The following is a 144,179-nucleotide window of genomic DNA, read 5'->3' as shown; positions in this document are numbered from 1 at the left end:
TTCATTCCACAGAATAGTAGTCAACTATTATAAAGAGTTAAGTAGATCTACATATAATGACCTATTAAGACAAATATGACATATTTAGTTAAATGAATACTTTATTCCTATATATATATAGACCAATATATATTTATATATAAACAGAATATTCTTATATAAAAATGTGTACACATTTCTCACATAAAATCATATGTATTTAGCTATATCTGTATATATTAGAGAGAACTTGACAAGCTTATAAGCCAAATCATCACCAGCAGTTACATATGCATGACGAATGTGTATGGCAAAGTGAATATGATATTAATATTATTACTTCATAAATTTTCTTAAAAAGCTTATGGCATTATAGTGACTTGGTTGCTACTGTTCATACATTCCAGGCCCAGGTTGATGACATAATCAAAGAAACAGTGAGCAAAAAATGCTTTCACAATAACTCTTTTTTATTTTCTTTTCTTGAAAACTGAAGGGCACACATAGATCAAAGTCACGGTTCTTGAAATCTCTTATGCTTTACTTCCACAAATGCAAATGATTTCATGATTCTTTCATTTAAACTATCCCAAAAAAGCTTGTGAACAAATATCTTGACTTTTTTACTCAAACAGCCACACCAAACCCCAAAGAACCAATCTTGCAAATGGTGGTTTTACCAAGTATAGTATGCTTGATATTTCCAAAATAATTGCTCTTTACTCCAACAATTACATGGGAATTGTCTATTTCCCTGACATGTTGAAGTTGTGCTTGGCCATGTCACTTGTTTTATGCAGTGGAATATGTGGTGTATCTAGGCCTTTAGAGGCATCCCCACGTTCCCACTTGTCCTGCTGAGTGCTTCCATTCTTGACCATAAAAGACCATATCTTTGAAAAGTGCCACCCCTGAATCTGGGTCTCAGTTGACTCACACATTGCTGTGTTGCAGATATTGTCCTTATTGCTTTATATAAACTGAGCAAATTCTATCCTCACAACAGCCTTTGAAGAAGGTAAGGTTATTGTCTCTATTTTACAGATGATAATGCTGAAGCAAAAAGAACTTAATCAAGTTTACAGCACTAGATGAGATTTAAATATACTTTACTTTAGATACTGTTTTTTTGACCAATGACATTTATTTTAACAATGCTTTTCTTTTCCAAAATGTTACCAGAAGATCATTCTAAATTTAATCCTAAAAATTCTAAAAGTTTTATATTTCAATTTTCAATCTTTCAGCCATCTAAGAAAAAATTGTGTGATATAGATATTCCTTTTAGCATGAAATGCTGATTAAAATGCCCTTGAGTATTTGGTACTTATTTTTTCTATGGAAAGCAATCAAATGCATCTCTTTGGAATTTAATTTTTTTTTTTTTTTAGTGTTTCTTCATTTTAGTGCCATCATTTATAATTTAAATAAAAGCACATTGGCAGCTGTCTACTGATTCTCTAGGCACCACTGCCTCAATACGTATCAATATGCAAACAAATGGATAATAATATTTATAATATAGAAACAGAAACATGTCCATCCTTGATACAGAAAACTCATTTTTATTGCCTGAAAGCTCCCCAGTAATCTCCATTCTCAAATTCATCATAAAACCAGACTACAAAATTTTTCTTTCCCTGTGGCTAAAAGAACCCCAACAAGAGGCACCAATGAGTAAATGCAACCATAAGCTATGACTGAATATCATTAAGAATGTGGAATGAAGAGGAGGAGATGGAAAGATAGTGACTGAAATTGTTGACGTGACCAGTGCAATTTATAAAACCCACTAACTAAAAGTTTATACTTATCTATTTTACTTTTGAATGACAATATAAAAGATAGAAAAGTATGATATATAATAGATTAGAGTGAGTTCATCTGTCACTAAGTCTTAAAAATACATAAAACTAAAACTAGATTTCAATATGTGAAAAAAGAATTCATTTTTTGCATCTATCATCAATTTTTGAAAATGCAAAGGTGAGCTAAAATATAATTTAGGTAATTTTTAAAAATCTTATGAAGTGCTTTGTATACAATGTATCAGTGACTTTCATTGTGTCTGCTATATATTAAAGATTAATTGAATTGTTCATGGAATATTCAAGGCTTGAGGGAACATAGTCTTTAATGGAAGTATAAACCCAATACTGTTTATGGATTATTCATTGTTTTCAGCTTCTCATAGAATTTATATAAAGTTATATATTTAAGGTGCTATGCAGTTATTTCTCAATTTTGGATCATCACTTGCCAGTGATCTAGCTCAATAGTCTCATCCCCATTTAATTGGAAGAAAATGTGAAGTTAGAGATTGAATGAAGTAGTTTAGCTTCTCACACAAAATTAGGATGTGACAAGTTTATTATTTTTAGATTTCATAGATTAAGCTAACAACTTCTTTCTCTGAATTATATTTTAATGAAGTATAATGTACTCTTTCTATTCAACTCTGGGCATTTCTAACATTGGCACAACATGTTCTCAGGAAAAAAATACTCACTTTTGTAAGGACATTAATAAATGAAGGACAAATTATGCCTCTAAACTTATATTTATGTGTGTTTGTGTATGTATACATTAGCTACCCATCTCTCAAGGATATAAGGACTATTCCTCTTAATGTCCCATCAGAAGTACTTTTCCTCATATGGCTTCACTTTCTAGAACATAATACACAACCCATCATTTACTATTTCCAACATTTGCTTCCTGGAAATTGTAATCTCTTAATGGATGTACAAAGAGAGTAGATGCTGGTATAGTACAGAAAGAAAGGCAAGGGAGGGGACTAGATGTTGGTGTGACGAAGGAATAAAGGTGAGGAAGCACACTGATGTTTATGCATGAAGCTTCACCTCATGTCCTGATAGAATGACTTTGGCAACCAAATGTTAGATGCTATTTCCAGAGGTCATTCAAAGTTTTATACATCTTCTTTTGGCTACTAATTCTTTTCTGCTTCAGAATGAAGGGCATACATACTACTAGTTTATTCTTACAAAAAAAATTCCCAGTAGAAAATTTCTGAGGTCTATTTTTACTCTTTCTTTTCAAGCACACATGCAGTGTGTGTGTGTGTGTGTGTGTGTGTGTGTGTGTGTCTTTAAAGACATTCCTATGGAAAGTGTTACTGGTCTCCAAGTTGGCTGCTCAAATAATCCCTGCCCCCTACATTTCTGACATTTAGAAGTTTAGCTAAAGACTGTATATGAACTCCACCTACTTTCTAGGTCTAGATCTAAGTAGATGAAGTATGTAACAAACAAGCAGAATGTAAGGGGCTATAAGAAAATTGCATCTTAACCTTATCTGACAACAAATGTAAGACCTGCATGGATCTCTTCTATTTGAAAATGAGTAATAAAGAAACAGAATCAGGAATGACAATATGTAGCTTTTGGAAAAACATTTTGCTGTCGAGGGAAAAGAGTCACGAAGAGAAAACACTAACTTTGAAAATGTCTTAACGTGGGAAACAGAGGAGGATTTTATAAATATACTTCATATCTTCTGAAACTCAAGTAGGCATCTTCCCAATGTACTGTAATCAAGGAACAGTTAAAAGGCAGAAATGAAAAGGCGTATAGCTGAAAGAGAAATAATGTAAGGGAACGAGAATGGGTTAACAGAACTAGTCCTGCACTTAAAAAAGTAAAATCATGGACACGTTTTAGAAATAAATAACTGATATCAGGGGAGGTAAGAGACACTGACATAATTGAGAAAATGCAAGGAAGCACCATCTCCATCAAAAACAAGCTGGCAGAGTGGGAGCGTGGAGGTGAAATCAAGTGTGGCACGATGGCCTTCCCTGCCTACCCTCCTCTTTTTGAAAGAGAGGTTGAAGACCATATTGCCTCACACGAAAACAATTATACCAAATTGACCAGAATGGTGTTGCTCCATTCAGAGCAAATCAGGAGGGAAAATGCTTATTTTTGTTATTGTCCAAACCAACTTGACACAGTAAGTATATGGACTAACAGTACCATGGTATATCAATGCAAAAAAAAAAAAATCTTAGTAAAATATTAGCAAGTAAAATTGAAAGTATATATTTGCCATGATTAAATAGGCTCTTGCTGGGAGTGTCAAAATGATTTAATATAAAGCAAGCTATTAGGATCCACCATTTAGTATGTCTGAGGGGGAGGAAAATTATTGTCTTCATAGAATAAAAAGTATTAAGATTTAAAACACCCATTTAAAAGATTCCCATTAAAATAGGAACACAGAAATAACTACTTATTATGATGAATAAATATACATGGACATATATGTAAATACATGTTATATATATAAATGTAAAGCACTAACATGGATGTGTGTGTTTGTGTGTATATCAGTTCAAAAGCTAAAATCGGACTGAATGTTTCAACAACAGAAACATTCATTTTAAAACCAAAGAAGAAAAATGCTCCTTATTGCTACTACCATTAATTATTCTGGCAGATCTAACCAAGGTAAATAACAACAGAAAGAAATGTGAAGGATAGCACTTAGAAGGAGAATGCAATATTTTCATTAATGCAGGTAAGTATTATTCTATTCTAAAAAAACCCCCAAAGGAATCATCTATCAAGTTATTAGACAAAAAGAAACCAGTAAGTATGCTAGCTATATGAAAATATATTACATTTCTATATAAACAGCAACCTGTTGGAAAAAATAATGGAAATAAAAGTTGAATTTAAAAAGACATTCCATGTGAGACACTAAAGAAAAAAAATTAATGAGAAAGGTATTATATTTATATAACAAAAATTTATTTATTTATTGTTTTAAAAAAGGTTTTTTTTATTTATTCATGAGAGACACAGACAGAGGCAGAGACACAGGCAGAGGGAGAAGCAGGCTCCATGCAGGGAGCCCAACGTGGGACTCGATCCCTGGTCTCCAGGATCATGCCCTGGGCTGAAGGTGGCGCTAAACGGCTGAGCCACCTGGGCTACCCAATATAACAAAAATTTAAATTCTACTAAAAGACATTAAATCTGAATAAATGCCAAGATTTATTATATTCTTGGATAAGAGGAGACAATATTGTAACTGTGGCAGTTCTTTAAATTTTGAAACCAGGCAAGCTAATTCTGAAGTTTATACAGACAAAAACAAGTTACTGAGAATAGCCAGCAACTTTGAAAAAGGAAATAAAGACTAATCCTACCAGACATTATAATGTCACAGCAATTAAAACTCTGCTAAAAAAAAAAAAAACAAAAAACTCTGCTGATATGAAAATATATGCAATCAAGGTGTAAAAAAGATGGATGGATTAAAATAAGCACTACCATGTTCCTTTTATCAAATTAGGTTTGAAATATCAATGATTTAGTAAAACCATAAGGGATCTAAAATGAAATATGAGAGTATTTTTCCACAATAATCTCAGAATCAAGAATGCTTTATAGGGCATAAACCCCATATACCATAAGGGAAGAATGATTAATTTGACCATATGAAAATCAAAATATCTGCACAAAAAACATACAAAGTAAGAAAAGTAAGTAAAAGTGCAACAAAAAGACAAAAAGTAAGAAAAAGTACAATGCATTTGACAAATGGCTAGTTTCATCTTTGTAGAGATATTTCAAATCAATAAGAAAAAAAAACAGCAATAAAGAAATATGGGCATGTTGGCAAATTGAATTTAAATAAAGAAAAAAGAAATGTGGGCAGAGGATAGTTCTCAGAAAATGAAAAATATTAGGTGTTTAAATATTTTTTAAAGGTTGCTTTATTTTATAAAGATATGCAAGATAAAAGTGATGATATCACTTCTTAAGATAAGAAATGAAAAGATACTTGAAAACCCACACTGTTGAAGCACAGGTAGGAGAAAAGGCTTCCTCAGAGTTGGAGTATAAATTGGAGTAGGACTATAAATTGCATAAACTTTTTGGAGATCAATTTTGTGATGTCTATCAAAATTAGAAATGTAATTACTCTTTTATCTAGTAGTTTAATTTTGAGTAATATCTACAGGTATACTGGCAAAACTGCCAAATGACATGTGTACAAGTTTATTGAAATATTGTTTTTAATAGCAAAAAATTAGATTATGGATAAATGTTCCTTGATAGTTTCTTAGTCAATTCAAGCTGCTATAAGTGGAATACCATACACGAAGGCGGCTTACATAACAAACATTTATTTTTCACTCTTCTGGAGGCCAAAGAGTCTGAGATCAGGAGGCCCATGTGATTAGGTTCTGGTAAGGACTGCCTTCTGGGTTTACACATGTGTTGAATATGTTAAAGAGCAAGAGTTTGGGTCTCTTCATCCCCTTATGAAGGCAGCAAACCCATCATAGTGGCTCTACCTCCACCTCCATGATCTCATCCAAACATAATGACTTCCCAAACACTCCACCTCCAAACAGCATTACATTGAAGGAGAAGACTTCAACATATGAATGGGGTGGGCGGTGGGAAGCATAAAAATTCATTTCATAGCGATGATGAAATAAATTATGGTTCACCCATGTAATGACAGTTTGTAGTACTGAAAAGATTTTTCAATATTTTTATGTAGCATTTTCCTTGGCTTACAGAATTTACTTTAATATCAGTTATATGTGAATCTTTTAGGAAAGAATTCTCTGTTTCTGTTTGTTCAAAGATCTTAAATTCACCTTCATTTGTGAAAAATAATTTCATTGTCTAGCAGTAGGTTTATTGCAGCATTTTCATACTCTGCTTCTGGTTTTGGTTTACTTGTCTTGAAGCTCTTATTTTTCTATTTTAAAGTAATAAGTCCATTTCATTTTGACAATTTACAATATTCTCTTTGTCTAATATGCCTCAATGCCATTTCCTTTGTATTTTCTTGCTTGGTGTTTGTAACAGTTCTCAAATCTATCAGTGATGACTCCAATTTTCAATTTGTAAAAAATTCTTAGCTATTGTGTCTTTCAAATATTGACTCTTTCTCATTTTTTCCTCTACGTAGAGACTTTAGTACAAATATTTTTGTGGGTTTCTAAAAAAGATTTTATTTATTTATTCATGAGAGACACAGAAAGAGAGAGGCAGAGACATAGGCAAAGGGAGACGGAGAAGCAGGCTTCATGCAGGAAGCCTGATGTGAGACCTGACCCTAGGACCCCAGGATCACGCCCTGAGTCAAAGGCAGACATTCAACTGCTGAGCCACTCAGGCATCCCTATTGTTATTATCATTATTTTTTAAATCACTTCCATATATCTTTTAGGCTCTTTTCTGAATGTGTCATCTTATTTGCCCTCTCGTGCTTCAGTCCAGATATTTTATATCGACTTTTCTCCCAGCTCACTAATGTTCTCCTCAGCTGTCTTTAATCTGTATTAAATCAATGTGGTAATTTCTTAATTTTAATTATCTTATTTGTGCATTCTAGGATATCCATTTGCTCATTAATGGATTTCAGTTATCTTACTCAAAGTATATGTTTTGTGATATATTTTTAAAAATAAAGTTATTTTAAAGTCTAAGCCTAGTAACTCCAATGTATGTATCGCCTGTGGGTCTGTTTATATTGCCTATTTCTCTGTTGCTTTCAATTATTTAATACTGTATCCTATCTCACAGGAATTTATTTTATTTTGCTTTCAATGCCAGGCAATGTGTATGCACATTGAGGCTCTAGATGATGTCCTCTTTATTCATAGATTTACGTTTGTTTCTGCCTATCAGCCTGATATAGGAGTGGATCACCTTAATCCAGTGTGAACTGAGCTGTTGAAAAACTAGGTTTAGATCTTTGTGAGGGATAATCTATTTTCTGTTTATGCTTTGTAGGATTTTCTGTTTATCCTATGGATTTGTAGGATGTATCCATTCAGGAATCCCAACTGAGTATCTAGGGTAATTTCTAGGGGCTTCATCCTTGGTAGGTTCTAAATCAAAATTTGTCTTCCTTATTGCATTAATGCTGAAAATTCTGCTAGGTTTCTCAGCTTTTTAGTTGATGCTTTCTGCTTGACTTCTCACTTTTAGCTACAACTTACAAACAAAAACACAAGGGGAATAGTGACACCAAATGTTAGGCTAAGCTCAATGCATTTTCTTTCTTTCAAGGATCCTGGTCTCTCAGGTTCTGAATGCCATCCGTGGTTGTTCCCTAATGATTATGAACAGCTCTTGTTTTTTTATCTAGAAAGCATTTACAGTTGTCCATTGTTCAAATATTGGTCAAATACAAGTTAATTCTTAACAGCCAAAAGAGGAAGTCTGAATTAGGTACTTCTGAGGTGTGGGCATTTTGAATAACTTTTTATTTTTTATTGCCATCACAAAAAAGTTTTTTTCATATATGTCTATTATGGAAAATATGTAATTGTTAGACATAGGAGAAATTCATTTGCAGATGACTAAAAATAAATACATAGGACAGAAGTAAAAGCAAGAGAATGTGAAATGATGAAAGTCAAAGAAGAAGATTATTCAAGACTAAGAAAATAATTTGTTGACTAATCCTGGGAGGTTGAGTAAGATAAGAAAAAGGGAAATGGGTAAGGATATCGATGTTGATTCTAAATATTGATATTAAGGCACAAATATTACAAGTGTGGTTAAGATGTCAGATACATCAATTGAATAAAATAAAAAATCCATGAGTACACATAAAAATCTACACAACTATAAATGTCATTATTTGTATAAAGATTGTGTTTCGAGTCAGTGAAGAAAATTATTGATTAAATAAATAGCATTGCAATCCCTTGGTACACTTAGTAGAAAAAAGTTGTGTCCTTAATTCATACCATATAACAAAACAAATTCTACAGAGATCAAAGACAGAAGCCACATAAAATACATACAAAGTAGAGATATATAAGTTTCAATCGTTTTCTAGCAAAGAAAAAATTTATTCATAAATATTGAGGAAGATATATTTATTCTTAAAATGTAAAAAGGCTCTAGGGAAAATAATTTTAAAAAATAAATAAGATTGGAAAATGTATATAAAAACTAGAAATCATGAAAAGATTGAACTGCTAACTCTGTGAAACAAGAATATTGGGAAAACTCAAAAAGATAAGCTTAACTGTAAAACATGAGAAATTTGAAAGTAATATAAAAAAGCAAGTAAGTTAACAATAGCTGGTTGTTGTTTTAATTTAAAGGAGTGTTATACAAAATCCAAGCTAGTGCATCTTAATGAAATAGATATTTTTGTAGAAATTTACAAATTATCATAATTGACAAAGAAAGATCACTACTAATTAAATAGACTTGTTAAGGAAAAGTATTAAATAATTATAATTATCAGTGTCCAAAAGATTTTGGGTCATGTGGTTTTGTGGACATGAATTTTTAATATATTGAAGAATAGATTTTTCTGATTTTAGCATAATTTATTCCAGGCTAAGGAAAATGATAAAGAGCTGCCCAATTAGATCTAAGATAATTCTAAACCCAAATCAATAAATAATGCAGAAAAGAATAGTATACAGAATTTTATTTATATAAACACTTATACATCTTAGATAAATTATTTTAAAAATATATTCAGCAGTTTGTTTTTAAAAGTTTCTATAATCAATAGATTGTGCTTAAACAAGTATTCATACCAGTCAGCAGCCATTGCTTATTTTTAAAATGATTTTGAGGGGTGTCTGGGTGGTCAGTTGGTTAAGCATCCAACTCTTGATTTTGGCTCAAGTGATGATTTCAGGATCATGGGATCTAGCCCTGTGTCATGCTCCACGCTCAGCAGAAAGTCTGCTTGGTATTCTCTCTCTCTCTCTCTGCCCCTTTCCTGCTCTCTCTTTCCAAAATAAATAAATCTTTAAAAAAGTAAAATGCTTTTTAGAAGAATGTATTAAAGAATAATCCTTAATAAAAGGAAACTCTTACCCCAATGGTAAATCACATCTAAAAGTAATTTTAATAGTTTCTTCCATTTTTTAAAAATGATTTTATTTATTTATTCATGAGAGGCAGAGATGCAGACAGAGGGAGAAACAGACTCCTCAAAGGGAGCCTGATATGGGATTTGATCCCTGCACCCGAGATCATGCTCTGAACTGAAGGCAGATGCTCAACCACTCAGCCACTCAGGTGTCCTAATAGTTTCTTCCACTTACCAGGCTTTTATTTCAATTAATAATTTCAACATTAGAAAGTAGGTTATTTTTCTGTTTTTAAAGAAATTTACTTTATACAGAAGGCAAATGGAGGAACTAGTCTATCTCACAACAGAGGCCACCAAAAGCAAAAGTAAAAAGTCTCCTGCATTCTGGGAAAAATACTTCAATTCATCTGATAGAAAATGGGTAATACCATTAATATAAAATCAGAAAATGTGTTTTTTTAAAATTTAATATATTTTTTAGAAGAGCTATCAACTCAAATCTCCTTTATGCTTTAGATGTTATAACTATTTTCTTTCTGATAACACTTATAGATTTCTCTATTTCTTACCCAAGCTTATTGTCTCTTCTGGAAATGGAAAAAGAATAAGCATTAGAGAAATTCTCCATAAAAATTACGCTGTATTTAACTTCTATTAAAATACACTATCTTTGATGATTCCATCCACTATGACTTTAAAAATATTCCTGGGCTTCATAGTAAGATACCATCATATTTTTTTTTTGACTCCTCAAAACAAGTAATTAAATTTTCTCACTTTCATATATTGATTTTATTCTTAGCCTGAATATGTCCTAACTATATATTTCAGGAAATTTCTGTCTTTAGTCATTGGAGAAATTTAATTCCCTTTGATCAGCTAACCAGGTTAAATATCTTCATTGGGAGATACAATTTTAATTAACAAGGAAAAACATTGGAACTAAATAAAGATACTAAAACAAGTTGAAAACAAAATATTACCATTTTTATCCATTCATGATAAAAAAAAATATTAGCTGAGCCTTTATGAGATGTGAAGTATTTACTACATTCTCATTTTTTCCCAGTCTTTGTCGACATCTTTATTTTTTTTTAAGAATTATTTATTTATTTTAGAGAAAGTGTGGGGAAGGGAGGAGAGAGAGGGTGAAACTTTAGCAGACTTCGCATTAAGTGCAAAGTCATATGCAGGGCTGAATATCAGGACCCTGAGATCATGACCTGAGCTGAAATCCAGAGATGGACACTTAACCGATCTTGCCATCCAGGGGTTTCTTTGTCCATGTCTTTTGTTTAACTGTTACAACTGATTGGCCAGAGAATTAAAATGTACATCATTTTCAAAGAGACATTCCTAAAGTAATTTTCTTTCTCATTTTCATTGGAATTACACTTGAAATAGCCCAATACATGCAGATCTATCTTTCAGGATTTCATGAGGCAGCAGGTCGATTTAACTTCTCTGTTCTCTCTTCTTGAGTGGTCATCAGTGTAAGGTATTGTTCCCAGGCTTCACCTGCAGACCCAACCAAACTTGGAGCCAATGTCAAAAGAACATCTCTTCACATTCTCTTACAGTTTGTTCTCTCATTTATTCTTTCTCTCCTGAACACATAGGTGTAATATTAAATCACCATCCAGATAATAGTTGACTTCTCTCCTGAGCACATAGGTTTAATATTAAATCACCATCCAGATAATAGTTGACTGTCTGGAAATTAGTCACAGCTCTCTCTTAAGCAATTTCTTTATGAGAAAAATACCTGTTTGAAGTTTATATTTCAGGTTCCACTATACGTTTTTAGCTGTATGCTTCCTTAGATATCTAATGGCAAGCTATAATCCTATAAATGGTCCCTCATTTATTCCATTGTTCATCAAGTATTTATTGAGTGTTCACTGTGTGCCTGATGTCACACTAATTATTGGGGTTACATGTGAAAATGAGGCACAATCCTTTGCCTATCTCTCCAGTCTTATCTCACTTCATTTCTTAGGTCATGTCTCATGCTCTTTTGAAATCACATTGCTCAGACTATTCATATTTGCATCTCTCCTTATGTTTCAAGATTAAACTCAAGGAGGCTTCCCTAATTGCTCCTCTTCTGGGTTTCTTGGAGTCTATGTAATCATCGTGTTTGCTTGATTGTATTGAAAATAACAAGTTCTAAGCCAAGATTATAAGAACAAAATTGCATCATATTCATTTATATATCACCCTCATTTTTCTGGTTATAACATAATAGCCAGTCTATAAGTGTTCATTGAACTCGTGTAAACTATAATGAACTGTGTGTAGTAGGTTAGTAACATATCCAGAGATATAATATGGTGAAATAGAGATATTAACAGGACAGGAACAAGGTGTTGCAGAACTAGAACATAAAGAAAGAAAAAAGAACTAATTCTGTGTGCAAGTATTTTAGCTATTATCTCTCAGATCCAGAATCACTCTTTTATATTTTTTCTTACCCTGGGATTGGGACCGTGCTTTGCCAATAGAAAGAAAAGATTGGAAGGCAAGAGAAAATAGATAAGGGGCTCCCTTTTCGTGTTCTGCTTGCAGATCCTGAGAGTGTCCCTTACCCATGGAGTGATGCCACAGCCAGGAGTAGTTGGTTTCAGATATCAGCTTCTTTCAAGACTCCCAGAATCATCCTTATCTTGGTCCTTCATTGGAGCCATCAGTAGCAGCCATGACTCCCTCCATAAAAGGACTCAAGCTCAGTTCCATAGGACTACCTCTGAGCATCTAGTTCTGATAACCCCAACCTCCTCCCTTTGTTACCCAGCCTTTGTGTGGTAGCTGCTTCCTGTCGTTATTATTTCTTCGTTACCCATGGCCTGTGTTTTGATTTGCCGGCCCCCTAACATCTATGTAACTAGTTCTTTTTGCTAAATCTTCTTTATGAAATATTTTAGTTGGGCATTTTCAAAAGGATTTATTTTTGTTAACTGGCCCCCATGACTAATGTACTGCCTGGAGATGGTATGGAAAGACCTTATGGAAAAAGTGGTATTCGAGCTATTTTAAGGATACATAGGAAAGCTGGAGGAAACTTTATGGATCCAAACGCAAAAATGAGCTAAACCAGCCCATTTTAATCAAGTGGCTAATGACATACATGGATCTACTTCTAACTGCAGTTTTCTAAGATTTCATTTGAACCAGGAATTCTTCTAAGAAAATAAAGTTTGAGAAGTAATGCTCTAATCCAAAAATATGAATGAACCTGACTAGGAATATATCTGTGACCATTATATTCCATCCTATTAATAGTAAAATCCTTTGGGTTCTCTTATATGATCCACTTTGATCTTTTTAATAACATTGTAAATTAACAAGTGTAGATTTTTTAAATAGGTTTCCCAAAGTCATATAGCTTGTAAGAGACAAATTCTATTAGCATCTGTATTCTAATGTAAAACCCAATGTATTCTTCATACACCAAGTGGCCTTTAATTGCAGACAAAAGCTGTTTGGAGGCAGAAAGTGTTCATAGCCCTGTTGGATCATGCTCCCATAGAGGGATGGCATGCCTCTAAACATAGGCATGACATCCTTTTTCACAGTAAGAACTGATATTCATTTGCAAGGCATTTTACAAAATGTTTCTTAGGGGTTATGTCATTCAGTTGTCACAACTATTACTCCACTTTAGAGATGAGAAAATTAGGACTGAAGGCATTAAATAATTATCCCATAGTTGGTAAGGAACAAAGTCATAATTTTATAGCAGGCATTCTGAATCCAGAGCCCACATGCTTTATCAGTATAAATGGTGTCTCCTATACAAAGGTGTTCTTGTTTCTTAAATTCCACATACGAGTGAACATACGGGAAAGAAAAGAAAAAAAAAGAGAGAGAGAGAGAGGCAAACCATAAAACAAACTCTAAACAATAGAGAACAAACTGAGGGTTGTTGGAGGGGTGATGGGTAGGGGGATGGGCTAAATGGGTGATAGGTATAAAGGAGGGTGCTTGTGCTGAGAACTGGGTGTTAGTGATGAATCATTAAATTCTACTCCTGAAACTAATATAACACTATATGTTAACTAACTAGAATTTAAATAAAAACTTGAAACATTAAAAAAAGAAAATAAAAAGGTATTCTTAAACAATCTTATGGGAAAGGATATTTTCATCCTAAATGTCTGAATGAATAAATAATATTTTTACATTATGAGTTAAAATGGAATGAATGTAGTCATTTGTATGTCACTGTAAGTTTGAAACAAAATGAATTTGTTAAAACATTGTCAAGTTGGAAAAAACAATTGGATTCTAACACTAAACTGAAACTATTTTTACTGAAGTATTATCAAATGTACTAACACTGGAAAATTGAAAATTGCCTATGTATTAATTACTGATGTAGATACATTAAGTTTCACAATTTTCTGGATAACTTTCTTTGTGAATTTAAAATATACCAATGTCAAAAGTAAATTTGTTGAAAAGACCGCTATTATTTTTCACTTTGATATTATTTTATAATATTGATATTATTATATAATTATATACTATAGTTTGTATCATCCTCATATTCTGCTTTTTATGGATACTGTTGAAAGTAGTATTGATACTACTTCACTTTCTCTCACGTCATCTTCCACAATATTTCAATTCCTAAAGAACTAAGATTAATTACTAAAAACTATGCAGTTGTCAACTGAACTGGCAAATAAAATCAAGATAAAATATGTCACTGCTTTTGGAGTCTAAGTTGATTAAAAAAAACTATAAAACATTTATAGAAAATTTCTTTTTGAAATATAAACAAATGCCTAATAATTGTGTTAAATAACAATGTAAGTCACGAAATGTTTTTGATAATGGTTTTTTAATAGTCACAATGTAAACTGTCATATTTGGAATATGTTGATGTGAAAAACTTTAAAAATTGGTTTTAAAGGGCATGAGAGGGATCCCTGGGTGGCGCAGCGGTTTAGCGCCTGCCTTTGGCCCAGGGCGCGATCCTGGAGACCCGGGATCGAGTCCCACGTTGGGCTCCCAGTGCATGGAGCCTGCTTCTCCCTCTGCCTGTGTCTCTGCCTCTCTCTCTCTCTCACTGTGTGCCTATCATAAATAAAATAAAAAATAAAAAAAAATAAAAAAAATAAAAATAAAGGGCATGAGAATAAAATTAGTTCACTTTGTCCAGTATGTTGACCTTTAAATCAAACCAAATCAAGTGACTTTCAGCTACCTTTTCTTCTTCTAAGGGTAGTGACAGTGCAACTATTCAGCTTAATAATAGCAAAGTTTCAAAATTGTCATCACTGTTTCTGATCTAGAGTCTACAAGCTTAAGCAACTGAGTCAGGCAGTTTCCCACAAAAACTCCTGGAGGACAGCTGGACTGTCTTACTGGATTCTTTTTTCCAGGTCCCTGAGGTGTCTCATTTTGCCATCTCTCTCAGGACTGTTGGAGCTTCCTCAGCCTCCAGCTATCTGTTTCATTTCTTGAGCTAGATCTTGCTTTTTCTTTCCTTAATATTCTATCTTGACTGAATTTTTGAAGTGACACTCCTAGCCCTATATCTGACACACTTAAAATCTCTATTCATGTTTGCAAAGCTGTTTCTGCCAATTCCCAATCATTTCTCTGCAAATCACTTTGTTCCCCTAAATTCAGTTTCAAACATTTTATGATCATGAGATCGTATCCAAACATTACTATTAAGTATAAATACATATACATATACAAATGTAGGTTTTTGAAATCACTGTTTTATAAAATGAATTTTATTTTTTGTCTCTAGTCATATTTTTACCTGTAGGTATAATAATACTTTGGAAAACCCTGCCAGGTCAACATGTATGGCTGGAATTCATTTCTTATACTGGCTGCATAATATCCCGGGATAAATTTCACAATTTATTCACCTAATTATTTATAGATAGGCATTCATATCCTTTCTAGTCTCAACCACTATATGAACTGCTAAGAATAAAAATTGTTATAGACTGGTTCTCTTGCTTTTAAGGACTAGAAGCCAATTTTTAAATTTTAATGGGTCTTTCAAAATATGTTTTACATTTTAGCATATATCATGAGATTACTTTCACAAAGTGGTACAATACTTTATCTATCCACTGGATTTAGGAGAGTAATTTCTACCTGTGCCCACAACCACAGCTGGTCTGATTAATTTCCAGTCTTCTTTTGCCGTCACTTGATTCCAGGGCAGAGGAAAGGGATCTACATATGTAACTGTTTATTAGCCTAGATATTTTCAGTCAAAGGTACTTGGCCTTGAAGGTTCCTAAAGATTTCTGAAGTGGAAATTAGGTCACTTTTCCCACTTTCCCCCCAACTCCTGAAAACTTTCCTTCTTTGGTGTGTGAAGTCACCACCATTGCAGTGTCACCTAGCTTCCTGTCTAATCTTTTGTCATCTGCTATTTGTTTCAAATTATTACAAATATGTTAGATTTAAAGAATAGGTACATATTAAGAATTTATTATGGCTTTAAGTCAAACTTTGTGAATCCAGGTTTTATATATGACAAATGGCTACCAACAAACTCTTTTAACTGATAGAAATACTCTGTATCATGATTCTGGTTGTGGTCACACTATTATATATAATTGACAAAATTGATCAAGTTGTAGATTTAAATTTGGTGGAATTTTCTGTCTATAAATTATACCTCAGTAAAGTTGATTCCAACTTTAAAAGCCATGGTAGCATCTATATACAGTAATAGTAGATTAGGCATTTCAGATCAACTTCTCTATCAGAAAAAAATACTGAATTAAGTATTCAGAAATGTACTTTTGTTTTGAAGGCATTTGGCAATCCAAAAGTATGATTTTAGTCTTTCCAGTCTCATAGGAGTAGATAAGAAATCTCACATCTTCACCCCTCTCACATTCCATAATAATTATATGGGTAAGAGTAGACTGGAAGTGGAATCCTCATGTAGCCATTTTCAAGTCAACTTGAATTTGGTATTTTTTTCAGAATGTAGAGAGAAAAGAGTGACTCAAATAACTTAAACAATAAGACATCTATAATTTCAATCTCCATGCACATCATGGAATCTTCAATGAGGAAACTTCCAAAATTTGCTTGATAAAAACTGTAAAACTATCATTTTGAATCCGAATATTTTCTCATCTCTGTCTGTTAACTTTATAGTGTTGGTTTTGTTCAGGGATAAATTCTTCTGTGGTCCCAGAATGGGCTCAACATTCCCAGATGTCAGATCCAGAGTCAATAACTTACAGGTCTTCAGAAGTGGAATAAGTATTCCAAAGGAGAGGAGAGGGAAGGAGGATTGCATGTAGGCAGAAGAGAGTGAGTCTGTATGTTTGACACTTCCATTTGCTTTATAAAGTAGGAGATAAAGTCACCCACTGAGAGTAAGGAGGGAGGTTATGCAAGCAAGGTTCAGAGTCTTCTCTGAACTTTTGAGTTCTATCCAACTTTTGAAATAGTCATCACAGGGAATAAGAATAGGAGTTGAACAAAGAGACAGCAGAATAACTGGGCATCAGTGAGGACCCAGTTGAGGTAGGTGATTATGAAGTTACACTGAGAACATGTTCTATTTGTCATGTTCAGTAATTCCAGCTACTCAGGTATTGAGAAAATGAACAGTTGTAATAATCTAGATTGAGGGTATTAAAGGCATGTGCAAAGGAAGAAAAAAAGGGGTGAGGGACAGATTATGAGAATAACTGAAATGAAGGAGCAGAAAATCTAAGCTGAAAGTGATGTATTAGAAGTAGAAAGAGCAATGACCCGAGGGCCCACTGAGACACAAGAATGATCACAGAGAGAACAGTGGAAAGAAAAAGCTAGAATAATAAAAGATTGTGCTCAGGAAACACAAGGCTTGAATTAGTGTTTTGGTGGCAGAGAAGCTTTTTAAAAATTAATTCTTTATAAAGCATGAAAACATGGATGCATTCCCCTTTAAATGTTAGAGAAAAACCAGAGTTCTTCGATGCATTTGAGTAAAAGCTAAAGCCATTTTTGGCTACCCACATCCACTCTCTCTTTCTGCAAAGGTAAACCACAATAACACTTTAATGTCTATCTTGTGTACAAACATACCTAGCCACATAAAATATATCCATATACATATTCTGCTGCTTGCTTTTTTTCATTTAATGTTTTATTTAACAATCACATCTGACTTTATTGATACATGGAGCTACTGTTCATCCCTTTAACTAACATAGATCATTTAATCATATGAATAGATCATACTTAATTCTGTCATTTCCTTCTTGGAGGTACATCAGTCAGTGCTTAGTTCGGGAAACAAATAGCTGTATGTAGATGAAGCAGGTAGAGATAACACATGGGGAATTGGGGCTTAGAAAATCATCAGGAAGGCTTAAAAGAGGGGGTTCTCAGTGGGACCTTCAGGAATATCTTCCAAAACAATACAGAACTCACCAACTAATATAGCTATTACCTCTGAGACTACCTCGGAAGCCGTAACTAAATCAAGATGCCGACACTGCTTCTACCGCTTCCACCACAACCTCCTCTCAACACCTGGGAAGCTGGCAAATGGACCCTGGAATGATGCTGCTCTGGGAACAGTCAACCTGCCAGAGCAAGAGCAAAAAGACTGTACATTTGTACCATCTTGCTGACCTTTAGAAATTACCAAGTAAAAGCAAGAAGATGGTGTCCACCTCACTTCCAGATGCCACACGAATAAATCTAAGTGATTGACCCAGTTTGTACCCAAAGCCCTACACTTTCCAGACACTACAATAGTGTCTGGAAAATAAAGTTCTTAATGTTCCAAAGTAGAAGAACAGTAGACAAAATGAAATACGAATTAGCAAATTCACAATGTAACACAGAAGAAGGGCACTGGAATTCTTTCCAATTCTTTGCAATTACAAAAACACTGTAATGAGCATTCCCATTTGTGTCCCCATGTCTTTATCTAGAGAAAAGACTGGAATTTCTGAGTCAAAGCTATTGTGTTAGTTAGCTCAGGCTGCCAAAATAATACCATAGACTGAGTGACATAACAGAAATTTACTTTCGCACAGTCCTGGAGGCCAGAAGTCCAAGATCAAGGGGCTGTTAGGGTTTAGGATTCTTGTGAGGCCTCTCATCCTGGCTTATAGATGGCATCTTTCTCATTTCCTAAGTAGTTTTTCCTCTGTGCCCATGTGGAGACAGAGAATGTTCTGGGGTCTGTTCCTCCTATTATAGGGGCACTAGTCTTAACAGATTAGGGTCCCACAATTGTGACCTCATTTAACCTTTATAAAATCTTGATAGGCCTTATTTTCAAATACAGTCATGTGGTGGTGGGGACTCAATTTAGCAATAACATCTATGTACAGTTTTTATCTGCTAAACCAAATTTCTCTCCAAAGAAGTTTTACCAAATTTATCAAATTCTCCAAGCAATAAAACTTGAAAAAGTAAACTTTGAGATCTTGTATAATCATATAGATAAAAAACTGGAACTTACTGTAAATTTTATCTTTTACCTTTGCATTTGTATGTCTTTTTATATGCTTAAAATCAAGTTATGTTATATATATATATCATATATACATTTTAATGACAGTAGAAATGACTGAGTCAAGGGGCTATGGAAAACTTTGGAGTTAAGAAGAAGAGGAGCTTATAGGTCATCATGCAGAATAGATTTACTCAGGATGAGTGTAGGATTCTGACTATAAAGAAAAGCAATGGACCCCCATGCCAAAAATGTTATATATTAAAAGGAGCAATGGAGAAGTAAGCTGATGGTATTACCAAGAATGAGAAGAGTGTGCTATATCCAAAAGGCAAATGCCTCAATGGAGTTTGATATGTAAGATCTCTTAGCGAACAAATAATATTTAGATTCTTATGAAAGATGGTATGCCAGGGTTTCTACCTTCAAAGGCTGTGTAGTCAGGTGGTTCACCCATTTTGTCACAACTAAATCATTCTTTGGATGTAGCCATTTGAAACAGAGAGAAACATTTTTACTCTAGACTTCTACATATAAAAGTCTCATTATCTTTTTAAAACAAAACAAGGTAGTTTTATTTTGTAATATCAAACTTCTACATAATATGTTTGAAGCAATATTCCATCTCCTAATAACAACTACAGTGTTTTCGAAAGGAGATGGTTGAGGCTAAAACTGGTGTTTCATACTTAAGAACATTGAACGTTGTTGCTTCTGTTCTCGAAGTATATTAAATATTCTCTGTACATTTTCTTTTTCCTGAAGAGATTAAATGTGGCAGTTTTAATGTACTTCTTTGTCTTTTCTATTTATTTTGCATCATTTTTTACAACCCAGTAGGAATTTTAAAGAGTTGATTTTTGTTTTAAGAGTTGATTTTTTTTTAAGAGTTGATTTTTTAAACAAGAACACTTTAATTTTCTTAAACTGTATCTAACATAGATCTTTTAAAATATTTCTCCAGGCCATAGTGTTGATACTAAGTTCTGATACTAAGGAAATTGCTTGACAAATTCCTTTTTGAAATAAAAATGCAATTTTAATTAAGAAAAATAAAAGAAATAGAAGTTTTCCCTGGGATCATGCCATATTACAAAACTCCTGTCTTCCAAAGTATGCATCATAATGAAAAGGGGTGAAAACTACTCTTGCTCTGAACGATTTTTTTTTTGACTTTGTGTTATTCACAGAAAGTAAGTAGTTAAGACAATTTGGACTTGAACTGGAACACTGGCTCTTTCTGTGTCTTGAGCCTGCTGGCCTTCAAACTGGAACTATACAATGGGTTCTTCTGGAACTCCACCTTGCTGATAGCAGATCTTAAGACTTGTCAGCTTCCGTAATTGTGTGAGCCAATTATTCATTATATGATTGGTTCTGTTTCTCTGGAGAACCCTGACTAATACGGCAAGCAAATGAAATAAAAGGCAACTATATTGGAAACAAAGATGTGAAACTATCTTGATTTGAAGATTATTTGATTGTGCATATTGGAAATCTTAAAGAATTCACTAAAAAAATATTAAACTGAATAATCAAGTTAAGCAAGGTTATAAGGCAAAGGATCAAAAAAAAAAAAAAAAAAAAACTCAAAGCACCTGGACGGTTCAGTCAGTTAAGCATCGGACTCCTGATTTCAGCTCAGGTCACAATCTCAGGGTCTTGAGATTGAGCCCTGCCCTAGGCTCTGTGAATAGCAAGCAGGGAGTCTGCTTGAGATTCTCTCCCTCTCCCTCCTCCCCTCACTTGTGCTCATGCTCTCTTTCTCTCTCTCTAAAATAAATAAATATTTTTAAAAGAAAGCATCACCAAGCATTATCTGAAAAATATTTTTTAAGATTCCTTAAAGCAAATATTCTCAAATGAACTTTTCTTCTAGAATTGAAATGAACTGAAGATAAATTCTCATTATACTAAATACCACTTAAATGAAATACCATGATAGCAATGATTTGTCCAATGGGTCTGTCCATAGAAAAGGAGTATGGTATATCTAAGAAACTGAACATTTGTTAAAACATCAACATTTTATCTCTTTTTTTTTTAAAGATTTTATTTATTTGAGAGAAGGGGGTGGGCAGGAGTGGGAGAGGTGAGAAGTGGGTACAGAGGGAGACAGAGTAGGGAGCCCCATGCAGGGCTCAATGCTAGGACCCTGAGATCATGACCTGAACCAAAGTCAGACGTTTACCTGACTGAGCCACCTAGGCACCCCAAACAACAACATTTTAGAAACAAATTTGGCAATAGTAAGCTGTTTTATTTTTTTTATTTTTTATTTTTATTTTTTTAGTAAGCTGTTTTTTTTTTTAATTTTTTTTTAATTTTTATTTATTTATGATAGTCACAGAGAGAGAGAGAGAGAGGCAGAGACATAGGCAGAGGGAGAAGCAGGCTCCATGCACCGGGAGCCTGATGTGGGATTCGATCCGGGGTCTCCAGGATCGCGCCCTGGGCCAAATCAATTCATTCATCCAGTTAATTAGGTGGTAATAATTATTGAACAATTATCTTATTATGCTTGCCTTCTTATGCCTTTTACCTCTGTATGTCTAGTTATGTTAGATAGTAAATTTGCTTCTTGTTTTCAATGAAAATCATTCCTGGCTTTCCTAATAGTAGGATCATTGCTTTACATTCAACAGAAAAGCAGGCCATTATTGGTCATGGAATTACATGCATATTCTATGTCCTTTGGGTTTTGATGAGTGAAAGATGTTTAATATCATGTTGCCTTATTATTCTAACACATTTATTTGTTTCTATGTCACAATTAATGACAAAAGACTTGAAATTGCCAGTGTTCCTTAATAGTAAGGGAAAACATAAAAACAAAAACCGAACCCTTATATTCTAATCAAACTGCAAAGCGTTATGTTACATTATGGGAAACAGCACAGACATTACTACTTGGATGTCTAAATGAAATAATGGAGAAAATATGGCAATCATCAGCTACTGCTTACATTAATATTAATAGTAATGAAACAATTAATACGTATATGTCTTTATTTCACAAATATTAGTTTCTTTGATCCTTATAGCCTTTGAAGTATATAACAATTATCCCCACTTTGTAGATGGGGAAATTGAAGCTAATAATTTAAAATACTTGTTGAGTTTTTTAAGTCAGTAAGGAAATCTTTTTAAAGAACTGTACATTTGCAGAATAAATGGGTATTAATCACAGACTTGGGTTATTGCTTTCCATCATCTTGCCTTTGCCTCATGTTAATTACCTAGAATTAACCACATATAGGTTGTACTATTTGTGCTATTCATCATGTATGTTTGACCTTCTGCCTATTGAACATATGATTGTACTTCATGACCCCTTGGGGTTAGATGGAGCCGCATGACCAGTTCTGGCCAACTCGATGTAAACAAAAGAGATATGAGTCACTTTCAGGCCAGAAGAGATGGGATGAAAAGTATGCAGGTTATGGGGTATATGGTAAGAACAGTGGATTCCATGTGCATGATTTCCTTTGCTGTGAAATGAGTTTTTTCATTTTGATCAGATGGAATGCTACATGGAATGCCATGATGGTGAATAGGATACTCTGTGAATTCATCAATGGTTGTGTTGGCAAAAATAATGGCGGGAAAGGAAAAACTCATCCAGAATTTCTACGTCAATGAAAATGAATCTCTACCTATTCCATGAAGGCATTTATCCAATGCAATCAGCTTGCCGTCACATGACTGGCTTGCCTTCGCATATTCCCAAAATGGTGCCATAATAAGGATTCAGTGTTGGTCTGTGCTTTCGGCCAATTATATATGCAACAGTACCACTAGTCAGGTCAGCTTTGGTAAAGATGTACCTGTTATCAAGCTCATTCATAGATTCTTTTCTTGTCACCATAGCCACTTAGTTCACAGACCCATTAACTAAGGAATATGATGGCTAGGGAGAAAAGATGATTGCCGTTCCTAGAGTCTATAGTTTTTCCACCTGATCATTAAGAACCTCCTCTGCAGTAGAGGTCCTTTGGGGGACATCTCACATTCCCTAATATTGTCACAGTCCGTGTCCCTTCTGAAAAGCCCATTGACATATTTCTCCCTTAAGCTCCCTTTTCATCAGTTTTCCAATATTATTCTTTCCACATCCTTAACCATCCAACCAAACCATTTACAACTACCCATGAATTAGTATAGACTTATATTTCTAGACATTTCTCACTCCAGATGTTGTAGATGACCACATTTCATACCTGGAGTTCTGACCCACTAGGAGGATTTTCCTTCACCACGGTTCTTCAGGTTCACCCTTGAGTGGGGCTATAGTGCTGTAGCTGCTACTTTGAGGTACTATAAGCTACTAGCATATCATGAAGACTCATCTGTAGACCTGCTTCAGGGTTATTTTTTCCTCAGTCAGCTGGTTGTAAGGAGATTCCCAGAATGCCATTTTTGTAGGTCTATCTCCTAGGACCATTCCTAGTACTAATTCTATATTGTTCAAGAGAAAGTTTAATATAAAGCTTTATTAAAAAGGAATTGGAGTAAAGAGTGAGTGTTTCAAAGAATTCTAAAGAAGTAAGAATAGCAGATATGAAACGTGACCACTGCCCCTAGGGTTGAGATAAGTACCGAAGAAAAGGTCATCCGCTGTTAGGGCTAAGATCCAGATATTACTGGAAAGGCTACCATGCTGGTGTCCTGAATGGTGAAGTAAGGAAAGTGCTTCATTAAGTGGAACCTTAATGTCTACCCTCTGGAGGTCCTAAGCCTTGGAACTGGTTAGGGACCAAGAGAAGCTGCTGGACACTGTTGGAGTCAGGTGCTTGAGAGGTCCCCCTCCTCAGGAGTCTACTGCACTTCCACATTCAGTTCAGACTGGGTCAGCTCTGGGCTAGCTGTGCAGGACAAAGGTCAGAGGATGGAAGACCTCCAGTGCCTCTGGTGTATGTCCGTGCCTGGGACTGAGGAGAGCGTATGGGGGAGGCAACCTAGGCCGGGGGCAGAGTTACAATGTCGGGGTCTCTACTATGCCACCACAGCCGAAGGAGTTTGCTAGTGGGTAAAACACCATAAAACTGTGCCCTGTAGGAAGTGTACACTAGAGGAACTATGTAGGGGCTGAACGAAGGAGGAAAAACAGCTTCTCCACAGGACACTGGTAATATAGCATACCAGAAACAGGAAGAGGAACATCCTTCCTCCTCCAGGGCCCCTCCAGGCCCTCTATGGACAAGACTTAAAGTCATGCCAGGTGGCAAAGCAGAAGTATTGACAAGGCCCAGTGCTATCACTACAGAGCAGGCAACAGGAGTTGATCTGGAGTGGAGAGGTAAAAAATTGACCATCAGCACTATAACTGTATTTTTCTCTTCTCGATTTTTAGTTATTTTTGTAGCATATTGTAGTTATTTTTACTCTTTTTATTTATTAGTTTATATTTTTGTATACTGCTGAATGTCCTTTAGGCTCTAATACTTTTAATAGTTTTATATAGTGATTCTGACACATGGTAGATAGTTTCTTTGAACATTTTAATTTGAATTGTTATCTCGTCTGCATCACAGCTTTATCTGTAGAAGTGGTGTGAAGAGAGATTTTGTGTTTGCTTGTGCCAGAGGTCCCAGGTATATATCATTAACCCAGGGAGACTTGGAATTTTTTGAAGTGTTACTTCTTGAACCATAGTTAGGATTTTAGGGGGAGATCTTTTTCCCACATGGAGCCCAGGCTGATGGGGAAAAGTTTTGTTAAGCATAAATTTTAAAAGATGTCATTTCCATTATTCTTTAATGATAATTCAAACTTTTAAATTATAGGGGCCAGGGATGCCAAGTGGCTCAGTGATTGAGCATCTGCCTCCCGTGATCCTGGTCCTGGGATTGAGTCCCGCATTGGGCTCCCCACGTGCGGCCTGCTTTGCCCTCTGCCTGTGTCTCAGCCTCTCTCTGTGTGTGTCTCTCATGAATAAACACATAAAATAAAATCTTAAAAATAAATAAATAAATTATAGGGGCCAATCCTACCATCCCCCACCCCCATGAGGCAAGCAGAGCATCAGCTGAAATGTTTAGTCTCATTCTCTCAAGAACCAAGAATCCCCAAATACCCTTAAATTCCTCTTTTCTACTTGGTTTAAGGCAACATACATAACACTATCTTTCAGTGAGCTATAAATTATTTACCACTTACTACTTACCTTAAGTAAGTTACTAACCGGTTGATCAGTTTCCTCATCTATAAAATGAGGGTGTTAATAATAGCACCTATATAAAGTGTTTTTGAGAATTAAATGAGTGAACATACATAATTACTAATAACATTGTCTGACTCAAAGGAGGTACCAATTAGCTACTATTGATAATATTACTGATGAGCCTGTGGGAACAGGATGCTCTCTGGAACCTGTGACAAGTTCTGAAAGAGAATCAAAAACACTAAAGTTTTAAGTCAAAACATGCCTCCTTTTTTCATTTAAGATACCAGCCCTTGGCTTGCTCTGGGGTTCTGACAAATACTAAATACCTAAGCATGGAGCATCATGTGACTATGTGACCTGAGAAGCTCATCATGAAATGGGGGCTGCATTAACAAAAGAAATCATAAAATTAGATAAGCCTTCGGCAAACCAGACTTATGTGGAAATGGTATATATAGATATAGTCCTAAAAGCATACACTGCATGAGCATTTGGCTCTTGCTACCAACAGGCATACTGTTAGGATCTCACAGGGAGTTCCATTTGAACAGTTAACTGTTGAAATGGGTAAAAATTTCAAATCTGGGTTACAGATGGTTCTTTATCATATTCTGGAATCAGTGTGCTGCTGTGAAAAAGGGCAATGGAATAGAGAAATCCTCCCCATGGTACTTAACAATGCCCACTAGGCTTAAAGGAGAGAGCCTGGGATGAAGATTCTATACTGCTCCCAGGATATGGGCTAAAGGGTTGTTGGGTGGAAGTTAGACAGAACAAGGTAGGATCTAGAAATCAAGAAGGTTGGAGAAAATGTATGTGGATGGGCCTTTTAGAATGGTCCCAGAATAAAAGCTTATTTGTAGCCCATGGCAATTTTTCCAAACACTCCATTTGATGGATTTATATGATCAAATGGTATGTCTGATAAGAATTCTTGTTCTGTGGATGCTAATACTATTGCTTTCCCAGGCACTCCTATGCTTATCCATGGCCTCACCTGTCAAGTGGCCATGATGGTAGGGATGATGTATGCTATGCACCAGCTTAACAACACGAATTTCCCACACTCTAAAGGAGAACTGGCTACTTCCATGGCTAAGTGTTCATCTCGCCACGACAGCAACTACTTCTGGTCACCCACTGCTATGTACCTAGAGGATCCCTTGATTTGACCTTAGTGGCAAAGACACATTGGGTTTGCTTTTCCTGCTCAGCTTCTCCCAATATGATCATCCATGAACTCACTGACTGGTTGCTTTCCCATCAGATTTTATGCATAACATTTTTTTTCTTCCAGCAAAAAAGCAAAGCCATTGGACAATGCCCAAAAGGGTGACTTATCTTATCATGAATCCCATTACCAGAAAGAGCTAACTTTATGGAAGGTTGAATGTACTATTAAAGACTCACCTATGGTCTTAGGAGATCCCAACTGGGAAGGGTGAGAGAGAAGAAGGCTTTTGACAGGATGTACATTCTCAGAACCAAAATTTAATATATGATGCTATTTTCCCCATAATCAGACTAAGAGTTCAAGAACCAAGGGCCAGGACTGGGTAGGCCTCCTTTTAATATTACACCTATACTTAAAATTTTGAACTGTGCCGGTTTAGAGGCTTTAGTACCCAAATAATTCTTCCATTAAAGAACCCAGTGATGATCCCATTTAATGGGAAGCTTAGACTGTTATGTGGCAGTTCAGGATTTTTCATGCCATTGAATAAGCAGGTATGTCATGTTGGTAATTAAATTTAAAAATTTAGCTCATAAGCTGCAAAATATCAACAGGATTGCAGAACTACAGGAGGAATAGACACAGTAGACTTGGAGCTGCACCAGTAATGAATAGGTTTGGGTTTTTTTCCTTTGGGGAGCTAAGGACTATGTTCCCAAGTGCTTGAGGCATAGCTGTACTATATTCAGCAGGAATGGGGAGGGAGAGAAAGTATGTGGAGAAACATGATATTAATGTTAGTTAGGCAGCCAAAGGAGTGAATTATAGTGGTAGGGATTTTTTTTTTTTTTTCTGACCAACATCAAAATGGCCTATGTTTAGAAAATTCTTTGCCTTAGAGATTTCTATGGGACTTGGCCAGGTGGGCCAAGATCTTTCCTCCAGGGTTCTGAAACTAGAACTATTAACACTGAGGAAGAGGACTGTGGGGCATTTTTGTGGCAGTAATAGAGCAGAGGTACTTCTCAGAGGCAGCTGCGATGTTGATATTGGTGACAGCACCCCGAGTCCAGTGACATCAGTGTCAATGGCAGTGTGTGCGGGTACGATAGCATCCGGTGTTCAGCAATGGTGGCAGCAGTGTCTGCACATTGGTTCTGTGGCATGGTTTTGGCTGTGATCCAAGCCGTGTAGTCTCGGTTTGTTCTGCCCATTTTCTGGGCCTGTCTCTATGCTTTCTGGCAATTGTATGAGTCACAGTATCCTTAAGAATTTCCTGGTTCAGACTGCAGTTAGAAAACCTTGAATCTCCCACTAGCCAAAATGAGCTTAGAGAGGGGGAAAAAAAGTCTTTTAATAACTTGTATTCCTTTTAGACATTAGCTCTGAGCCTTTTTAAGTATATCTGACATTGTGGTTTATTAATAAATAATGTGAGCCCCAACCTTAAAATATTATAGTTTACTAAGGAGTTTAAGGCATTTACATGAAATGAATACAATGTATAAGATGGCATAAAATTAACTGCTAAATTGGGAACAGGCAGTGTTAATTTGGAAAGTCTTCCAGAAAGAGATGGGACTCTAGTTAATTCCTGAAGGATGAGCAGGAGATGGTATTCTGCGTACAGGAAGAAAAAATGTAGGAAGACTGTAATCACAGGGTGGCTGAACAGCCTGTCTGAAGAAGTGCATACGTGACCTGAAAGCAATGGGAGGTACATATGAAGAGTTGAGAGGGAACATAGTAAGGCCTGTCTCCTGTCCTCTAATTAGAAGTAGAGAAATGCTCTATTTCCCCATATATATGATAAATAAATATATGAGAAGTTATACACACACACACACACATATATATATATACTTAATATAATACTTATATTAAGAATTCTGAATACTGGGTTAAATATTTTTCCAGGCATCAAGTCTGACTTGGCCTCCTCCCTATGTGCAAACCTATTAGACATTTTTTCCAGGGCTGATGGAGAAAAAGAGCTGGCTGGGGCTGAGGGGAGTAAATAATGAAACACAAAGATAGCCCCGAAATATATCAATTTGTGTTCAGTTTTCCATTTCGGAGGGGGGGTGGGCGGTGGGAACTTAAATTTTTTTTCTTTTTAGACAAATCATAAGCAGTGAACAACTCATGATGGCTTCGGCCTGGCAGCAACAAGGTTGACGGTTATTTTTTGGTGGCAAGGTCCAGTCCCGCTCCCCCGCCTGGGCTCTTAGGAACATTCCTGCTCATTCAGCTCACGAAGGCTTCCAGAAGTAAAGGCGCATCCGAAAGTGGCTGAAAATAGTTTTTAAGCCTAACATCCCTGGCCCGGCAGCGAGATGACCACACAGTGCGGTCACTGGGTCAAAAATCAATGACAAAACCTGAGGCGCTTTTCAGGTCTTTTATTTTTGCATCAGCCGCGGCGGGAGGGACCCGCAAACCACAACCACCCGGACGGCCGACCACGGAGCAGGGAGCGAGGGCCGCCCGGAGGCCGCGGGGGGGGGGGGGGGCTCGCAGACCCGCCCAGGGGCCCCAGGTGGCCCCGCGAGCCCGGGCAGCGCGAGGACGCCCCCCGCGGGCCCCGGACGCCCCCCCGCGCCCCGGCCAGGTGCGGACCAGGCGGCCCCGCGCCCCTCCGGGCCCCCTGCTGCCCCCACCCCCCGCGCCCCTGCGCCCCTCCCGCCTCCTCCCGCGCCCGGCTGCCCTCCCCGCGCCTCCGGCTGCCCCTCCCGCCCCCGGCTGCCCCGCTGCGCCCCCCGCCCCCTGCTGCCCCCCGCGCCCCCGGCTGCCCCCCGCTGCCCCCGCGCCCCCCGCCAGGTGCGGACGAGGCGGCCCCGCGGCGGCCGGCAGTTCCGCGTCTGCGCGGCGGGCGAGGGGCTGGAGCGGGGCCGGCCGGGGAGGCGCAGGCTGCGCGGGAGCCAATGGGCGCGCTCGGGGAGCCGGGCTGGCGGCGGCGGCGGCGGCGGGGCGCGCACTGTGGGGATGGAGGGCGAGCGCCGGGCTCCTCGGGCGCGCTCCTGCGGCCTCCCGGCTGGGGGCGCCCCGGCGCCGAGCCCGGGGGTCGACGCCCCCCTCCCGGGCCGCAGCGGCCCCCCCGCGCTGCCGCGGGCCGAGGTGCTGGACCTGGACGAGGACGAGGACGACCTGGAGGTGTTCAGCAAGGTGAGGGCGGCGGCGGCGGCGGCGGCGCGTCCCGGGAAAGTTCCCAGGCAACTCCCGGAGTTGGCGCGGCGGCGGCGGCGGCGGCGGCGGCCCCGGGCGCTCCCGGCCCCGCGGGGGCTCCGAGCTGGGGTGCGCGGGGGGGGGGGGTCACCCCAGGCCGCCGAGCCCCGCGGGCAGCCCGCTGGAATCCGGGCGGGCCCCGGGCCGCCGCCGCGCCCTCCCCGCCTGCACTTTGACCTTGCATCGGCGCGGCCGCGGCTCTGGGCGGCGAGCAAAGTTGCGATCCCCACCCCAGCCCCCCCTTTCCCTGTCTGGGTCTCTGACGCTCTCCGAGCCCGGGAGGCGGTGGCCCAGGGGTGCCCCCGCCCGAGCCCGGACCTCTGGGGGAGCTCAGCCGCGCCGAGAGGGCTCGCTCCGCCCGACCTAGCGCTCCGGGCTGGGCTTAGGACGGGGCGACTCCCCCGAGGCCCGGGACGGGAGGTGGCGCGGGAGTCCCCTCGCCGCGAGGCCGCGGGTCGTGTCCGACGGGGAGCTGCTCTGCGGAGCCCGGGGCTGTCCGGGGAGCTACCGCCTCCCCACCCACCGCGGCGCTTTCGGTTTTCCTGCCCTTCCCCCCCCCCCCCCCCCCCCCCGGCCCCGGGGCAATCGAGGACCCCAGGGCCCTCCTAACTCTAACTCGTCGTGGACTTGCAGCGAAACCGGCTTGGCTTAGTGGTGGACGTGGGGTGCCTGCGCCCTGGAGGGGGCCGTCTCTTTTTTGGAAAAGAAAGATACCTTCCCCGCACGGCTGAAGAGGTCAAGCCAGCTTCTTAACGTGGCTGCTGGTACAAGACTTGAGAACAATGTATCAATTAATAAGAAGCCTGTAAATAAGTGTCACCTTGAGGTGTCGGGTAAAGCCCCTTCCTAACCCCCGCTGTGTTCTGGGGGAGTGAACTGAAGTTACAAAGTGATCAAGTATGTACCCTGACCCCAAAGAGGACTCTGTAAAGCTCCTTTCTCCCCTTAGGACTGAATGAAATGGTAGGCGTCCTTGGATCCTAGACCACCACACAGGGTTTTGTGTTCTTGAGAAAGTTATTTGGCCTTTCAATGTGTTTAAATCGTAAAACAATGGAATTATTATTATTATTTTTTGTTCGCCTATAAAAGAATTAACACGGCCGTTTTATATGGCACACACTGTGTTCCAATCGAGGACAACCGGCCCATCCTTTACCTTGCCTTCTAAGATACTATTGGCCTTGGCGTGTTAGTGTAGGGCTCTGTGTTGCGAAACTTCCAGCATGGGGGAGGGACAGTGTGGGGAGTGGCCCTTGTGTGTCAGATCATCCAGGATTGTTTTAAACTAGCCCTGTGCTTTCTCTTTCCCCAGATCCTAAATGTGCCTCTTAAGAATCCTTGTTTTAATGAGCCCCTGTTGTCAGAGGCAGATCTGAGATGAAACTAATGAAATTTGTGCTGAGGCCTCTGGAAATGTTGGGAATTGTAGATGTTCCAGGTGGGAAGGGAATGAAGGATTGCAACCAGAAGCATTTCTAAATTAGCATTTCTGGTAAATTGCCTCAAGCTGTCTCAGAAGAAAGGAATCTAGATCTCCAAGGCTCCAAAGAGTTGTTGAGATTTCTTTTCTCATTCTAAATCAACATTTGGTTTTCTACCTAATTTTATAAGTTTGTAGTCTCTTTAAAGGGGTGTAAGCCTCAGCTCCACACACATGGATACATGCTACCTGTTGGTGTTTTGTAACTACGTATGATGGATACTTAGAAGTTAAGAACCACTTTTTTAGAGACTGGCCACATAGATTAAGGTAAAGATCTAATGTTCCTTAAAGTCTGAAAAGAATACTTGGAGAAATTTTAAGTTAGCTGCTTACTTATATTTCCATAAGTTGACTTTTACAGCCGTTAACCACAGAGAAGCAGATTTAAGAAACTCTTCTCCTTTTGGCCTGGTCTCTTTACCACTCCCTTTCCAACCTGCTCCTCTGTGGGCCTCTTCCACTGACCAGCTTACCCTGGGATGCTTTCAACAATTACTTCTGAAGGATACTATTGTTACCCTTCAGTCCTTTGAGCTCCACTACTTTACTATTCAGCTTACATTTGCAGTTCCTTACACCCTTAGATTATTTGTGAGTATATATCATACTCCCCTCCAGAAGTTTTGTAAAGAGTAGAGTCTTTGGCTTATTATTAATTCTTTCTTCCCACAATACATTCCAAGTGCATGGCAAATACATGTTGAATAGTTTTGTGTAAGATGCTGGGCTAAGTATTTGAAGAAAGGCACCATTCAGTTGTTGCTGTCAGTCTTGGAGTCTAGGTGGAAGATGTAACAGAAACTCTAAATGGCAATATAAATCAAGAGGGATGGGAAACAAAGTATTGTTCAGAGTTTTCAGGTAATCCAGTGAGAGGAAAATGATACTAAATCTCAAGAGACCCTAGAGAGCACAGAGGGTATTGACTTTAAAGAGTAAATATAGATGTTGGAAGGTTGGGGAACATGACCAATGATTCAAAAACAGAAAAAAGAAAAGGATAAAAATTATAACAGTGGTGTAAGAATAGTGTTAGAACTGGGCCAAAATGACGTGGTTTGCCAAAAATGTAGAAGAGTCTGGTTTCTCTATTTTTTTTTTTTTTTTTTACAAAAGTTGCTTTTTGGAAATAATACATTAAAATAAATAACCCCTATTTTTGTTAAATACTGTAATGTGTAGAAGAGGGAGCAATTCAAACATAGTAAAGGTAACTGGGTCGCAGTGAAGAACAGAGGTGTACTTATCTGGTACTCGGTAAATGATAGATCTTATTATTGGTCTTTTAAAGGGGTATTTAGGACCATAAAATGAGATCTGTATCATCTAGAATAAACAGGGAATTTACAGGTATAATTATCTTCATCACTACTATTCACATTTGAGGGGACAGGGATTGTAGGTAATGGTACACCAAAATTAAAAAAAAATCTTTTTTTTAATATAATGGGTAAAAAGGAAGTTCTAGAAGGTATAGGTAGGCTTCATTTCAATCTCCAGCAAAGCTATCAAAGCTATACAGCTATTTAGCGTTTTGTTTGTAAACACTTTGAAAAGAAAGAAGTGATCTAGTTTTTATAACAATGATAGAAAACAGTTTTGTGGTAAATCAGAAATATAACAATGAGCATGCTCATTTGAACAGTGCTTTTGAAAGAATCACTCATTTTTGTGAAAAAAGTTATTTTTGAAAGAATAATGGGGATATAGTTGTTGAGACATCCAGCTCCTAAGTAGATTGGATCTCTGTCAATCCCAACTCTTGCCCATTGATTGATCAGCTATACACAGGCACCATAGGATTCTGTTGTCCAAAAACAAGTGCAATAATGGACATGTTCTGTATCTGCCTAACGTGGCAGCCCTAGCAACAAGTGGCTTTTGAGCATGTGAAATGTGGCTAGTACACCTGAGGAACTGACCTTTTAATTATATTTAATTAATTTACATTTAAATATAAGTAGCCGCCTGTGGCTAGTGGCTGTATCAGTTTGAGCAGTTAGGAGTCTAACCAGATCTTTATTACGAGCTTGACTTATGGTTACTCAAGAAATATCCTTGAATGAATAAGTAGTTCCCTTGATGATCTGCACTGAAATATGCAAAATACACACATGCATTGTACACAATATATGCACACACATAGTTGCATACATGTGTGTAGTGTGTATACATGGATGTGTATAGATATATTATTTGTGTGTATATAGTGCACAAGCATCTAGGAATGTATGCAAATATTTGTATGTGTACGCTCAACCATCCAACTCACTTAAAATCTAGAATGTGGAATTACAGCAGTTAGGTCACATGCTCTCCTTCCCTGTCTGTATCCTGATCCTGCCTCAGTGGGTCTTACCATTTTGATGGGTAAAAAAAGAGGGACCCATTAAGCAAAGGAAAGTAGGGCTGATCTAGGAGGTTCCTACCACTAGAGGTTCCACCATCTACCAACATAGCCTTCTTATATGTTAAGTACTCTTATATTCATCCCAGAGGAGGAAGACTGGTGCGTGAAGTAGGAAGAAAATAAAAAATCCTCAAGTTCTCCTATGAGTGAGCATATATGGTCAACAATAGAATTTAAGTAAATACGGAAATTTCAAAGTAAGTTTGGGGAGACTTTGTATGGGACCATTCTATGTACAAACATTCCTAGTTGTTTTCAGTGACTGAAAGGTCAATATACACAAATGACATGATACTGAATCTAAACAAACACCATATTTTCAAGGTCACATGGACTATTAATTATACTGTGATCTGAATTGTTCATGCCACTTCCAAAGTTTCATTCCATCCTCTATATTTTATTTTTAAGATTTATTTATTTTAGAGAGAGAGAGAGAGAGCTCGAGTGCATGCCCACTAGAGTGGGAAGGGAAGAGAGAGAGAAAACACAGAGTCCGATGAAGGGCTCGATCCCATGACCCTTGAGACCATGACCTGAGCCAAAACCAAGAGAGATGCCCAACTGACTGCACCACACAGGTGCCCCTCATCCTCTGTATTTTAAAGGGGGAATCGATGTCTATATCAGAAAACGTTAAAGGGATATTATCTCAACTGCAGATGCCAGTATCCTGTTATTGATTCTTTGGAATGCTGTATTGAGACTGAGCCTGCAATCTAGTCTGGGCTTAGCAGAAAGAGGGCTTGGATCCATCTACACTGTTTTCCACTAGCATGAGTAGTGCGGAGGGCTGCCCCAGCCACAGTCTTGCCCCACATTTGCCATAGTGAAGGAGAATAAACAAGGGGGTTTCACTGATGATATGTCTGGGCAACCGTGGCCTGATAAGAAAGGCTGTGCAAAAACAAAAAGTGGAAAAGACTTGGGTTTAGTTCCTTATGAAGAGTTATGATAATCTAGGTTGATTAGATGTTTGTAGTTTTGAGGAGCGAAGCTAGAACTGCTAGGCCAGAAATCTGAGGAGACAAGTTTTGGATCAATTTATGGAAGAATTTTCTAATTGAAGGTTCCAGAATGAAAAGGATTACTCAGCATGGTCATGAATTCTGTCACTAAAAATGTTCCTGCACAAGCTGGATGACTAACTGTCCCAGCGGAGAAGAGGGTGTGACAGTTGGACTGTCCCTTTCCGCAGTTAAGAGGCTGGGACAAGTGGAATTTTAGCTTACACTGAATTTAACTACAAGAGCAGTGGAGAGTCTTCATTAGATGGTCCTACTCATCTCTTCGACTCAATTCCCAAATCAAATTACCCATGGCCATTTCTCTAGTTTTTATATTTCTCTTGCCACATTGGTTACGGTTTCTATTTAATTCTCTGCTAATGATGTGACAGTTTCTTACATAGCCAGGATCAAATACTGAGTGTTACTCTCTATGATGAATAGAGACTGGACACTGAATGAATGGACACTCTCCATGTGTCCAACATATCTAAGAAGCCCCCATCAGTTTTATTTTCTTGGTATCTCCAGAATCTGTGACTTCTTTCTGTTTCCACTGCTACAAATCAGAGTTGTTAACTTCTGAGAACCGTTAAAATAGCCTCATAAAGCCCTAGTCATCTTCTCTTCTGCCTCTAGTCCATCCCCATATATTCACAAGCACACTGATGTTTGCAGTACACACAGTTCTGATCCTATTGTCACATTTTGCCATTCAGGACTCTTGATGGGGCTGCGTGCTGGCTCTCCTGCCTCACCACCCTGTCATCTCCGGCCTTAACTACTTTTACTCAGAGTCCCTGAATCTGTTGCATCGGAAGCTCATTAGCAATGTAGTCTCAGAACCCACTTTCAAGGCCAAATGAATCAGTATGTATGATACCAGGAGTCCACCTTGATTTGTTTGCACCTTACAATTTGAAGAAGTACTGATCTAGAAGCACTGATCTAGGTTGGTTCACTTGCCACTACATGAGCTTGCTTCGTATTTTTCTACCTCTGTGTAGTTATTGTTGGGTTGACACAGCAGACTCCTTTTTGTTTCTTATGGCCTGATGTAAAGGTATCTCTTACTGAAGAGCTGCTTCATTCTCCAGCTAGAATTAATTTTTCCACTCTGCGCTTCCCATAATACCGTTTCAAATCTTGTAATACTTACTACATTACCTTATGAATAGATATTTATTTCTCATCTGTAAAACCTTGATTGCTTTTCTGTCTCTAATAGATTAAACTTCTTGATGGTAGTGGAGTAGGAACTTCAGACATTTATGGGATAAATATGTTAATGAATGATATGGCCTATTACTTTTTTCCTGTGGAGAGACCCAGTTATTACAGTAATTTGTTAATGATCTGTTTTCAGTAAATTCAGTTTGCATTGTGTTGGTCCTTCCTATCAGGATACTAAACTAAATAGGATTAAAGCAAATTGGTCTTAATAAATAGTGAATAAATGTTCTTGCTGGATGACACAGAGCTATGCTGAATGTTGAACCTGGACAAAATCTCCTTTTTGAATTGTATGAGAGGAAATAAACACAAAGCAAAGCAAAACAAAACAAAACAACCCGACAACTCCAAGGGAATCATTTAGAAACCTTCTTTTACTAGGAAAAATAAAATTTTTAAAGCTAATAGCACCTATCTCAAGAGGCTTGGTTGCAAGCAATGAAAACTTATTATGGCAGGAAAGTAAGGAAATGGTCCATATTAGGTACTCACAGTAGATTTGAAGGCTGGAGATGGCAGGTACAGAAAGGGATAAGCACTAGCAGAAACTATAATCAATCTTATATTCGGAAAGAGTATTGGATATTGTATAGCCAAAAGAAAAAAATCCATGGAAACCTTTAGGAAAGGTTTTTATGCTGGCAACAGTATTTATTTGTTGATTCATGACAGTAGGGAATATTATTAAAAGTATTTGGGGAAAATGTCAAAAGGCTCCAGATTTGAACATAATATTCCCCCAAAAATGTATGTTACTGAGTTTTAAAGGTGCAATTTTATTTCTGCATTCTTGAGGTTCGGGTAGGATGCTCTAGTATAATTCTAACTGATAACCTGCTACAGTTTTACAAATGGCTAGTGTGATCAAAAAAGAAACACAGATGCAATAACTATGTGGTTGTAGTGTTCAAAATTTATTTTATTCTTATTATTTGTATCCCATACTTTCCTACTAGGATATAAAAGTTAAAGTAAACTTTCATAGTTACTCACTTTAGAAATCTATGTTAAAGCTTTTTCAATAAACAAGTGAAAAGTTATATGCTTGAAAGATTTTCTCTGTTTTAGATGAAATATTTTATTAACTCTGACCCTGCTTTATATCAATCATGCTGGATTACAGTGTGGTTACCTATAGCATTAATAAAAAAGGATAGAGTCAGGAAATCAAATTGATTAGCAAATATTGACATAAAAACTTAGTAAAATACAATTAAGAAAAAACAGAACAGAGGGATAAACCAGTAGATTTAAAATTAAAAACTGAAATAATTATATGTATACATATATATTTTTTATTTTGAGAATGCTTTGGTATGACATACTCTTTTTGATTGTTTTTAAAGTAACTTCACTGAGGTATAACTTAAATAGTATAAACTTCACCCAGGGGTGTTTTTTTTTTATTATTATTAAATTTACTGAGTTGTACAGCTATCACTGTAAATCAGTTTTAGGACATTTTTATATCCCCACCCCCAAAATCCATCACATGATTTACAGTTAACCTCTGTTTTCACTCCCAGCCATAGAGAAACACTAATCTACTATTTTCTATCTCTATAGATTGGCCTTTTCAGGAAATCCCATATAAATGGAATCAGACAATATGTGGTCTTTTGTGTCTGGTTTATTTCATTTAACATAATATTTTTAGGTTCATTTTTCTTGTAATTTTATTATTTTTTAGTCATGGCTTTAATTTTTTGGTACAAGAAATAAAGTTTTTATTTTAAAATGAAAAACAGAGTTTAATCATTTGAAATGAAATGTTAGGAGTAGAAATTCTGTTTAATATTAAAATGAGAGCCTTATTATGTGTGACCAAAAGCAAATGACAAACTCTTTGTTTGAGAATCTTCAAAATTGAGGGGCAAAAAAAAAAAAAAAAAAAAAAACCCACCCTGATTTGTTCCTTTGTACTAACTCTGAAAAAGTTGTGTGTTTATACATACATATGTATATAAATACATTTTTATATTTAATCTAATTGAACATTGAGTAATATTTTCATCAGCTTTCACTAATTATGCTGTAGTAAGAGCAACAAGATCTCAGTGGCTTACCTACAATAGGGCTTATTTCTTTTTCATGAACCTGTCAACTGTAACTGAGCTATGGGTCAGTTTCAAGTTTTGAGTCTGTTTCACAGGTCTTCTTCATTTTGAGATCAAGACCGAAGGAGAAACCCCTAACTGGGACATTTCATTCCTCTAGCAGAGGGAAAAGAATATGAGCACAGGTAGAAATAGGCAATGGATCTCAAATCTGCCCAGACACATGCCATTATCCAAAGTAAGTCACTGATCCAATCCCTGTGGTGGGAAACTATTTTCCTTCTATAACGGGACACTAAAAATTAGCTGGCAGTTGACCAGGAGATAAAACCCTTTCATAGGATGACAGAAGGCCACTGGGAACAATCATACTGTCTCCCACAGTGGTCTTGTGGCAAAGTTAGAGGCAAATGGCATATTGGACCTTTCTGAATAAGGAAAAGCATTTCTTTTCTATAGGGTGTTAAGTATATATATAAAAAAATTCTGCTAGGTAAGGAGCATAATTGAGAAAAATTAGAAAAATTGAGAAAAAAAGCATAATTGAGAAAAAAAAAGCATTAGTCACGATTAATAATCTCCAATTGGCTGATGCTCATGATAGTCTGAGTGAGGCCATACAGATCCTTAAAAGCCTGTGTGCAACAAATGTCTCACTTTTGTATTTCTAGGTGGAACAGCCATTTATCATAGTGTTATCCCCTCCCTTTTTTTTTTTAAAGACCTATAAGAAGAAAATGTGAATACTTACAATTCTGACACAGTAAATAGTAAAATGAGTTTTGTTGTTTATACCTTCACGAAAGCTTGTGTGCCAGCCATTTGCTACCTTTCTGGTCCTCCACCATTCTGAGTCCTTTCCTGTCACAGGCTTCATTGGTTCTCTAGACTGGAATCTTTATCCCTCGGTGTTTTTAATGACTGGCTCCTTTTCAGTATGACCTCCTGAAAGACACCCTCCCTGATAATTATCAGGAGCATTCCTCTTTCTCCCTGCCTTCCTCCCTTAACCCAGCAACACACCCCACTTTTTTTTTTTTAAAAAAAAAAAGTGTAACCTTTTTTTTTTATCAATACTTACTCAAATCTGGAATTTTTAAGTTTTTTCTCTATGTTTTACCTGTTTATTATCTCCCACCCTCCCATTTAACCAAAGTATAAGCTTCATAAGAGCTCAGGAAACATCCCAGTCTTGACTCTTGTTGTAACCCCAAACCAGTGCCTGACACGTGGTTGACATTCAGTGAACATTTGTAAAATGAAGTAAAGCTGCTACACTGGGTGCGTTTTGCGTGTGCACATGGCTGGTGGTAATGGTAGTGGTGATTGAATCTTGACTCTGCCCGTTGAGATAAGTGATTTGGGAAGAATTATTATTATCCCTGTCCACCAGTTTATCTGTAAACTGCAGATGATGATAACTGCATTTACTTCCATCATGTTGTTGAGAGGATTAAATGAAGTAATGTAAGCATATGGTGCTAAGGCACACAGTCCCTGTCCCTTAGAAAATTTCAGTGTTTGCTCTTATGGTACAGAAGCTTAATGTTTTTAAGTTGTAGAAGCCTCTATTTTGCATTTGTAATGAGATCTTCAGAGACTCACAAACATATATTTGTTACTGTATATTCTTTTTAGTTACTATTTAGAGTGCTACCAGAATTTTGGTATTGTCTCTTAAATGCTATATTATAGGCTTACTCGTTTTATTGTTCTTTCCTTTATTGCGGGCTTTGCAAATACTGCATTTTTTACCCATTGAAGATTTGTGGCAACCTGTGTCAAGCAAGTCTCTTGGCAGCATTTTCCCTCTCTGCATCTCTATGTCACATTTTGGAAATTCTTGCAATATTTCAAACTTTTAAACTATTATATTTTTTATTGACTCGTGATCAATGATCTTTGATGTTATTATTGTATTTGTTTTGGGGTACCATAACCAGCACCCATATGAGACAGGGAACTTAATACACAAATATTGTGTGTGTTTTGGCTACACCATTGACTGGTCATTCCCCTGTTGCTCTTCCTCTCCCCTTGCCTTCCTATTTCCTGAGACACAATAATATTGAAATTAGGCCAATTAGTAACCCTACAGTAGCCGCTAAGTGTTCAAGTGAAAGGAAGAGGCACACATCTCTCACTTTAACTGAAAAACTAAAGGGATGTCTGGGTGGCTCAATGGTTAAAGATCTGCCTTTGGCTCAGGGCATGATCTGGGGTCTGGGGATTGAGTCCCCTATCGGGCTCCCTGCGGAAAGCCTGCTTCTCTCTCTGCCTATGTCTCTGCCTCCCTCTCTTTGTCTCTCATGAATAAATGAATAAAATCTTAAAGATAAATGAAAAATAGAAATGATTAAGGTTAAGGAGGAAGCATGTTGAAAATCAAGATACTCCAAAAGCTACGCCTCTTGCACTGAACAGCCAAGTTGTAAATACAAAGGAAAAGTCATAAAGGAAGTTAAAAGTGCTACTCCAGTGAACAGATGAATGGTAAAAAAAAAAAAAAAAAAAAAAAAAAAAAGAAAAGAAAAGAAAAATGAAGCAGTGGTATTACTGATCTGGAAAAATTTTTTAGTGGTCTGGATAGAAGATCAAATCAGCCACAATACTCCCTTAACTAAAAGCTTAAGCCAGAGCCAAGCCCTAACTCTTCAATTCCGTGAAGGCTGAGAGAGGTGAAGAAGCTGCTGGAGAAAAGTGTGAACCTAGCAGAGGTTAGTGAGGTTTAAGGAAAGAAACCATCTCCATAATATAAAAGTGCAAGGTGAAGCAGCAAGTGCTGATGAAGAAGCTACAGCAAGGTGTCCAGAAAATCTAGAAAGATAATTACTGAAGGTGGCTAAACTAAACCAAATGTTTTCAACGTAGAAGAAACAACTTTCTATTAGAAGAAGGTGCCATTTACAACTTTCATAGCTAGAGAGAAGTCAATGCCTGGCTTTGGAACTTCAAAAGACTGGCTGATTCTGTTGTTAGGGGCTAATGCAGCTGGTGACTTTAAGTTGAAGCTCATCTACCGTTCTGAAAGTCCTAGAGCCCCTAAGAATTACAAATCTACTCTGCCTGTATAAGTGGGACAACAAAGCCTGGATGACAGCACATCTGTTTGCAACATGGCTTACCAAATATTTTATGCCTAACATTGAGACCTCCTGCTCAGAAAAGGGATTATTTTCAAAATATTGCTGCTCGTTGACAATGCACCTGGTCACCCAAAAGCTCTGAAGAAGATGGACAGTGAGATTGGTGTTGATCTCATGCCTGTTAATACAACATCCATTCTGCAGCCCATGAATCAAGGAGTGATTTCAACTCCGTAAGTCTTATTAGTTAGGAAATACACTTCATAAGGCAGTAGCTGCCATGGTAAGATCTCTGATGGATCTGAGGGCAAAGTAAATTAAAAACCTTCTTCTAAATTAAAAACCTTCAAAAAAAAATAAATTAAAAACCTTCAGACTCACCATTCTGAGTGCCATTAAGAACATTTGTTTTCATGTGAAAGGGTCAAAATATCAACAGGAACAGGAATTTGGAACAAGTTTATTCCAGCCCTCATGGATGACCTGGAGGGGTTCAGGACTTCATTGGAGGCTGTAACTGCAGATGTGGTGGAGATAGAGAACTAGAAGCAGAAGTCGAGCCTGAACATGTGACTGTATGGCTGCAATCTCATGATCAAACTTTCAGGGATGAGGAGTTGCTTCTTATGGATGAGCAAAGACAGTTGTTTCCTGAGATGAAATCTACTCCTGGTGAAGATGCTGTGAAAATTGTTGTACTGACAACTGAGGATTTAGAATACTACATACATTTAGTTTAGTTGGTAAAGCAGCAGCAGGGCTTGAGAGGACTGACTCCAATTATGAAAGAAGTTCTGCTGTGGGTAAAAGTTAACAAATAGTATCACATGCTACAGAGAAATTGTTCAATTGATGCAGCGTACTTCATTGTCATCTAATTTTAAGAAATTGCTGTAGCCACCCCAGCCTTCAGCACCCACCGCCCTGGTTAGTCAACAGCCATCAGCATCCAGGCAAGCCCCTCCACTAGCAACAAGATTACATTTCACTGTAAGCTCTGATGATGGTTAGCAGTTTTTAGCAAAAGTGTTTTGAAATTAAGGTATATACCATAAAGTTTTCTAGACATAATGCTATTGCACACTCAATAGACTACAGTTTAGTGTAAACATAACTTTTATATGCACTGGGAAACCAAAAAATTCATTTGACTGACTTTATTGCAATATTCCCTTTATCATGGTTGTCTGGAATCCAACCCTCAACATCACCAGAACACTGGTGTATGTATATAGCTTCCCCGTTCAATGATTCATGATACATAGTATTTGTCATGTTATTTGAAAGTACTAGGCGATAAGAATACTCTTGGTACAGTTGTTCTGTCTACTAGTTTTCTTGATATATTATAAGCATATATTAAGTCTCTTCGGAATGCTTTTAAGGTTGTTGGCGTGGTTGGATATCAAGGCAACTCAACCTTTTCTGAGGCAACTCAACTATCTTTGTAGATAGTTTCTAGGAAAGATGGAGCTTTCGTTTAGGGGAGTAGTTTACTATGTGCCAGAATGCATTTTAGTCACGCCTATTGAGTGTACAGTCAATTGGCTGGGCTCCTTAGGAACCGGGTTTTTTAAATTTATGTTTTATTTATTACATTCCTGAGTTAGGTCTGCAGTGTTGTCTGCCCATAGAATGTATTTTCAACTTTATCAGGAGTTCTGGTTAGAGCAATTTTTTTTTTTTTTTTTTCCTGGCTTGGTCTGCTTCTACTTAGTCATCACTGAATCTATAAGAGGTTGTTAGCTGAAATTGTGTTTAATCGGTGTACCCCAAATTTATTTTGAGGCAAGTTTAATAGACCTTTGTCATTTGTGGAATTAGCATTAAGGGCTTTAAATATCTTTGGCATGCAGTAACATGACATATTGGGGACGCACACATATAACCGTGCCAGTGGTTTGGAGGACACACTTCGTGTGGGAGCCTCGCCTGTTTTTCAGCCTTAACATTTTACTTATTATTTACTTGTCCTAGCTTATATATGCAGTATGTTTACTGAGGTGAATAAGAATATTAATTTGTGTATGTGTGTCTGGATATTTTTTAAAAAGCCCTTAAAAGAATACGAATGGTAAAAATCCGGAACTTACTTAATTTTGCCTACCTCAATCAGACTTTATTTTTATTTCTAAGTTTTAGGAGAAAACTTTAAAAGAAAATTACTGTACAGTTTTCAATAATCAAGAATGTATCCTTATCCTGTTTGAACACACCTTCTATAACTTTTTAAATGATTCTTATAGAATATTTTCATAAATACAAAAAATATACAGATCTTCACTTATGATGAGGTTTTATCTTGGCAAAAGCATCGTAAAATGAAAATATTGGGAGTTGAAATGCACTTAATACACCTAATCTACCAAACATCATAGCTGGCCTAGCCTACCTTAAACATGCTCAGAATATTTACATCAGCCTACAGTTGACCAAGATCATCTAACACAAAGCCCGCTTTATAATAAAGTGGTGAATATTTCATTCACCTGAGATACTGAATTTCCCTGAATACTGTCCCTGAAAGTGAAAAACCAATTGATTGTGTGGGTGCAGCATGGTGGTAAGTGTATTGGATTTTTCCTCATGGTCTCATGGCTAACTGAACACTGCTTGCTCTCCAGCATCACCAGAGTGTTGTACCGTGTGCATATCGCTAGCCCAAGAAAAGATCAAAATTCGAAATCAAAGTTTGATTTTTACTGAATGTGTATCGCTTTCTCACCATTGTAAAATAAAAAATCTTAAATATTGCTATCTGGTTAAAGAAAAGGTTGGAGGGAGAATTAGGATATACTCAACAGGGTTGTGGTAAGGTTTACATAAAATAATTCATATAGAGCCTTCAAGTAGCTGATGTGTACATCACATTTATTCCTCATTTTTTTATCCTCTCCGATCCAAGGTGAGATATGACCTCTCTGCCTGGCTACAGAGACTTTTTCTTTTAGCGTACTACATTTTGGCGGAGGTGGACAGAAGGGAATGTTACGTCAAATAGAATGATGTGAAAAATTACTATGGTTAGTATATAGCTTTGTAGTGCACAAAACCCGAGGAAGTCCAAGTACATTCAAGGCGGCACTGTTAGAAAATAGAAATGCTAGAAACAGAAAAATGGATAAATAAATTATGGTATATGCATACAAGGGGATATATACTACATAGCCCTGGAAATTATGTCAAACAAGATTAGAGTGTTGTATGCCCCTTTATAGAACATGACACAGGCTGGCTTTTCCCCCAATCACATTTTCAGCAGTGTTCCACAGAAGGCCTTTCTGATTTTTGTATTATTATTATAAGCAGGCAGATTGGAAGGAGCTGTAAACCAAAACACAGCTGGTAAGTCTAAATATAGGCCCATCAGGATGAGTGTCCCTCATAACACAGTTTCTCAAACTCCTTCCACTTTAAGTTGCTTTTTTACCAGATGTCTCTTGGTGTGCGTGTTTCTTGCGCATCAGCAAATTTTGTTTGCATGGCCTTTTCATGCCACTATTCTGATTTATCACACTTCTCACATTGATTTTTTTCCCCCTCTACTTGTAAAAAAAAGAAAATAGCTGTTTGTGCACAGATGGTGGATCCGATTTAGTATTATCAGAGTAATTCATGTTATATTTATGAGATGTTTCCGAGTAGCCTTTTAGTGGGAGATATTCAGGAAGGACATTTCTTAGAAAGGTCATATCTCACCTTTTAACCTGTTTCTTTTGGAGTTTATTTCCTGAGTACTCAAGTACTGGCAGGCCATTGTTTTAAATTTCAGGGATGTATTTTATTTATTTCAGTAGTGGAACTTTTGAACCATCTAAAAGCATTCAAGGAGGGAGGCGAAAACATTTCTCAGAAATTACTGGAGTTGATTGTTAACCTGTAAGAGAATGAACGAATGGAGCCAGGATGAAATACAGTAATCATTAAGTACTTACTTCCTTTGTACCTTTACTTCCTTCTTAAATTTTTATTGTGTACAACTCTACATGTAGAAATGCTGTCAGTTTGCCAGGGCTTCCGTAACAAAGTCCAATAGAGTAGGTTTGTGAAACAAGAGACTTTTACTTTTTTCACAGTTCTGGAAGCTAGAAGTCTGAAGTGAAGGTGTCCGTGGGGTTGGTTTCTTCTGAAAACAGTGAGGAAGGAGTCTGTTCCCAGGCCTCTCAACCTTGGTGTCTTCTTATGTTTCCTAACCATCTTCCCACTACACATGTCTCTGTTTCCAAATTTGTTCTTTTTATAAAGACATTGGTCATATTGCATAAGGACCCACCCCAGTGGTCACATTTTGACTTAATAACCTCTGTAAAGACCCTATCTCCAAATAAGGTCACATTCTGAGGTATGGGGTATTAGGTCTCTTCAAACATTGGAATTTTGGAAGGACGCAGTTTACCAACAAATGCTTCTGCCAAACCAAATGTAACAACAAGGAAAACTTACACTTAATTTGTAAGTGATTGTGTCAATAAATATCAATATCATGGTGATATAATTGTAATGTCCGTTTATTTCTGTAAAGTCATTTAACTGTTTTTTCTTATGATGGGTTTGTTGGTTTGGAATAAGGGTAGAAGGCAACTGCTTCCTGTAATAATTTGGCTTCACTATTATACATGTATGTTCACATCTGGGCTTGAAACCATCCCAAGATTTTTGGTGTGTGTGTGCCTGTGTGTCTTCACTGTGCTGGCTGTAAGAAAGGCATTCAGTGTTATTTAAGAAGTAGAGATTTACCACACAATTTCTGCTTCTGCTTCTGCTTTAATCTGCTTTAATCTCTTGAAGAAAGAAAATGAAATGGTGTACTTTCATTGTCTAAAAGATCATAGGATGATGGACATCTATCCAAATGCTAAGAATGAATGAATGTGTAAATAAGGTTTGGGGATGGGGGTGGGAGACAGAAAAGAGAGAGAGAACTAACAGGAGAAAGAAGCACACATTATTGTGGAGGTGAAACCTTTGTTTGGAAAGAACAAATTTTAATGATCCATTTCTCCTGAAAAGCATCCACCACAAAAGGTTAAATGGAGGGCTTTTTTGGTTAATTGCTTCTTTGAATCTTCTCAAACACTTACTTCTCTTATTCATGTCCAAGTGTAAATCTTTTAAGCATTGTCATTATATTTTCTTTTCCTTTTTTTTTTTGAAGTGAATATAAAACTCTTTGGATAGTCACTTTTATTGAGGTTTTAAGAATGTTTTTGAGTGATTCATAGTAATTTAAATCCTTCTACTGAAATCTTGGATGTTGCTAAATTTCAGCCTGTAATTTTCTTCCTTTGCTCGATATTGAAGCATATTTTTGACACCACACTACTCATTGGAATTGTGAGCCTTTGTAAATTCATGCAGATCTTTCCCACTCTACAAAAGGATGCATTTTAAGCAGAAGAAATAGAATGCTAAATTATGTAGTAGGTATAAGAAGTGGGTTGTGGTGAGTTAAGAGGGTGACTACAAAGAATACCAAAGCACACGGTGGTATGCAGTGTCAGGGAAATTTAAAGGACGTTTGCCTGTCACATAAAAATTTGTCATCTTAAAAGGCTACTACAGGTTCCCCCCACCCATCTAAAAATAGAGCATTCCTATGAAACCTTTTGTAAGCTGAAATGGCATAAAACAAAGAACCAATTACCATTAATCTATATGGAAAAATTTTTTTGAGCATTTCCAGACCCAAAACACAATCTCTCTTAGGCTTTTCTGATACCTTAGGAAACATTTTGCTAATGGATGCACAAAATAAATCCAGATGAGGCACAGATGCTCACAGGCACAGTTAAGTCATAAAGTTGGATGCCACGAGGCTGAGTGTAGTTCCCAGGGAAGGAGCCTGGTGGCGCCACTCTTACTGCTTGGGGTGCACCCCGCTTTTCTAAGGGCTTGCTGCGGAACAGTTGCTGAACACTATTTTTGCTTTTCGCCTTTTTTTCTAAAGAGTGAAAATCCTCTTTGGATTGCAAAAATAGATACTTTATGTGGTGAAGTGGCTATGCTATACACAATATATATACTATACAGAGAGATATTTTTGTACATTCTGATTGCATATTTATTTGGAACCTCTAAATTACGTTTTAAAATGATTCCTTAGTGTTCCATTGTGTTAGCCTTCTGTAATTTACTTTGACTCTCCAATTTTCATGTGATTCCAGACATTTTTAGATTTCCCATTTAATTATGCAACTTTGATGAGTTAAGAAAAAAAAATGTAATCCAAGGTCTTTTGTCCAATTGGCTCTAGACACCTGTTTCAACTTATTACAGTAGTTCTTTTTTTTTTTTTTTAAGATTTTATTTATTTATTCATGAAACACAGAGAGAGGCAGAGACATCGACAGAGGGAGAAGCTCCCTGCTGGGAGCCTGTTTGGGGGGAAGGACTCTGGATTCTACCCCTGGGTCCCCAAATCATGCCCTGAGCCAAAGGTAGACTCTCACCCGCTAAGCCACCCACGCGTCCCTATTACAGTCGTTCTTACTGCCTTTGAACATATAATACACAGTGTTGACACTAACAATTTTAATATCTTTCTCAACGTATGTTTACTTTAGAATATTTGGACATGCAGGAACTCACAGAAAATATTAAACTCCTCAGCAATCCCAATAACTGGAATAGCTTTTATTAACTTTTTTGGTATAGCTTATAAGCTTGTGTCCTTTTTCTCTCACTTTTTCTTTCCTACTTTATCTCTCACACACATATACACATAAGAATCTAATCGTACACAAATTTTATATCCTGTTGTTTTCTTTTAATAACATACTGTAACCATTTTTCCAATATACTGTATTCTAAGTTACTCCTAGAATGTTACTTTTAATCACTTTACTATATTCTATCATATGGATAGAGTTTATTGTAGCCTATCAACAGGCATATACCATAATTTACTTTGCTAAACTTTTATTGCAAGACATTTATTGTTTCTGTTTTTGTGTTTCATTAATACAACTGTTACTGTCTTCTGTCCCTTGGTCTAAATCATGCCTAAGTCTTTTTCCTTTCCCAGATCATTTTGTAATCACAATAACCTGAACCTTCTTAATTTAAACAATCATTGTTGTTCTTCTCTTCAACTGGTGTTGAGTATCTCCTGTATTACTGCATTGAGGAGTTACCCAAATGCTATATTATAGTTCGCATAACTAACTTTTTGTGTGGGAAGAACCTTGAGAACAGTACTGCAGATATTACTGATGCTTCTTCAAAAGGATTTTAAGTTGATTTGTTTTGGGGGAAAAAATAAGTCCATATTAGGATTTCAATCTTTTTTCATTCTTAGTACCACAAAAGTGTTCCTTTTCTTAAAATATATGGTTTTTGCTACATTTTTCTATATTAATACATTTAGAAGTTGTACTGTTTTAGCCTTTCACGTGGGAGAGATTTTGCAGATTTTCAACTCCAAATCCTCATTTTAACCTCCAAAGGCTGAATTAATTGTTCAAGTTATCTGCTTAGTGAGTGGGAGAGAAAGGACTGGGACCCAGTTTTGGGCCTCCTTTGTAATGATTTTTTTTTTTTTTTCATTTAGTGTTGACTAACTCGGGTGCTAAGTTATGATGGACTTTGTTGCAGAATTCATTTCTAAGTGTGTTGGTTAAATTTAGTCTGTTCAAACAGACAAAAGTTTTGATTCTGACACCTGTATTCTTAATTTTGAAGGAAAAATGATATCTAAAAGAAAGTATAGAATTGGGAATAAGTCATTATTACTACTGAAAAAATAAATGTCATATTGAAACTGTTTTATCTGTGCATATGAATAACACATTACTTGTATTTAAAATTTTACTGCATATTAACCTTTTGTTTCATTTAAAAACTTTTATTAAAAAAATAACATGCAGCCTTTCTCTTCCCTTTTTAAAAAACAAACTATTGAAGATGCCTGAGGAAATAACCAGTGTGTCCAAGGAAGTAGCCAGAGGGATTGGGGCTGGGGAGGGATCCAGTGTGGTTGTGAAAGAGATAAGACTGCCGTTGCTTATGTGGTCGGGACTGAGGAGACAGCTGGCCTGGTTGGGAGATTGATATGTGTAGGAGGATTGACCATATTTGTAAATATCTTTAGGATAGTGGGAGCCAGGCTTCTTTCTGCTGGAGAAAAGAGTTACAAATATGGGAAGAGGTAAGGTGGGAAAGGTCAGATGGTGTCAAAGTGTAATTGGAGGTATCCGTCTGAACTCATGGTATTTAATATATAGATAGATAGATCCAGATGAGTGTGTGCATGGGTGTGTGTGTGTGTGTGTGTGTATTATACATATATTTCTTGTCATTCACATCTTGGTTTCCAAATTCCAATTTCCTCCAAAAGGAACCAGAACTCTTTGGAGAGATGTCTGATTCCATAGCTGGGTCAGGGAAAATATAAACCTGAAACATCTTCTTATGTCAAGTTGCTATATAAAGTGCTCAAGGAATAATTAAGATGTATCAAAAACACACAGGTGCCAGGATTAAGGGGGGTTCCACTAGGTAGGTTTTGGACACTTATAACATCAAAATAAATTATAATATTAATGGATTATAACCCACTGAATAACATAGGAATCTGTGAGTCTATACTTACATAATTAATTGACTAAGTAAATAAATATTCTTTATTCTCCTTAGTAAGAAACCTACAGATAATGTCAAAATGGAAAAAAAAAAAAAAGCAAAGCATATGTTGTTTTGAAATAAGAAATGTAACAAGGAACAAAAAGAGCTAATAGAGTTCTGCATTTGCTTCTGAGGGGCATGAACTGGGAATAGCAATTCTGGAACAGAGAAAGCTGCTTTTTAATTTTAATTTGTTTTATTTTAAGCTTTGTAGAATTTGTAGAATTATTTGACTTTTAAAAACTGTAAATATACTTTTTTATTTTGAACTAACTTCAAACTGGGAGAAAAGTTGCAATACTTTGAACCTTGATTTCCCAATGACTGCCATTTCACAACTTTTGCTTTCACTCTCTGTAAGTTGAGTAAATTGGAGACGTGATGTTGTATTACCCCTAATTAGGTCTGCATATGTTTTTCAAAAACAGAGACACCCTCCTATCTAATCACAGTATACCTATCCAAATCAGGAAACTAATATTGACACAATACTACATTATAATCCACAGACCCTTTCAGATTTCTCTAGTTGTCCCAATAACATTGTGTAGAGAGAATAAATGAAGGTTCTCTTCCTTTAATATGGAATCCAATTCAAGATCTCATGTTATATTTAGATATTATGTCTCTTGGGTCTTCTTCAGTCTGGAACAGTTGCTCATCTTCCTTTTTTCCATCACAGTAATTGCATTTTTTAAGCTATTTTATAAGCACTGTCTCATCCCTTCAAGCATTTGCAGTATTTTTCTTCTGATCAGTATAATTATATCACCATTTTTAGTTAAATTCAGGGTTAGGAACTATTTGTTTTTGTTCACTGTCAAACCATGTACTGAACTATGATTATGTTTTCATTCTTGTATATGTTTTGCTTTCTTGAGATTCATCATTCATTTATTCTTTTATTTATTTATTTTAGATTTATTTTTAATTTTTTTATCATTTATTCTTTTATTCATTCATTTCCTCTACTTCTTTATCCCTTGTTCTTGATTTCTCTCCATCGTGGCTTTCTCTGCACCCATCACAATTCATCTACAAAATCTTACACGGCATGCTTCCTCTCATTATGTTTAAACATATCATGTATTCTGTTACCTCCCTCCCTTTAACCCTCTCTCCCTTTCCCTTTCTCTTTCTTTCTTTCTCTTTCTTTCCCTCTCTCTTCCTGTTAGTCTTTCTCCGTCCTGCCTTTTTCTTCCTTTCTTCTCTTGTTCTTCCTTTTTCCGTTCATACTCCCCTGTGTCTGTCTTTCCTTCTATCCGTCCTTCCTTCCTCCCTCTCTTCCTTTATTATTTTTTCCCTATTCACCTCCCTGCCTTCCTGGTGACTCTGTCTTCCTGACCAGGTCTGTATAGGTTGTTCTCTGGTTCTGCTGCAAAGCTGTTAACCTGGAACATTTCTTCACAGTCATTCAAAGAATTTCCTCTGGTTCTCTTTTCTGTTGAATCTACTGTTTTTAGATCCTATTTCTTCCTCTTCTTTTTTTTTTTAAGATTTATTTATTTATTTATTTATTTATTTTGAAGGGCAGGGAGGAGCAGAGGGAGAGAGAGAATCTCAAGCAGACTCCCTGCTGAGTGTGAGCCCTCTGCTGGGCTTCATCCCACAACCCTGAGATCATGACCTGAGCCGAAACCAAGAGTCGAACACTCAACTGACTGACCCACCCAGGTGCCCCTAGATTGTTTCTTCTTGCTATATGCCTTATTTTGGAAAATTAAAGAAGCTTCCAAAGAATGGGTGCATGGGTAAAACAGTTTTTGAAGTCTTTTATATATCTGAAATGGCTTTAATTGACATGTATATTTGAATGACAGTTTGCCTGGCTATATAGAGTCCTAAGTAGAAGATATAGTCTCCTCTCAAAATCTGGAAGATATTTTACTGTCATTTAGTTTTCTGTGTTACCATTGAGAAATCTGAAGCCATTCTGATTCCTGAGATTCCTGTTGTATTTTAACTGTTTTTATTCTCTCTGGAAGCTAACCTCTATTATGAAATGTCATAGTAATGGAGGGTTGCAGGAGCACATCCACCCCACAACTGCCCCATTCATTTTGAAGAGGCAGGAGAGGCCCTAGCAACCTGGAAACATTTCAGTTTAAAGTACATTTTCCTCCTTCATTTTATGGAATCCGTTTTATTAAGGCACTGCCTGCCTGGATCTTTTAATTTCTAAAAACACTTCCTTCTCCTTTTCTATCTCTTGTTCTTTTAATTCAGCTTAGTTCTTGAGTTCTAGCTTTCAAACTTCCTGTTGAGTTGTTATCTTATTAACATATTTCAATTTTCATGAGCCTCCTTTTTTATTGTCTTGCTGCTGTTCTCTGATTTTTTTTAAAGAATATAACTCCTGTTTTTATTCATGAATTAGATATCATGCTTATCTCTGATGATTTCATCTATTTTTTGTAACCATTCTGTTCTGTAACTGCTTCCTGCCTTGTGTTTGTGAGTCTTTCACATCAGAGGCTTTCCACTTATTTTAGATATTTAGTAGCTCCTACATCAGGCAATAAAAAGTGGAGTAGATATTCAGCACGTATGATAGGGGCTTCACCTCAGAGTGATTATTCAAAGACCTGGCTAATTCATTCAGGGACTGCAACTCTTAATTTTTTCTCAGAACGGTGAGGTAAGAGCGGAACCCTCAGATCACTACGTGGAATTTCGCACCTTGCTGCCAGCATCCTTGGCGCCAGATGAGGGAAGAGGGCTGGCTATCTTCCCATCTAGTCTATAGGACTTTTCCTTGCTATCTCTTTCTCCACTCTGCCTGGCATCCTTGAGTTCAGAGATAATAGAGAAAGTAAACTTCGAGTTTTCAGCAAAATTGGGGGAGAAATGTGACTGATGACAATGGGGTAGGTGAGGGAATCTGAGGTACTCTTTCTTTTTTTGTTTGTTTTTTAGCTTTTCAACCAATCCTCTGGTTTTAGCTCTACCATCACTCTGTGTGTCCACAGGTTTGTGGTGCCTGTAACCCTTAAGTCTCTCTTAGATTCTTTCATGCTTTCTAAGTTTACCATCATTTCCTAGGTTTACTGTTCAGCTTTCTCTGCTCTGCTATTTCAGTGATCCCTCAACAATCAGATTTCCAGTTTCCAAAGAGTAGTTGCTTTTGTTTGCTTAGCGCCTCTCTCTCTCTCCTTTATTACCTTGAGGGTTTATGGCTTTTTATGCCTTTTTTGTCTTGTTTTACTTTACTTTGTTAGTTTCTTTTCTGTCATTTTTAAAGTGGGATTTTAATAGGAAACAGATAAAAATACATGTTCAACATGCCATATTTAACTAGGAGTCCAATCATCCCTTTTGTTCTTGACATATTTCATTAGTATTCATAGTTACTAAGAAAAAGAGGATTTTAAACTTACTTTTATAGATGTTAAGTTTTGAATGTGGTTTATTCCTTAGGATGCCTCATTGATGGACATGAATTCCTTCAGCCCTATGATGCCAACATCTCCTCTGTCGATGATAAACCAAGTCAAATTTGAAGATGAACCAGATTTGAAAGATCTCTTCATTACAGTTGATGAACCTGAAAGCCATGTTACTACAATTGAAACTTTCATTACTTACAGGATTATTACTAAGGTAAATTTTTAGTGAACACTTTCTTGGATAAAGTTATTTTCTGAACTTTTGCAAGTACTTTTTGTTTGCTATGACTCTCAACAGTAGAGAATCTTAGCTGAATTGACTTATTTTTTTCCAACCATTTTGGGTAAGACATTGCATCTAATCTACCCTTAACCTCTTCTGTATGAAATCAGTGAAATTCAAATTACAGCAGTCACTCATTTCTTTTTTTCTTTTTAGCAGTTGTGCATCTTGAAATAGGAACATTTCGTTTTTAGTTTCAAAAATTATAAACAAATATCTTTGGAAAAGAAGAGCCTCAGTTTATTAATAAAGACAACTAGTTAAAAACATGATACAATATTTTGTTGTAGCACTTCTTTAAAGATTACAAAATATAATTTCATTTGTTTTCCAAGTAAAAGCAAGTGGCTCCTTTGTAAGATATTGTTAGTTGTCCAGTAACTCAAAGGAAGAGTAAATCTAGAACCCAATTCTCCTTAATCCTAGGACAAGGCTATCAAAGTAAAATAACCAAATAGTATAACTGTTTTTTTTAAAAAATCCTTTATGTAATAACAGCTTTTAAGAATTATATTCATGTTATAATATTTTCTTTATGAAGCCTCACCCTAATCTTTGTAGTACATCTTCTGTGTAGATGAAAAGGTTTTAGACCATCTTCCTGTAATCACTTCTTCCAGTGCAAATTTCACCTTTGCTGCTAGTTATGTTTCATTAAAAAACACGTATCTGATCTGTTCACTCAGATTCTTAAAATCCTTCCTTGGTTCCTCATCTCTTATAGAACAAAGTGCAAATTCCTTGGAATGACATATAAGGAACTTTTCAGTCTGATGCCAGCTTACTGTATAAGACTTATCTCCTGCTCATTTCAATACCCTGCTCTCCACTGATCTTTGTTATCTGAATACTCATGACTTTGCATATACTTTTTCTTGTTTGCTATGTCTGTCCTTCCTCTTCTAGACAGAAGAACTACTGTTTACTTTTCCACAACTAAAAATGATGCCTGCCTGGCCCCTGCCCCCTGCACCTACAGGCTGAAAGTCTTCTTTCTTTCTTCTGTTTTCACATGTTGTTCTAATTGAAGTCTTAAAGAATGTAAAGCATCAGAATCAGTATAGCAAGGAAATTAAAGGCCTATATTTAATCCTTCTAAGTCTTTGAGTCTTTTTTTCTTTTTAAATCTATAACACGGAAATGATCATCGAACCTGGTTCTGTAGAGTTGCTGTACGAATCAATTTAGCATTGGTAATCAATGTAAAACACTTAGCAAAATGCCTGGCACATAATGAATTTTCAGTATTTGCCTATCTGTGAGTAGATAATATGTATTTATTGGTATTTATTCCTAACAAGTCTGTGAGCTTCACAAGGAAGGTAATTGTATCTTAAGTTATCCATATTTCTAAATACAGAGGATATAATAAATAAGCAGTTTCACTTTTTGGTGAACGGATGAGTGAAGAAATTTATGGTATCATACTCATATCAAGAGACTGTAGAGCAAGATAGCATGGGATTGAATCTTGATTACTCCTCTTTCTTGGTATGTGTCTTAGGCAATTTAATTCACCTCTCTATGCTTAGTTTCCTCAGTTGTAAATAAGATAACAGTATTAACCTTGTAGGGTCTTTGTGAATATTTCATGTGTTTATACAGACATTCTGTTAAGAATCGAACCAGATTTCTCCTGGTATTACTATTTTAATTATAAGCATCCATTGTCATCATCCTTCCTAGCAAAGAATTTGTGCAACTGAATTATTTTCCCATCATTATTTGTTTCACTTAGAAAGACACTTTATTTATAAGCCACCCTGTGAATTTTACTCTAATCACAGACATAGAATTCTGATGAGTTATCCATATTTACATTATACTTTAAGTATACTGCTCTTATAGTACTAGTAATAGGGATAATATTACAGTAGTAACGTTTATTGTGTGATTACTTTGTGCAAAGCAATGTTCTAACCACTTTATACGTATTAACTTAGATGTTAGGAGTTACCCCCATTTTGTGCATGAGGACACCGAAACTCAGTAACGTGCCAGAGGTTACCTACCATAATGATTACCTGAGCTGGGTTTTAAATCCAGACTATTTACTTTCACATGATATGTGTTTTCTGTTATACTTTGGTGCATCTCTACATGGTTATGGCAAACTATCTTTCATTTCACTATTATGAAATAGACTGTTATACAAGTCTCTTTGTTCTACTTCTGATTATTTTTACTACATCCTAGTATATAGACTATAACTATATATACTAAAATATGTATTACAGATACAAATGTATAAACATTTGGTAGATATATATTTTGTTATCAAATAGAGTCTTTTCTTTACTATTCACTTATTATCATTTATTCACTTTTTCCTATATTCAGTGAAGTTTTGTTGAGTGCCAATTACATCCCAGGTACTGTGCTTGTATTTTGAGACTTCACCAGCAATCAAGACAGACATACTCTCTGCCTTCATGGAGCTTTCAGCCTAGGACGGGTGATGGATATTATACAATTACATGCTTAACTCTTTAATTATAGTCACAAATGCTTTGAGAGAAAAATACAGCATTTCATGAGCATGGGCACCCCATTTCGTTTAGAGGTTCAGAAGTGGTTTCCCTGAGTTTTAGTTGTATGAAAATTTATAGTTATAGGCATTAAGATTATAACGGTAGGGATACCTGGATGGCTCAGTGGTTGAACGTTTGCTTTTGGCTCAGGGCGTGATCCCAGAGTCCTGGGATTGAGTCCTGCATCAGGCAACCCACAGGGAGCCTGATTCTCCCTCTGTCTGTGTCTCTGCCTCTCTCTGTGTGTCTCTCATGAATAAGTAAGTAAAATATTTTAAAAAATATTATAAGGGTAAATGCACATATACGTATGCACATATGTACACTGACAATATCCTACTTAGGAATACTTAAGAATGACGTGGCTGTAAATAATTATGAGTGTCAGGAAGCCCATGTTCCAAGGATCTCTTGTTCTTGTGGGAAATTACCCTTTAATCTCCAGGTTAGAATATCTGAAGTGATAGCTCTAAAGAAGTACTTTCTCTTTTGGAGATGAAGAGATGTGACTTCCTTTAACACATACAGAAACAAGAGTGAAGAGATGTAACAGGGGTCTTCCCTCTCACATCCTCATTATGAAGATAGACTCCTAGATGCCTGCCAGTGTGGAGTAGGGGTTAAAGTATATTCCTGATCCTAAGGTTCCTCTCCCCTCAGAAACAGTTTTCTAAATCCTGAAAGCCCAGAGTCACTACCCTTGACCAAAGGTCACTGCTTGTTGAATGAGTATATTTTGAGGTATGGATCTCATGAGTTAGTTTAGTCCTCAACTTCAAGTACCCAACTTTTTATGGTCAGACATGAAAGATTAAACACCATTTACAATATGGCTTCCATGGAAAACTGTATTCTATATTAGAAGCATTATTCGTGCTTCAAAATAACTTTTTGGAACACCAGTTCTAAGTTGGAGATCTGTCATCAAACCCTGTTATTCCTGTAGTTGGAAGCTTCTGTCTATCTTCTAATGATCAAAATTGACCACTTTAGGTGGGACAATGATTTTGTCCCTGCTGTTGGGAAATTAATCATGATCTGAACCTAGTTAATAATATTTGTTTTCCTTGCCATATCTTAGTCTTATAACTCTTTGGCAATAGAATTAATTCTTAAAGTAGCATGAACGAACACACTGTTTTTGAAACTAGTACTCATCTTCTGTTTTCTTCCTCTGGTATTGCAGTATGTTAGAAAACTCTTCTAAGTCAATGACTGAGTGATGGGTACAGAATCAACCAATTATTTGACTTGATTTTACATCTTCCTCTTGCCAGAATTTATATCAGATTGTTCTATGTTTACTTAAAGTGTTGAAAATTCTTGAGGACACACAAAGCTCTTCACTGCCCAATTTTGGGGTATTTTAGTATTGGTTATGCCAACTTATATTTTTGGAAATTGGTAGTAAACCTATGCATATGTGCCTGGTACAAGAAGGTGTTCAATAAGTATTTTTTAATGAGTGACTATAAACCATGTTTTGTGTGCATATATATGTATGCATATGTGTGTATTTGCATATATATGTACACATACCAACTCGTATATATGTTGTTAAACTGTGTTTCTACTAGATTTAGTTTTCCTATTTTTACCATTTCCGTAACTTGTACCCATAGTTAAGATTTCATAGTGTTTTGTGTTCCTTAGACTTTTGCATCTCATTTACCTCTACTTTTTCCCACTAAAAATGAAATGTTTTGATAAAATATATTGTATGATATTCTACACATTTGTTTTAAAAAAAATAAACCTTAGAAAGTATAACTTTTGTGAACCTTTTGTGACAATTAAGACTGCATCTATGACTTGAACTTCTTCATTTTACAATTGCATTCATTTGTGTGGGTGATTGATATTTCTGGTGAGTGTAAAATATGCATGCAATGTGTTATTCCAGCATTATTCCTCCAGGAAACTTTCAACCTTAATATTAGTGTGTATAATTTTTAATATGCAAAAATTTACTTAATGAGATATTGGTGAGAGTGAGTGTGTGTGCATTAAATAATGTTCTTTTATTTGTCTTGGAATTCGGGCAATGGAAGTGAAGTTGATATTGTACCCATGTTCTTCTTGTCATATGTGTTGGCATAGATTTTTGGTTTGTTGAGAATAGATATTTTAATTTATTTGCTTAATTTTTAGGAGTTTAGGCATATAACTCAAAATCCCTTGAGAAATGACAGGAAGATTTTCTTTTCACATCAAATCTTCATTAATAACATTTTTTAAACAGTGGTAAAATCACTCTGTAAAATGTTAGAATTTTCACATACTGAAAGCAAATTTTACCAAAGCAATTCATTTGAGCAAATTCCAGGAAAACATTTTTTCTCAGTTATGTTCAGGTTATTTTCCAAATTACAAAAATAGGACTTTCCTCAAATTCTGAATTCTAATCATCTTGAGAAAAATATATTTGAAACCTAAATTCAGAACACACTTTCTTGTTAGCAAGAAAGTCATGCCAAATATAATCGTAGTTAAAATCTTGTGGAAGGCAGATGGCTGCTCTAAGACAGATTTTTCAGTTTGGATTTTAAATTTGAGCATGATGTTTGCTTTCTTTCTGGAAATACTGGAAAGTTTGCTTTGTTTCATCTGCTACATGAATTGATGACTGCAAAAAAAGTACAGGCTGACAAACACTGAATAATTAGAATTTGTTAATTTTTCTTAGAGACCCATTTATTTCAGAATGTCTAAAATAACATGAGGCAAATGTCTTCTGTCTTATATTGCGTGTGCTGTTATTTTCTCCTACTTTCTTCAGACATCTCGTGGGGAATTTGACTCCAGTGAATTTGAAGTTAGGAGACGTTATCAAGATTTCCTTTGGTTGAAAGGAAAACTTGAAGAAGCACACCCTACTCTGATTATTCCAGTAAGTGTACTTTTTTTTTTCGTAAAGTGGCTGCCATTTTGTCTTGTGAATCATTAGAATGCCTAACACCTAATGTCAGACCTTTAAAATCAGTGTAACTCATTGATCTTAGAAACATTTGCTCTTAAACATTCAATCTATGTACAGATTTGTTTTTCTAAACTATTCTAATATGTTAAGATTTTGCAGGTTTTGGTTCTGGCATTGTGAATCTTGAAGAATTACTTTTATAAGAAACGATCACATGTTCGAATAGCCTTCCAAAAAAGAAGAGTATAGAATTCCTTATAATCGCATGCCACATGATGCTCAGTTAACCTTTTAAAATTTTTTTGCTTCAGCCATTGCCTGAGAAGTTTATTGTGAAAGGAATGGTGGAACACTTTAATGATGACTTCATTGAGACACGCAGGAAGGCATTGCATAAATTCCTGAACCGAATTGCTGATCATCCAACTTTAACATTTAATGAAGACTTCAAAGTGTTTCTTACTGCACAAGCTTGGGTAAAGAATTTTGATTTACACTCATGTAATCCTTTAGTGTCTTTATGTATAGTAGGTTGTATGCTTCCTCTTATTTACCTTTATAAATCAGGCAGCAGCATCCCTGAATTACAATGGAATATCAGACACTGGAGAGATATCCTTCAGATTTAACCCTGTGTCAAGTCGACATGTAAACATCACACACATCTTCTATCTTCCTCGCATACACATATTCATATTTCTCTTGGTAGCCAAATTTTTTTTTATGGTCAGGATACCCCTTGCATATATAGCTAATACTGAATAGGAAAATAGGGCAAATGGTCAATATTAAGTAATTGCTGACCAATATTGGGTTTTCTATCTCTCAGTTCTTGCCAAAGTGATATATGCTAGAATGTAGTTCATCTCAGTCTTGACAGATAGCACTGCCATTTGGAAGCCCTTTGAGACTTACGTGAAATGAATTTGTGGCCTGACTCCAGAACCTTAGAAGTTGTCAGAAACATTCTCTGTAGTCACATCTGCGGTAATAGCTTGCCATTTGTGACTTGTGCTTTTTGATAATGTTTACTCTATCAAGTGATCCTTTAGCATTCCTGGATAGATGTATGTGTTACCTGGTCAAAGGTGACATCTGTTGTTATATGCACAAAAAATCATACTGGAGATAAACAAGTTTACTTTATTATTTTGTGTAAGGCCTTCAGAAAGAAAATCTGGATAAAGATAGTATTTAATATTTGGGAAAATAATACATAATACTATTTTTATCTGTAGATTTGGTAGTCAGCATTATTATTTATAGATTTTTTTTTTCTTGTGGGTAACCTTTTATTTGGTCAACGGTTATTTGATCCTAAACCTATGTTTCAACAAGTGTTATAACCATCACCAGAATCCCTTGGCCTTCTTGGTGTTCTTTTTTAATATGCCATACTTCTAAAGGATTACTTTTGTGTGATGTATCCTTTTATTTCAGTTCTTCTATTTAGCAAGTTGGTAGCCCTCCCTCTCAGGTTAACTATGAAACAGCACTCACTACATATATTCTTAAAAATCTTTCTCTACAGGCAGCCAGCCAGTAGAGGTAGTGTCACAGTTTACCCACTTCAGTTGATTAAAGAGCTGTGCTCAGGGAGTATATACTTACAAACTACTGTAGAAACATTATGAAGACAAAGCTAGTTAGTGCTTAGCAGTGAAGCCTCTGGAGTCAGACTGAATCTTATCTACCACTTAATTGCTCTTGGACTTTGAGCAAGCTCCTTAACCTTCCTATGCTTGTGTTTTCTTCTGTAAAATGAGGATAATAATAGAACCTACATGATAGTGTTTATTGTGAGTTACATATTAGAAAGTTGGAGTATAGTACCTGGAAGATACTAAGCTCTCAGTATATGTTAGCTATTATTATAACTGAAGAATTAATGAAATTTTCCTTTGTTTTTTTTTTTTTTTTAGGGTGTAGTTTAGACCCTGAGAAATCTTCTCTCAATCATTTTCCCATTAAATCCCTGTTATAAAATATAGATTGCATCTCATATTATCCTCTTATCTTCTCCAATATCTCCTTAAGCATGATCTCCTCTGTTAAACCTTGTTCTTTAAAAGATCCATGTTGAGAGGAAACATGTATACATGTTTGACACGAGTACTTTGAAAAAGAATATTATCAAGAAGACGCACTTAGAGAAAGAACTGTACCCTAATATAACTCACCTGCTTCAAACTACATAAAGTATATGAAACATTTTTATAATCTTTATCCTTCCAATTGGATTTCCTTTTGTTGGGAATATTGGAATATTTGCTTTGCCACAAATATTTCATTTGTTTGTCTGTCTGTTTGTTTCTAGGAACTCTCTTCGCACAAGAAGCAAGGGCCTGGATTACTCAGCAGGATGGGGCAGACAGTCAGAGCTGTTGCAATGTCAATGAGAGGGGTGAAAAGCCGCCCAGAGGAGTTCATGGAAATGAATAACTTTATTGAAATATTTAGCCAGAAAATAAATTTGATAGATAAAATATCTCAGAGAATTTACAAGGAAGAAAGGGGTATGTAGAATTACTGGAATGTGATTACAAAGTTGTTCAATTTCTGATGGTTCTTCACATTTGCTAGTGTAGTAAAGCAATGTTAAGTTAGTATTTCTTTTTGGTTCTTTCTCTGATTTGGTTCTTTCTCAGAGATTTCTGTGTCTCTGCTTACTACCCACATCTGTTCTTGCATCCCATTTACTTTATCTATTAGAGCCCTTAGCATATTAATCATTGTTGCTTTAGATTCTGGGTCTGATCATTTCAAGGTCCCTGCCATGTCTGATTATGATGCTTGCTCTGTCTCTTTAAATTATCTTTTTTGCTTTATATTATGCCTTGTGATTTTTTCCTAATAGTCAGACATGATCCCGGGTAAAAGGAACTGCTATTAACCTGCCTTTAGTAACGTGGTAAGATACTGCAGAGGAGAAAGACTCTATAGTTTTAAATACAGAAAAAATTGTTACACCTGAACGGTTCTATAATTTTGTGATTAAGTCTTAATCTTTTAGTGAGCCAGTGCCTCTGGAATGTGAACTGCACAAGAGTTTCTCAGTTTTTCCCTCCCTACTTAGTTGGGACAGAATGGCCAGAGTGGACTAGAGTTGAGTATTGCCCTTGCTCCAGGTCAGGTAGGCTCTGATGATCCCTGAGCAGGTTATGCTCTGGTTAACTAGTTTTCTCTGAGGGCAGGCCTTTGTTAAGAAGAATGGAGTCCAAAAATAAATAAATTAATAGATAGATAAATGAATAAAGTGCAAATATAAATAAATAAATAATAAAAATAAAAGAAAAAATAAATACAAGAAAAAAAAAAGAAGAACAGAGTGCTCTGGCTATTTAAAGATGGTTCATTTCCCTCTGCAAGAAGCAGGAGTAATTTTTATTCAGTATTTACTGTGGGACCTAGTTGAGCTCCTCGGAGTAAATCTCAACAATATTGTGGAGGGGGCCTCCCCATGACTGGGTCCTCCTGAAGTTTATAACTCTTAAAGATGTCCACACTGAGCCTCCAGCAGTTCCTCAATTACAGTTCCAGTCTCCCTACCCCAGCAGTGGGTGGCTAGAGGTGGTTTCTTTTGGTCTTTAGCATATACCCGGTAACCCACGACTCCTTGTTTTCATCTGTCTTTCCAATCTTGAGAGCAGTGGTTTGTCTTGTGGCCTTTTCTGTCTTAGAGAAGCAAGAGAAGTTATTTATTTTTCAGTCTATTCAGCATTTTCCTTGTTAACATTGAGCAGTGACTTCTGAGCTCATTACATGAGGAACCACATAACATCAAGTTAGAATTTCACCTTCAAGTATGGCTTTTGACCAGACCTATTGAGAAAATTTTTTCTTTCTTTTTTTTTTTTTTTTTTAATTTTTTATTTCTATATGATTTTTTCTTTTTTTTTTTTCTATATGATTTTGAAGGTAGTTTTATGGTCAGTCCCATTTGCTTTAGTTAATCACTAGCTCTTCTTGTTCTCACTTAAATAACTATTAGTGGCAACTCAAGCCCTGAGCTTCAGATTTTGAGAAGAGTTGTATAAAGTTGGTCTCAAATGTATAACATGGATCATAGCCTAAAATCAAAGAAGTGGGGGTGTCTGGGTGGCTTAGTGGGTTAAGCATCTGCCTTTGGCTCAGGTCGTGATCCCAGGGTCCTGGGATCAAGCCCCACTTTGGGCTCCCTGATTCGGGCTCCCTGATTTGGGCTCCCTGCTCAGCGGGGAGTCTGCTTCTCTCTCTCCCTCCACCTCCTCTCCCTTCTTCCTCCCTCCCCACTTGTGCTGTCTTGCTCTCTGGTGTTCTCTCTCTCTCAAATAAATAAAAATCTAAAAAAAAAAAAAAAAATCAAGTGATGTTTTAGAAAATAGGGTTTCCACATTTTCTGGTAATATTTTTGGACCCAGTACTCTGCATTAGGCCTGTCCTAGCATGGCAGAGAGATTTATATACTGGAAATTAGGTCCCTCTTCCTATTTTTATTTTTAGTCACCATTTCCTTTTTCAGTTTCCTTTTTTTTTTTTTTTTTTTTTGGTTTATAAGTTACATTTTATTCCATGATGATTTTTTTCTGATTCCATAATGACTTTTTGGTAATTTTCTAATTGCATTTAACTACTTAAAAATAAGTGGCTAAGTCAAGTCAATTTATTTATTACCTTCTATTATAAATTGGTTTGAGAGATGAACTACTTTAAGTATCTACATTGATGGCTTATTTTTTAGTTTTTTTGATCCCCCATTAAACAGTAAATTCCATCAGGACCAAAAGGGAAAAGATTTGTTTTATTTCTAGTATCTTCATGTAGTTCACACATAGTAGGTACTCAACTAAAACCTGTTCAATGTTGAAAAAATCAATGAGTTAACATATCATTTGGTGGTAGGAAAATTTGCTTTATCAAGAATCAATTGGTTATTTAAAAAACAGAAGAAATTGTTATAGCTGAGTGTACATTTCCATTTATCTCTTTTTTCCCGTGCATTGATACTTGATGATGTCATTGTGGTAACTAAATGTAGTTTAATAATTTTTTTAAGACTTCGTGGTCTGTCCTTGTTATTTACCATTTGTCTTTTTCTTAATCTCAAGAGGCTAATTGTTTTAACTGGGTTCCATGATTCCAATTCTGTTAAGTATATTCTTGATGCCTAGTTAAGTGGGATAGCAAGTCAGAGAAGCCCCTGGAAACTCTTGAGAGGAGTTTTGTAGAATATCAATATGCTGCTTCATATTTGCTGGTGCGAGGGAACAATTTTTATTTATTTTTTTTAGGGAACAGTTTTTAAATCATTGGTATACTCTAAAGTTTCTGAATTGTTCAGAGGGAAAACTGGATTTTATGGTAGACTTTATAAATTTGAGTTCTAATTTTCAGGGAGTGATTGCCACTGACCCAAACTTGAGGGATTTCTTAGTCTTTCCAATGTGAAGCCCACTTGTCAAATTCTATTCAAAATGATGAGTGTTGTCTTTTGTAGCCTTCAGAGCCTAAGCTATATAGGGCATTTTATTCATACTCAAATCATGAAACTTTGGTGATCATAGCTAGGGTTTCTCTTCTTAAAAATTTTTTATTCAAGTTTTGGGATGCCTGGCTGGCTCAGTTGGTTAAGTGTCTGCCTTCAGCTCAGGTCATGGTCTCAGGGCCAAATGATCCAGCTGGGTCTAGCTTTCTGCTCAGCAGGCAGTCTGCCTCACCCTCCCTCTCTGCCCCTCCCCCTTCTCGAAGTCACTCTCTCTCTCAAATAAATAAATAAAATCTTAAAAAAAAAAAAATTATTCAAGTTTTTTCTTTGATCTTGTTTTATTTTGTGTTCCGTTTATTTGCCATATTTGTATTGAAAACATGCTGCGCTGCTTCTCTGTGCTGGAGGTTAAAGGAGGAATAGAATGGTACCTGTCCTTGAGCTCAGTGAGTCTAGTTGGGGAAACAGGTATATTAATAGATCACAGTGCAACTCATTAAGTGTTTGCTTACAAATGTGATCTGAGTGCTGTATAAGCACAGTGGAGAATTTTAGGGAAGCTCTCTCTATAAACATAAATGTTGCAGAGGTATACTGATACACACTGATGTACACAAAATTTGAGAAAAAGAGATAAAGGAGAACATTTTTCTTTGCCAGAAATATTAGTGTAGTATGGCCATTATTTAAAACAAAGGATAGGCCTAGATCAGGAGGGTGCAATTGCAAAGGCTCTAGTGGTCGTGAGGCCTAATAACTTTATTCAGTGACAAGCTAATATTTTCATTATTTTTAAATTCTTAAAAATATTTTTCAGTTCACTTGATCAAACTTTTGATATTTTAATGATTTAATTCAGAGTAATATGACATATTTCATCTAATCCTAATGAGCAGTAAAATGATAAAATATAGGAAATTTCATTGTATTTAATGGATACTAGACAAAAAAAATCACTCACTGCTTATACATTCTCTACCATAAAAAGCTATCATTGAAAGATGATAATATAAAAGGAAAAATGTAAAAATACTCAGATTTTAAAATGGACTCCAAATTTTTGAATTAATGGCTTATCAAGCACTGAATAATCTTTTGTTGTTCATTCATTCTTTCACTAATTGAAAATATTTATTGAACACAGTATGTATCAGACTTTGAGATGAAAGAAAATAATGAGACTCAGCCCCTGTTTTAAGGAGCATATGGCCTAGGAACATAAGATTTATACAAGCAATTATGATAGAATGGGATATTACAAGCATAAAATTATGATAGGCTTTAATAGAAGTATAAAATTATGATCGGCTCATTGAGGACCAAGCATCTACGAATTTTCTGAAACAGAATCTGAAGGAATTTATTTGTGGCAGGATTTAAAAGTTTAGAAGTAGTTTGTCAGATGGTAGAAATGGCAGTGGGCAAGGCAAAGGGATATGTGTAATATTTGAGGAGAAATCATGAGATATTCATGAATGAGTAATTATTTTGGCTGAATTAAAATATCTTTGGGAGAGAATCTCAAGAGTTGGACCTGGAGAGACAATGTAGAAACTGATCATAGAGAACTTTCTAATTTCTAATTTCTAAAGTTACAGATGCTCATGAGCTGACAACCGTAGAAGCAAGAACAGATAGGTGGATGGATGGATGGATGGATGGATGGATGGATGGATAAATGGATGGGTGGTTGGATAGATAGACATTAAGAAATATTAGATTTGGTGATCGAATGGCTCTGCAAAGTTTGTGTATAGGATGATAACCAGATTTTTTGCTTAGATCACTGGAAAAACTTACTGTTAAACTTACTGTTAGGATATGTATTCAAAAGAAGATGAGTTTGTTTAGGTAATACTGTCTATGAGACACTGAGGTGTAGTTTATTTGGTAGGCAGAGGCCCATGATAGATATGGTGGTCCTGTATAATTTATATTTCAATCCAGGATACTTTCAGAAATGAAAAGGGATGCTTTTACTGATTACTCTTGGACAGTAGTCATTCGAGAACTGACCTTAGTAGATTAGAATGACTGTTCAATTTAATCAAAGATGATATCCATCTACTTATGTTCATTTAGAAGAACATAAGCACAGTGAGAAAAATAAGGTCTTTAATATAAGGATTTGTAAAACTTCTATAAATTGAAGAACTTAATTTTTGTTTTTAGAATATTCTGATGAAATGAAAGAATATGGCCCAATTCACGTTCTGTGGTCAGCATCAGAAGAAGATCTGGTTGATACTCTAAAGGGGGTTGCCAGCTGCATTGACCAATGTTGTAAGGCCACTGAGAAGCGGATGTCTGGACTCTCAGAGGCCCTGCTTCCTGTAGTACATGAGTATGTACTTTATAGTGAAATGTTAATGGTAAGAATGCCTCATTATACTTTTACCTTAGTCCCTGACCTGTTTATAAGTTTTACAAAGGCAGTTTCTATTTCTGTTTTTTTTTCACCACTATTCTCCTGTCCTAGCAGAATGCTTTGCATACAGATGCTCCATAAATATTTGTTCACTATATAAATGAATTAATGAGTAGAAGAATATGTGAGTAAAAGACAAAGCAACAGTGACGTATAACACAGACATTTGAAACATCCTCAGTCAAGATTTACGAAGACAACATGATTCGTTTTTCTAAGCTTTTAAAATTGTATTTTAAAAATTTTTAGTGCTTTAGAAATTTCCTTTCATGAAAGAGTTGGTTACCTACTTCTAGGCACATTTGATTTAGCAATTTATTTAGTACCATGATGTACAAAGTACTTGAGAAGGATCTTGACGTTTGTTCTGTTTTCTGGGCGCTTCTAAAAAGAAATCCTTCAAGTTAAAATGTTTTTCTTTCACTATTTACAAAGGCTTTTATTCCTCTTATATCAAAGTTTTGCATTTAACCTCCTCAGTTCAAGTTAAGGTTTCCAGATATTTGGGATTTAGCAATGCTAACTGCAGAGCTAATGTTTTTCATCCAGTATTATCCTCTTCTCAGAGCAGCTAGCACAAACTGATGCCCTCAGGGTTCTGGTGTTGTAGCATGGCAGTGGGGGAAGGAGTCTGCTTACATTCAGAGAGAGTCCATTTCTTCTGCCGATTGTAATTGGAGCCGTGTCTGTTTTCCTGTACTCTTGGTTTAGACGGATTTCTTTTTTTTTAATTTTGCTTCTGTCTTGGTAAGGAAAACTCTCTTAGCCTTTCAGCATGAGGTCTGTCCCTTTTGTATTTATCACATATAGCCTTTTCTTTCCCAGTTATTCAATATTTTGTAGATATTTCAGGTTGCTGCTGTTACTTACCTTTATTGGGGTCTTCTATAAACAGAGCCTTCTTGCTTCACAGAGGCTTCTAGTGTTTCACGGTGGAGGAGTCTCCTTGTCTCCATCAATTTCCTTGGCTACATTTCATTGTTTTACTTCATTATTGATATCCTCCCCCCTCACCGTGTGGCTCTTCAAAGAGATCTGATTTGTATAATTAAAAATAGTATATTCTTCTCTCTTAAGGTGTGTTTTTCTCTTTATTACGTCAAGATGAAAATTATGTAATTTAAGTCATGTGTCATTATACATATGGAAAAATTATAATTGCCACCAGAAAGAATTATTTTGTAGGTTCTCATTTGATTATATTATGTTGTAGACTCTTAGGGCATAAATAGTAGTATTTATATTGCACTTCTGGTTCTGCTTTATGTTGGAAGATTTTCTTTATATGTGAGCTAAAATAGTGAAATGTATGCCTTGACAAGATGATTAAATTTGTGTAATTTTACTAGTTGTCTTCTGAAGCCAGCTCTTACTTAAACTATTCTACTCACGTGAAGCATAATACTTCATATTTATGGAAATACACCTTAAATCAATGAGACACAATTGTAGTATTTGTCATTTGCGTTAGAGAAAGAAGGGGTCCATGATATTAATGGCAATGAAACATTGAAGTAAATGTAAAAGATCTGTGATAATTAGTTGAATTTTCTATTGAGTTCTTTGAAAATAGGAGAAATGTTCATCTCTTTTGAGTATTTTAAGAGTGATTCCACCAGGCACAAAACTAGACTAATTTTTAGGATGCTTTTTTTTATCTTAATGCCTCTCAGTTCCCGAATACTATAGCCATGTTATCTGGTCACCATTCAGCTGATTTATAGGTAGGTTCTTCCTTTCCTCTGAAAACCCCTCAAAGACCTGTGGCTCATTAAAGCTCTTTTATGTTCTTCACTTCTACTCTTTCTGGTTGAATTGTTTACTTACCTAGAACTTACCTTATTTTTTCCTTAACCTGTTGAGGCCACTTGTGTTCATTATCATGATTTTATTGTTTAAATTAGTATTGTGAAAACCAGTAGAAGATGTGTACATATAAAAAGAGTCCTTGTGTCTATGAAGCCTTGGTAGCAGGTCTTGGAAGAAAAGTGAGTCAGTAAGGGAAAAACATTGTAAAAGACTGGCAAACATTATAAAAGATAAAGGTGAATTCTGCATTCAGATTCCTTCACAGGGGTGTTTTAAAGTTTAAGGACACTGAAACATGAAATCATGGTTATTCAAGAAAACAAGATGGAACTCCTCTCAGAGAAGAGGCTATGATTTCTCCTCAAAAGCATGGCTAATTGATTAATATTGATATATTTTAAGCTAAAACAAAGTCTAAAATATGAGTACACACTTCACTTTTCTGATTCCCTGCTATAATTAACTCAATTAACCATGCCTTTAGAATTGGGTAACTGCCAGTTATTATAGATATTTTTAGGTGAGTGAGTGGCCTGTATGACCTCCCAACTGCAACCACTTTACACCCTACCATATATTTTCAGTGCTCTCACTGATTTTTTTTTGTTTATTTGTTTTGGTTTTGCTCTTTTTGAAGAACAATGTATGTCTAGAGTGCTCCATCAAGAGTTGTACATAAAATACCTAAACTAGTAAGATGTGCATCGGGAAAATGAATAAAAGATTTATGAAAAAAAAAACTCTCTTAAATACTTGCTTTCAGTTTAGCTTTTAGAGATTAAAAAATTTCTTTAAGTCATTGTATCTCCCAAAGGACTGATGACTTGGGGAAGATAGGCTATTTATATTCTAAAATGTATATTTTTGTCATACAAATATTATTAAACCTAAGTACAACCCATTCCATCCTTGTGTTTTGATATGAAGGGTGTTATGAAAAGGAGAGACCAAATACAAGCAGAACTGGATTCCAAAGTGGAAGCTTTGACATATAAAAAGGCAGATACTGATCTGGTAAGTTTTTAAGTTTCTTGATATAATAATAGAGAATTCAGTCTGAAATTTTTATTAGCATGCTTATTTTTAAGGATTCAGCAAATGATACTAAACTGTCTTCTAAAAATCTATTAGACATTGAGTACCCAGTGAGTCTGCAAGCTTACCAGTGATACTTTTCTGCTTTCCTTCTTATATTGTTTCTTTTGATACGTAAAGTAGGAAGTATTTTTTTAATAAATTAATTATTTATTTATTTTAAAGATTTTATTTATTTATTCATGAGAGAGAGAGAAAGGCAGAGACACAGGCAGAGGGAGAAGCAGGCTCCATGCAGGGAGCCTGACGCGGAACTTGATCCCGGGACTCCAGGATCACACCCTGGACCAAAGGCAGGCACTAAACTGCTGAGCCACCCAGGAATCCCCGTAATTTTTTTTTTTTTTTTTTTTTTAATTAGAGTGTTAGAAGAAGGTATGGAAAGTACCTAGCATTGTTCCAGAAGGTTAGTAGATAAATCCACCTTTTGCTCATTTTATAAGGTGTTTATACAAAATAAGTCCATGTTTCTGTACACTTTTTTCTAATTCTTGTAAACACTTATAAAGGAAGTATCTTTGCTTTCAGGTTTCATCTTTCCTTGCAGTAGATTTTTATGGGAAATTTCAAACATAAAAAGTGATATGATGAATTCACTCATATAGCCATCGCTGGGCTTCATTAATTTCCAGCATTTTGACCACCTTTCTTCATCTGTCTCTCTCTTCACCTCTTTTTCCTGTAGAGTTCTTGTGTTAATTCCGGACATTATGGTATAACCCACAGTATTTTAGCATTTTATTATCTTTGCATATCTTCAGAGTACTGTTTTCAGCTTGGAGTTATTATTCTCAGTTTAATATTGAGAAAGAGGTTTTGAAGGTGGAGTAACTTGCTCAAGTTCATATAGTTCTTGAAGCAGAAGTAGGATAAGGGGTCATGGTATCAGTTGCCTTCCACAGACTGTGCCGCAAGTATCAAAATGGGAAAAATTGAGTATTACTTTGGTTAACTTCTGTTGATTTCTCTGTGATCTTTTTATAATGTAAGGATTTGGTTTAGTACTGAGTACGATATTGAGTATGCTTATGGCAGGTGCCTGGGGAGTTCTTGAAACCCCCCATTAATCCTACTATTACAATCCCATCCTGGCTTGGGAACAGCCTCCGTCTTCCCTGCTTTAATTTTCTCCCAGGCTTTAATCATTTTCTAACTAGAGATATGATTTTGTACTTACTGCTTTTTTTTTGTACTATCTTTCTCTCTCTCCTGGTCCATAATCTAAGCACCTGAAGGGCAGGGATTTTTTTTTTATTTGATTCCTGAAGTGTTTTTAGCCCCTAAAACAGTGCCTGATATATGGTAGCCACTCAATAAGTATTTAGTGAATAAATGAGTGTATGAAAATTGCAGTGATTGCTCTGATTCACAAAATCAAGGTGCATGGAAGGTGCATGGGCAGTGGTGGACTGCAGTAGATAGAATAGGAGAATGGCATCTGAGAGAGAAAATAATGGAAAATATAAAACCAGAGGAACTAATGCTCAGGGGGGAAATCATGTTTGATTTATCTTCATCTTACCTCAAGATGAAGAGTAAAAAGAGGAAACCCAGGGTTAACCTTTTCTTCACTATAAGGAATGTGTGTGTGTGTGTGTGTGTGTGTGTGTGTAAATTTGAAGAGTCACTTGGAAAGAACAAAAGAGAGTTAATGCATGTACAGAAATTATAATTGTATTTTTTAAACTGTGGTTCTTTTTATTTGTTAAGTAATTTTTAAAGATATTGAAATTAGCAATTAGATGAAATTTGCCCTTAACTAAATACTAGATAAAGTACAGTATTTTAAAGTTTCAAGAGAATAGTTAAATGGCTTAAAAACCAAGCATCTGTTCAGAATGGTTTATATTCATATTTTAAATTGAAAGGAAGAGTAATTGAGATTGTTCCAACCACAAAAATACAGGAAAAAATAGCTTGGGCCCAAATATGGCTAGGCTTTCCCAACTCAACTAAAAAAACACATTTTTTTTTTCATTTGACTTGCAAATATTTTGTCTTTTGCTCTATAAAAATTTCCTTGATATCTCATTATAACCTAATGATCCATCTGTATTTATGATTTCATTTTATGTGTATGTGTCATATCCACTATAAAGTATTTTTTACCTAGTTATCTGCTATGTTGTAAGATTGGAGAAATTTGAAACTTTAATTATCTGCATTATACTCTGTAAGATATTTTAAATTAAGATTTGAAACAGACACATTTAACAGACGTTGCAAATGTGGGTTTTTTGTGTATGTGGGGGTTTTTTTTTTGTTGTTTTTTTTTTTTTTTTTTTTTGTTACCCATCAAAACAGATCCTTCCTAAAACATATAGGGACTAATTTAATGATTTATGAATGGTACCATTTACATTTTCAGGCAGTTTATGTGTTTATAGACCTCACTTTCAAATCCCTGTGTTATGATGATGTCTTTGGGAGAAACCTTCCAGGGTTACTCTCAAACTGAACCTGCCATGATTGGTCACAGAACAACCGGAGGGAAGTTGCTTAGAAATATGCAGGATAGGGTCACCATGGAAACGCGCCCTTGTGAGGTCCTTCTAAGGAGCCATCCTTTGCAGTCACCATGACGACCCTGGCAGAGAACTGAATATAGCAATCTAGCCTGGTTGTTTACCATGGCAACTCAAGCAGGGCCACTTTGGAGACAGCCCTGGGGCCATTTCTATGGAGACCTGCCGGGGCTGCCTTTAGAGGCTCCATCAAAGTCACCTTTGGGTGGGTTGCTATATGCAAACCCAGCAAAGCAACTCATAATGAAAAGGTCTGTGAGATGAAGCTTTACCAAGACAGGCAAAAACTAGGAGAGTTATAATTATTGGGTGGAGATTAGCAGAGATGTAACATTCCAGAGGTCCTTTCAGACAGATCAGGCAACCTTTATGTGGGCTCTGTGGTATACAAAAACAAGGTTCTGGTCTGTTACCTTGCCTGTAATTTTGCAAATGCTGTAAATTGTCAGTAATGGTGTTTCTGTTACTTTTTCTCATCACACAAATATGCCTACAAAAATTATGTGTTTTCCTGCAGATTAAAACAGTGTTTCTAGAGTGAATTCTTTATTATCTAAATAGTTGCAAAGTGTCAGTTTCTTGGAATTTGTCGTTTGTAGTTCTTATCTCACAACAATAAAATCAATCATTTTAAAATGATCTAAACTCAGTAAAGACTTTCAGAATACCCATTTGAAGGTCAGTTCAGCTGTTTATGTAGAGTTTTGACATTTAGGCTTTAGGATTAGATAGACCTACGATCCAATCCTAGTTCATCTGCTTAAGTCTGTGACCTAGGATATGTTTCCTAACTTTTTTGAGCCTTGTTTTATCATGTATGATTTGGGGGAAGTTATTAGTACCTTTCTAATAGATTTGCTTAAGGATTAAATGATACAATGTGAATAAATTATTTGAATCCTAGGAAGCACTCAGTGGCCGTTAGCTGCTGTTATTTTGATGATTTTGTAGAAGTAATATTTGAGGTGGCTCCTGTAAAATGACTTGAGACTTGTTCCATGAAGAGCAGGGAGCATATTTCAGGTACAGTTAGTATTATGAAAGGTTCAAAAAGCATGCTAAACTGAGAAAACTAGGCTGATGTACATGTACAGAGAGTAGGTATAGGGGAGATGAGGTGATGTGGCTGTAAAGGTAGGTTACAGTCAGATAGGAAGAGAGCCTTGTCATTTGTCAGGATGAGGAATATGGGTTTTATCCTTTGGGTGTAGATCCAGTGAGAGCTTGAACTGAAGAGGTAGTAGGGGAGTAACAAGGAAGTAAATTTGAGAGAGAGGTAGATGGAAGATAGAATAACAGTTAAAAAATGAAGGGAAGCCAGTGCTTCAAGTTGTTAGTGACTCTAAACATCTAGCTTGTTAAGGGGACAGGTAGAGGTATTCAGCGAAACCTGTCAACAAATCTTGTTGAGTACCTACTATAAGAGAGACACTATTGCAAGCATTGGAGAGATAGCAGTCAAGAAAGCCGACCTCATTCTAGTGGATGGAGACAATAGGAAACAATCTATTAAAATTTAAATTGATTGTCATATAATGATAAGTGTGGAGAAGAGGGAGTGTTTGGGAGCAGTGAAATTTAAAACTGGGGGTCAGGGAAGGTCTTATCAAGAAGGTGATCAACTAAAACCTGAAAGAGGCGATGTCTTGAACTATATGAATATTCTGGAGAAGAGCATTTCAGGTAGAGTGAAGAAGTGCAAAGAGTAAATAGGCCTGCGCTTTTCAGCAGAAGCCTGGAGACTAGTGTTGCTGGAATGGAATGAGCAAGTGAAAGAAGTTGTACAAGATGGGGTCAGAGGGGTCAGATTGTGAGACCCCTGGTCTCAGTGAAATAGGAAGAGGATAGTTGACCGGAGAAGTAACATGATTAGAAGTAAGTTATGAAGTAATCACTGTGCTTGGGTAAGACGAGGGTTGATGTGTATGTGGCATGGAATAGAAGAACACCAGCACTGAAGACTAGCTCTTATAGTCCCCCTGAGACACAACAGCTTGGAGCAAGGTGGAAGTGGTGTGAAGTGGTCAGATTCCAAGTAGATTTCAAAGGCAGAGCTGTTTGCTATCTGGACATCTGTGGATTATGAGTGGGCAAGGATGATACCAAGGTTTTTGGACTGAGCAACTGGAAGGTAAGAGTTGGTATAAATTGAAATGGGGAAAACTTTAGAAGGGACAGGCTTAATGGGGAAGATGAAGAAATCGTATTTGAACATTTAAAGTTGATGTGCCTATCAGATACCCAAATGGAGATTTTGAGTATAGAGTTACATATAAATATCTAGAGGTCAGATCAGGGATCCAGCTGAAGATACATATTTCGGAGTTGTTAGCAGGTAGTATTTAAAGCCATGAGATTTGTTGAGGTCACCAACGGATGAGAAAAAAGAGGTCCTAGGACTGAGCCATAGCATATTCCAATATTAAAAACCAGAGAGGGAATAGCAGGTGAAGAGGAAGAAAGGGAATTTATATAGCTTTGGCTGGTGGTAAGTGATGGAACCAACAAAATGAACTCAACAGATTTATTTAGAGTCATACAACTTTTTTAACCACTTCTCCACTTATGAGGCATTTATAAAAACAGCTTGATACAGAATAATTAAGATAAGTGTAGATAATAAAGTATTTCAAGAGAAATTGAGAGTAGTCTTATGTGTTCCAGGAAAGATAATGAAATAGATGCTGTTCAGTCAAAGTAAGAGAATTTCTGACTTTGGACCTAAAAGTATAACAATAACTGAGATTATGAGGAAAACTCAGATATTTGAAGAAACTTGTGGTTTTTGCAGTTATTAAGTTTTCAGAGTCAGAGCTTCTGTTTGAAAATGCTTATTCACTTCTCTGCTTAACTGCAAGATAAATAAGGTTCATCTGTGGTGCTAAATAATGCTGCATATCCATTTTATTTTTGTTTTTATTTTTGAATGGATGATTTATAGTTTTCCACTCAAAGCAGCATTCAAATATAAATGAATATGAATACATTTGACATTTAGCAATATGTGCATAGAATCTGAGAGTTGGATCTAGATAGAATGCCATAGCTGTTTAGCAGTATATTTATGTGAGCAAAAAAAAAAAAAAATACATTTTCATAAGATCATTATGATCTGGATTTGCATATAGCCACATTCAGTAGATGCAAACAGATACCAAATTTATTCAAGCTGGTCTTCGCTCTGTATGACTTGCTATTTTTGAACTAGTATTTTACTCTTGGCCTCAAATAGTGGCTATTAATCTTCAGATGTTCTTGATAGTGTACTAAATGCTTCACAAAGCAGGATTGGCTTTCCTCTAAGCTTCTAGGAAATGAAAGTATTGACATAACTTTTTTGTGTGTGTGGTGGGGGAACAGAGGTCACCTCTACCTTTTCTTGGATATTTATTGTCTTATCTCTCTCCCCTGACATTTTACACATTTATTCCTTTCTGTATGCCTCATTTCTTAGTATCTGGTTTCCTCTCTCTGCTTCTTTTTTGTCTGTTTACATCTTTGTGTGTGTATCTCTCACATACACACAGGTACACACATTTACATATACCACTCTCATCCAGTGGTAAAGGATGTGACACTATCTGGTGGAAGGAAAGGGGACTTTTTTCTTGTATATTTTCTTTTATCCATTTATTCTAGAAGGCATCCAAGCAGACTGTTCCTTGTTTCTCACTAGCCAGAGTTGTGAAAAGTCCATGATCAAGTCAGTTACTTGGAGTGGGAATGTGGCCATCAGAATGGACTTAGAGAAGCTAACAATATGCTCCCTGCTGCAAACACCAGAAAAAAACTAGGGCTCTTTCAGGTAGTAAGAAGGGAAGTGGGGAATGGATTCTGGATAAACAACTAATACATATGTGCCACAAATACACAGTGTAGCACATATTAGAATAGTATACCACAGCTGGGTAGGATTTAGGGATGAGAGAATGGGGGAAGCTGTAATCAAAATGGCCTTCAGCAGCTTCTCCTTCCAGAACAAAGTCCCTGGCAGTGCTTAGAATTCCTCTCCCTCTGTACCTTTACTGGCAGGCCTCTCATTCAGGGCATTGGCTTGAGTGGTGGGGGCAAAAAACAAAACATGTACTTCTGTTTATATAAACTTTAAAGGAGGCTAATGGGTATTTGATTCAAGGCTAAAAAGTCATGTCTACCCTATGACTAAGAATCTTTTGAGCTTGGGATCTCCATTTGAAATTTTACCATATTAATTTTCCCCTCTAACATTTATTTTTATGCTCCTGGCATTTTAAGTAGAGCACTCCCTGCTAAGTATTTCATACAAGGTTTCAAACGCAGTTGCAGAGTTGCATGTGATTTCAACCACAGGGTTGTGTGCCTTTGTAGTTTTAGGCAAGTTACTTACATTTTCCTTGCTTTAATTTCCTCAACTATAACAGTCATGGGGAGTATCTTCCCTAGAGTGTTGTTAAATCGGCATCTGAAAGGGTTTTTCTTTTGCATCTGAAAACTCTTAACCCAGCGTCTAACTCTAGTGTTAGATTGTAAATATTTCTATAAACAATATTAAAAAAAACTTTTTTTGGAAGTATGTATCGGATGTTTCATTCTTCTGGAGCAAAGTGTAAGTGGTGGCTGTAATTTCTCAGACCTTCACGTTGTCAAAAAAATATATTAAAAAAAGAAGAAGCAGCAATTAACTTGGACTGAAAAGTGGACACTCCGACCAACCCCAGCTTGTCACTCTAGGAAATTGAATAGATACTTTAAAATGTATCTGAATTTGTACAGACTATCAAAAAGTTGTGTTTTGGACTTTATAGGATTATTTAAACTAAACTGTACTTGGTATTATGCTATTGATTTATAATGAAGGACATTTTAAGGAGGAGAACCATAAATCCCTTTATGATAAGCATCAACAGCACTGACTACATTTTATTTTTCATTTATGAGGACTCTTGAGAAAAGTTTCATTTATGTCTCAGCACCAGCAATAGGATCTTATTTCTCCTGAGCCATTAGCTTTTTTTCAGCATATACACATCAGCTTTTATACCTGATCCCATCCCACTTTTTACATTAGTTCCTAGGCTATTAAGAGCTTCAATTCAGATCCAGACCTGCCGGGCAAGTATGTGTGTCCTTTGTGTCAGCCTCACACCTGGCTTTGACCATGATTTTTCCCTACTCTTATTTTCCCTTTGTAGTCATTCCTTTATCTACTACTGTGTTTAAGCTAGTTGTATAATAGCTTTTGAAGCTATATCAAATCTAATATGAAACAGTAAGAAACATACTAACAAAAAGAGCTAGAGGTAAAGTATTTCAAATCAACTCAAAGATCAACACATCTTTATATTGTGACCAAAAAACGCATGTTTTAGTCACTTTTTTTTTTGGCGGGGGGAGGAATCCACAAACACTAACACGTCTATCATAAACACAAACCTGAACACTGACTAGCTCATCTTAACTGTTACCAGGAAAATTAATCAGGCAATATTTGAAGGTGAAGTGAAAAACTTGTATTACTTCCAAAATTTTTACCCATGAAATTTGCTTAGGGAATGCGTTGTACCTTAACATTTACTGATTTGAAAAAAGAACACATAAACCTAGAGTCTTGATGAATAAGGCTTGTGTATGCTTGTGGTGGGTGAGGCTGGAAGGAGGGAGAAGACAATGGAAGACTGTAGAAAAACAGAGGCAGTGTAACATTGTTGTAGATGATTTTCTAAAGGAAGATTGTTAGCTCTGTGTCTTTCCCTAGGAACATTTTTCCCCCCACTGTCTTAACTGCAATAGAAAAAGTAACAAATGGATAAGTGAAAGAAGTGATTTAAAATTCTAGTCATTTCTTCTCAGGATTTAAGAAATTCTACTTATGGTGTCCTTGTGGATTTGTGGTTTTGTCTGTGGAGTTATACCCACCATAGATATAATGGTTTAAATAGCTGTCCCATATAGAAACTCAAAATAGATTCAATTTCCTTTTAATTTAGACTTTTTGTTAATAAGAAATGTGTCCTAAGGGTCTGTCTTACATATCTCTTTCACTCCTGGCCCTGCCTGGGCACTCAATAAATATTTGATTATGCTTAGAGCAATAACACACTGGGAGTCTGCAGCCTGGAGAGGGCTTTGATTCACTTTTACTTAACTTGTGACCTTAATCAGACATTAATTATTCTTTATCCATGAACATGCAGAAATAATGCTTACTTTGAAGAAAAATTTTTTGAAGATGAATTAATGTTTATAAATCTAGAGCTTGTGTCAGTAAAAATTTTGGTAAGTAGGAGGAAGAAAGTATAAAAGAATAATATGTTAGAGAATATATAATGGTATCATAAAACATATTATTTAAAGTATGAATCATTTAACTAGCACTTTTAAATATATATATATATATGTATATGTATATATATATATATTTCTACAAAGAATAGAACCAGTGATTTTTCTTCTAGCACAGTGCAATATCACTAAATAAAGTACAATTTGATTAGTTATATATCTAGGCTTTGGAAAGTAAGCATTCTTCTTTCTATTAAATCATAGTCAATAGGCTGTAAATTTAGGGGGAGATACCCTATAAAGCACCATTCAACTTTCAAAGAGATTCTAGACCCAAACTAGTTCTTTCCCCTGTATATGCATATTTTGGATTTATTTAGTAACCGTTGTGTATCAGGCACTGTGCTAATCATTTGCATTTATTATTCCATGTATAATACTGTAAGATAGAGAGTAATTTATTCCCATTTTGTAGATGAGGAAATTAAGGCCTAGACTGTCAATCAGCCAAGTTATTAGCTCATTCTCTATCTAAGCACTTGGCTGTGAGGAAATTGCAGGGATGGAGAACGACAAAGCCCCTATCCTGAAAGGTGATTACAGTCTAGGTGGGGGGTATTGAAAATAAAGGAAAATAAAATCAATAAATGACTATGCTAATGTAATAAACAAATTAATTTGATAAGAATAAATTTAAATTAAATCACTGATAGAGACTGCCAAGAAGGGATGAGAAGGCCTTTCTGAAAAGGGAGTGTTGAGAGGACAGCTGAATGCTGACAAGAGGCAATCATTCCAAGATCTGGACATGAGTGTTCTAAGAAGAACCCTTACAAAGCTCTGAAATGGGAATGAGTTCTGCATGTTCCGGGAGCTTAGTTACAGCTAGTGTAGCTACAGTACAGAAGACTAAGGGGTAGAGGCTGGCAGTGAAGACCGGACCTAGCAAGCAGGATAAGAACACAGAGGTCTTGCATTTTATTCGAGTTGCCATGGGAGCCACTGGTAAGTTCCAACCAGGGAAGACATATGATGTGGTGTGCTGTGGCTTTTAAGTTTGGTATTTTTTAAACCTTTTTTTATTTTAAAGATTTTACTTATTTATACACGAGAGACATAGAAAGAGAGACAGAGACATAGGCAGAGGGAGGAGAAGCAGGTTCCCAATGCGGGACTTGATCCCGGGAATCCGGGATCACGTCCTGAGCCAAAGGCAGATGCTCAAACCGCTGAGCCACCCAGGTGTCCCAGTATTTTTTAAATCTTAAATTGATTTACAGAAAAGTTGTAAGGACAACTCAAAAAAATTTTTTTTCCCTTGAACCATTGGAAAGTAAGTTGTACTTATGACTCCTGATGGTGCATGTTTCTTGCAAACAAGGACACTCTCCTACATAACCATGAGACAACTAGCAACATTGAAACATGACTTTCATCTAATGCTCAGACCTCACTCAGATTTTGCCCCTGTTCTATAATGTTATTGACAGCATTTAGTTACATTTTTTCTTCAGTCTTCAACAAGTCTTTCATCTTTCCTGACTTTCATGACCATGACACTGTAGAGACCAGTTATTATGCAGAATACCTCCCATACCAACTTGTTTGACTTTCCCCTGTGATTAGATTTAAATTATCAGTCTTTGGCAGGAATAGTGTTCAAGTGATACTGTGATCTTTTCATTGATCTCTGTTAAGAAGCACAGGATTTTTATTTGTCCCATTAATGATAATGTCCTCTTCTAAACAGTTGACCAAGGTGATGCCTGCTAAGCTTCTCCACTGTAAAATCACTCCTGTACCTTTGCAGGTAATAAAAACTTTGTGCAGAGCTACTTTGAGACTGTGTAATTATACCATTCCTTATGGTACGTTTAACTTCCAATTGGGGTGTGTGTGTGTGGTTTTCTGTGTTAGTCAGTAGGTCCATTACTATCACTGTGTATTTTTATATGCAAATTGCCCCAAATTGGCTAATAATAGGGCAGTCTTCAAGGTGGGTTTTTTTTTTTTTTTCCTTTTTGACATGCTCCCATCATTCTTTCTCATACAACAAGACATTCCAGGCTTTTCTTGTCCTTCTCTTGCACCAGCCCTGGAATCAGCACTTTTTCCAACAAACCCTGCTTACTTCTAGTGGGAAAAATTGTATGTAGAATACAATATCTTGGCATTAGATGTGTTTGCTGCTATTGAGGTATCACTGATTCTAAGACCTGAATGGATAGAGATAGGGAATATATCTATGTAGAATCACACACACACATCTTTGTATCTGTTTTTATTTGTCTAATTACATATATGAAAAACATAATTCATACCAGTGCCTCCAGTTCAAACACAGCATCATAAGGGTTCACCCTAGTTTTCTTTCTTTCCTTTTTTGTAGTTCCCTTTCTGACCATGAGAAACAGGTTCCAAGTATCCTTCATATAGCTTCCTATTTGATCAATCCCGTTTGTAACCAATGTTGCATAGATCTTGTCATCTTCTTTCCTAAGTACCTCACCCAACTTGGATTTTTGCACCAAAAAATGCCACACCCGTGCAAGGCATTTTTACACTCTAGGATTCTGTTTCCCCATGCCCCCTGCCCGGCCACACACACACATTAAGGCACCCACCTCACTCTGCTTGGGCTGTGACTTCCCTTTCCAGACTACTTTTTGAAGGGTCTACTTCATCGTCTTGTGAATGCTTTGATGTCCTGCTCTGGGCCACCGTGACTTTGCCTCCCTTCCTCCACGAACATAGACATCAGCTTTGCTCAGCCCCATCAAGTAAGTTTCAGGACTGAATTGTTCAGGAAGAGAAAGGGAAATGGAAGAATTTGTAGTCGCTTTCAAATGCTCACTCTGTTTCTGCAAGGGAAACAAAAAGACCTGCAGAGTCCCAAGACAGTAGGAAAAGATGACGGCATAAACCAAGGTGGTAGTGGTGATGACTTTGATAAGATAGGTTAAGTGATTTGTCCACCATTAGCTAGTCAAACAGCAGAGCCAGACCTATGACCTGGCACTGCACACCCCATATTTTGTAAATAGGTTTTTTTTTTTTTTCTGATAGGGTGGGTCAGAAGCCCAGAATATTTTAAGACAAATGACAATTATTTTCTACTAGAATCCAAACAGAATGGAATTTTAACTGTTTATGCTTTCCCCTTTTATCGCCTCCAAAAAATCATACTTAGAGATCATAATGCATTGGAAATTGCAACTTGAAAACACTTTGGAACATAGAGAGTTGTGGTGATCTCAGAAAGCTGAAATTCTTCTTTTTCTTCTCTTAAGAAATTATTATATAGACTTATTTTACCAGGTCAGTATGTCATGCTAAAACTAACATCGTGGTGGTGGTGGTGGTGGTGGTGATGATGGTGGTGGTGGTGGTGGTGGTGTTGGTGGTAATAGCTAACATTTCTTAATCACTGTCTGTGCTTCTAAGTGCTATAGACGTTTTACCTCATTTACATCTCACATACAGTGAGGTGTAGGAACTATTACTTCCTCATTTTACAAATGTGAAAACTGAGGCATAGAGCGAGAAAGGTACAGGTTCAATATTGCAAACGTCAGAGTTGTCGAAGCAGGACTCCAGAAAGGGTGCTGTTAAACTGTATTCCAATTAGATTCGATTCGATATAAAACTGTTTCCAGGGCAACATTTGAAAAGATGCTTATCAACATGCTTCAGCTAACTCCTATCAATCAGTCAGAGTTTGCATGTGTGATAAATTCCATTTGCCGTTCCTGCAGCAGAACATTAGTGGTGATTTGAAATACTCTGTCACAGTGAACTGGCAGTTTTCATGGTATTAATTTTAGAGTAAATTGACCTGCTTTGCTTATCTCTCAGTAAAAAGAGGGTGTGAAATGAATTAAAGGAGCACGATTTCTTCCCTAGTGTGTGTCAGTGGTTCTCAACAGCAGTGTGGCCTGGGAAAGGGTAGGAGTTCAAGATCACTGGGGCATTTTCAAAAATATACAAACCTCCACTGGTTCTGCCTGCCAGGAGACCCTCTGATCCTGAAGCTTTTAATCTCAAATGAGTAGGAAAGTGGACAGAGAAATGTGTTCAAAACAGATCTTTCATGTATTAAAAGAGCTGGCACAGACCTTTCCACCAGGAAAATCCTGGACACGTCATGGGTAGTCCAGAAATAAGGATACAGAAAGGGCATGCCCACGCACCAGATATGGTCATCACTGTCACATGGAGAACGGCAAACACAAGCTTTCCAATGAAGATCACTCCCTACAAGTCGAGGTTTTTGTTCAATGTAAAATTTTTAGTTATAACATTTAGGTTAACTTAGTTATACACATTTAAGATCACACCAATGTATAAATGTATGGTTTTCTAATATTGAATAATGAGAATTAATAATAACTAAGTAAATAATATATTAATGTAGAAATACCACCTTTTTCTATTCACATACATCTTTAACATCTCTTTTGAGTCATCTAACATTCCCTCTTCATTAGAAAAGGTTATATGTTCACACAGTTCAACAATAAGGAAAAAGGAGCCCAGAGTCTCTATTTCTGTGCCTTACTTTTGGATCCTTACAGATATGTCCCTACAGATATTATCTCCAACCATAAGTAGGCATTTATGAACATAAGGAACTTCAGTGTTTCATTTCTTCCAAAACATGTATGTTTTTGAATTCTAAAGTAAGAACTTAGCATGTTGTTTTTAAAAAAAAAAAAACAACTAAAATGATTTATTTGAATAGGTAATACCTTCGCATGATTCAAAATTTATGAATTTTAAAACTCACATTTAATGAAAAGTCATCGTCCCATCCCCATAGCCTATGTCCTCCAACTCCTGCCACCCACATTACAAGTACATCCTGTTGGTCAGTCACTTTTCTGGCCTTCCATGTTTCTTCATGGATGTACTACAAATACAATATACATCCTGATTTCCCTTTTCTTAATGAATCTAGTAATATGCTATAAAGTTTTCAACACTTTGCCTTATTAATATAATATCCTGGTCAGCATTACAGTCACTGGCCTTATACAGCTACATGGTATTTCATTGTATGCATGTATCAGAATTGATTTAATTTGACTCCTACGGGTGCCTATTTACTTCTGATCTCTTGCTGCTATAAACAATGTTTCTAAGAATAACTTAATATAAATATTATTTTATAAATGTACCAGTAGATCCATTGAATAAATACCTGGAGGTTACATTGCTGAATCAGAGGCTATTCAGTTTTGATATTTCATTACTAATTGTGGAATCTTGGACAACTTAGTTAACTTCTTGTTCTTGATTTATTAGTTTGTAGAGTAGAAGTAAGAGTACCTAGCTCATAGAGCCAAATGTGTTAACACATATAAGGTGCTTGGAATAGTGCCTGGTACAAAGGAAGGGTTAAAAGAATTAGTTGTTGTTATTGATGTTGTTATTATTGTTACCACCAAATTGTTTTCCACTGGGAGATGTATTTACATTCTCACCAGGATGTTTTTGACTGCTTGTTTACTCCTGTACCCTCCACCCTAGGCTTTTCAATGTTAAACTAGAATGCTCCCATCTGATATGTGAAGAGTAGTAGTTTTAATTTGCATTTCTGTTATGATGAGTGGGATTAGGCATTTTTATATGTTTAATAGTATTAAGTTTATTAAATCTTATTTAATTTATGTAAAATTTTATTTCATTTTTTGTGATTGCTGATTTTTTGGTCATTGGATTTTTTTCTATTCTTGGTCTTTCCCTGCTTTTTACAGGATTCTTATTAGGGAATCTTAGGGTTTTTTTGGGGGGGTCATTTGTATTGTGATTTTCTTTATAGTGATTTTTGTTATACAAATATGTTTAGTTTTTATAAAGTTAGATTTATCTTTTTCTAAAGGATTTTAGTTTTAAGTACATGTGACAAAATCCTCCCTCACTTCAGGATAATAAAAGAATTGTCTTATTTCTTCTGTTATTTGTCATATTTCTTCTGTTAACTTTTGTGGTTTTCTTTTTTTATATTTGAATCTTTGAGCCATTGGAATTGATTCTAGTTATGAATGTGAGGTGCAGATTCAACTACATTCTTTTCTAGATAACTATCCAGTTGTGTCCAAACTGTCTATTGAATAATCCTGTTTTTGAATAATTGTACCAGTAATTGTGATGCTACCTGTGAAATATACTTTCAGACATTCAAAAATTTTTCTTCTCATATGCACCTATTTTAAAACTTTTTGTATGTTCCTTTGATCTACCTGTTAAACATCACAACCATACTATTTCAATAATGGAGGTTTTAGAATATATTTTATGTATGATAGAACTAGGCTGTCTTGACTTGTTGCTCTTTTTGTTTGTCTATTTGCAGTGTTTTTAAAAGTAGACTTTAAAATACTTATTTGTAATGACAATCAAACACTTAAATTATGAGTCATTTCCTAAAAATAATTATTGCGTTATCATCTTCAAAACAACAACAACAACAACAACAACAACAACAACAACAACAAAACCCCTAATTGCACTAGTGGACTATTAGTGGATATATACATATCCAAAAGTACCATTAACTGAGTTTGTTGCATGCTAATATTTCTTCTAAGGTTACTATCATGTTTTTTTAGAATGAAGTAATTCAGAAAATATTCAATAATATGAGAGGCTTTTTAGGAAAACAAGTAAGAGCTTTATTAAAGAATAACTTTGTGGTAGAGAACCTTGTAACTCATAGACTTGAGCATATATGCTATTCCAGTTATATTAATCATAGCTCTCCAGAGCTATGCTGTACAAGATAGTACCCAGTAGTCACATGTGGCTGTTCACATTTACATTTGGATTGGTTAAAATTAAATACAATTTAAAATTCAGTTCCTTGGGCGAACTAACTATATTTCAGTAGTCACGTATGGCTATTGCTACTATTCTGAACACTCCAAAATAAAACATTTCTGTCATCACAGAAAGTTCTGTTGGCTAGCTCTGTTTTAGAATATGTTGCAAGAGCTGCTTTTTAACGTATGGTAGTTTGGTTGATTGGGTCAAAGAGGAAGGGTCGTATCTCGTATCTTTTTTTTGTTTTTTAAAGATTTTATTTATTTATTCATGAGAAACACAGAGCGGGAGAGAGAGGGGCAGAGACACAGGCAGAGAGAGAGGCAGGCTCCATGCAGGGAGCCTGACGCGGGACTCAACCCTGGGATTCCAGAATCATGCCCTGGGCCGAAGGCAGGGACTCAACCACTGAGCCACCCAGGCGTCCCGAAGGGTCATATCTAATTAAGGTTTTAGGTTTAGTAGGAATTCGGATGGAAAAGAGATGAATGTCTGAAAGTAACGTCAAGAGAATTCACTTGAATAAAAGTGTAACGTTTACTGTATTTCGGCAAAGATAACATGTAGTCACTAGACTCTTTGACCACATGCTTCATCACTTAAATATAATATTTCTGAGCATATCACCTACTATATATACATTTTAAATTCATAAATTATCAATTTATTCTACTAAATTCATATATTTTATCTGTATTATAAACTGTGCAAATACATTAAAAACATTGAATGAGAGTTAAATATAAGGTTGTCAAAAGGTACAAACTTCCAGTCATAAAATAACTAAGTCATGGGAATGTAATGTTTAGCATAGTAACTATAGTTAATCATACTGTATTATATAATTGTTTTTTTTTTAAAGTCTTTTTTTTTATTTTTTATTTTTCATTTATTTATGATAGTCACACACCGAGAGAGAGAGAGAGAGAGGCAGAGACATAGGCAGAGGGAGAAGCAGGCTCCATGCACCGGGAGCCTGACGTGGGATTCGATCCCGGGTCTCCAGGATCGCGCCCTGGGCCAAAGGCAGGCGCTAAACCGCTGCGCCACCCAGGGATCCCTCATACTGTATTATAAATTTGAAAATTGCTAAGGGAGTAGATCTTAAAAGTTCTCCTTACAAGAAAATGTGTAACTGAGTGGTGATGGATGTTAACCAGACTTATTGTGGTAATCACTTTGCCTGTATGTACAATACTGAATCATTATGTTGTACACTTGAAACTATAATGTCAATTTAAAAAAAAAAAGTTACATACAAATGGAAGTTCCTATATGTAGCCTGTGAACTGTTTTTTCATGCTCTGAATGAAGTTCACTGGCGCATTTTGGAGTTTAGTAATGTTGTTGAGGGTTGGATTACAAATTAGAGGATTCAGGTTCCAGGAAGAAATTATAGAAAAAGTCACTGAAACTTCAAAAACTTTACTTTTTTCTTGTTAATAAAATGGGAAAAATAATGTTTGCCTTACAAGTGAGAATTAAATTGGATTATATGTGAGATATTGTTTGGTTAAACAGTGAATAGAAAGCATTACTGGTCAGAAAATTTTAGAGCCTCTAAAAGTCTGTGAAAGACGTAAGTTTAGATTTTGCTCTGAAATAACTTTTAACCTCAGTAAAACCTAATGGTAATATAGCATATTAGAAAAGCAATATGAGATTAGTTAAAATATAAAATAAATATAGCATATTGCTATAAATATATAAAATATATAATATTTAAAATATATAAATATATAAATCATTTATAATATATATTATATAATATAAATAAATAATATATAAATATAAATATATAATATAAAATAGCATAATATTAATATAATATAGCATATTGCTTTTCTAAATTTAGAATATGCTTTTCAGAAACAAACACAGGAAATTATTGCGTCTAAAGAGTCAAAGACCTTGACTTTCTTTTTAAGGAGACACATCATTCCTTTTTTTTTTTAATTTTTTTTTAAATTTTATTTATTCATGAGAGAGAGAGAGGCAGAGACACAGGGGGGCGAGAGAGAGAGAGAGAGAGGCAGAGACACAGGCAGAGGGAGAAGCAGGCTCCATACAGGGAGCTCGATGTGGGACTCGATCCTTGGTCTCCTGGATCAGGCCCTGGCTGAAGGCGGTGCTAAACCGCTGAGCCACTGGGGCTGCCCTCATTCCTTTTTTAAAAGGTTTGTTTGAACAAGACTCATGGAAACACCTAGAAAGCAGTGAATGCTCTTGAGTCCAGTATGTATTTACTAGATCTCTGTTGTGCAGAAGATTCAAAGGAGATCACTATATTTTTAAAAATAGGATCATTTAAATAATTGGCTTTGTTGCCTCCAATGTTATGAGAAATCATATTCTTTACTTGAGGGATGTTAGTGGTGCTAGAGATGCTGACTTGAAAGGTGATGTGTCAACTACATTTGTGGGTGTTTATGACTCAAATTGTCATTTTAGAAAATGCATTGTGTTTTCCTGAACATATTACATTTGGATAACAAAATTGCCTATGGGTTTCAGGGAGAAAGTTTTCTAGTGTTTAAGAAATGTATGTATTGTAAAGTATATGACAAAGATACTACTTAATAATCATATGTATGCCTGAGCAGCATTGTATAATCAAGCATCTGATTTCTCCAGACACATCTTACCTCTCTCACGAATCAGAAAATAATATAATTTTATTGTTAAGAGCCCTCTTATCTCTCCCCTGCAATTTAATTAATACTTGTTAAGAAGACGTAGCTGTCAGATTAGAATTGGATTTTTGAATTTTCTATTGTCTTCTGATGGAGTGGCAATCTAAATCTTTTTATTTAGGTATATTATTTTCAAGAACTTTTCGAAATGATAATTTCCCAGCTTTTCTGATGATGAAGAGAAATTTTTAGCATTTGAATAAATAGATTGAATGGTTGACTTTTTTCCCATAAAAGGAAATGATAGAGAAGCCATTTTAAAAAGAAAACAATGAAGATATTTTTAAGAAAGAATAGCTGTTATTCTCAAATTGTTTTGTTCAAAATTTTAGTGATAATATGACTTTAGGGTTAGATCCGGGCACATTTTAATTTTGTGTGGGTATTTCAAAGTGTAAAGAAATAATCATTGGAAAGGCAGTAGGGAAACAAGCCAAGGTTCATTACTAATATTTCACTTTTCTAAATTCATTCATCAATACTACAAATAATTATCAAATTTCCACATAGTGTGAGCACTAGGGATGTAGTGTGGTCAAAAGATAGACACATGGCCCTCTTGGAACAGCTTACATTTCAACATAGGCAAATAAAAATAATAGCTATTTCTAATCAGTGTTTAGGAAATGAACAACAGACTGAAATAGACAACAACATAAGAGGCTACTTTGTACATAAATGCTTTTCTGAAAAGGATTATATGAGAAACATATTTAAGCTGAAATTAGAGGAAAGAGAACTAGCTAGAAGATATAAAATAGAATGATTTTTCAGATACTCACCATTTATTTAAGTCTTCTTAGATATCTCTCAGTAAAGTTCAAAAATGCCTTTTCCAAAAAGTTCTACTTTTTGTGATAAATGTGTTCCTAAAAACCTTATTTATCTTTTTTTTACTTGTATTTATCTCAAATTATAAATCTAAAAAAGATTATTTTACAACTTTGTTTTCAGCTTGAGTGTAGAAATGTAATTCATTTGAGCATATTTATCTTCTATCCAGCAATCTTCTAAATTAGTTTTAATTTTAATAATTTGTAGGCCCTTTGGGATTTATTATGTAGAAAATACTATCGTGGGTGCATATTGATAATTTTGTTATTTACTTGATATTTGGTATTTATTCAGCTGTTATATTTTATAAATATATATTTTCATTTCTTACTGAGCTGGCTAAAAATATGTTATAATGTTATTAATGATGGGACATTCTTGTATTATTCCTGATGCTAACATAAATGCTCTCAAGATTTTTTTCATTAGTAGTGATCTTGGCTGAAGTCCCCTCCCCCATCTTTAATCAGGTTCAGATAGTTCTTATTCTCTGTGATAGGAAGTTGGTTCATTGGTGAATTTTATTAAGTAGTTGTCTGCATCTACTCATAGAATTGTATGATTTTTCTCCATTATACACTTAATGTGGTGATTTACACTAAGAGATTTTCTCATTTTAACCGTCATTGGATCCCTGGGTAAATTCAATTTGACTATTAGTAGATTTGGCTTGCTCAGCATTGTTTTTTCTTTTTTAAAGATTTTATTTATTTATTCATGAGAGACAGAGGGAGAGGCAGAGATACAGGCAGAGGGAGAAGCAGGCTCCCTGTAAGGAGCCTGATGTGGGACTCCATCCGGATCATGGCTTGAGCAGAACGCCTTTGCTTAACCGCTGAGCCACCCAGGCGTCCCATTGCTCAGTGTTTTAGGATTTTTGTATCTATATTTCCAAATAAGAATGATTCATCATTATATGTACACTTCAAACGTATGCAATTTTGTCAATTCTATCTCTATAAAACTGGGAAAAGAAAAAAAATGAGTTGTAATTACTATTGCTTATGCCAGGAATATCAGTTTTTATATCAAGATGTTACTAACCTCATAAATGATTCCACATTGAGCTAAGTTTTGTGAGATTGCCATTATTTGTTAATGAAGAAAAAAATTCTTCCAATAATGCTTTTGGAGTGGACTCTCATAAGCTATTTTGATGTTAGGGGCTAAGTCATGATACTGGAGAGACTCTCCAGTTTTAATTGTATTGTCTGTATGTTCTTACTACTGTACTTGCAAATGGAGACACTGATAGGGTGAGGAAAAGGAATGTTTACTTGTCACTAGTTCTAGATTGTAATGTAAGGGATAAGGGATGAAAGATGGGTGATCGAATAGTTAGCTAGGGTGATTCTTAGAGAGGTAAGTGAAATCCCCTCTAGACCGTTCTTTATCAGTGATAGGTCACAGTGATTGAAAAAAGTTTGACTGGTGTTTTCTTCCATCATCCTGGCAGCTACTCCTGTAGAGATAGACTGTGCAGAAGCTGCTTTCTCAATCTGTAATTTTTATAAATGATACTTTGACAAAATTGTTGGTAATCATGGCAATTAACTCCCCTAGAATTATCATGCTGAAGTATATTAATTATTTATTAAATATATAGTTCAGCAGTCAAGCAGATTTGCTTCTAACACATGTTTCAATAATAGTATGTAATTCAAACATTTTTACAAAAAGAGTTTACTTTCTTCTATATGGAAAAGTTGGAACAGATACTCCAGTCATCTGAGAGAGACCCACTCCATGTAAGCTCAGCATTTTTTAAGCTCTTCTATTTTAAAGTCTCATTTGAGTATCATTACCCCATAGTATATTTGTATTTGTGTTAATTTAAAAATGTTTGTATATGCCTTCTATAAAATATCTATCCACAGAAAATATCATAAAAGATTATGCCATACTTATTCGTGACCTTAGCAATTCTCTAGGCGATCCCTGAGTATTAATGTGGACATAGGAATCCCAATTTGAGAAACATAGGTTAAGGCATTCCATATTGGTCTCATCATGAAGTTGTATTAGAATCGGGAGACTTTTCTGACATTAGGTAACGATCTGTTTCTATGAAATCAGTATGCCAAAAAATGAGTGAGAAAAGAAGGAAAATATTTCACACAGAGGCACCAGCCCTAGCATGGTACTCAGTTCATAGTTGGGTTTAACAAGTAGCTGTCGACGGAACTAATATATTTTCTAAAAACTAATAACTAATTTCTGATAAATAAGAAAAACTAAAAGCCTAAGAAAACGTTTGGAAATATGGTGGATCTTCTTAAGTTGCTGAACAGGTATTTTTAGTTACTAGAAAGTATGCTCTAAAATGCCTTCAGAGTTGGAGCAAAAGGTCTATTTGCATTTTTTGTTTTATGTAGATCCTCAATACGTATTCTCTAATATATTACAAATTGAGTGAGTGGGCAGATTCATTCAGGAAATTTCTGAGACACTAATCCTTTCATGGTCACTTCAGAATGCCACTCTAAATGCTTAGCCACTTGTGTGCTAAATGCTTAAGTCCCAGGTTCTTTACCAACATGTTATTCTAAAGAATCCTATAAAGTAGGGACTTTATATCTCCTCATATTACAGATGAGGAAACTTGAGAAGCTTATTATACATGTCTGTGATTATGAAATTTTTAAAATTCAGGAAAATAAAAGAGAAGACCAAACCAAATGTATTAATACCTTTAGGCAACCAAGAAGGATAAAATAGAGTGGAGCTGCCTCAGTGGACAGTACATGTATCAATCTAGACAAAAAGCATCTTGTCACTGAGGCAGGTTACTCTCCCTTGTAACAGGTGCATGTCTTGCTCCCCGTATGCAGCAGAGCACTGGACATACAGAAATGTTCCAGAAATGAGGATATTCATTGCAAACGACATTTGAATTACTTCCTTCAGACCAGTAAAATGTTCTACAGTTTTCTGAGAACCTTGAAAGCATAGTGCTGCAAAATAATTGATTGAATCAGAAGAGAATATGGCCCCAAAATAGAACCAGATTTATATATTTATTAGTGAGTAGGATTAAGCATTCATTTTATTGGAATAAATTTTTTAGTTTTCAAATTGAACCACATCACCATTTTTTGGTCTAGAAGAATTCTAAGGTAATTTAAGCATCATTAAAATATCCAGCTAAAAATCCCTTTTTAGGTATATGATTTGCAGATATCTTCTCCCTTTCAGTAGGTTGTCTTTTTGTTCTGTTGATAGTTTCCTTCACTGTGCAAAAGCTTTTTATATGATATAGTCCCATTTGTTTATTTTGGGTTTTTTTGCTTTTGCCTGAGGAAGCTTGTCCAAAAAAATATTGCTAAGACCAGTGGTAAGGAGTTTACTGCCTATTACTTTATTCTAGGAGTTGGCTAGTTTTAAGTTTACATTCAAGTCTTTCATCTATTTTGAATTGATATTTGTATGTGGTGTAAGATACTGGTCCAGTGTCATTCTTTTGCATGTGGCTGTCTAGTTTCTTCAATGTCATTTGTAGAAGAGACTGTCTTTTCCCCATTGTATATTTTTGCCTCCTTTGTTGTATATTAATTGGCCATCAGATATGTAAGTTTATTTCCATTGATCTGTGTCTCTTTTTGTGCCAGTACCATAGTGATTTGGTTGTTATAGCTTTGTAGTATAGTTTTGAAAACAGGAGGCTTGACACCTTCAGCTCTGTTTTTGCTTGTTTGTTTTTTGTTTTTGTTTGATTGTTTTCCTTCAAGATTGTTTTGACTATTTGGGAACTTTTGTGTTCCTGTACACATTTTAGGATTATTTGTTCCAGTTCTTTGAAAAATGCCATTGGTATTTTGTTGGGTTTTTAAAATTTTTATTTATTTGAGAGATAGAGTTATGAGAAAGAGAGAGAGAGAGAGAGCATGAGAGAGAGAGAGAGAGAGAGAGATCACAAGCAGGAGGGAGGGGTTTCCTTTTTTCCTCTCCTCTTTCTTTTGTCTTTAACCATCCCTGTATATCTCTGATTTAGGAAATACAGCTCTATCTTGGTCAGAAACTTTTAGGGATTTACCATTTCCTGCAGAATCCATTTCGTGCTCGATATCATTTATACCCTCAAGCAGGTATAAATGAATCTTCAATCAGCCTATCTGGCAGCATCTCTTGTCTCCGCTTGTCCACTTCCAAACTCCACTCCTACCTCTTATCCAGTCTCTTGTCGCAGTCTGTCACATGCCATCTCTGTGGTTTTGTTTATGCCTTACCTTCATCCAGGTGTTTCTTCCCCCGTCCCTGCCTACTGAATTGACAGTTAAAATATCCCCTGATCTAATTAGAATTAATCCTCCATCCTGTGTCTTCCTATATCTCTTTAATTTTTTCCTCCATTGTGGTTTATATCACATTGTACTTCATAGTTTATATATAGTCTTTGGTTTTTATTTCATTTTTGCACATGTGTATCCTAATAGATTACAAACTCCTTGAGTTAAAGCTGAATCAGTTCAACCTTGTAGCTTGGTGCTGTTTAGTCAGTGTGGAAAAAAACATGGGCTTTGACTTAGGCAAGACCTTGGTTTGAATCTCTATTATGCCACTGTGTGATCTCTTTCATTTTTTTCTCCCAGTTTCCTAACTTGTAAAAGGAAGATAATAACACCAAATTTGTAACATTATTCAGATTAAATGAAATAATATATGTAAAGTATATAGCTTAATGCAATGGCCCACAGCAGAAATGCAATAAATGGTTATTATTCTCTTTGCTGTTACTGGTACTATAGTAGGGAGTCTTGGAGAAAGACTGTTTTGTTTGCCTGAGCTCTTAGTATTAATGGTTTTCATTTAATTGTGTGGCTAATTTCTAGCTGTGTATAACTGAAGCTAGAAATTACCCGTTAGCCTTGCTGTTAAATATAAATCTCCCCCCCACTTTTTTTTTACTATCTTAAAATCTCATATTACTTATTCTGGTATTACAACATTTTCCTGGCAAAAAGGGTTGCTTGCTTCTTCTGTTTTTCCACTAATGGAGGGCCAAGTTGTTTCCAGGATTTGTGAAAACAATTATTCAAGTTTTAATCCTTTTTAATTCAGTCTTTTCTGTGCTATTTTATGAATTGAATTTTCTAGTTTTAGAGTTACTGAAACCTCCTGTGTGGCGAGAGGGGCAACAGCGTGCTAGAAAGACTTCTTTGGCCTGCCAGGTTCTAACACATCTTACTTTCCCACTTTGGTTAACTTTTTTAAGTGTTTATGTTCTAAGCCTGGATGGCACCATGCAAATGTACCTTATACCAAAGAACTTGCTAAAATTGAAGATAACTAAGGGAAAGGACATATGATGCTTTTGTAAATTATTAGGAAAGATAGAGTCCAGCTCATTCTTCATTTGAATTAGGCATTTTGTGCTTATTATAAATTAAGAGTTTCCTAGAATTGAAATTATGGGAAGATGAGTCCGTGTGGGGAATTACCTAATATCTCTTTACTCCTTTCCCATTAAAACAATGATGAAATCATCAAAGAAAGGAAAATTACTCATCTCTAGCTACAAAAAAAATGACAAGAATTGATCATGTATATTTAAAGCATATGCATCATCTTCCACACTGGTGAGAATAGATTAAGAAATAGCACTAGAAATTGACTTAAGACTGAGACCCTGGCAGAGGAATGAAATACTTCCAGATATCAAAATACTGGAAGAAGAGAAGGAATCAACTTCAGTTTCACCAACTCTTAATGATGATGTTGGTGGTGATGGTGGTAGTCATAGTGATGGTGGTGGTGGTGGTGGTTGGTGATGGTAATACATAACATCTAGTAGGCAAATTGTCAGGTACTATGAAAGTCAATAGTTATTTCATGCATTTAAAATCCCTGTGTGATAGGTATGGTCATTTTTATATCCATTTTACTGTTGAACAAACTAGGGCTTCAACAGCTAGTCTTACCCAATGCCACATAGTTTATAAAGACAGAAGTGGGGCTTAAACAACTCAGTCTAACCAGTCATCAGTCTTCTTAATCCCAATGCTGTGCTGAGAAGGCTACAAACCTCCTTTCTGTAGGCAGGAGTGAGATCAGAGAACAGGACAGGACTTCTCTAGTAGCTCTCAACCAGAGCAGAAGCACGATCCAGCCAGACCACCACTTCCAAGGGCTTTTATGAGGGGGAGTTGCAGACTGATAAAGGGAAAACTCTTATAAACCCCTTATGACAGGGATATCATGTTAAACTCTCAGGAAGGGGAGAAAGATAAAATATATGACTTAGATACTCTGTTTCCTAAAGCCAATTTTAGTAGAGGAGTCTGCCAAGAATCCCACTCCAGTGCATAGCAATTTTAGACTGCAGAAGCTAAGCGGGGGAGAATAATAATGCACTTACAGTTTGTGTAGGTACCTTCCTGATCCTACATAAGAGAGACTTTTTGTTAATAGTTTCCATCTGGCTATGAAAATGGCACAGTTTCGTCCAACAACCTAGAAGAGTGAGCTTTCTTCCAGAAGACCCAGATCCTCTTTGGAACATTTGGCCTTCAGCAATTTTACTCTCAGCTTATCCCATAGCATCCACAGCCCACCATCAGATATCCCGTGAACGTCCCATTAACAACTCATTAGACAGATTCTCTAAGATTTCTTATCGATTTTTTTTAAAGATTTTATTTATTCATGAGAGAGACAGAGAGAGAGAGAGAGGCAGAGACACAGGCAGAGGGAGAAGCAGGCTCCATGCAGGGAACCCAACGTGGGACTCGATCCCGGGTCTCCAGGATCACGCCCTGGGCCGAAGGCGGTGCTAAACCGCTGAGCCACCTGGGCTGCCCAGATTCTCTAAGATTTAACAAAATAATCACCCCAAAGAGTACACATACTCATAAAGTAATAAATGGCCTCACTGAGATAGTTTACAAACAAAACAAGTAAAAAAAAAAATCCCCTTCCTCCCCCCCAAAAACATGAAAGTCAACCTGCTATTGAAATACATCTCCCATTGATAATGGAAGATATATATAATACCAAATGTCTATTCTTAGAAAATAAAGACAAATATAGCTGTGATGAAATAAGGACAGAAAAGTGGAATTCCATAGAGAAAATAATAATGATGATGAAAATAAGAATAATGAGAGTAATAATTCATATAAGCATTCAAAACAAAATAATGTATTTTGATTCTAAGACATTCTCACATTTTAATGCCTCTGAAATGGGGATCTTAAATAATAGCCTCTTTCCAATACTTCCAGTTGCACCACATTGGTAGTGTATGATACCCCTTTGAAAACACGAGAGAGCTGGTGTCATTTCTGCTTGAAGTTTCCTGGCCTTGGATCTCACCCAATAAAATCCAAGCACTTTACCACGAACTGCACAGCTCAATGAGAGCTAGTCACCTGTTCCTTCTGTTATTTCACCTCCTAGAATTTCCCCCTTTTTGTTCACTCTAATTCATGCTACAGCCATGCTAGCCTCCACGTTCTTCGACATCTAGGCATGCTTCCACTTCCAGTCTGTCTGTTCCCTGTGTTGTTTCCTTTGCTAGGAATGATTTTTCTTCTAAGTGCCGCATGGTTCATTCTCACGTTTCCTCTAGTATTTAATCAAATGACACCTTCTCATTTAGGCTTTCCCCTGTCATCTTATGTGAAACTGCATCATCCTACATTCCCTGTCTGCCTTTCTGCTTCATTCTTCTTTCTAGCATTAATTTTCAATTGATTGTTCCTATTTCATTTATCTTGCTTGTGGTCTGTCTTTCCCCGGTTGAGTATAAGGTCTGGTACAAGCAGGGATTTTTGTCCATTGTCTTCACTACTGAATCTCCAAGTCCTAGAAGAATGCCTTACAGAGAAGGCACTTAATAAACATGTTCTGAATATATGAATAAATAGTGTATATAAATAATGTATGTCTAACTATATGTGTTAATATGTAAATACACCAAATATAAAACAATGAATTGATGGAATACATGTTCAAAGGTTGGTGGGTGGGGTGGGAGGAGGTGTAACCATCACACTAAGCCTGTCTGATGGCTCATGGACTAGGTGTCAGGTGTCTTGAGATATCAACCTGCCTCTGTTACCAGCTCAGTTAAATTTGGCAGGTTAATCCCCTGAGCCTCCAGGTTGGACTGCATAATCTGAATGGATGTTATAACATTGTCAGTTAAATTGATCCTTCTACTAAAAACAACTGAAAAATGAGGACCAGCAAGAGGAAGCTGTTGAATTAAACCATACCTCTTAACATAAATATTATCACCATAAACAATAGTGGTAGTGAGGGTTAATGCAAAAGAATTTTGAGATAACTTGTAGTTCAATTTCCTCTGTTTTATAAATAGTGAAACCCAAGCCCAAGGTTTGAGGGACTTAGCCAAGGTCAAATGCTAATTCGTGGCAGCCCTTAGAACTCTACTCAGCATCTCTGGCTGAATCCGGTCTTCTTTCTACTATAACTGGTTAGTACAAAGAGTAAATGCCGGTGACTTTCCAAACAACGAATTATACTTAAGCTGTTTTGATATAATGTTTGGCTTAGATTTGATGAATTCATTTAGTGGCAAGAATACATTGATCAATGCATCTCTCTTTGTGATCTAATTCAGCTTACAGAAGAGATTGGAAAACTTGAAGATAAAGTGGAATGTGCTAATAATGCCCTGAAAGCAGATTGGGAAAGATGGAAACACAATATGCAAAATGATATCAAGTCAGCATTTACAGATATGGCTGAGGAGAATATCCACTATTATGAACAGGTAATTAGTGATATGTGATATTGCTTCATGTTATGAAAGTTATCCTCTCTTTTACTTTCTATCTGTCCCTTGATGAAAGAGTCTATTAAGGAAGCAAGTGTCACATTCAAAAGCCTCCTTGGTGGCTCAGTGCCAGTAGAGTTGCCAGTTAATAGAGTAATGCTGAACCCACCCACCGAAACAAATGTGTTTATGTGGAGGAAGGATGAAAGTCTTCCTTCTTACGCAGCATGCCCCAAGTGCCTAATTTGAGCCTTGATGTGAGAAAGAAATATGACACCATTTTGTTTTGTTTGTTTTCCCTACAGTTTCTTGTTTTGGAAGGATTTGAATTTTTCAAAAGCACCTGGTAATGCCTCCTACTGATCCTCCTGTCTTATTTCCTCCTCCTCCCCCTTTCTTATGTTATAAAGGGTTTCCAGCATGAGAACAGGACCAGAGGTTTGAATGAGCAGAAAATCAAATCGGGTTCTGGGTCCTGTGTCCCTGCCATTTCTACCTTGCCATTCAAAACCTCAACAAAAAAGCATGCTATTCTTTTTTTTTTTTTTTTTAGTTCATTTTAGTTTAGTTCAGCTTTTTTTTTCTGAAGTTCAAGATAGAACCTAGTCATCATTTTGCTTTTCAAATGATTGTTTTTTTATTTTTTATTTTTTGCAACTGACAGTTCCCTGAGGTAGTTATTATTTTAAATGAATTTTATACTACCACTTCTTTTTTTTTAAATCTACCATATCCTAAACATACTGTTCCTAAGAGGTACATTTTAAACATATCTTAAACCTTATCTCTGGCTGAATTAATGACTATATGGAACCGGTACATTAAGAATATTATTCTATGCTTTGTGGTCTAGTAGTGCATGTCAGTTTAATATTACAAAATATTGTATATTTTCAAAGATTAATTGATAATGATATTTTCATTTAACGAGTTTCTTAAGCCCTTACTTCCAGCAGATGCTGTGCTGGGCCCTGGAGGGACCACAGCATGAAAGACAAATACAGTGCCTTTCTCATGCAGTCACAGTCACCAAGGAGAACAGACAATTAATACAAAAGATTATAATAAAGTATAATACGTTCTAGCATAGAAAGATATTACAAAGGCATCTAACCTAATCTGGAAGGAATGAGAAATGTTCTGCAGAGGATGTTGTTTAAGCTGAGGCCTGAATGATGAATAAAGGTAGGCGGATAAAGATGTGGGAAAGAGTTCCAGTCAGAGAAAATACATGCAGAAAATCCCAGAAGTGAGAGAACATGTTCAAATAGTTGAGGTTCTTTTTTGGAGGTTGGAGAAACAGAGGTAGTATTGAACTGAAAAACGAGGTTTTTGTATGAGAGGAAAAAGTTTTCCTGGACTCTCTTAGGGTCCCTGGCTAGGTCTGAAAATTGAAATGAGAAAGATAAATTGACAGGAGAAATGCACAGAAATTGATTTAATGTAAGTTCCCTGAGAACTTAACAGCTTTCCTAAGGACATAGTGTCTAGAAGCAACAGACCCAAGTATTTTATGCTAGGTTTGATGAAGGGTGGGCAGTCATAGAGCATTATGGTAGATTAAGAAGTATGAGGTCAGTATAATAAACTGGGGAAACTTAACAAGGCCTGCTTGTTCCTTTCCTTTGATAAGGACATTCCATTCCCCTGGATATAAGGACCTTTCATATGAGTGGGTTTTTTTTTTTTTTTTTTTTTTAAGATTTTATTTATTCATGAGAGACACACAGAGAGAGGCTGAGACATAGGCAGAAGGAGAAGCAGGCTCCCCATGGGGAACCTGATTCAGGACTCCCTCCCAGGACCCCAGATCATGACCAGAGCCAAAGGCATCTGCCACCAAGCCACCCAGGTTGTCCCATATGAGGGTTTTATCAGGTTATGGAAAATGAGGGTTATGTAAAGTTGAAGTGATCTTCCTGCCTCTGCCATAATCTCAAACTCCTTCAGTTTAAAATATTCAATATGGCCAGCTGCCATAATTTGCTGCCATGTGTCCTAAACCCCACTGGGCTAAAGAGTGCTTTATCATAGAAGTCTTTTATTTTTCATCCTAAGGGAAATAGTAGAGACCATTGAAGAGTTTACAGCAGGGAAATGACATTATCTATTAGACTTACCTTTAGAAAGGTCACTTGGGCTTTTATGTGTCAGAGTGCAACAAAACTGGATATGATGAGACCTGATAGTTAGGGAACTGTTGCAGCACCAGACAGAGATGTGAACTGACACAGGGATTTAGTGGCAGTGGCCTGGAAATGCAAGTGATTGAAAAGATCATTCTCTCTCTCACCTTAACGTTTTTTTTTTTTTTTTGAAGATTTTTATTTATTTATTTAAGAGAGAGCAAAAAGAGGGGGAGCACAAGAGATGGGGAGGGGTTGAGGGAGAGGAAGAAGCAGACTCCCCACTGAGCAGAGAGCCAAACATGAGGCTCCATCCCACGACGACCCCGGGATCATGACCTGAGCCGAAGGCAGACACTTAACCGACTGAGCCAACCCAGGCACCCGTCTCCTTAATTTTTTTATTCTGCGTTAACCACCTTAAGTTCAAATATCTCAAAGAAATTTCCCATAAGTCTCAGATTTTGAAATGATTTAAAATATTTTATTGAATAAAGCATATTGACCAACATAGGGTTTATTACCACTTAACTATTTAAATCCACAAAAATAACTTCCTCTCTCCTTTACATTAGAACTGTCCATTCTGATGTTACAGAAGTGTTATGACAATCAGCCAAAATAATTTATAAGAACATACCTTAAGGGGCACCTGGCTGGCTCAGTGGTTGAACATCTGCCTTTGGCTCGGGCATGATCCCAGGGTCCTGGGATTGAGTCCCACATTCGGCTTCCTGCATAGAGCCTGATGCTCCCTCTGCCTGTGTCTCTCCCTCTCTCTGTGTGTCTCTCATGAATAAATAAATAAAAACTTAAAAAAAGAAAAAAGAAAATGCCTCAAAAATTGAAATATGCAATATACTATAAGTGACTGTGATTATAAAACAGAAGTATATTAGGGTATAAAATCACATGACAAAGGCATGGGCTGTATTTTCCTTTAAATGATAGGATCTGTGAAATTTTTTTTCTAAGTTTGGACTTTATTTTTTAAGGGAAAGTGTTCATAGCAGTTCCACTGAGTTATAACTGAAGTGTTTGGGTTTTGACTATACCTGTCATATAAATTTGTATTTTTGTCATTCTTATAGACTGAATTCAGTCTATATAAAATACTGTTTTCTTAGAAACAGTTAAATTAGTATCACTGTGCCATATTGCCAGTTTTGTTCTTCACGGCAGTTTATGTCAGTATATTTTTAACTCTTTCCTCCAAATGAATTACATTTCTAAGTGTTCATAAAAATGTATCGAGTGTAATACATCTTAGATGTATAACTTTGAAGTAATCATTAGTTTTCTTTAAATTCAAAAGAACCCTACAGTTTCAATTATTTGTTGTTTTTTTCCCGAGTGAATAACTTTTAACTGATTTGCCATATCAGTCCAAGCATAATCAGGAAGTTGGAGCCCTTAAATAATCAAAGCTTCCTAATTAGCACACAGATTGTGTGGCCTGAAACAGTAACAGTCTGCTGTTATCTGTTAACTTCAGAATATCTTAGATATACAGAGAAGTAAAATGTTCCAGAATCTTTCCATTTTCTTTTTTAATTTAATCACATTCTTATGGAAATACTTTTTTTTAATCAACATTTGCAAATATAAATCCCCAAAGGGGTTTGTTCCTAGTATGATAGATGAATTGGGATATAAACATTTGCCTTTGGACTTGTTTTATGAAATGAAATGGTCACAGCTTGTTTATAACTTAAAAGTTAAATATCAAAGTGACAGAGGAAAATCAGATTTTAAGTATGAGGCGTGGGTCTTTATCGGAAGCTAGCTATTGTCATATTGAAATGTAGTACTTAGATATGTGAATTTACTTGGAGATGGTTGACACCAAATAAAAAACAGATATCTCTAGGTGAACTCTATATGGATAAAATGAAATTATTTTCATTTTGTCCTATATAATGAATAATTACAAATAAATTTCAGGGCACCTAGGTGGCTCAGTGGTTGAGCATCTGCCTTTGGCTCAGGGCATGATCCTGGGGTCTGGGATCGAATCCTGCATCAGGCTCCCTGTAGGGAGGCTGCTTCTCTCTCTTCCTGTGTCTCTGCCTTCTGTCTCTCGTCTCTCATGAATAAATAAATAAAAATCTTTAAAAAAAAAGAAATTTCACTTCTTTTTAAAAACAAGAATTAACAAAACACTACAACAAAAAAAAAATCCAATTGAACATGGGTTGAGTAATTTCAAAGTATATTGCTACTCAAATAACCAAAGAAAATTACTTCCTGATAAAATGTGAAGGAATGCTAAAACACGAGAACAGTTTCTGTTTATGTGTTGTTGATGCTGATGGTGATGATGATGGTGGTGGAGAGATTTGAAAGGCTAAGTGATCCTTGGTCAGTGTTACAAACTGAAAGAATATACTCTTAGAAAATTCACTTTTAATATCAATGAAAAGATCACATAATGTTAATTTTTGCCAAATAATGCAGTTTATAGTTAAGTGAATAAAATACTTAAGTGAATGTAATACTTAAAGTAATGTAATTTGTTCCTTTGCACAGTTTACTTTACAGTATTAATGTATGGAAGTCCTTGTTTAATAGTCCTATTTTTGTGGTTATAAAATTAACATACACGCACACTAAAAACAAACAAAAACAACAACAAAAACTAGGTACACTAATATATAAATTAAAAACAAAGAATGCCTGTAACCTTTTCTCCTAGAGAGAGTGGCATATTTAAATCCAATATAGAAAAATCATTTGCTTTGTTCAGATCAAAATATTTTAAGATTTCTACATGACCCTTTCTGAATGTGTCAGCATAAAAACATGATTCCTTATTTATTTTGCATCATGATGATTATAGTAGATATGTTATTTTGAGCTCCATATTTCTTATTTGCTTCAATAATGATGTATCTTAACATAACACATTACATTTTTTTGCTCTCACAGATAATACTATTACAAGTAATTATGAACATTAGACTGTAAAAACTTTCTGGATAAGAATTCAAGAAATAGGGGATCCCTGGGTGGCGCAGCGGTTTAGCGCCTGCCTTTGGCCCAGGGCGCGATCCTGGAGACCCGGGATCGAATCCCACATCGGGCTCCCGGTGCATGGAGCCTGCTTCTCCCTCTGCCTGTGTCTCTGCCTCTCTCTCTCTCTCTCTCTCTCTCTCTCTGTGACTATCATAAATAAATAAAAATTTAAAAAAAAAATAAAAATAAAAAAAAAAGAAATGACCAGGTCAGAGGTCATTTCATTTCAAATTATATCAATCTTATTTTTAAGAATGTCAGTTGTCTCATGTGAAATCATTTAAGATTCTGTTAACATCAAAATCCTGTGCTAAGTACTCTGGAGCATCCAAATTCAAACTTTAAGTCTTGCCATTAGGACCTTAATAGTTTACTGGAGAAGAGTAACACGTATATGTATTTTTCACTTGATTACTACAGCTTTGTTTTATTGAAAGAGTATTTACTTTAGTTGTATTTACTTGAATTGTAGTGAACAGATTTAATTGAAGGGTTGTATCACTACTGAATAATAGAAATACATGTGTCAACATGGAAGTGTAGGAAACAAAAAAAATGATTATAGCATAGGCCTTTTGCTGGAAAATGAATGAAGAAAGAAAAAAATCATTGCAAAAGGATATCATATAGTCAGATGAATAATATAGCTACTGTTTTCTTAAATACAAGTGTAGCTATTTATGGACCCCTTAACAATTAGAGAATTTTTAAAAAGACGATAAATAGATAATCGTTCTACAAAGTAATGGATGAGCATTGAACACCCTAGAAGTTCTTCAGGTACACTTGTATTTATTTAAAAATGTATTCCTTTGTTATGTTGGGGAAATGGTAAAATCAATTCTGGTGAAAGAGTTGATTGTTTTAGTATTTTATTTATTCATTCATTCATTCATTTATTTATTTATTTATGATAGTCACAGAGAGAGAGAGAGAGACAGAGACACAGGCAGAGGGAGAAGCAGGCTCCATGCACCGGGAGCCCGACGTGGGACTCGATCCCGGGTCTCCAGGATCGCGCCCTGGGCCAAAGGCAGGCGCTAAACCGCTGCGCCACCCAGGGATCCAAAGAGTTGATTGTTTTAAAATCAGTGAGGCACAACAGTTTGGAATGTGTTGTAAATTTTGTAAACTTAAAACACCTTGATCCAGATAAATATAGCTCTCAAGCATTGTGACATTAAGAGGTTAATCGATATTGATAATGATTTTTTATAATGATTATAAAACTGCCAGATAAGCAGGATTCTGGGTGGCGTTTAGATTTCTGTCCAAAATTTCTTTCTTCTTTTGAAAACTGGAAATCAGATAAGTTATGGACTCTGTGCTCATCTGCATGAATTAAAAGAAGCACTGAGGGGGAATAGCTTCCCTGGTCTTAATTCCATCCCAAAAGGGGAAATGTTATATAATATGATAGAAACCTGGAGAGAAAGTATCCTTTTCAAATTCAGGGTTGAAATTTTCAGTCATATTCCCTAGACTATAGTAATGTGAGTTTTAAAAAGTCACAGAAAATTTAGTTTTAATTTCAAAGTCACAGACTCAAAAAGAGAATATGAGATAAGAAGAATGAACAATTCTAAAAACTAAAAGTGAAGCAGCTAAAGAATCAGATATGATTATACTGTGCTGCATGGATTATGAAAGGCAAAGATCCAAAAAGAGGGATACAGTCAAAGATGAAGACAGAGAAAACAGTGTCAGGAGGCACATTTCAGGAAGAAGTGAGGTTTGGGGAAGTCCTGTTGTCTCTATCAAGGAGAATGAAAATATAAGTTGAAAGATTTAGGCAAGTCTAAATAAAAAGGTAACTAAAATCCAGTATATTTGAAGGGATAATAAAAGTGCAGCTATCCATTGCCACAAAAAGAGAAGTCTGACTATATTCTTTTTTCCAGTGAGCAATGCAAAAGCCCTTCCTTTGCCAACTCAAAAGCAGTGCTTACAAAGCCTGTAACTTATAGCCCTTAATTCTAAACTGGCTTATGTCAGGAAGATCAGCAGACTTCTGCTCACCCAGGAGAAATGCAGACTGCTTTTCTTTCCTAAGTAAATACTAAAATTCGCTTCAGAGAAATTTTGGGGGAATACGGGAACAGTGACACCTATTTCCAAAATAGTTAACCTCTGTAATTTCTTATATATCCCATATACAGTCACATAATAACTCCTTAAGTCTTTGTGAACAGCCTTCCTTATAGAGAGGAGAGTGGGAGTGCCAGAGGATCTACCCAGAGAGAGTTTATTTAATTATTTTGATCCCAAGGAATGACACGTAGTTTTTGACATGTTGGGACAGAGGCATAATAAATGGTGTATATTGAACCATTTATTTTTTATATTGACAGTCTCTTAGGATGAAACCAAGTAAACAGATACTTTCTTAAAAGTTAATGTCTCAATTACCTGATCATAAGAACAAAGAAGTTGGCTATAGCTGGGAGTAATTCAGTTACTTCAGACAAGGATTTTTGAATTCATGTCAGGGGACTTTTCTTTTTATATTCATGCCTCATACCATTTACTAAAGCTGGTACCTGACCTGATCCCTAGGACCCAAGAAGACAGATTTCTTGATGGTGCTAAAACAGCCCGTCAGAAGAGTCTATTTATCTTTGAAACTCTTTGAAGAATGTTTCAGAACTACATTATGTAGACCCCAGGCTTGGATAGATTCCCATTGTGTATAGACTAGATTTCCTGGAAAGCAAACATACCCATCTTGAGAGTCTAAGATGCTGAGATTTTTAATCAGCCTAAACATTTTTATACCAGTTAAAATTTTCAACCCATTACATTCTTGTGCCTACATTATCTACTTTCTTACTTTGTGGAAGTCACTCACTGGGGGACCTGAATGTCTGGATTAGCAAATGCAGGCCACATCATACCACTTTTCTGTGGACCATCCAATTCATTTAGGGATGGTTATCCTCAAAAAGAAAACACTGAGTTTTCATCTTCCTACTATTAAATGGCATTCCATTGAACACCTAGGAGCTTTCCTTTTATATTTTTAGTATAGAAACCAATACAGCTGATTATTTGATGATTCACCTTGTCTTTCTTTTTACTATTTATGCCATGGAAATCACTTTTTGGTGAGCAATCAGTTCCTATTTTAAACAGAATCTAAAGGTACACAGTAATAATGATCACAGCAAGGAAAACAGAGATGAATAGCTTTGTGTTATCCTAAAATTTAAAAACTTCATATTCTTACTGTTTGATTAGCGGCTTCCCCATTGAATATGGAAATAAAATCATCAGTGAAAACCTGCTTAGAATGTTCATGGGAGGCTGTTATAGTTCTCTATTGTCAGTTGTGGGAGGGGCATCCTTGGAGATTAGCTACCACAGAGGCCAGGAAGCTCCCTTCTCAGCTTGATAGATTATACCAGGATTCTTGGATAAGTGAAGATGTAAGAATCTGACCTGAGGGAAAACTAAGTTAAAGACAGTTTATAAGTAACTTTTTAAAATCAACTATTGCAAGTATCAGAGGAAGTCCCTGTGTATAGTTCTCTGGATCTGTAACTGTTGTATATTTGGGGGCATAGTTGATCAACAGTCATTTATTTGCATTGATTTTACTTTGGCTATCATTGGTTATGACAGTTTAATAGCCAAGTGCTTTCCATCTAGGTTATACTGCTTCATTTTATTGGAGAAGGTCGACAATGCACCTTAGCACATTTACATTCCCAAGAAACTCTTTAGGAAGAAAACCTGTTCACCTTTGTTGGATGTCTTAGATTTATTTGCTCACAGAAGCTGCTTATGGAATAAACAAATATTCTTTAGGAAAGACAGGGAACTAATAGAAATGTGAGACTTTTAATATTCACTTAGACCTTTATTGTAAAACCATCTGAAGTTTTGGTAACTATGAGCTCTTAGAGTAAATTGCAGTTCTACTTGGCTGAAAAGACTGCTCTATTCTAGCCAACTCTCTTTTGAACTTATACCTCAATAATTTGATACACGGTTTTAGTGATACAGGTGAATGTTCCCCTACTATTACAAATAAGAAGGTAAATATTATCCACCACAGTGATGACAGGGCCCTGCTTTCATATTCCAAGTTGTAAATCTACCTCTAACTAGTTTTTTTCCAAAGGAGTCTTTGTACTCAAACCAAAATTATTTTGCAATGAAATGATCTTCAGCATGTGAAATGATAGTATACTTTTTAGAGGTCAACTCATTTAATTCACTAGGTTTTTATCTTGGTGACCACATTGAAATTTGCTCTATTCAAAATTTAAGTTTTATGAGAGTTACAGTTACAGTCTTGTTATGCTAGAAGACACTTCTGACTAAAAAAAATAGAGCAAAGTAATTATCTACATCCTTTACTAGCTATTCAAAATACTGAATTCAGTCCTAATGATGCATTTTGAAAGTAACATTGACAAACTAAGATGTAATCAGGATAAGGTTATGATGCTAATGGTCTTAGAAATGCATCTTCATTCAAAAAATTGGAAAAGAAGAAAGATATTTGGAGGGCAGTCATGGAAGAAGGATTACATGTTTTATTTTTGCTTCAGTTAATAGATCTAAAACCAGCTCTTGGAAATTATATAATTTGAACTCACATGCAACAAAATTATTTCCTATGTGTTATAATTTTCTAAATTATATTAAATTGCATTGTAAAGACATAAATTCCTTGCCACTGGATATTTTTAAGCAATTGTTGAATAATATAAATCAGTAATTCTGTCTGTACTAGAGCCTCTCAATGCATTTTATAGAAAATCAGTGTTTTGTAATGTTAATGAGTGACGCTTTTGAAAGAAAAAGTTCTGTGGTCAAAGAAATTTGGATTAAATAAAGTTAAAAGAGTTCTTAGTGTATTTTACGTGCTTATATGGTTTGTGAATCTGAAGGTACAATTTCCTTGACTAGATCAGCATTTCTTCTTGCAGGATTAGCATGTCATGGAACACAATTTGAGAAACCTTGGGTAATTATGTCGATCTCTAAAGTAATTCTAAAGTGTGGACTGATGCCCAGTCCATAAGTTGTTTATTACAGATTCATAACAAGATAAGTCAAAAGTTGAAAGTAATCAATTAACATCTTCTACAGCAATTAACCATCACCATGACATACAAGTGGATGATTAGACTTGTTTTCCTGATTAAGTATTGGCTAATTAAATATTGGCCAGTATTGTTCAGGTTTTGTGGTGACTCATGTGGCATGCAGCTGCAGAGTAGTCACGCTCAGTAGGACCACTTAATGATCCTTGGAGATTGAAAGAAAAAGTTGTGTTCTTCACCTCAGTAGTTTGAGAAACACTGCTCTAATAATGTTCCATCTATTTTCTAAGAGTCTGTTTATCTCTTACACTTAACATAGTGTACTTTCCATTTAAAAATTTATAATCTACTTAAAATTTAAGTATCATGTAAATATATAAAATACAGTCAATTAGAAAATTAAGCTTAAATGCAACAGAATGTGATTTTTATTTACTTCTAAGGAAACCTTGAAATCAATTGTCATTTTTAGAATTCCAAAGTAATTATGTAACCACTGTGGGGGGTAGAGGAGCCAACCCCTTGTGCAACTGAAAATCTGTGTACAAATTTTGATTCCCCAAAAACTTAATTGCTAATAACCTTCTGTTCCCCAGAAGCCTTATCAGTAAAATAGTCAACACATGTTGTGCATGTTATATGTATTATATTCTGTATTCTTACACTAAAGGAAGCTAAAGAAAAGAAAATGTTATTAAGAAAATCAGAAGGAAGAGAAAATATATTTACAGTGCTATCCTGTAAAAAATCTGCAGATAAGTAGACTCATGTAGTTCAAACCTGTGTCATTCAAGGGTCATCTGTGTCCTGTTGTTTTATTAAGTGTTCATTTCGGTTCTGAATTGTACATTCAAAAGCCATAGCTACAGCTCATGTTTTCACATAACCATGTATGTCTTTTATTAGGTTTCATATAAGTCTTGAAGGTTTTTGTATCTTTCAGGTTTCTGCTTTCTTTAAAAACCTCTCTTAAAAATATTCTCATTAATCTCTTATATTCTGTGATATTATTTCTCAATTATCTATACAAATGAAGTTAAATTTAGGTGTGAAAAGGACAGTTACACTAGATCATAGACTGTATGTGCCTCTTTCCCTTCCTTTGGATCAGATAAATTTTTCTGTTAAGCTAATCACGGATTTGAATAGATTACATATTTATAATTTCAAAAGTATCTAGTTTCCGAATCAAGAACATTCATCTTATTGTGCTTCATAAATGATGATTGCATTCTACAGGCCAATAAATATGGTAATTCCTATAAAGAAAAGGAGAAAGGGATTTAAGTCACAGGCACATGTACACACTGCCTGATATAACATCTTGAAGAAAAAAGGTGGATTTACTAATGAAAAAATTAAACTTGAATATCAGGATGCTTGCCACTAGCTACTTGTAAAATCTTAGTCATGTCTTCTCTAACCCAGTTTTCTAATCTGTCAGTAGAGGTATTGATAATCCCCCTCCCCCCCTTATCCACACACTGCCCTCATAAATCTTTCTTTTTTTAAGATTTTATTTATTTATTCATGAGACACACAGAGAGAGGCAGAGACACAGGCAGAGGGAGAAGCAGGCTCCTCACAGGGAGCCCCATGTGGGACTCAATCCCGGACCCCAGGATCATGACCGGAGCCAAAGACAGAGCCGGTGCTCTGCTGAGCCACCGGAGACATCCCCCTCATAAATCTTTAGGAGAATAAAATTAGAAGACATGTATGAAGTGCTTTAAAATAATGCAGTAAAACTTCATAGCTCTATCTTGATAATTTTTCAGTAATTCAAAGGTGCTATTCTTTATAGTTTGCTGTACTTTCAAGATGTGGTTAAACAAACACAGAAAAGCTTGGTGTTTGAAGTGTCTAGTACTAAACTGGACATTATGCGTATTATCAGTCAAAAACAATGATGGTAAGGTATAGAAAAAGTAGGAGTTAGAAAGATTTGAATTCAGATTTTAGTTCCTGTATTAATTCTTCCCCCAAAGATTTCCGGTGCATTAGACTTTTTCCATGTGTAAAAATAAAAGAAAGGGAATACATTATATCTAGGGTTCTATCTTTAGCAGATATTGAGTTAGAGATACAGACTAATACGACAAAATAATAAAAGCATGGACCACAAGATGGCGTTTGTAGCTAATGAGTCCTTTTGCATTAACTGTTAGTCTTTTAAGTATTTGCAGGATTTATAAATCAAGCTTATTACTTATCTTCTTGAGAGATATGTTAAAGTAATTTTTAGAAAAATATGCAAATTCTGTTATTTTAAAGTTGTTGATAGTTCTAAAATTATAAATTGGCAGATGATTCTTAGAGGCTGAATTTAGACTTTTCCAAAAATGAAATATAATGAGCAACTTTGAGCTATTACAAGATAATGGAAGTTGCTTTCCTCTAGCAACATAGTCTCTAATTTCTTTCTGGATTGATTACATTCACAATTTAAAATATGCAGTTCCTGCAAGTTTTCAATACTGTTTGGAATCTTAGGTTTAGGTGGTAAAAATCTATTACTGTAATGTTACGCATCCCGTTACCTTCATTTTAGGTATGATCTATAATTTTTATAATGTAATTTATTTTGCAGTGAAATGGGCCTAGTACAGAGATGTTTACATCTGTGAGCTTCAGTATTTCCTCAAATGAGATGATGTCATTTATGCCCAAGATCACTTGAGAGAGCATTAAAATAATTAGAGGACACTCAATCATATTTTTCATTTCTAATTTGTTAAAAGACATACAATTATTAGTATATGGTAAAGTTTGGCTTTTATCACATTTCATAATGATAGGTTTCATTGTTATTGTTTTAGGCAAGTTTATAGTTATTTTATGCTATTATAGGAATATATAAATAATATTTTATTAATTTGATTTATGTGATAATATGGAGGAAACTAAATTTTCTACTAGCTGTTCCACAAACAGGATAGTAGGATGACTGATGGAAACACCAAACTTTATATTGACATCCCATGTTGGCTAAGAGCATGGCTTTGAACAGGCACAACTTAGAGCTGAAAGACTTTGAAGACTTTCTTTTAGTGAGCCTCAGTATCCTTTGTAAAGTGCTGAAAATAATAGTACATCACAGATTTGTTTGGGTATTTTTTAAAAAGATTTTGTTTATTTCTTTGACAGAGAGAGTGAGCCCAAGCAGGGGAAGTGGCAGGCAGAGGGAGAGGGAGAAGCAGGCTCCCCACGGAGCAGGGAGCCCGATGATGTGGGACTCAATCCCAGGACCCTGGGATCATGACCTGAGCCAAAAGCAGATGCTTAACCAACTGAGCCAAGCCACCAGGCACCCCTTGTTTGGGTATTAAAATGTGTCTGTATGTGTATGCATATATGGAATGGAATAAGGAAAGATGAAAGAAAATTCCTAGAAGTAAAATTTAATATTCACTATAAGTCACTAAAATTAAATGATTTTGAAACTTTTATACTCATAAACATCCTCCTAGGAGTCTCCTGCAGGTTATTCCTCAAGCCAGTTTACTCTACTTGAGCCTGGAATTGCCAATGTAGGAAATAAGTTTCAAAGCTGATAGATAGATAGATAGATAGATAGATAGATAGATAGATAGATAGATAGATAAAAATATATGTGATATCCTTAGCTTGGTGCCTAGCACATAATAAGGTTTCAATAAATGTAGATTATCAATGGAGCAGCAATAGTAGTAATTGAAAATATTTTTCATTAATTTATGAATCATCTCTTTGGAATTTATTTATAGTGATAATTATCTTGTAAATATCAAATACTGAAGAAAGAGGTAAAATTTTATGTTTGATGCATTTCCACACTGTGTCAAGCCAAGGAGAGTAGATCTATAAATTGTGTGTGATCTCATTTCCCAACCTCTTGTTAGCTACCGTTAGCCCCTGGAAGCATTCACTTCCTAGTTCTAGGATCACAGTTACTGGACATACACAATCCAAGCCCCTAACTTTATGATTGATTAAACAAGCCCAGAGCAGTGAAGATATTTGTCTGAAGTCACTCTAGGACAGAACTCCTTCATATCCTACTAGGTTAAAAAATACTGATTATCTTAAACGTGCAAGCTTTCATTGGAAGCTGTGTTGTATCAATCATTCTCTGGAAAACTTAGTCACATCTGCTTGTAGGATTACTACACACTTACAAGACCTGAAGAGATATTTAATCTTTTCTGAGGGCGAATTCTCATTACCACCTTTGTTGAAGTAGCAACAGATTTACTTTTAAAACTGGCTTTGGAATTAAAACATATTTTCTAAACATTCTGTGCATTTGAGAAGTCGTTAAGCATGTGCATAGGAACAAAAAGGCCTTTGTTTACCTTTGGATCTGTCTCCCCCAGCTCTGGCTCACCTTCCTAACAGTACAGCTTTGTTTTTCACTCCTGCCCTTCAAAGAGAAGCTACAGTTTTTGGCCTTGGGCTACAAACAGGAGCCACCTAGGGAAAGCGTGCACTGGAGTCTCAATTAATGAGGATTTGTGATCAATTTACTTTTTGGTCACCCAGCATCCTGCCTAGTAGCATGTACAGCATATTTATTGGCTCACTTTACTGCAGTGAGGCACAGAAGGCAGTAGAAAAAAAAAAAAGAGTACTGATATCTATAGACACAGTTTTCTTAACTATAAGATGCAATTCCTTGATTTTGTCAAAGTATTGTTGTATCAAAGAAAATGATAGTGTGGAAGATTATGACACACTATTCAACTAACAGCTGTTGTTGATCCTCTGGTGATATGATAACCTAAAACTAGAATGAGAGGCTGGGTACTGGTAACGGTCAGGCTGACAGTACTGGGTATATATAATTTTAATAGATATTAGCTTGCTTCATAATTGTAATGATTTAAAAGTGGAAAAAAATCAATTCCTTGATGGAAAGCAATGAGAAGCCAAATAACAAATGTCTTTTAAAAAAACATGATTTACAGTTATGAGCAAGTCTCATACTAGATTTTGAGATTGTGTTGCTACTGTTTTGATGACTCTTTATCTCCTCCAATTATCACAGTCCCGTACACAGCAGATACTGAACTAAATTGCTTAAATATGTGATATAAACAATCCATTTCTTGAATCTTTACTTGGTTTTTCATACTTTAAAAACAAGCAAAAGAGAAAAGAGGTTTTTAAAAGTTTTAGGTATTATCTCTTATTATTTTAAAATAGATTTTTTTGCATTAATTAGATAATTGTGCAAATAGGTAACAGGTTATTATTAAATATTGGCAGGAGGGGACAGCTGATGTATTTACTCAGAAGAAAATCTATCAAAATTCCAAAAGAGGTCTAGTAGCATCAGGTGCTGAACCTGGTTCAGAACCTAGAGAGCAATAGAAACCAGGGTGTCAATTAATTAATATTCAGATTGAAGACTGCAGTTTTTGTGACGACCAGCATGTTTGTATGTGTCGTCAATACAATCCTACTGTATAATCGCCTGCATTTGCTGAGTACTTAGGTCCTCTTCAAAGAGTGTGTGTGCTCCTGGAAATATATAAAGAATTTCCAAGAGGTATGTAGGGAATCAATTTCTAACGTTCAGCCTGTGTATGTACACTTCCTAAAACTTTTTCAGCTTAATGCCTCCTGCAGTCATGCATTTTCTTACCCATGTCTCTTTCCAAAATTGTCCTTTTTCCAGTATGTAAAAGGAAGGTATCTCATCTTGATGGCCCAGGTACTTATTAAGTGTATCCTGGTGGTCTTTCAGGAGATGAGTTACTTTCCATTTGCTGATGAATAAACACTGGCTGTACTACTTACCAGATTTGTAATATCACAGACATACTTAACCATTTGTGCTTCAACCTTCTCATCTGTGAAATAAGATACGTAGCAGTCATTGTAAGGTGGTAACATGAAGGTAATATGTACTAAAGCAACCATTTCAATGCCTGAGCAAGTATTCATATTGATACATATTGCAGGTGTCATGTTATTTCTGTTTTTCTATGGTAACGTTCTAGAACTCCTATTTCAAAAATACATAAATTGTTTTTCTTCCAATAGTATGATAGCTGGTAAAGAGTTCTGTGGCTAATTTGTCTTTTTTACTGAATTTCACCGTCCCATTTAGGACTTAGTTGCAAAATGAAAATGTTAATTCACAACACTAATCAGCATGGATGTCTACTGAATATCTTCCTTACATGTTTATTAAGCTACCATAGTTGAAGCAGAATATGACAATAGAAGTTTCTTCGCGGGAGAATTAATGCCGTCTTTGGTGTAATTTGGATCACTTATTTGACAGGAATTCTAAATAGAATAGACTGCTCAGAATTACAGTTTGAATTTTACCTTGAGGACTTCAGAAGTTTATTCAAATGATAGTTTGGCAGAGTTATCAAAAAGATGTGATATCTAATGAAAGCAGTAATAGCTTTGGGCTGCCCTGCAGGGTTACCAGATAGCAGAATTGTGTGTGGATTTGCAGAGGAGGCCAGACGGCTCCAGTAGAAATGAGGTTCACTAGGGAAACAGGGCTCTTCCCAAATGCAAAGTCTGCTCTCTATTGGGCCACCAGTCCCGGTTAATAACTTTCCTTGTTTTGTAGATACTGTAGCTAGAGACTTAAAGAGATTTGTATTTTGGTATTTTTCTATTTCCTGATTTGTTAGATACTCAAAATTTGGTGAAGGAGATTTTTGAGTATATGTAAAGTTCAGTTTTCCTTTCTTTATTTCCCTGGCATTGAAAAGAGATAAAATGCTAATGACAGCTAATATTTAATGCATGTCTGCCTGTGCTGTTCACTTTAGGTCTTTTGTAGGTGTTCTTCCTCAGGTTGTAGGAACTCTCTTCAATTCCTAATTTGCTGACAGTTTTTAAAAATCAGAAATGGACATTATAATTTGATAAATGCCCTATCTGTGTCTATTGAGTAGATACTGCATTTAATACAGTTAATATTGACCAAAATTTGAATGTTAATCCAATCCTACATTCCTGGGATAAACCCCTTTTGGCCATGATGTATAATTCTTTCTACAGATTGCTGGATTTGCCACAATTTTATTTAGAATTTTTGTATCAGTGTTTATGAGAGATACTGGTTTGTAATTTTCTTCTCTTACACTGTCTTTGGTTTTGGCACATTGGAAAGCATTTCTATGTCTTCAACTTTCTGGTAGAGTTTGTGTAGAATTAATACGATTTCTTCCTTAAATGTTTGATAAAATTCACCAGTGATGGCCATTGGGCCTAGAGTTTTCTTTGTGGGAAGATATTTAACAACAAATTCAAATTCATTGGGTTATCTATTACTTCTGTCTATATCTATTGAATTTACATAGTTTGTGTCTTTCAGGGAAATTTTATTTAAGTTGTCAGTGTATAGGTATAAAGTTTTTCTTTCTTAACGTTCCTTTATTTCCTTCAGTAGGATCTGGATACTGATGTCGTATTTCTCATTCCTCACAGCTGTAAATTTGTGTCATCTCTCTTCTTTTAGGTCTGGTTAATGATTATCGCTTTTATTAATCTTTCATTGATTCTGATCTTTTCAGTTTTATTCTTTTCTTTCTTTTCTTTCTTTCTTTCTTTCTTTCTTTCTTTCTTCTTTCTTTTCTTTCTTTCTTTCTTTTTCTTTCTTCTTTCTTTTCTTTTTTTCTTTTCTTTCTTTTCTTTCTTTTCTTTTTTCTTTTCTTCTTTCTTTCTTTCTTTCTTTCTTTCTTTCTTTCTTTCTTTCTTTCTTTCTTTCTTTCTTCTTTCTTTCTTTCTTCTTTCTTTTAGCTCTCCCTAGTGTTTTATTTATTTGTTTGTTTTTAGGATGGAAACTAATCATTTATTTAAGATTTTTCTTCTTCTTTCTTCTTCTTCTTTTTCTTCTTCTTCTTCTTCTTTCTTCTTTCTTCTTCGTTTTTTAGTTTTTGTTTTAGTTTCAATTGGTTAGCAGACAGTATTTTTTTAGCAGAGAGTATTATATTATTTTCAGATGTGCAATATAGTGATTCAACACTTCCATACATCACCAAGTACTCATCGCGAACCTTTCTTTTCTAATAGACATTTAGTGCTTTAAACTTCTTTCTATGTACTGCTTTAGTGATCCCAAAATTTTTTATATGCCATGTTTTTATTTTCATTCAGTTCAAAATACTTTCTAAATTTCCTTCTGATTTCTTCTTTGACACGGGAGGTATTATATATGTAAGTTTCCTGTTAAGATTTCAAATATTTGGAGATTTTTTAGATATCTCTCTCTTACTGATTTCTAATTTAATTCCATTGTGTTCAGGGAACAAACTTATGTGACTTGTCTCTTTTAAAATTTACTGAGACTTCTTTTGTAGCCTGGGATATGGTCTATTTTGGTCAGTGTTGTATGTATATACAAGAATAAATGTGTATTTTCCTTTCTATAGATATCAATTAGGTCAACTTGATTGATAATAGTGTTCCAGTTTTCTATATCACTGCTGGTTTTCTGTCCACATATTCTATCAATTCTTGTAAAAGAGGCATACCAAAATCAATCGTAATGGTGAATTTGGTTTTCTCCGTACATTTCTATCAGTTTTTGTTTCATGTATTTTAAACCTCTTCCATTATATATATAAATATTTTAAATTATGCCCTTTATATGAGTTGATGCCTTAATCGTTATGAAATAACCTTTATTTTTGATGATAATCTGTGTTCTAAAATCTGTTTTATCTATTATAGCTTATATTATTATCATATTATAATATAATTATAATATATATATTATATTATTAGATATTAGTATAGCTAGCTTTCTTTTGACATACGTTACATAGTATGTATTTTTTTAACCCTTTTAATTTAAATGTATTTGTGTCTTTATATTTATAGTGTATTTCTTATAAGTGGAATATAGATAGGTCTCGTTTTTTCTATTGAATAGAAATATTGTGTATTGTTGGAGTATTAAGCTTATTGACATTGAAATTGATTATTGATATGGCTTGTTTTGAGTCTGTTATTTTGCTATTTGTTTTTTATTCTATCTGCTCTTTGCTCCCATTTTCTTCTTTATACCTTCTTTTGGATAATAGACCATGTTGTATGATTTCGTTTTACATCTTTTGTTGGTGTATTAGACATACCTTTTATTTTTCTAGTGGTTATTTTTGGGTTTATTGTGGGCTGTTTAATCTTCCCATAGTCTACCTTCAAGTAATATCACACCACTTCATCTGTTATGTAAGAACCTACAATCAGGGCAGCCCGGTGGCTCAGCGGTTTAGCGCCTGCCTTCAGCCCAGGGCCTGATCCTGGAGACCCGGAATCGAGTCCCACGTCGGGCTCCCTGCATGGAGCCTGCTTTTCCCTCTGCCTGTGTCTCTGCCTCTCTCTGTGTGTCTCTCAAGAATAAATAAATAAAATCTTAAAAAAAAAAAAAGAACCTACAATTGTATTCTTCTGTTCTCTTTTCCTGGTCTCTCTGCTCTTTTGTCATGTATTTGATTTGTACATGTATTATAAGTCTCAAAAAATCTTGTTACTATTATTAATAATTAATTCAATAATTATATTTTAAATACATTTAAGTAATACAAAATACATGTTTCCATATCACTGCCATGCCCTGTGTTCTTCATTCCTTTGAGTGGATTCATATTTTTCTATCTGGTCTCATTTTCTTTTTGTTTGATGGAATTTTTCTTTTTTAAAAACATTTCTCGTGGTGTGGTCTGTTGGTGATAAACTCTATAGCTTTTGTATGTCAGAAAATATCTTTATTCCACCTTTGTTTTTGAAGGGTATTTTTGCAAGACATAGCATCCTGTATCTTGACAGTATTTTTTCTTTCGCTACCGTAAAAATGTTCCTCTGCTATCTTCTCACTTACAGTATTTTGGATGAGAAATACTCAGCCTATGTTTCCTTCTTTTGTCTCTAAGATTATCATTTTTCTCTGTCTTTAAAGATGATCCTTATCATTGATTTTGAGTGATTTGGTTATAAAAAGTGGCTTGATGCCTTCTTTCTCATGTTTCTTATATTTAGGGTTTGTTAGGTTTCTTGGATTTGTGGGTCTATAATTTATCAAATTTGGGAAAATTTTGGCCTTAATATTTTCAAAGGATTTTGTGCACCCCACCTTTTCAGCGATGCTAATTACAAGTATATTATACTACTGCAAACTGTGTCCTCTGACTCACTGATGCTTTTTTCTCTTCTTTCTCATTGATCTTTTTTCTTTGTGTGTCTTCTTTCAGATATTTTCCATTCGTATTCCTTTATGTTCACGAATCTTTTTCTTCTGCATTGTTCTTATACATTATTAATTCCATTCATTCTATTTTTTTCATCTCACACAGTAATTTTCATCTCTGGAAGTCCAATTTGTGTGTATTCTTCATTTATTTCATGCCTCTACTTAGCTCTTGGAACATCTAGGACAGTTTTATAATAACTTGTAATGTCCATGTCTCTAAATCTAGCATCTTTGTTAATTCTGGGTCAGTTTCTTTTTTTTTTCTCCAAATTTTTATTTAAATCCCAAGTAGTTAACATGCAGTGTAGTATTGGTGTCTGGTATAGAATGTAGTAATTCATCACTTACATACAATACCCAGTGCTCATCACAAGTGCCCTTCTTAATCCCCATCACCCATTTAGCCCATCCCCTGCCCACCTCCTCTCTCCAGTAACAATCAGTTTGTTCTTTATAGTTAAGAGTCTGGTTTTTGGTTTGTCTCTTTTTTCCCTGCCCAACATTCATTTGTTTTGTTCTTTAAATCTCACATATGAGTGAAATCATACAGTATTTGTCTTTCTCTTACTGACTTATTTCACTTAGCATCATACTCTCTAGCTATATCCACATCATTACAAATGGCAAGATTTCACTCTTTTTTATGGCTGAGTAATATTCCATTGTATATAAATTTCACTTGGTTGATTTTTTTTCTCATTATGCGTCATATTTTTTTGCTTTTTTTCCTGGTAACCTTAATTAGATGCCATGTATTCTGAATTTTGTTGCGTGGTGAATATTTCTGTATTCCTATAGCACTTAATTAAGTTGCTTGGACACAATTTGATCCTTTAAGGTCTTACTTTTAAGATTTTTTGGGTGGTACTTGAGCAGCTTTTAGTATAGGGCAAATTATTTCCCAGGATTGAGGAAAGACCCTTTTTTGTATTCTACCCAATAACTCATGAATTATGAGATTTTTCCAATCTCTTTGGTGGAACCCTGTACTATTCCTGGCCCTGGGGAGAACATGGGCACTGTTCACTCTAATCCTAACTTATGGCTTCTTTTTCCAGGCCTCAAGTAATTTTCTACATGCTTGTACTAATCAGGACTCCATTGAATTCCCTACGCAGACCTCCACAGATCTCCAGAGTGCTCTGTCTCCACTCTTTCTTCTCTGGTGCTATGCTCTACGAACTCTCCTGCGTTACTTTTCTGTAGACTCTTAGCTGCATCTCTTCAACCCAGGGAGTCTGCTTGGATACATCAAAATTCACCTTCTTCAACCATGGCTTGGAAAATCTCTTGAGGCAATAAATTGGTGTATTAGTCTGATAGGGCTGCCATAACAAAATACTACAAACTGAGTGACTTAAGCAACAAAAAAATTATTTTCTTACAGTTCTGGAGTTTAGATGCCCAAAATCAAGGGGTTGGCAGGCTTAGCTTCTTGGTTTCTTCTGAGACCTTTCTTCTTGACTTTGCAGATGGCAGCCTTCTCCCTATGTCCTCATATCATCTTTTCTCTCTGCTGTCATTCCTATAGTCTCCTTATATAACCAATTTCCTCTTATAAGGCTACTAGTCAGATTGGATTAGGGCCTGTCTTAACAGCCCTATTTCAAATGAATCACCTCTTTAAAGGCCTTATATCCAAATACTTACACATTCTGTGGTACTTCAACAAATGAATTTTGAAGTATCTCAGAATGCACTTCAACAAATGAGTTTTGGGGACACAATTCTGCCCGTAACAGTAGGGTAATCATAGGGCTCAGATTGTTTTTATCACGTCTCTCAGGAATTACTTGTCCTTTTTTGCCTGATGTTCAGGGTCTTGAAAAATATATTTCATATATTTTTTCTTTTCTTTTCTCTCTCTCTCTCTCTGTCTCTCTCTCTCCTTTCCCTTCCCATCCCTTCCCTTCCTTCTTTTCTTTCTGTCTTTCTGTCTTCTCTCATCAGAGGAGTAAATTCAGTCCCTATTATATACCATCTTAGTCAGCAACAGAAGTCCTAAGCCCCAGTTCCTAACCACTTTACCATAAACTATTCCTCACATTACCCTTTCACAAACATGCCAGAGATTTATTGGCTTACTCCTACTAGGAAACATTCATTAACTCATTCTAGTGTGATTTAGATCCCACTACTATTTATTTCCATCATACCCTGTAAACTTCATAGACCCCATAATTGATTATATTTGCTTACTTGTGTTTCTTGCTAAATCCTAAGTTCCGTAAGGTCAAGGATTGTGCACCTGACATAATAAGAACTCAAAAATATTTTCTGAATGTATGGATGTTTTATGTCAACCCCTACCTCCCAAATTATGTATATTTTGGACAGTTATAAAAGACATAAGGTCTAAAAGTTGAAACATATGTCAAATGTGAGGTATTTCTCTTTAATGCCCTTTTATGGCTATAAGGATCTAATGTAAATACATTTGCTTCTTCTCCTGTACCACATCAGAAGAGGCCACTCTTGCCTCATGGTCCCTACAGTTACCTGGTCTTCTCTCTTTTCCCTACCCTCACCTTCTTTACCCTTATCTTGCTTTGTTATTTCTTCATACCAATGAGATAGGTATTATTATTATTGCACATCCAAAGAGGGAGAAAATCAGAGAGTCAGTAACTTACTAAAGAGTAAAGGTAAATCCCAGAACTGATTCATCACAGTGACTAAAAACTTAGGCCTTATGGCTTATACTCAGCTACCACTACTCTCTAAAGTTTTTAAATAAAAAATACCCCTTAAAGTCTTGATAGATTTGATTATTCTTATGAGACTTGTATTATTCCACACCTGACTTTCAAAATAGGTATATCAGAAAATAAATACTTAACATTTTACTCAGTAATTTTTTTTTTAATTTGGCAGTTAAGGTTTCAACAGTACTTCTACTGCTCTCATGCAAATAAACAATTTTCTAACCATATTATTCATATCCTAAGCTCTGGAAACTATTTCAGAGTCAAATCACTGTGTATGACCTTTATAAAAACCTTATTTGGTAAAATGCTTCCCATATTCTAAATCTTCAGTTTGAAACAATATTGTATACACATGTATATACACATACATAAGTCCATACATACATACTTTTTGAAACACAGCACATTTATAATTTGGGAGGTTTAAATTTTGTATTGTGTTTCAGAAATTGCTGGTCTGTCACTTAGTTCCTATTGTCAGAAGTAGATATATTAAAGCTATAAAAGGTTTAGAGGCTAAAGAAGTGACATGAAAGTAGTTTGGCAAATAAACTGGTGTTAATCAGTCCAACTTCAGAGTGTATTATATCAAAAAAAATAAATATATATGTATTTGTATGTAGCAGTCTATCCACATTTGGAAAAGATATGACTTAATTAATTTAATCTTATGCCAAATACATGTTCGAGTAAGTCTGTTTTAGAAGAATCCTGAATATATGCAAACTACTAAAATTATGCTGTGGATAAACTTCATACAGCTTACTGAGACTAGGCAAGTAGGCAGGTCAGTCCTAAGCAACATCACAAAGGTGGCCACATTCCTGTTTGTGTGTCCCCACCACCTTCAGTCTCGTTCTGAACCTTTTTCATTTCCTGTTGCATATTAATGACCAAGTTTCACCACTTAGTCCCAAGAGACCATCATAATATAATAATTACTAATTTTTGAGCACTTATTTGGGCTAAGCATTCTTCATAGAGATTTATACTGATTATGGAACTTTAATTTTTATAGTTGCCCTAATGGTAAGTACTGTCATTAATCTAATTTATAGCTGGAGAAACTATAATGAAGATTCATCAGCTTGGCCAAACTCAGACTTGTAGTGGGATTCAAATCTGATAGAGGTATGCTTATATCCCCACTTCTCTGTCTAGATGCTTAACGCCCAACTCCTCAGATCCAAATGGTCCATCTTTTTCTCCAAAATGTAGTGATTTTCTTTCTTGACAGTGGGGTAATACTGGATCATGTCAGAAAACTAATCCATGCTCTTTTTTTAACTTTTTATGTTTTCCTCTTATTTAGCAATGGTATCCCTCATTAGAAATTAAAATATGTAGGAAACAACAAGGTTTCTGGCATGCTGGTGGGAGACAGGAGCAGGGTAGATTGCTCTAGTAACAAATATATAAGGATTTATTATCCTTTCCTACTGAAAGTTAACTACTGTTGATCTCCTCGTGGTGTATTTCCATTATTCAGTGCCTTGCTACATGGGAATCCTTCCTTGCATCACAGACTGACCTCCATATGGAAGAATCCTCAGAAGATAAACCTGAATCCCATTGAGGACATCTGTGTGATCTTTGGGAGACAGCATCTATTAACCAAAGTTATTCTTTCTGGATGGGCTGTGTCCTTGACGAGGTGGATGAAAAACATTTCACACTATCTGGAAAACCAGCAGCTAGAAACTCAGGTATTCCAGATAATTGATATGAATTTGGAAATATATATATATATATATAAATATATATATATTTAGCTTAGTTTTTATTTTAAATTTATGTGCCAATAATTACATATAGAAATTTTTTGCCCAGATATTTGTTTGTGGAACATGTCATTTTAAATATATTATGAAGACTCAATTTTAATAAAAAGTTTAATATGAAATGATTGGGTGTGGTGTGTTCCTTTTGTACTAGTAGTTCAAGCCTCTGAAGCAGATTCTATTAAGAATTCAGCATGTTACCAAGCAGCCTATGCATTCACCTTTATTTTATCATGATTTTCTCTAAAATACTATTCACTTTGACATTAGGAACTTGAAGTAAATATATAAGAATTATTTAGTATTATTAAATTTAATGATAACTGTTCACAAGTCGGTTTGGTAGGAATAAAGTAATTGTTTTTCACAATTAAAAAACATTACTGAGATAGATTTAAATTATCCTTTGAATTATTAGTTAGTAATCCTATGCAAGCTAGTAATACTGACGATACAAAGTGATTTCATGTTTATTTTGTGTCTATATTCAGAAACTGAATATGTTGATTATTTAATATTTGCTGATTTCTTGAAAATAGATTATTTCTCAAGACTTTAAAGTTTGAGGTATTTAGCCATGCATGTTGTATTACATGCATGACATTATCATTTGGGTATTAGCCTTAAATAAGTGTCACAAAAAATAACCTGGACAGTTATTTTAATCAAAACAGTTGATACACAAATGCAGATATAAAGCTAAATGTTTTTCATAAATACCGGCATGTATAATTTTTTAACCCATTTATAATGAAGAATCTGGCTCCATTTTTTTAAAAGATTTTATTTATGTATTCATGACAGACACACAGAGAGCGAGAGAGAGAGAGGCAGAGACACAGGCAGAGGGAGAAGCAGGCTCCATGCAGGGAACCAGACATGGGACTCAATCCTGGGTCTCCAGGATCACACCCTGGGCTGAAGGTGGCCTAAACCACTGGGCCAACCGGGGTGCCCTGGCTTCATTTTTTGATGTTAGACCACTGGGAGCTTTTAAGCACTTTCCCTCTTCCCCTCTTGTCGCTTCTGGTCAAGCTGTTAAGAAAGCCCAAATGCTCCCTCCTTTGGCATTGATAGAAAGTTCAAACCATGTAACTCCTTCTCTGTGTGCAGAAACCCACTCCCTGACCCACCATAAAAACTCCAAGTCATTCTCCTTCTCCAGATCTCTCAAACTGTTTACAGAATAACCTGAGAGGCCTGCCCAGCTCTCCCTAGAAAGCCTCATTGTACAAATAGTAAACCTTTCAAAACCTCTTAGTGTGTTTTTGGCATCACTAGCCTTGACATCTGATGCAAATTTTGGGTGAGAATCCTTCCTGTTTATCAGGATGGCTGCAACCATGTTGCTTTGCAAGCTATTTTACTACTCAAAAATGTGTTTCCCCATCTAGATATAATGGAGATAATAATCTCTATCTCACAGGTTGTTAAAATGATATAGTAAACTTAGAACACCTACCAGAGGAAAGTAGGAGGTGAAAGAATTAGTTGGGGTTGTCAAAAGGTATAAATTTCCAGTTATAAATTAAGTCCTGGGGGTATAGTGTACATGATGCCTATGTTAACAATACTGTATTGTATACTTGTAAGTTACTAAGAGAATAGATCTTAAAACTTCTCATCACAAAGGAAAAAGGTTGTCTAACTATGCTAATGTGATGAAAGGGAACTAATCTTATTGTGGTAATCATTCTGCAATAAATCATATATCAAATCATTATGTTATACACCTTAAACTTATGTTAGATGTCAATTATATCTCAATAAAACTGGGGAAAGAAAGAATACCTGCCAGAGAAATGGTAACCAATAAGATCATTAATTATTTAAGTGGGAGTCACATAAAAATGCTTTATATTTAGATGCAGTACCTACCTTTCTTTTTCGTCTTTAGTTTTGCATGTCCTTCCTCCTCCTTCTCTTCCTAACCACATGACTGCCGCCCCACATACACCCCATGCATACCCACACAGCTAACTCTTGTTAAGTAGTATGATCCCTCCTTACATTTTTCCATCCTCATAGTATTCAGTACACATACACACACAGTTTTAAAATTTGTTTTATAAAAATGAAGTCCTATTATACATGCTATTTTGCCTCTCATTTCATCACTCAACAATATCTTGTGGAAATGTTCAAAGTCAAGAATAGCTCTAATACATTTCTTAAATAGCTCTACAATATACCAAGGTGTGAATATGCAGTAGTTTATGCAGATATTTTGTTTATAGTTATTTATTTTGTTTCAAATTTTTCATCACCTCAAAAAGAAACCATATACCATTTGGCTATCAGTTTCTAATCAACACCCCCTCCCATATTCCCCAGGCCTAAGAAACCACTCATTCTGTCCCTATAAATTTGCCTATTCTTTCATATCAGTGGAGTCCTATAATATGTGATATTTAATGACTGGTTTATTTCACTTAACGCATCTTAACAAATACTGTAGCATTTGTCAGCACTTTATTCTTTTTTTTAAAAGACCAAAAGATTAAAAAAAAATTAAAAAAAAGACCAAAAAAAAAAAAAAAAAAAAAAGACCAAAAGATTCAATTTTATGGATATGCCACATTTTCTTTATCCATTATTATTTGTTCTTTCATTGATAGACATTTAGGTGATTTTCAGTTTTGACTATTATGAATAATGATGCTATAATTTGTAATGTATATACATTTTTATGAGACTATATATTTTCATTTCTCTTGGGCCTTTTTTCATAGGAGTGGAATTGCTTGGTCGTAATCGCAACTATAATCATATAAGGAATTGCCAGATTGTTTTCCAAAGTGGCTATACCATTTTACATTCCACCCAGCAGTGTATGAGGGTTCTGATTTTCTTCACATCCTGATGAATGCTTGTTTTCTGTTTTTGTTTGTTTTTGTTGTATTATAGCCATCCTATTGGATGAAATGATATTTCATTGTACTTTTGATTTGTATTGCCTGTTGCATCTTTTCACATGCTTTTGGCTATTTGTATAGATTCTTTGCAGAACTGTCTATTCAGATCTTTTGCCAATTTTTAAAGTGTGGTCTTTTTATTATTGAATTTAAGAGTTACTTATATATTCTATATAAAAATCCCTTATATTGATTTGCAGATACTGCTTTTCACTTCTTGATAGTGCACTTTGAAGCAAAGAAGTTTCTAATTTTGATGAAGTTCATTATTTATGTTTTTTTTCTCTTGCTGCTTATGCTTTTAGTGTCATTTTTAAGAATCCATTCTCAAATCTAAGGTTATGCGGATTCACCCCTATGTTTTCTTCTAAGAGTTTTAACTTTTGGATTTAGATCTTTGATCCATTTTGAGTTAATTTTTGCATATAATGTGAAGAAAAGGCCTAATTTCATTATTTTATATGAGGCTATCCAGTTGTCCCAGCACTATAATTTCCAACACTAGGGAACAAGTCCCTGGAACTCCTTATGTTGTCATCTTAGAGATGGAACACCTGGTATAGCTTTTGAATTAGTTGTTGAGATGTGTGTTATGATGGTTGTTGTTATTAATTTGGAAATATGACTACTGTATACCTCATCATAAAAAGCTGCTTAACAAGAACAAAATAACTCATTTGCTTTTTACTTAAAAGAAAGATCTGCCCTGAAGTTTACATGTACTTTTCATTCAACACATGCCTTTTTTCAATACCTGCTTTCCAAACACAGATTTCATACTTTCAGTTAGTTTTCTTGAAGTCGTACAGCCTTTCAAAAAAGACAAAGAAGGATGTTAAATGGATGTTCCATAGCTATTATATAGAATTGGTAATAGACAGTATGGTTTGAAAACAGTTTAAGTCCATCTTGTACTATTACTTGTAGCCAGGTGTTACTTTTCTTTGCCACACGCTCCCTGTGGATTCCACTCCCCTCACTCCATTTACCTAGAAGGAAATTAAGTCTTCACCTAAACTGGCTATTCAAAGCAGAAACATTAATGCTGAATTTCTCTGTCATTTTGACCTGAAATCCTAGGGAGAAAGAAATTTATTTCCTGTGTTCATGGAAAATGAGGTTGTACTTGGATGAAAGTCATCATCATAGAGGATATTCATGTAAGCTTTGGAGTCAGTGGACTCAGGTATAAGATCTGATTTGGGGATATTACTTGTCTGGTCCACAGTTTGTACTTTCCTTTCTCTCTCTCGCGCGCGCTCTCTCTCCCTCTCTCTCAAGATTTTAATTATTTATTCATGAGAGACATAGAGAGAGAGGCAGAGACACAGGCAGAGGGAGAAACAGGCTCCCCGTGGGGAGACCAATGTGGGACTCAATCCCAGGACCCCGGGATCATGACCTGAGCTAAAGGCAGACACTTAACTGCTGAGCCACCTGGGCGTCCCCCTTCTCTTTTTGTATTATTGGCAATTGATTGGGTAGGAAACATATATGGCCCATGTTTAGAGAACTACAAAGACACACACAGACACATACTTTAAATAGGAAATAATTACTGGACATGTGTATACTCCCAAGAAGATACGAATAAAAGTGTAGGTTTGTTTTTTTCCTTTCATTTCCTTCCCTTTCCCTTTCCCTTTCCCTTTCCTTTCTTTTCCTCATGCCAAGACTGCCTTAAGATAGGAGGCTATGAAGTGAAGATAAGTCTGCTTATGCTACTGACCATCTATATAATAATTTCTTTATCTTCTCCTTGCTTTAAGCAGGTTTATAAGTTATTATTTTTCAAAACTCACAGTAGAATCTATGCCTTGATCAAGCCCTATAATGGATTGATTTCCTTTTTTATTGTGCTTTGGCTCTGTTCTTCCATTTGTCTTTTCCTGTTATTATTTCAGAATTATGATCATCCCACTTGACAAAAGAACATATCAAACTACTTTAGATCACATGGAATTGATGCACTTACATAACCAAAAGGAAAAGGGTATATACTGGTCCTGAACAGGTATATTTCTCTTTCTGTCTTTATTATCTACTTCTCTTGAAAGAATTGACTTCTTTTCCTCCTATTGTTACCTTTACCTGAGACTCGTTCTGTGGTTTTCAACGGGGGTATATTTAGCAGAATCTAAAAGTATAGTATAGTATAGTATAGTATAGTATAGTATAGTATAGTAGATCTAGAGATGTTTTTGGATGCCACACTGTGGGAGAAGGGTACTACTGGCATCTAGTTGGTAGAAGTCGGATGCTACTAAACATCCTATGATGCACAAGATAGCCCCTGCTACAAGAAGGTATTTGACCCAAATGTCAAGACTGCTGAAGTTGAGAAATTTTGGCTAGATTAGTGTCCACTAGTAGCTCCTGGATTTGAGTTCCCAGCTATCTATGAGGAAGGAAAGAGCTCTTCCCTACCAGTTTTAATTTAGTTGAAAATTCCTAGGGAAGATCTGGCTTGGGATACAACCAAAGCCTTCCTACCCCGCTAAGCCCTGCCTCCGGCCAATCTTGGTGGCTAGAAGCCAAAATACTTTTATCAACACAGCCTTGGTCAAGTTCTCACTTCTATACAAATTACAACAGGCAGGGAGGTTATGACCAAACGAGGATGGCAGCTTTCACTCAGACCACATTTCACTCAGAACATATTAGATGTTCACATGCCAAAAGAAAAGAGCTACTTTATGCAGAAGTAAGAAGAATATTGGGGAAAATAAAATAATACATTATGTCCACCTCATAATGGTAGGAATGAACCTATGTTCTCATTTTAAAATGAAGATTTCAGGGATCCCTGGGTGGCTCAGCGGTTTGGCGCCTGCCTTTGGACCGGGGTGCGATCCTGGAGTCCCGGGTTCGAGTCCCACGTCGGGCTCCCGGCATGGAGCCTGCTTCTCCCTTCTCCTGTGTCTCTGCCTCTTTCTCTCTCTCTCAGTGTCTATCATAAATAAAAATAAATAAATCTTAAAAAAAATAAAATAAAATGAAGATTTCATTTTATTCATTTAGAATTTTTCAAGTTCTATACATTTATATAATTAACAATATTCTATTCTTATGCCTAGAATTCTTCAATGAGAAAAGACTAAAAATAGCTCTTCAAAGAACATGAATAGAGATTACAAGTGTAAATAAACCATTAGTCCAGCACATATAATTACATAGGAAGTCAATCATAATTCTATTGGCTAAGAAATAGCACAAGACTATGAAATTAGAGTCATTAGAATACTCATCTTTATTGAAAATACAACCTTTAGATTAGGTCTGATTGAGCCCAGTGTATAAAGTATATTCCTACGCTGAAATAAGGCATTGAGATTCGATCAAAGTACACTGATGTGAAGAATATATTGAATGACAAAGCTGTGATTCTTTTACAAATATGTTCAAATACATGATCATCTTACATGAATGGCGGATTTAGGGACTGCTACACTCAATTTCACTAAAGATCAATTCAATATTCTCACTCTTTCATAAAGATTTGAAATTCAAGAATAATGAAATTAAGCTACTGTATGGAGATAACCAGATCTTTTAAACCAGGTTATCACCTAAGAAATGGCAGCTAAGCACCTTTAATTTAAATGTAACAGATGACATCTATTACTGATCTTATAATCAGTCTGTTCCTAGACTCCTCCACCGTGTTATATTTTTACCCCCATTAGCAGTGTTATTGCTTTATTCTGGCAACCTGTGACAGAGAAGGGATGATTGTCCATTTGAAAAGCAACTAATTTTTTTTCATTATGTCTCACATGGGACTTGCACGAATATACAGTATCTAAAAAATAGTTTCACAGTTAACGCAGTAGTATCGTGCCCTTTTATTTCCTTCTCTATAGATATTTTGCAAAGGACATAGTTTGCTGTTACATAAGATCAAGCCCTATTTTCTTTCTCTTCTGTAAATCAAAGGAACAAATCATGGATTTCTTACAACTGCAGAATGACTAGAGCCACCTGGTAGATATAGTATGACTTCACAATTTTCTGTCCTTAACACCATCATTCATCAGGTCCCGGAAGCTTAAGCTTTCGTCATACTGTTTTATTTCTGTCACCTGGCAGATGCACTTTGGAAATCTAGAATCATGACATTTGACAACCAGATCTTAATAATATCTCAATCAACCTTTCTTATAAAAGAAAAGCTCCAAGGAGTAAAATGACTCTTAGTTGCTTGCTCTCTGTATTTTGTAAAAATTAATAAAAGGAAACCTCATTTAAGAAGAAGTCTGGAGGCGGAAGGGGTAGCTGTCCTGCCCTACAATGTGTCATCAATTGCAGACCCAGCAGGAAGAGACTTATCTTGCAGGTAGATAGTGCTTTAGCTACTATGATACTGTTCCAGCAGGAGGAAGAAAAGTTTCTCTTCTCTATCAGGCAACAGCCTAGCCAATGAGAGGCTCTCATGACTCAGCCAGTGAAAAGCTGCTATCCTTTGAACTCTCAGTTTACTTCAATGGCCTTTCTGTTTATAGCTACTTTCCTAACTCCCCCCTTTTCTCCTATAAAAGAGTATTCCTCTCCTCTGTTCTCCAGATTGCCCTATGGTTTTGCTGTAGCTTGCTTGTCCCAGAGTGTAATTCTCTGCTATTCCTGAATACATCTTTTTCCCCCCTTGGTAAAATCCTGGAAGTTTATTTATTTATTTATTTTTTAAAGATTTTTTAAAAATGTATGTGTTTGTGTGTGTGTGTGTGAGAGAGAGAGACAGCGGGGAGGAGGAGGGATAGAGGGAGAAGCTGACCCCCCATGGAGCAAGGAGCCCAACACAGGGCTCTATCCCAGGACCCTGAGATCATGACCTGAGCCAAAGGCAGATGCTTTACTGAGCCACCCAGGCACCCCTGGCAGTTTTATTTTTAAGGTTAACAATTTCATCACTCCTTCTATACTCTCACTAATGGAAAATCAAGTCTTTGCCACATCATCCCTGGATTTTAGCAGCATTTCCCCCCTCAATATTTTACTCCCTTGCAGGCTTTCTCCCTGTAGTCTCCAAACCACAATTTTCTGACTCATTTCATTCTGGCAGAGTTTTCTTTGGTTCGCATTAAAATCAGAAAATTAAGGACAATGCACTGTAGTTTTCATACAGCCAAACTAAAAATTCAGTTTATAAATTGTTTAGAAACAGTGTGTTTGTTAAAGTCATTAATGTGCCTCTTCTTTTATGAGGTATTTTAATGCAATGTCCTTAACTGGTAAAATAAAAGTTTAACTATCTGTAATCATTTATTTCTTCATCAACTGGACTGGACCACAGGGTGCCCAGATAGTTGGTTAAACATTATTCTAGGTGTTTCTATAAAAAGTATTTCTGTTGAGATGATTATTTAAATTCATGGACTGAGTTAAGCAGATTGCCTTCCTTAAGGTAAATTGGTCCTCATCCAATCAGTTGAACTCCTAGATAGAACAACAAAACTAAGAGAAGAACTCCAGCTGCCTGACTGTCTTCAAACTGGGATATTGGCTTTTATCATGCCTTTGTATTCAAACTAAAATTTTGGGTCTTCCTGGTATCCAGCTTGCCAACTGCAGATTGGGATTTGTCAGCTTCCATAATGTATGAGCCAGTTTTTTGTAACACACACTCTGTGTCTTTTTCTGTCTTTGTCTTTCTCTACACACACACACACACACACACACACACACACACACACATATCCTATTGGTTCTGTTTCTCTGGAGAATCCTGACTAATGCACCATCATTTTGTCTTTCATTTTTTAAATTGCACTAGTTGGTGAAATCCAAAAGCCCAGAATCTGTGCTCTGTCCCCTCTACTTGCTCTATCTGATTCTATTCCTTTATCTCATTCTATTCCTTTAAGTCTATTGTCTCTGTCTTAAGCCTATCAGGGCCTAAACTTGTGCACTCAGATTTATCTGCTTGCGGACTGTATAGTCTCATTCTTGTGGCTATCAGTTGCCTTTATAGTCTAAATGAAGTTGAGAAGATGCTAATTAGTACAAGGTAGAAGAAGATATTTTGATTGGTATTCCAATATATTGTCCCACTATGATTAATTATTTTAAAAAAGGTATAATCTTTTGAGTATTCCAAACTTAAGTGCAATTTTGAGATATTTAATAATATTTACCAGTTCACAAGTCCTTTTTATGTGTCAGGCAAGCTTGCTTATGATTTCCTAGCACTTTCCCATTTCTGTCAATTCAGATTCATAGATACTATGATCTCTATTGCTCAGGAGCAGACTGGATCTTAGGAAAATTAATTCATCCATTATGATCAAGCTATGAAATAATGGAGCAAGGATAACCCAAGTCTCCTCTCAAAATCTTTGTGTCCTATACCACTGCTCAAACTTTAATGTACATCAGAATCACCTGGGGATCTTGTCAACATGCAGATTCTGATTCAGTGGATCTGAGTAGGTTCAACATTTTTAACAAGCTTGGAGGGGATGTTGATACTTCCAGCCCAAAGACTACATTTTGAATTGCCAAGGTTAATATCATTATTGGGAATGTGCACACTGTGAGAATCTGTTACATGATACATATAAAATCCTCTGTTTACTTGAGCATTAGAGTCACACTTTGGTCTGGCTCTATCACTTATAGTTCTGTAACCTTAAAAAAATTACTTAATTTCCTTTACCTGTTTTATAGAAAGACTAATAATAATAACTAATTAATATGGCATTGTGTAAAATAATGTATGTAAAGAAAGGTCGATATATATTCAGGCCACAGGTTAGGCATAAAAAATAAAAGGATCTTAGGAGGATATAATTGTTTTCCCAGAGAGATCAATCTTACAGCATAGGCTTCTTCCTAAATGGGAAAATCAATTTCACTGTTACATAATCTAAAATAGAAACATGCAACTATTAGGCAGTGACAAACCCACAGGTATTATACTAATCAAGAAAACATTCCCAATTTCTAGCTCTGTGTTTTTTAACCAGATGTAGGGTTATAACAAGGTGATCTATGAGCAACCTAAATTCAGAAAGAAATAAGAGTTATCTGGAAACATTCTTCCTGGCAACCCAATTCTGACATCTAGCTTATAAACGTAGAAATAATGTTCTTGTGTGTTTAATAATGGCTTTAGATAAACTCTTAGATTGTTAGAGGTAGAATTAAATTCTGAGCATACTGTAAAAAAGAAAAAAAAGACATTTCAGCATTTAAAATTCTGAGCTTGTTAGTTAAGTATTCTAGGCCCCAATTTCCCATCTGTGGAAGGGGGAAATTAATCTGCCAAGATCTACATTGCTGGGAGTACAAGAATAAATTATACACAGCTGACTTTGACTACTTTCTTTAAAAAAAAAAAAAGTATTAAATTTTACATCGCTTCCTCCTATTTACCCCCAAATACTTAAAACTTAGAGTCCATCTATGAATTTAGAACTTCCTGAGATAAGGTAAATTAATGGTCATAATGGCTAAAGTATATTACAGTAGAAAAGATTCAGAATGTGATGCATATGTGTGAATAAAAATAGATATAGGTACATATTTAAGTTCATATTTACATACATGAATGTGTGTGTGTATTCTTGTGTGGTATGCATATGTGTATAGTAATTAGTGGAAACACATATGAATTAAAAATAATTGGACCTGGAGGCCAACTGCATGCATACTACTGCTTATCTTCCTCCCTTCTTCATGTATTACTATTCTCCCACGTGTGAAACTATGTTGGTGTTCGGAAGGTTATCGAACAATGAGATCCTTTAAAATGAGACAACTATTTGTGTGTGCCTGCTGCCACTTTAGCATGTGTAATTCTTTAAGGCTATAATTACACATGTTAGAGAGGGAAAAATTGAACTTCCCCAGTTCCTGTTTATGTTTCTCTTAGTATGAGTCATGGGGATTGAAGAGATTGTATTTTTTTTCTAAAACATGACAGTTAGGGTGATCTTTTGGTAAGATCAGAAGAACAATGCTTTCTCATTTTAAGAGGAATCATCCCAGAACATGCAATTTAAATAGCTAATCAGAGCTGGTTAAATGAGTCATTTGATAATTATGCATAAAAGATTTTCTCTTTCTACTTGAAGTATTATGATTACTGATGTTAAAATTAAATTATTATTGCTTATAAGTGGTTTATTTGAACAACCTGAGATTCTAAAATCTTTTGAAACATTTTGTATTCAAATATTATCATATATGCATCCATTCATGCAGTAATTCACTAATTCCATAAATATTCCACAGCTAATAGGTGCCGGACACCTTCATCTGTGCTGTTGTAAACAATAATGGTAAGATAAACATAACCTCCCCTCAGTAAGCTAATAGTCTAATGAGGAGACAGGTACCATACATAAATAATGAATAAATCTCAATAATGTATGCATGAGTCTTAGCATTAGCTGATAGGGAAGTTACAGAGGCTGGAAACAGAGATGTAGCTGGGGAAATGAACTCTGTAGCAGAAAATCCAGCAATTTGGACTTGATCCAGGCTGGTATCCACATCCAAATTGGTCCCATTTCACAGAGGAAATATTAGAAGCTGGAGGCTTCAAGCAGAGGAATAACTGCACACCAGTTCCAGGAAAGCAACCGAGGTATGAAGGACAAGATCCACTCTGCTGGAGAGAACTGGCCCAAGATGGAAAGCTAATACTGACAAGAAGTAGGATCCATTTGGCTAGAATAAGTAGGAAACTGACTCTATTAAGTTTAAACGAGGCAGAAATGTACCACTTAGTGAGGAGCTACAGGAAAGGGTGGCTTAGGATCAGCTTAATCACGTCTCCCCACTTCTGCCTCTGCAGATCCTTGTCCCTGAGTACTTGTCTTGTTGGCCTGTCCTCTTTCTGCTTCCCTCACAGCGTGATGATGATGGCTTGTGGTTCACATTCACATACACAGTATCTAGAAACTGTTCTTCCCATGGTTCTGATTTTAAGAATAGAACTCTTGGGGCACCTGGATTGCTCAGTTGGTTGAGTGTGCAACTCTTGATTTTGGCTCAGGTCATGATCTCAGAGTCCTGGGATTGAGCACCAAGTCAGGCTCCATGCTCGGTGAGGAGTCTGCTTGAGATTCTCTCTCTCTCTCTGCCCCTCCTCCCACTTTCTCTTTCTCTCTCTCTCTCTCTCTTTTCCTCTCTCAAATAAATAAATAAATATTTAAAAAGAAGAGTAAGAGAACTCTTTTCCAAAATAACCAATAAACTTTTCTTTGTGGCTCATCTCCAAATTGGAATTTATCCCCACTTGAACCAACTCCTGTGATGATTTTGTTGTACAACATTTTACCTAGACCTGAATTCCTGAACCAATTTCATAAAAGGGGAATGAGATTGCTCTTTTTTTAAAAAATATTTTATTTATTTATTCATGAAAGACACAGAAAGAGAGAAGCAGAGACACAGGCAGAGGGAAGCAGGCTCCATGCGGGGAGCCCAATATGGGACTTGATCCAGTGACTCTAGGATCGACGCTCTGGGACAAAGGCAGGCCAAAGACAGGTGCTAAACCACTGAGCCACCCAGGCATCCCTACTCTTTTTTTTTTTTTAAGGTTTTATTTATTTTGCTGGAGAGTGAGAGTGAGAGAGCAAGAGAAAGAGTACACAGAAGAGGGAGAAGCAGACTCCCCACTAAACAGAGAGCCCGATGTGGGCCAGATCCCAGGATCCTGAGATCATTACCTGAGCTGAAGGCAGTTGCTTAACGCCCCCAAGGGAATGAGATTACTCATTCTATCTAGCCCACTCCTTGGTTTATTATCAAAATTTGGTTTTCTTTATTAGTTAACACTGGACCATTTGATTAGCTTTTTCTCAATTTCTTTGAAAGCAGAGAATCAGATAGGATTTCATACCCTACTATTAGAGAGTATCAGATAAGGAGGCAGGCTCTAAGACAAAATTGGAACTGTCAAAGATTCAGGCAGGATATACCTATTAGAGATAAAGGGGAGAGGAGTAGAGAAAGGAAAGGCTTCGACCTGCAATGCAGATCTGAACCTGAGAAAGGAGAGGTGGAAAGAAAGGAGACTGGGTCTCAATTCGAAGGGCCCAGGATGTAGCATAGCCCCGAGAAAGTCCTGGGCTCAGGAGGCAGCCCCAGAGCCAAGATGACTACTAAGAGTCCTGCGTTGGCAGAAATGGCCTGGCTCTAACCCGGCTACCAGGCTCAGTCCCTGGCTGTGAGCAGCCTGCGGCAAGCATGACCTGAACATCACCGTGGATCCCAGCGTGTGGCAGCTGGAGGCTGCCTGCTGCCTGCACCTCTCGTGGTGACATACTCAGCTGCTGTCTGTGTGGTTGTCATACAGTCTTTCTTTGCTTTTCCGCTTCTGGGAAATATAGAAAGATTTTACCAAAACTTATTTGATGACAATTACTACTACTTTGATTCTTTTGCATTGAGGCACCCTACCCTGTTCTACAGAATAAGGGCTTGGGAAAATATTAATATTGCTAATTTTAGTAAATCTTTGCCATCATAATAATTTTTGATAAAGTGCTTTAATCTTAGGTATTTTTTAAAAGATTTACTTATTTATTTTAGAAAGAGAGAGGGAGAGTGGGGAAGAGGGGCACAGGGTAAGGGAGAGAGAATCTGTAGCAGGCTCCCCGCTGAGTGTGGAGCCCTACATGGGACTCAGTCTCACAATCCTGAGATCATGACCTGAGCCGAAATTGAGAAGCAGATGCTTAACTGACTGAGCCACCCAGGTGCCCCTAATCTTAGGTATTTTAAATATATATTTTGTCAAAACTTTGGATTTATAGTCTTAGATTATTCAATTTGTAGAAAATGCCTACCATATAAACTAAAGTATGTCTTTATTTTTCAATCCAAAGAAATGTATAAATTCATATTTCCATGACCATCATTTCCTTTCTGAATTTTGAGATAGTTGCCTGGAGAGATAAGTGATACAAGAGAAGATGGGTGCACACATAAATAAATAGATAGGCTGCTGCTAGCTTTTCATTTGGATAAAATAAACCATCACAGTCTTCAGCATTTCTCATATGGACTCTTAGCTTTGGTCATGAAACGCATTCATTGCTCACTGGAGCAATGCATTCTTTTCTGATCTTCTGAAATGGATAAGATGAAGTCATTAAATAAAAACTAAATAATCTACTGTAGCCAAAATTCCCAGCATTGACAAGAATACACCATTTTAAATTGCATACACACACACACACACACACACACACATATAAATTGTTTAGTGACCAGTGTCTTTTACCTCTGGACAACTAGACATAGTAAAATTCAAGTTGTGTAAGAGAAGGACCTCTTTTTTGTAAAATGGAAGAAAGTCTGCTATAAAAGGAAGGATGAGAAAGAAAATAAAGCATGACTTCTAGAAAACAGAAACATTCTCGTGGAGTTTTAGAAAGGACTATATTTAGGAGTTAAGTATCTAGAAATTGGTTACCAAAAAGATTACCCATGACAAAATAGCTCTTAAATTTTTTTCTTCTGGGGACCCCTGGGTGGCTCAGCGGTTGAGTGTCTGCCTTTAGCCCAGGGCGTGATTCTGGAGTCCCCATGTGGAGCCTGCTTCTCCCTCTGCCTGTGTCTCTGCCTCTCTCTCTCTGTGTCCTTCATGAATAAATAAAATCTTATTTTTTTTTTCTTCTGCAGTCTCAGGCTGTGAAGACTGCTGGCCTGTATGATCTTCCACGCTTTTCTCTCTACCCAATAAATTCCAATTGCTTGGATCTGCCTGGCATTCTCTAAGCACTTAGTATATGTTCGTGACTCTGAAAATTGGTTCTTTTTTTTTTTTTTTTTTTGTACTGATAAGTTCTTCACTCCTGGCTTTCAAACTTCTACGCATCCTTTAAGACTGACCTTAAGGGGCACCTGGGTGGTTCAGTGGTTGAACATCTGCCTTTAGTTCAGATTGTGACCTGGGGTCCTGGGATCGAGTCCTGCTTTGGGCTCCCCACAGGGAGCCTGCTTCTCCCTCTGCTTATGTCTCTGCCTCTCTCAGTGTCTCGTATAAATAAATAAATAAAGTCTTAAAAAAAAGATTGACTTTAATATTACCCAATCTTTGATTTATCTACTCTCTCCAAATCACTTTTCCTTCCATCCTTCTATGACAGCTTATAGATAGACTTATTTGTTTAATTACTTCTAAAAAAGATCTTTATCTCAATAAAGATTTGACAAAAAGATATAAGATATTTGAAATGACTTGATATATGTATACATTGTGAAAGATTTCCTTCATTGAGTTAATTAACACACCCATCACCTTACATATAGTTCCCTTCCTTTTTTTTTTTTTTTTTTTGTTGAGAAAGTATAAGTCTTGTCTTAGCAAATTTCAAGGATGCAATGAAATGTTATCAACTAGCCAGCATGTATACATTATATTCTCAGGCCTTTTTTATCTTAGAACTGAAAATTTGTACCCTCTTACCACCCTCTCCCTATTTACTGCACCTCCCACCCCTGGCAGCTTTTCTATTTTTATAAGTTTGGCCTTTTTTTTTTTTTTTTTTTTTTTGTAAGATTCCACATGTAAATGACACCATGCAGTAGTTTTCTTTCTCTGTCAGGTTCATCAATGTTGTCAAAATGGCAGGATTTCCTTCTTTTTTTTTTTTTTTTTTTTCCTTTTTTTAAGGCTGAATAATATTCCATTGCATATCTATCTGTCTGTCTGTGCCCACTTTACATTGTTGTGGGGTAGGGAAACTTAGTCTCAGCACACAGGCTAGCTTGAGCTACTAATGCCTTGGAAGTTTTCAATATTTTCCTTATAATAAAGAAATTCTCAAAAATGTTCTCACATATTTACATCACTCAAGAAATAAATGCCAATACTGTTCTTTTTCTCCTTGAACTTACAGAAATTATTTCTCTCTAAGGCCTGGTACAACCTAGATATTAATTTGCTGGACAATCCTAAAAAGACTGATCAACACATTTATCACCAATTATTAGGTATTGATCACCTAGTGGGCTGAATATTATCAAAACCTCAGGATTCTTCACCACTTAATTATGCAGATAAGAGAACCAAATGCTCTTTTAATTAAGTTAAGAGTGAGGAATCGGAAGCTAAGACATGGATTTGGACAATCATTTATTATCTGTGTGATCTTTGGCATATCTACTAACTTTTCTGAGTGTCACTGTTTTGTTTTGTTTTGTTTTGTTTTTCCTGTAAGAACAGTGTATTAGTTTGCTAGGGCTATAATAAAAAAATATCACAGACTGGGTAGTTTAAACAATAGAAATTTATTTACTTACAATAATGAAGTGAGAAGCCTGAAATCAAGATTCTTACCTTCATACTCATGAAACCACATATCATTTGGTTATGACTTTGCAAACATATAAGTAAGGTACATGAAGCAGCCTAGCACATCAAGACCACTTCAAAAATTATAGTTATTATTTTGTTTAAAATATATATTAATCTCCATGTTCCACGGTTTCTGATTTATGTACTGTTTCGTTCAGCTATAAGTATCTTTCAAATATCTATTTATGAAGTTAATGGTGAAAAAGATAAACATCTCTGCTCACAAGCATTCACCAGACCCCACAAAGGATGAACACAGGAATGTTAATACTAAACTACCCACTTGGAGGAAAACTTGGGTGTTAAGATCATTAAAATCTGAAAAATTTAAATAAAAGTTTTATATTTGATTTTGCATTCTGAATTTATGTTTACATTACATTAGGAAAGATTTGTTCTAATAGCTATTTAACAGTGTGCTATTAGATAACTATTGTTTTTTCTTAAAGATTTTATTTATTTGAGAGAGACAGAGACAGAGATAGTGAGAGAGAGCATGAGTAGGGGAGGAGAGGAAGAAGTCAGCTCCCCGCTGAGCAGGGAGTCTGATGCAGGACTTGATCGTAGGCCTCTGGGATCATGACCTGAGCTGAAGGCAGACTCTTGACCAACTGACCACACTGATGCCCCTATTAGATACTATCGTTAATATTTAGTTTAGAGCAAATATGACTACTTAGCCTCCCCCCAAAAGAATATATGTCATGTAACTTTCAGGGTCTTCCTTTAGGATAATGTAAACATCTTGCCCTTGATGGGGATTAACTGTACAGTCATGGAAATACTATTAACAACCAGAAAAAGAAACTGTATCTCAGATTTGGCAAAGTTAATTTATTCCTTTTAGCTTTCAGAAAGCTTTCATAAAAGTAGATAACAAAGAATCTAATGTATAATCTTGTTGTGAGTGGGTGGTTATACATTGAGATATCTGACACCCAGTTGTTAGAAGATCAGAAAAATGCAAAGCCCAACTGAAAGGCTAATTGTGTTTTGTGCCACATGTGGCACAGCAGTAACAGAGAGGCACACTGTGTGTGGGAAGAACACTCTTTCTGAAGGCTGAGAGCCATTCATTTTGCAGTATGTCCAAACAAAACTTATAGAGAAGAATAAATTTGTTCCACTTTTCTTACCTTCATTCATTAACTTAATAATTCATTCATCAAAAGATCTTTTAAAATAAACAAGAGGAAAATTATTTATTTATATACTATTTCAGCATACATTTCTCTGGTTCTTTTTTTTTTTTTTTTAATTTTTTTATTTATTTATGATAGTTACAGAGAGAGAGAGAGAGGCAGAGACACAGGCAGAGGGAGAAGCAGGCTCCATGCACCAGGAGCCTGATGTGGGATTCGATCCCGGGTCTCCAGGATCGCGCCCTGGGCCAAAGGCAGGCGCCAAACCGCTGCGCCACCCAGGGATCCCCATTTCTCTGGTTCTAGTTCAAAGAACAAAGGGTCACTTGACATTGAATTGATTCAGTGATTCTCAAACTTTCCTCTTACTCCCTCAGTTTCCCTGACTTAACTGCTACAGGGAGCTCTCAGGAGCTGTCATCAACTGGGCACATGGATCCCAGTCCTTTGAATTCAGCTTGCCTAAAAGGAAAAAGGAGGTTGAAGAGGTGGAGAGCGTTATCTCACCAATTCCGAATACTCGTGGGCTCATGGGTGACTGCCCTCATCAGCTCACTGGCTTTGAAGCTCCATTGCTGCTGTATTTCCAAGCTCATAGTCCTTTGAGAAACCTGTGGCCACAAATGAATCTGAAATAGAACTTGGGTAACAATTTGGTATTGATTCTGAGATAATGTGCGTATAATATTCTATATTTGATACAGGAAACCATGGTTGCTTCAACAAATTTGTAAGCTATAGAAATATCATTTTTTTCCCATTGTGAATCTTAGGAAAAACAAAGGGCTACCAGACCATAGTGCTCTTCCAGGAAAAGAAATATAGGGGATGAATAATCCTATTTGATTACACAGTAACAATGAATATTTTTGGATAAATTCTTTGTCCAGCAACTTACATGTGATTAGTCTTTACTTGATATTATGAGACCAAAATAATTATTACATTTTTACAGATAAGAAAGTAAGACTTGCAGAAGTCAAATAGCTTATATAATCTCACATGACAATTAGTGTGATCCACACCAAAGATCTGTGCCCTTAACCACTACCCTAAACTGTCTTCCCTATTTAAGAACTCCAGGCTTTTGCTTATTTTTTTTAAGATTTTTTATTTACTTTTTAATTTGAGAGAGATTGAAAGAGAGAGAGAGAGAGAGAGAGAAAGGAGGAGGAGGAGAAGGAGGAGGAGGAAGAAGAGGAGGAGCAGAGGGAGAGGGACAAGCAGACTCCATACTGGGTGCGGAACTCAGGTGGGACTTGATCCCAGGACCCTAAGATCATGACCTGAGCCAAAATCAAGGGTCTGATATCCAACCAACTGAACCACCCTGGTGCCCGCTTATTTTTAATAAGCATAAACCACTTTGCATTTCCTTGAATCATTAGATCCATGGTGGTGGGAGCAGTAGAGTTCTCCCAGAAAGTCCCTTGAAAAGGGGAGGGAATGGCAACCCCACTACTTAGAGGAAGAAAGAGCCATTGCTGCCGGCCACAGCAACCGTGTCTTACCTTTAGAAACCCTACTGAGTGGTAGAAAGGAGGAAATATCAGTGTCAACACATTTGATGATCTACCAGTTAAGACTTTGAGAACTAACAGTAGACCTGTGTGGATGGGCCTTTATCCTGTATCTGTGTAAGGTCACTTCACTTCCTAGGATATCTGCAAAATTAAGGAATGTATTAGCTGACTATTAAAGTATTTTCCACCTCTAAAATGATATAAGTCTATGAAATACTGCATTCAGAATGTAGGTCACCTTCCCTTTACCCCAATTTCCATCTTAGATCTATTATTTCCCTTCTAATGCTCAGTTCAGCCTGTATTGTTTCTTTCTTTATGAAAACATGTACACTCAGGAGAGAACTAGAATAGTGAATATGCAAGTGTCAATGTCACTTTCAAATACAAGACTTTAAAGAGACTGTGCTATTCTTCCAAGTTAATCTTTGTTGAAGTCTCTTAATCTGCAAAATAACATTCTAAGCAGAAACCTCAAAAACCTTGCTATTAAGAAGAAGTTTTAAGCAAGACCTATTGTTACTGTAATGCTTATGTAATGCTTACTGACATTTTAATGGCAAGAAGTGCCATGATATACTTTGTAAATCCAACATGAATGTACTAATCTATTTATTGAATATCACTATTTTTACATCAGTTTTGCAGTGGTCATTGGGTAAATATTAGGCCAGTTTCTTAGTAGTGTATATTTAACCTAGTTATTATGAGTGTTCCATCATCTGAACAGGGGGTTGTTCTAAATTCTACTTGTGATTTCTCACTTTGTCCTATTGTACAAGCAATGCGTGTTACAGACTATTTGTAATCACTTCTATTTTTTCCTCAAATAACAAAAACACCTTACATCTAAGGAACTTTCATACCATTGTCGCTTCGAAGTCCTTTGATAAAAATACTACAAAAAAAAGAAATAATTCAAATATGTTTTCTTGGTACTCTTCAGAATCCATAGCACCCAAGATAAAACTACTATTCCTAGATTGTCTTATGGTTCCACACACAACCAGTTCAACCATTTTTGACTGATGTGGTGAGTCAGTTCAGTGAAACAACCTGTAAATTTCATCTCATGTACCAGTCCAACCAATTTAACTGAATTCCCAGGGAGTTTGAAACAACCAAGCAATCAACTCAAGCAAAGAAATTAAAGTAGTAATTTTACCTGTAGGTATAGTCTAAGTGATTGATATGAAGTTACATAGGTTGGTGTATTTTATCCACATAAAAATTATGTTTTCCTTATTATAAAATATTCCTATTGATTTATTATGTTTTTACCTGTATATTCTTCTAAAATTAAGTTTACATGGAAACATCCTGAATTTTAAAAAGAAATGGAAAATGAATAATTTCTACATTTATCTCTATAGTCTATTGAGAAGAGCTTTAAGTTGGCAGTGAAAAATAAAGTTAACACATGGCACTTTAACAACTGTAGCTAATCAAGAATAGTATGAAAATATTAACTTTAAAAAGCAATTTTTAAAAAGTGCAATTTTTAAAAATATTTACTGAAAGCTATACACATTCAATGACAACAACAATTTTGGTGAAAGCTGTCTCCTTTTTCTTTTTGTATGAATTATTTCACAGAGAAATATTTGACTTTTGTTTCAAATATTTTTGAAAAATATTTGTTTCCATGACTGTATGGACATTATAATTTCTTATGCACTGTCAGAATGCTGAACCTTGCAGGCTGTCATTTAAGATCAGAATGTATACACTTAGGTATATCCACTTCCACCTGAGGTGGAGTAACTGAGAATGGAATTTCCACTGAAGCTGAAAAAGGAAACAAATGGACAAAACATATGAAGTAAGAGTTAGGGATCCCTGGGTGGCGTATCGGTTTGGCACCTGCCTTTGGCCCAGGGCGCGATCCTGGACACCCGGGATGGAGTCCCACGTCGGGCTCCAGGTGCATGGAGCCTGCTTCTCCCTCTGCCTGTGTCTCTGCCTCTCTCTCTCTCTCTCTCTCTGTGTGACTATCATAAATAAATAAAAATTAAAAAAAAAAAAAAGAGTTACTGGGACACTAGCCTCAGGTAACATAAGACTGATCCTGAAAGTTCAGAGAAAATGAGGTGTACCCTATGATTTCCCTAGCTTATTGTCTTGACAGAGTTTCCAGGTCATAGAATATGAAGGCAGAACCAAGCCAGAGTCCAACCAACTCCCTGAGTTGAAGAGCAGAGCTGAGGATCTGAGGACAGAAAAATGCTGGAGTTTGCCTCTTCAAGGTTCTGGAGAGGAGAGAGTTGCACAGAACAGGAAATCCAGAGATCTGAGAAGGACTCATGTCTTTAGCATGGTGTAGGTGAGTGCACGGTGGGAGGAAACTACTCCAAGGCCAGGGAAAGAACCGCCTGCATGGAGTAAAGGTGACAATGCCTGGCAGTGACAAAGAGCTGAAAATAGTCCTTTCCCCCATGATTCATGGGGCATCAGGTGGAGCTCACAGAAGTGTCCTTATCGATAGTGGGAGATAATTAGTTTTAAACACTTCTCCAATCTTGCCTAACAAATCTTAAAAGCAAGTTCAAACAGTGTCCGTATAAATTAACTCTGACTCGAAACAAAGCTCAAGAATATATATGATAATACAAAAGTATCCAGCATCTACCAAAATAAAATTTATAAAGCCTGATATTCAATAAAAAGTCATCAATGATTTTGCCAACTGGCAAAATAGTAGAAAAATATGACTCATAATGAAGGGGAAAAAAATCAATCAGTTGAAAGCCAGAGCTGAAACAGATGTTAGAATTAACAAATAAACATATTAAAGTAGTTATCATAATTCAATTTTATATGTTCAACATTAAGTATAGAGATGGAAGATATAAAAAAGATA

The 144,179-nt window shown here is 36.0% G+C and overlaps 1 protein-coding gene across 11 annotated transcripts; it reads left to right on the top strand.

Annotated features, from left to right (window-relative positions):
* Positions 1 to 29,556: 29,556 nt before the first annotated feature.
* Positions 29,557 to 143,642, top strand: SNX7 (sorting nexin 7). Of its 11 annotated transcripts, XR_004816564.2 has the most exons (11): positions 29,561 to 29,784; positions 53,163 to 53,345; positions 58,725 to 58,835; positions 59,177 to 59,341; positions 61,183 to 61,381; positions 66,502 to 66,701; positions 69,494 to 69,580; positions 80,198 to 80,257; positions 97,381 to 97,533; positions 121,702 to 121,774; positions 122,133 to 122,546. XR_004816564.2 is itself a non-coding variant. In XM_035717675.2 (10 exons), the coding sequence occupies exons 1-10, from the start codon at positions 29,605 to 29,607 to the stop codon at positions 103,853 to 103,855; spliced, it is 1,599 nt and encodes a 532-aa protein (XP_035573568.2). In that variant the 5' UTR covers positions 29,557 to 29,604; the 3' UTR covers positions 103,856 to 107,656. The 11 variants fall into 11 exon arrangements, 10 of the variants coding, with proteins under 10 accessions (XP_035573568.2, XP_035573571.2, XP_035573570.2 ...); XM_035717675.2 differs by lacking the exons at positions 121,702 to 121,774; positions 122,133 to 122,546 and adding an exon at positions 103,595 to 107,656 and having other exon boundaries at positions 29,557 to 29,784; XM_035717677.2 differs by lacking the exons at positions 121,702 to 121,774; positions 122,133 to 122,546 and adding an exon at positions 143,448 to 143,642 and having other exon boundaries at positions 29,558 to 29,784.
* Positions 143,643 to 144,179: the final 537 nt, after the last annotated feature.

The sequence above is a fragment of the Canis lupus genome, chromosome 6 (assembly GCF_003254725.2).
Source record: "Canis lupus dingo isolate Sandy chromosome 6, ASM325472v2, whole genome shotgun sequence".
Classification (NCBI taxonomy): Eukaryota; Metazoa; Chordata; class Mammalia; order Carnivora; family Canidae; genus Canis; species Canis lupus.
The sequence above is the reverse complement of the archived record's forward strand: the minus strand, read 5'-3'. Positions and strand labels throughout refer to the sequence as shown.

Bases quoted from the DNA above. Each gene is read 5' to 3' on its own strand.
- SNX7 (XM_035717675.2), top strand. From the start codon at position 29,605: ATGGAGGGCGAGCGCCGGGCTCCTCGGGCGCGCTCCTGCGGCCTCCCG. The intron at 53,346-58,724 runs GTAAATTTTTAG...TACTTTCTTCAG, and splicing joins CTTACAGGATTATTACTAAG to ACATCTCGTGGGGAATTTGA. The intron at 66,702-69,493 runs GTAAGAATGCCT...TTTGATATGAAG, and splicing joins TTTATAGTGAAATGTTAATG to GGTGTTATGAAAAGGAGAGA.